The 144,179-nt window shown below is 30.3% G+C and overlaps 12 protein-coding genes and 1 pseudogene across 24 annotated transcripts; 9 read left to right on the top strand and 4 right to left on the bottom strand.

The window, feature by feature from the left end:
- Positions 1 to 1,913: 1,913 nt before the first annotated feature.
- On the bottom strand, positions 1,914 to 4,361 carry LOC114192515 (probable LRR receptor-like serine/threonine-protein kinase RKF3). Its single transcript, XM_028082263.1, has one exon. The coding sequence runs from the start codon at positions 4,052 to 4,054 to the stop codon at positions 2,141 to 2,143; it is 1,914 nt and encodes a 637-aa protein (XP_027938064.1). The 5' UTR covers positions 4,055 to 4,361; the 3' UTR covers positions 1,914 to 2,140.
- Positions 4,362 to 9,630: 5,269 nt separating this feature from the next.
- LOC114181538 (receptor-like cytosolic serine/threonine-protein kinase RBK2) lies at positions 9,631 to 12,873 on the top strand. 2 transcript variants are annotated; one of them, XM_028068017.1, is made up of 8 exons: positions 9,631 to 10,296; positions 10,413 to 10,769; positions 11,081 to 11,332; positions 11,423 to 11,577; positions 11,859 to 11,938; positions 12,023 to 12,158; positions 12,235 to 12,387; positions 12,600 to 12,873. In XM_028068017.1, the coding sequence occupies exons 2-8, from the start codon at positions 10,436 to 10,438 to the stop codon at positions 12,705 to 12,707; spliced, it is 1,218 nt and encodes a 405-aa protein (XP_027923818.1). In that variant the 5' UTR covers positions 9,631 to 10,296; positions 10,413 to 10,435; the 3' UTR covers positions 12,708 to 12,873. The 2 variants fall into 2 exon arrangements, with proteins under 2 accessions (XP_027923818.1, XP_027923823.1); XM_028068022.1 differs by having other exon boundaries at positions 9,631 to 10,769.
- Positions 12,874 to 23,552: 10,679 nt separating this feature from the next.
- LOC114184785 (autophagy-related protein 18g) lies at positions 23,553 to 29,709 on the top strand. Its single transcript, XM_028072097.1, has 9 exons — positions 23,553 to 24,040; positions 24,876 to 25,334; positions 25,480 to 25,887; positions 25,993 to 26,238; positions 26,338 to 27,159; positions 27,228 to 27,385; positions 28,218 to 28,354; positions 28,647 to 29,162; positions 29,283 to 29,709. Exons 1-9 carry the CDS (start codon positions 23,870 to 23,872, stop codon positions 29,285 to 29,287), a joined length of 2,922 nt encoding a protein of 973 aa, XP_027927898.1. The 5' UTR covers positions 23,553 to 23,869; the 3' UTR covers positions 29,288 to 29,709.
- Positions 29,710 to 37,014: 7,305 nt separating this feature from the next.
- Positions 37,015 to 38,585, top strand: LOC114175165 (probable LRR receptor-like serine/threonine-protein kinase At4g36180). The gene has a single exon (XM_028059935.1). It carries the CDS (start codon positions 37,311 to 37,313, stop codon positions 38,484 to 38,486), a length of 1,176 nt encoding a protein of 391 aa, XP_027915736.1. The 5' UTR covers positions 37,015 to 37,310; the 3' UTR covers positions 38,487 to 38,585.
- Positions 38,586 to 49,486: 10,901 nt separating this feature from the next.
- On the top strand, positions 49,487 to 58,882 carry LOC114185061 (pentatricopeptide repeat-containing protein At2g30780). 10 transcript variants are annotated; one of them, XR_003604738.1, is made up of 5 exons: positions 49,487 to 49,920; positions 50,188 to 51,498; positions 51,715 to 51,803; positions 52,532 to 57,146; positions 58,526 to 58,882. XR_003604738.1 is itself a non-coding variant. In XM_028072599.1 (3 exons), exons 1-3 carry the CDS (start codon positions 49,537 to 49,539, stop codon positions 50,828 to 50,830), a joined length of 927 nt encoding a protein of 308 aa, XP_027928400.1. In that variant the 5' UTR covers positions 49,487 to 49,536; the 3' UTR covers positions 50,831 to 51,247. The 10 variants fall into 10 exon arrangements, 2 of the variants coding, with proteins under 2 accessions (XP_027928400.1, XP_027928382.1); XR_003604745.1 differs by having other exon boundaries at positions 50,188 to 51,459; positions 55,689 to 58,882; XR_003604746.1 differs by having other exon boundaries at positions 50,188 to 51,459; positions 55,680 to 58,882.
- Positions 58,883 to 64,379: 5,497 nt separating this feature from the next.
- On the bottom strand, positions 64,380 to 66,925 carry LOC114180683 (gibberellin receptor GID1B-like). The gene is made up of 2 exons (XM_028066988.1): positions 66,344 to 66,925; positions 64,380 to 65,933 (listed from the first exon to the last, which is right to left on the bottom strand). Exons 1-2 carry the CDS (start codon positions 66,380 to 66,382, stop codon positions 64,938 to 64,940), a joined length of 1,035 nt encoding a protein of 344 aa, XP_027922789.1. The 5' UTR covers positions 66,383 to 66,925; the 3' UTR covers positions 64,380 to 64,937.
- A 10,349-nt stretch (positions 66,926 to 77,274) lies between these two features.
- On the top strand, positions 77,275 to 81,610 carry LOC114173681 (coiled-coil domain-containing protein 115-like). 2 transcript variants are annotated; one of them, XM_028058215.1, is made up of 7 exons: positions 77,275 to 77,443; positions 79,520 to 79,864; positions 80,262 to 80,379; positions 80,537 to 80,650; positions 80,819 to 80,829; positions 81,016 to 81,103; positions 81,230 to 81,610. In XM_028058215.1, exons 2-7 carry the CDS (start codon positions 79,676 to 79,678, stop codon positions 81,319 to 81,321), a joined length of 612 nt encoding a protein of 203 aa, XP_027914016.1. In that variant the 5' UTR covers positions 77,275 to 77,443; positions 79,520 to 79,675; the 3' UTR covers positions 81,322 to 81,610. The 2 variants fall into 2 exon arrangements, with proteins under 2 accessions (XP_027914016.1, XP_027914008.1); XM_028058207.1 differs by having other exon boundaries at positions 80,810 to 80,829; positions 81,230 to 81,541.
- A 5,800-nt stretch (positions 81,611 to 87,410) lies between these two features.
- On the top strand, positions 87,411 to 88,147 carry LOC114177678 (histone H2AX-like). Its single transcript, XM_028063137.1, has 2 exons — positions 87,411 to 87,704; positions 87,791 to 88,147. The coding sequence occupies exons 1-2, from the start codon at positions 87,495 to 87,497 to the stop codon at positions 88,010 to 88,012; spliced, it is 432 nt and encodes a 143-aa protein (XP_027918938.1). The 5' UTR covers positions 87,411 to 87,494; the 3' UTR covers positions 88,013 to 88,147.
- Positions 88,148 to 88,428: 281 nt separating this feature from the next.
- Positions 88,429 to 91,939, top strand: LOC114179576 (pentatricopeptide repeat-containing protein At2g22410, mitochondrial-like). 2 transcript variants are annotated; one of them, XM_028065969.1, is made up of 2 exons: positions 88,429 to 91,416; positions 91,706 to 91,939. In XM_028065969.1, exon 1 carries the CDS (start codon positions 88,446 to 88,448, stop codon positions 90,459 to 90,461), a length of 2,016 nt encoding a protein of 671 aa, XP_027921770.1. In that variant the 5' UTR covers positions 88,429 to 88,445; the 3' UTR covers positions 90,462 to 91,416; positions 91,706 to 91,939. The 2 variants fall into 2 exon arrangements, with proteins under 2 accessions (XP_027921770.1, XP_027921778.1); XM_028065977.1 differs by lacking the exon at positions 91,706 to 91,939 and having other exon boundaries at positions 88,429 to 90,571; positions 90,674 to 91,655.
- A 5,341-nt stretch (positions 91,940 to 97,280) lies between these two features.
- On the bottom strand, positions 97,281 to 98,827 carry LOC114190710 (annotated as a pseudogene).
- Positions 98,828 to 110,120: 11,293 nt separating this feature from the next.
- On the top strand, positions 110,121 to 111,269 carry LOC114186766 (dirigent protein 22-like). The gene has a single exon (XM_028074811.1). The coding sequence runs from the start codon at positions 110,179 to 110,181 to the stop codon at positions 110,833 to 110,835; it is 657 nt and encodes a 218-aa protein (XP_027930612.1). The 5' UTR covers positions 110,121 to 110,178; the 3' UTR covers positions 110,836 to 111,269.
- A 9,690-nt stretch (positions 111,270 to 120,959) lies between these two features.
- On the top strand, positions 120,960 to 121,985 carry LOC114173062 (dirigent protein 22-like). Its single transcript, XM_028057277.1, has one exon. The coding sequence runs from the start codon at positions 120,975 to 120,977 to the stop codon at positions 121,671 to 121,673; it is 699 nt and encodes a 232-aa protein (XP_027913078.1). The 5' UTR covers positions 120,960 to 120,974; the 3' UTR covers positions 121,674 to 121,985.
- A 16,973-nt stretch (positions 121,986 to 138,958) lies between these two features.
- Positions 138,959 to 139,828, bottom strand: LOC114178337 (dirigent protein 2-like). Its single transcript, XM_028064180.1, has one exon. The coding sequence runs from the start codon at positions 139,737 to 139,739 to the stop codon at positions 139,179 to 139,181; it is 561 nt and encodes a 186-aa protein (XP_027919981.1). The 5' UTR covers positions 139,740 to 139,828; the 3' UTR covers positions 138,959 to 139,178.
- Between the last annotated feature and the right edge of the window lie 4,351 nt (positions 139,829 to 144,179).

Below are 144,179 nucleotides of genomic sequence, written 5' to 3'. Positions count from 1 at the left end.
CGGACACTCTTGACTCCTCAGGGTTTGCTCTTTATATTACTCTATCTCTTATTTGACCGTTCTGAGGTATGTTCCAATTAGTGTTGAACTTCTCGAGTAATTCGAGTTCAGATTTTTTATCGGTTTTTTCTCTTCTTTTGCGGGATATTAAAAATATATTATACTGGTATTTTAAATATCTTTTTAATATATTTTAAAATGTTAAAATTAGTAGTAATCAGTGTATTATGAAAGCACATAAAGAAACAACACATAAAAGACCAACAGAGAATCCAAGTTTGAGTAATACATGTACACGACGAGTTCAGTTTTTTTACTGAGTTTTGTTGTGTTATTCTCTGCTGAGTATTACAATCATACTGTATTGATACTTTAAAAATAATTTTAACACGTTTTAAAATTTTAAAATTAATGACCATCAATATATTTTGAAAATACAGCAGAAAAACAAATGAAAAAAAACTAGTAAATAATCCAAACCAAACCGTACATGACAATATGATGCTTAACTAAGGGTGTGTTCTTTTGGGGAGATGGATATGGGGGAGAGTGTGAAGATGAATTTGTGTAGATTTGGGTGGATGGATTTTTGTGTTTTTTTGAGTGGATTTAGAGGGTAAAGTGAGTGGATTTGGAGATAAGTTTTATGAAAGTTAGTGAAAGATTTGATTGATATGATAGATAAAATAAATTGTAAAAATAGATAGAATTAGAAAGTTACCGAAATACCCTTGATGAAAAAAGAGAATGATTTTATAATTTGATGTTATAAAAATAATTATAATTAATTAATACGAATTAAAAAAATATTAAAATTATATAAAATTTTAAATAAAAAAATTAAATATTTATGAATGTAAAAAAATTATACAGTTAAATTTTAAAAGAAAGTAAAAAAAATTAAATTTTAAAAAAAATTTATATAAAGTTAAAAAAAAATTAAAGAAAAAAGTTAAGAAAAAAGTTTTAAAAAAAGTTAAGAAAAAAAGTTTAAAAAAAAGTAAAAAAATAAAATAAAATCATTGACACCAGTGTGGTAACCGGTGTCGGTCCTTCACAAAACAAAGGCACCGATTATGTAACCGGTGCCATCCCCTCTCGTAACAACAACACACCCCCATCCCCCCTCTCATAATAACAACACACCTCATCCCCTCCATAATAGCACTGCAACACTCACACAGCACTGCCATCCCTCATCACAGCACCGCCATCCTTCCATAACAACCACACCACCACCTCAACGCACGACCATCTCTCACCACACATCAACCCCATCACCTCACCTCACAAACAAGCGAAGGGTAATTTCGTAAAGTAATAAATATACCTGTTTATCCTCTTATTTTTTAGGGGATGAAATAATACACCTATCCCTCAAATCGTCGCTCCCATATCCCTTCAAATAACTGAAATGGAACACGTTCCAAAACTAAATCCGCTCTCACAAATCGACTGAAACAGTGGTACACTCTCAAACGAACACAGCCTAAGAGTTTGAATGTAAGGATACTAAATACAGTAATTAATGTAATTAATTACCTAGCGGAATTTTCTATTTGTACTATTTGTAAGAGATTTTATTTACTATCAATCAAATTATGACTCAATTGTGTCTAGTCTAAACACGAGGTCCACTGTTCTTGGTTGTCTGACCGGTCGGTACATAATGTATGAATATAATTTGCCATTTTCACATCTTACATAATTTAAAGCTTTTTGAAGAAAATATCCAATTTTGTTAGCTTATGCTATTATTTCATTAATTTTATAAAGCGTAAGATTCTGCTTCTGGGAACGACATCCACAGTTGACATGAAAGTTACTGAAATGAAACCATTACTAACAACAATGGTAACTCCTATTACATCCACTAATACCAACAGCAAACCAGAACTTAAATGCGCCTTCAGTAATCTTCAATAGTTTTCTTTTATATATATATTTTACTAATTTGGTAAGAGGAAGGGCAATGTCTATATTCCTTCATACACCAAAAAAGAATCAAATTTTGTACACCTTTTTCCCTTTACAACAAAAAACGTTAAAAAAGAAGATACAATCTAAAATCTTAATGTATAAAAAAATCATGTCTACGCGGTTACACTAGCTAGAGGAAAACAATCCAATTTCCACAGTTTCATTCTGTGGTAACAGTATCAGCCACTGAACTTTCTTCTTCTTCTTTGGAAATAGATCTGCGTCGACCTTGTAATGTATATGCTTGATAACCGGTTGGACTGCAGAGCTGACCCGAGTTACTGAGAGCAGATTTTTCAATGTCAATCCTGCCAGCAATAAAAGGAATTGGCCTATCCGTTAACGAAGGAACCGATTCATCTGTCTCCAGCATTTTAACAACCTGGTCCATTGTCGGTCTAGCGTATAGCTGTGGATGAGAACACAGCACAGCAATCAACACATACTTCTCAAGAACTTCTGGTGGACCTGCCTCTGGAATGCCATCTTCAACAACATCCAGAGCACTACCGTTTCTAACCAACGACCAAGCAAAGTCGGTGAGTGCAGAGGGTTGGCCATCATCGTTCGTTTGAAGAGCCTTTTTCCCACTCAAAAGCTCAAGAAGCACAACACCATAACTGAACACATCACTTCTCTCTGTCAACTGTCCATACAAGGCATACTCAGGAGCAACATACCCCATAGTCCCAGCCACTCTAGTGCTCATATGCGTCATTCCCTCTGGGTTGAACTTCGCCAACCCGAAATCCGCCACCTTCGCCTCAAACTTATGGTCCAGAAGAATGTTACTAGCTTTGATATCTCTGTGAATGATGGAAGGTTGAGCCCCATAATGCAAATAAGCCAACCCTCTAGCGGTCCCCAGAGCAATCTTTTGACGAATAGGCCAACTCAGATTCTTCTTGGAAGAACCAAATAAATGATCATAAAGACTCCCATTTTCCATCAAATCAGTCACGATAATCCTCTGGTGCCCCTCTAAATTGGTGGTGGCAGTACAATAACCTCTTAAGGTAACAAGATTCACATGGCGAACACTCGCAATAACCTCAACCTCGTGAGTGAAGCTTGCATCCCCGGCAACAGAACAATTCTTGAACCTTTTGAAAGCAACGGGACTACCATCCAGCAAGATTCCTTTGTAAACGTTCCCATAACCCCCACTCCCGATCATGTTATCCCTGGAGAAGTTCCTAGTAGCCTTTCTAATCTCATCAAAAGTGAACCTAATCAAAGTCGTACTCTGATTCATGGAATCCAACCCAGAACCCAAACCCAAACCAAGTTCGGATGTTCCAACACCCTTCCCTCCCGCAAACTCGTTCCTCTTCTTCCATCTAATGTAAGTCCAAACCCCGGCGAAAACAAGCAAAGCCAGAAAACAGAAAACGGAAACCACGATAATGATGGTTCGGCGCTTACCGCTGGAGCCGGGGGAGGAAAAATCGAGGCCGAAGAGGCACTTGGCGGTTCCGGGGTCAGTGGCGCCATATTGGTCAGAGAGAGAGGCGGCGTAGATGGAGGTATAGGCTCGGCAATCGGAGACGTTCCCGTCGGTTGGGCCGGTCAAGTAGGAGAGAAGGTTGGAGAGTTTGGTAGTGCAGAGGGCGCAGGGGGCGTTGTTTTCGAGGGACTGGTTGCAGTTGCCTTGGACGGCCTGGATTGCGGCGGTGGGGGCGGTGTCTTCGAACTGCTGTTTGGTGGTGATGTTCATGCAGCCTTGGGAGATCCACTCGGTTTTGAGTCCGCAGGAGGAGCGGATATCGATGCTCGGGTCGAACTCGTTGATGAAGGACTGGAAGGAGGCCCAGCAGGACTCGGAGGCGTTGAGCGGCGGCACGAAGAGGTTGCTGCGGCGGAGGTAGTCCGCCTGGAGGAGGTGGAGGGCCTGCAGGATGTAATGGCACTGCGTGCCGGAGTCGAAGGAGGGACGGGCGCCGCCGCCCACCACGCGGAGCACGGTGATGTTCAATGGACACGGAACGGTTTCGTTGGCGGCGAGAGAAGGAGGCGGAAGAATAAATGAAAGAGAGAAAATAAAAGAGAGGGAGAAATAGAAGGGAAGGGACATTGCAATTGTTATTGTTTTGCAAAGGATGTTTTTTGAGTTTGGATTATGAACGGGAGATCTGAGAGTGAAGGGTGTTGTGAGAAGAGAGGGTTTTGGTTTGACCAGTGTGGTGGAGTTAGTTAGTTACCTGCGTCTTATGAGCTTTGTTTGTTTGTTCAAACTTGATCAGCGAACCAAACTCACTTCCCTCATTGTTTATTATTTTTTTCCAAACACTTACTAACACCAGTACCTTCCAAGAACAACACTCTCATCAAGGTACCCAGATAACCCCGTTTTAACAACCCGTTCATTCATTTTTTTATTTTGCCTCCAACTCTTACTTTGTCTCTTTCTTTCGCCCGGAGACTACACCAGTTCAATTTACACTTTCCAATTACCGTTACCGATTTCAACTTTTCTAATTATTTATTTTGGGTAATTGAAGCCCGTCTCGGGCAGATCTTGGACTCCCGACAAAAAGCTGGCCCACTCACGCTGGCCCACTCACGCTGGCCCACTCACAAACGGAAAACATTCAAGAGTCACCGTAGCAGGCACCAAATTATTAAAAAAAGGTCAAAACATTAATGGGTTATGAATAGAGACAGATACTAATAATGTCTAAAGAATACAATTAAAAAATGTATACAAAATTTATTTATTAAAATTAGTATAATAGACTCTTTTATTATTTTTTACGTGTTATTTTATATATATTTTCTAAAAGCTATTTTTAATTTTTTAGCTGGTATTGTACTCATAAGCAACACCTATAAAAAAGTTATCTACCTACCTAATTTAAGGTTAATTTGAATCGATTTATCTCTAAACTAAATAATAAAATTTTAAAGAAGTCTTCCAAAAAAAAGAAGCTTCTTTGTCAAAAATCTTTACAGAAAATTTTGACAAACATATTTAAAGAGTCTTTTCCGTTCTTTGCACAGACTGCTTTGTTTATTTATAAATAAACCTTGACTTCTTAACGAAAGTCTAGGTTAAGTTTACAATTAATGAGGCATGTGATAGATTTTTCGTGATAAAATATTTCAAACATAATATTAATATAGTTATTAATTTCTTTTGGGTTGATATTTTTAAACCAGACGTTTGTGTATTTTAAGTGATCACTAATGTAACTCTATATGTATAAATTAATTTGATTTTTAATATTAACTGTTGCAATTTATATTTTTAATGTTTAACTAAATAAAGAAAGTATAGGTAAATAAATGAGGTAGATAACTTGCAACAACTATAGAAGTAAACTCTTTCTAATGCACCAAAACTGAAAGTAGAATAAAGCACACACATTTGACTTTGTGCTCCTTTTTATGTGTCTATTGTCTTATGGGAACGAATATTAAAAAATATACTTTAACAACCAATATAACCATGTGACAATTATATTATAAAAAATATAATAACATAAATATACTATTGATGATTTAAATATAGTGGTTAATGAAGTAAGTTATAATCCATTTCAAAATTCAGGTATTGAAAATAAAATTACTGCCAAGTTATACGTTATAACTATCATTTACAATAAATACTTATTTTAAATATCAAAATTATATTGCACTAAAATAATATATAAGTGTTTTTACAATAATTTTTACTTAAGATTGTTAATCTGGTTGTCATTATCTGAAGCATTAGTGTGGACAACAAGATAATCCACAACACGTATAGGTCTTAAAGAAATGAGTTTATTATTGCATTGTTTTTTTTGTTACTTTTGTTTTAGCAACCATGAAAACGACATGATAAGAGGTGATTTTTGTAGTTTAAGTTTTATAAACAAATTAAGACCTTCATAACGTTGAGTGGAGGAAACACGGGCGATTTTTTGTACCGGTGATGCGAGATAACACACTTGGAGCATGGATGATATATTAAATCTTAATACTGAGGGACACCCACCGGCGGAACTTATCTATGACAGCGGAGCCGGTGCTCTCCCAACGTTTTTTTTTTCTTTATTCTTTATATATATTTTTTAAAAATATATTTATATATTATTATATTATTTATATAATTTAGTTTTAAAAAGTTTGTTTAAATTTAAAAATTATGGTTTTTCTCTCTGTTGTAAATTATTTTATTTCTTTATTTGATTTCTTTTTCTTTAGTACTTTTATCTCTTTTTATGTTTTCTTTCCATTCCAATCTTTACCATCGATCTCTTATTATTTTCTAAATCAAACGGTACTACAACAAAATTAAGGAGTTAAGGAATATTTTGGATCGAACAATTCTTTCTTTTGAGTAAATTAATTCTTATATCTTTATGGTCATAAAATCATGTTCTAATTGTTGATTAAACTATCTTTGTGTATATAGAGTTATTTTAGCCTTTGAAGTTGTATAAGGAAAGAACAGTATTAGAAATCTACTTTGAGGTAAGGGACCACTTGGAAGTTGTTAATTTTCTTAAAATATTAAGTTTTGGTTTTGAGATTTAATTTAGTTGGTGTATTCATAATTTTATCTTCTCCAAAATAGGTGAAGGGTGACAAATTTACATTAGAAAAATTATGATGAAGAGTAGAATAATTATTATTTTTTTCAAAAGGGATGCTTGTGATGAAGATTGAAAAAAATGTATCTACGTCATCTAAACTTTAGAAACTTCATGATAATCCAAAAAATGAAGAAAATGAAAAACAACTATATAAAGTTCCTAGAGTTACATACAATTTGAAAATGCTTTAGAATGTGATCCGGAAAAACGTCCTCAAATTTGACAATACCCACCAAATCAAATTGATGAGGTACGAAGGGCTTATCTTAAATGAGGTTCATATCAAATGCTATCTAGAAAATTATCCGTTGTTTACTAAAGATGGTTATCCAAAAAGATTTCAATACACATGATTTAACTTATTTCCTTCATGGCTAAAGTATTCGGTATTCGCAATTAAAAAATGTTGTATATTGCTTATTGTGCTGTCATTTTAGTAAAAAACCAAGCAGATGACTTGACTCAAATGTTTTTATTGTTACATGTAATTGAATTGATTTTCATTGAATTCTAGTTAGCATTCACTTGATTATCATCAACATGTTTTAACTTTTTTTAGTGTTTTTTTTATAGGTTTTAAAAGATTTTATAACAAGCATTATAATAATCCATATTGGAAGGGATATTGGAACAAACTTCAGTTATGATTTTATTATTCAAGATTTTAAATAATTGAAAGAACATTGAGAAACACTATAGGTAAATTTTGTGTTTTTTAATATATGATTATTGATAATAAATTTTATTTTACACTTTCATATATATTATTATCATATTTTTCTGGATTTTTTGAATATAGAAAATTATGTGAGAAAATAATTTTATTTTAATGTAGAAAAAAATAATTTTGGCTCCCTGATATTTTGGTCCAAAGTTCCGCCACCAGTGACACCTAACCTACACTGTTTATGTTTTGTTTTTTTCTTTAGTGCCCCACAACTATTTTTTTTTCCGACTACAGAAATAAAAGAGAAGCACAAGTATAAAGATAATTAAAAAAAAAATATAGTTGACTTTTTACGAAAACATGCATAGAAAATTAAAATATATATATATATATATATATATATATATATATATATATATATATTTTCGAAGAACATAATGATGGAATATAGCAGGATTGATGAAATTAGTCAAAACCACTCTTAATCTAAAATATTAGGACAATAAGTTGACAGATCTTCGTTATTATACAATGTTCAAGTTTTTCATTTCATTTAATATGGAACTTAAACTTACATTTGAATTATCAACAAATAATAATCATTGAAAATATATTATTTTCTTGCAATGACATTAAAAAAAAGTTAAATATGTTTTTAGTCCCTTAACTTTTAATTAAAATTGAAATAAGTTTATTTTCAAACTTTGGATTAATTTAGTCATCTATCTTTATAAATGGGTGAATTTAATCTTTTTAATCAAATTTTGTTAAATTTATTTGACATTTCAAATGCATTTCACGATTTGATTTGAGTTGTTTATACCATATGACACATTTTCGCCTCAAATATTATCATAAAACACGTTTGAAACATCAAATAAACTTAACAAAATTTGATTAAAATAATTAAATTGGTCCAAAATTTGAAAATGAATTAATTCCAATTTTTAATAAAAGTTAAAAGACTAAAAATATATCTAACCTAAAAAACAAACATCACAAACAATCAAATAAAAAAGAAAAAGAAAAAAAGCGTACTACATAAGAATTTATTATGATTGAATTAAATTTATATGATAGAAGTAACATTTTGTCTTTATTATACAAAATGTTTGTACTAAAATCATACAAATATAATATTGAGAGGCCAAAAATCAAAAGACTTATAATCTGATATTTTTTTAACAAGAAAACAAACTCAATTTACCTCTTCCTCTTTCACTTTTACCATTCGTAAACTTTGTGTCTCCTTACGATCCGATGGGTTAACTTCAAAGTTTTCAACAACTAGTTTTCTTTTTTAATTTTTTTTTCACCTTTGATCTAACATTCAAGTCCATTTTAACAAAACAACCTAATTACCAATAGGTTTCTCGCGTGGCATGATAAGTAAAAAACACCAATCCTAACCGATACTAATGCTAAGAGCTGTCAACTGGAATCTGCGAGTCAACCCATCTCATCACGGGTTTGGGTCGGGTTGGGTTAATTTTTTTTTTTTACAAATTTTAATACGGGTTAATTTTTGATTTGGCTCACTTAGAATCCGGCTCACCCGGGTTGAACCCGTGATGAGCCAGGTTGACTCACCAATCCACAAATAAAGGATCACACAAGTATTTTTTGTTAAATTAGATTTTGCACTTGGGTCGTGTTAGGTTGTCTTTTTAGTCAACACATATAATTTGTATTTTTGTGATTTTGGATTGGATTTGGATTATATTAAAGTTTATTTATATTTTAATTAGAATTATAATTTAGTTTTAACTGCAAAAAAATAAAAATTAAATATTTTTTTAATTAATTGAGTTCGTGAGCCAACCCGTTTAACCCACCAACCGTGATGGGTCGGGTTGGGTTCGAATTTTTTTTGTTCGTTAATAAATGAGTCGAGTTGAATTTGCTCACTAAATAATTAACCTGTGGTGGATTAAGCCAGATCGGATTGAATTACCCGTTTTCACACATTTACCAATCTTAATTCTACTTAAACCCCAAGCAAAAACAAGCATGGAAAGAGAGGGACAAGGTGCTTATGAAAGTATCCAGAAACGATTAAACACGTACGCATGGTGAATTGCCCACAAACAGTAACATGTTTTTAACTTTCATCGCTACAAACAGAACATTATTATTATACAGGACAAATCTTCCATGAATGAAGCCAAGGTTGGGTTGGGTTGCCATAAGCAACAATCCCAATATACAAGAGGAGACCACAAACACCAAACACACCTTTTCTCTCACCAAAGAACCTACCGTGACCATCATCTCTAAAGCCATTTCTTTTCTTCACTTCTGTCTCTTTCTTCGTCCCCCACAATTCAAATCACAACAACACACTCTATCACAAATTTATATATAGTTTAAAAAGAAAAAAATAATAATAAAGCCATAGAAAGATTGCATTTCTTTTCTTATTCTCTACGTGAGGGGCGATATGATAATCCGCAATGATAACATTCTACCATTTGTTGTGATCATCCGATAGTTGATTTTTGCGGGAAAGGGTCATAAATTTATTTTGCTCAGACAATTAAACTAGAAAACGACATTGCAAGAAGGTTGTAGTTAGTTGAATGTAGAAGGCGAAGTAATAACTAATGTTGATGTCTGCCTCTTCGTTCATGCTTCTGTCTCCTGGTCTCCCAACCCTCGTTGCTACAACTCCCAAGAAAACAAAAACATAAAGTAATTAGTTAAGTAGTCAAATTCAAAATATTGCCTTTATGGCATTCCAGCTACCCCACTTTTACTTCAACCATGAAATGTTGGATTAAATTTCTTTCGTCCTTGCTGAGGATTTATTTCGCCTTGTGGGTAACTGAGATGTTGTGTTGCCATGTGATTTCAGTGCACCTGTTTCGATACATTAGTTGTTGCGTTGCTTTCACCTCTCCCTCGAGTTTCGTTCATTCTTACATTGCACTTGGTTTTTCAGAATTGTTTTCTAGGAAAATTCCTTTGAATTGAAAGCTCCGTGCAGTTTAGTTAACTCCCACAACCGTTCCCCACAGTTTGGCATCCTAGATTTTTATGGCGTGTTGGGTTTTCATGTTCTAGTTGACGGTTCGCTTCTAATTCCTCCTCTCATTTTCTATCTGTTTCATCAAGTTTCACATTTTCGTGGTGGATTTGAATTTGGATTTGGATTTGGATTTGGATTTGGAATTTGTTCTCTTTAGATTCTGGGTTTGGGTGGTAGAAAATGGAGGACGAGGTGGATTCCCCTGTTGGCGTTCTTGAAGATTATTTTTTCAAGAGTTCAGAATCAGAAACTAGTTCTTCGAAAGAACCTGGTACTACGGATTCTGATAAGTCAAAGCCCGGTTCTAAGTGGCATGCGTTTCTTCAATTGTTGAGGGTCAAATCGAAGAAGCCGGTGGCCACATTGTATCCTCTAAGTGTCCTCAAACTCTCCAGAATATTCAGCAGTGGCATGAGGGAGACTGTGATAGATTCTGATTCTTCCTTTCATAGTTCACCCTGGAAGATCTTCACTCACCATGAGATACAAATTGCAACCAATTACTTCGCCCAAGGTATGCAATGCAACATGTTTAATGGATGATTACATTAATGTTATCCAGCTAAAAGTTGTTACAGATGTTCACTTCATTTCCTTTTTACAATAATGACCTGATATTGATGGATTTGTTAACCTACTTCAAATAAAAACGAAGTTAAACAATCTCATTCAAACTCGTTGATGCATTTCCCTTGTCTACTTTAACACGGTTGGTTGCAGATATCAATTGCATCAATGTTTATTCTGATTTTACTCTTTTTTGTTTATACTTTAGTGGTTAACATGCCCTTTGCAAAGATTAAACTCATTACATTGGTGGTGCAGAAAATTGTATTGGAAAAGGTGGTTATGCTGAAGTTTACAAAGGGTGTTTACCAAATAATCAGCTGGTGGCTATTAAACGATTGACACGTGGAGCAGAAAATGAAACTATAGGGGACTTCTTATCAGAACTTGGCATAATGGCTCATGTAAACCATCCCAATACTGCTAAATTAGTTGGCTATGGAGTGGAGGGAGGAATGCATTTAGTGCTTGAGTTGTCTGAAAAAGGGTGCTTAGCTTCAGTGCTGAATGGTTGGATCAATTTTACTTTACCATCACACAGTTCTTAGCATTTCAGCAAAATTTTACTGTCATTAATTGTTAATATCTCACTGCTGTTAGGTTCCAAGGAGAAGCTACCATGGTCTGTTAGGCAGAAAATAGCATTAGGAACAGCCAAGGGTATATTGTATCTTCATGAAGGTTGTCAAAGAAGAATTATCCACAGAGATATAAAAGCATCAAATATCTTGCTCACTGAGGACTTTGAGCCGCAGGTATGGGTATGACTTTGGATTCTTTTGTGCAGATTTGATTTGATTCTATGGTTAATCACCACATATTCATTCTTTTGGCATTATTTTGGTTTATGGTTTGTAAAGACAAAAACAAGTTTTGGGAGATCCCTGATTTGTTAGGATTGAAGTTATGAAACCTGTCTATTTTCCCGTTTGTACTCTAACAAAAACCTGCTTTGTACGTAAGTGGACATCATTTCTGCATAATGGTATGTATGACAATAATAAAATTCTGAAAAGTTGAGAAATTTTTCGTGCAGATCTGTGATTTCGGGCTAGCAAAATGGCTACCAGAGAATTGGACCCACCACAGCGTTTCAAAAATCGAAGGGACTTTTGGGTTTGTTGTCACATTCTCATTAAATGATTTGTACTTTTCTGTAACTTGCTATTAACTCAATTTTCAATTATGACTGCTGCACAGTTACCTTGCTCCAGAATACTTGCTTCATGGGATAGTGGATGAGAAAACAGATGTTTTTGCCTTTGGTGTAGTGCTATTAGAATTAGTCACTGGGCGAAGAGCACTTGATTATTCACAACAAAGCCTTGTTTTGTGGGTACGTTGAGCAATTCAACCAAAAAATAACAGAAATAAAAATGTGTGCTTGAACCTTTTCTGTAATACTTTTGCAGGCAGAACCTTTTCTGAAAAAGAACAGCATTAGGGAGCTGATTGATCCTTCACTTGCTGATTATGTTTTTGACTGTCGGCAGATTAAAATTATGCTTTTCACAGCTTCTTTATGCATTCAACAATCCTCTATTCGTCGCCCCTCCATGAACCAGGCACGTTCTCTCGTTCTCTGCTTCTCCTCTTCTCCTCAAACTTCAACAAAACAACCTTTTCACCTTAAAATTTAGAATAACTGTTTTTTTTTCTTCAATGTTGTTAATTTTGAGGAGTTTATATTTCTAAAACCGTTAAACCTTAGGAAAGTGAAACCCTTTTGTTAAATTGTAGTAAAGTTCATCACTTTGCAATTGACCTATTGGTGCAGGTTGTGCAGCTTCTGAATGGTAACGTTAGCGGCTCTAGGTTCACCAAGAAATCTCAACTTCCATTCACTCGAAAGGACTTTCTAGAAGAGTTCATTGATTCTGATTAATTGAAAGGAACACAAATCATGAGAGACAGCAACACTAAATTGTTATTAAATGATGACAGTGATGTATCAAATTTTCATTTTTTTTTTTATCAGAAAAATGGAAAAACAAAAGCTATTTTTCCCCAACACGTGATTAAAGGGATTGGAGTTTTTACACAGACTCAAACCGAATATTCTGAAGTCTATATAGTCTCTAAACTATTGATTTTTGTGAAGAATTCAAATGCTTAAATTATTAATCACTTCATAGGAAAAAAAAAACTTTACTTTTTCACTATTCTTATCATATATTTCATCAGGGCAAAGCTTATTATCTTCTACAAAGCAAGTGTAAGAAACTGAAAAATAATATTGAACTCTCAACAGTTATATCGATTTTTGTCGACGTGAAGACCGTTAAAAATTAGGTAAACTTAATTCTGCATGATTCACTAATTAATACCAGTTCTGCGTAATTATGCATGGTTCACTAATTAATAAAGCGAAAGGATTACTAAAAGGTACTTGTTTTTATTTTTAGAATTTTAAGAGATATCATATTGATTAAGGAGATACATCTTTTAAGATGAAAAGAAAAAGGTATATTAAAAGAGAAAGAAAAAATGGAAAAAGTGAACTGTTACTCTTTTTTATCAGTAAAACCGTGGTATTTGAAGATGATTCAATTATTTGATTTCTGTCTTCTAAAATTATTATTGTAATCTGTAATTTTGTAAAATGATATTTAATTATCTACTCTACTCCTTTTATCATACTCTTTTTTAGTAATATTAATAACTATTTTTTGGCTTAATTATCTTTTTCGTCTCCTAATTTGTTGATTTGGTTCATTTTGGTCCCTTATTCTTTTTTGGTTTAATTTGGTCTTCTAATTATTAAAAAAGATTCAATTTGTTCTTTGCCGTTAAGTTAACATTAACACCGTCTCCGTACATGCCACGTGTCATTTTGTGAAATTTTGTAATTTTTTTTATTAAAAAAATTTAAAATGTCACGTATGGTTGTGACACATGTCAATTTGAGATTTTTTTATTTAAAAAATATATTGTCAAATGACAGGTCATGCTTGTACCACATGTCAAGCTATCATTGTTTGTTTCTAACTTAGTCCCTCTATTTAAAAAAAATTGAAAATTCCACAAAATGACAGGTGGTATGTACGAAAACAGTGTTAACGTCAACTCAACAACAGGGACCAAATTGAATATTTTTAAATAATTAAAAGACCAAATTGAACCAAAAAATAATAAAAGATCAAAATGAACCACACCAACAAATTAAAGGACTAAAATAATAATTAAGCCTTATTTTTTCTTTCGCAGAAATGGAAATTTTATAAAATTGCATATTAAAATTCCTGGTGGTAGTTAAAAATGGTGCAATTCGAGGATTAAAATGGGTTTAGTAAAAAATAATTGGGATAACATAAGAGGCGGCGAATAATTGACACGAAACCAAATCGTCAAAACTTTCAGGGTGTTAAAAATTAAAAAGGATGATGTTTACTACAAAGTTTCTCATTTATTTGGTAACTTTTCATCTTTAATTACCTTAATCAACCTATGTAGGAAATACAGTTTTTCTTTAATAATTTTTTTATGATACCTTTTATCAAGACATTTATAATTTTATTGTCAAAGAAAAACTTAATTTTTGCGAAATCTCTTACATTAAATTTTTCTCTTCTCTACCTGTTACATTTTTTTCTTCTTTGATTGTCAGTGGTTTTGTATTTTTATATAATTGATTTATATTTTTTAATTCCTACTTTTTCTTTTTTCAAATTAATAATGGTTTATGTTCTTGGATTAATTATTTTCAGATAAAATTTTATATATTAAACTAGAGTAGTTTTCTGAAGAAAAAAAAACTGAATTATTTAAGCAGCTTAATATGTTAATGTATTTGAGAAAAAAAAAAACAATATTTTAATTGTGCAAATTCTTATCTAATTTTAAGTTAGTTGTGTAGCGTCATCTTCAAATCCAAGTTATAAGTCACGGTTAGAATCCTAAATTAAAATCAAATGTTATAGTTACACTGAAATATGTTGTAGTTTAAGAAAATCTTAAATAAAACTCTGAATTACAAAAAAAAAAACATAAAAGTACTTTTTATGTTATAAATGTTGTATTTAAGGACCTAGAAAATAGTTAAGAATAGTTTTAGTGATGATACTTGATTATTTGATTCAAAAGCACTTCAATTAAATAGATTTGATGTTAATGAGTTTCATTTTATAAAATTCATATCTCTATAAAGTTCTATAACTTCATTTGTCTTCTCTCTAGCTTTATCGGTTCATCTCTCATTTTTTTTTTTATAAACAGAGATCGCTAGTGGATACGTAATGAAGATGTATAAACTTTTGACTCATCAAAATTTTAAAGAGAGTAAGTTCACTTTTTTCTTTATTTTTTGAGTTAGTTCAGCATTTTGAGACACACGTGGTCACACATGGTTCTAGGATCTGTACAAGTGACTCAAAATAGGTCAAAGTGAACTTATGTTTAGTTGTAATAGTGTGCTTTATAATGTGTTTAAATGTTGATTAAATATTGAAAGAAAGATGTATTTGAAGTTGCATGAATGTACATGTTGAGAGTTTAAGGGATTCATAAGGAGTGAATCCTATTATGTGGTGATGAGTGGAATGTATTAACGTTAGAGCTAAAAGTGAAAAATATCCTTCTTTTACTAAATTTTGGACTCAAATAAAGAAAGATATTTAGTTGTGAGAGTCGAATGAGATTCTTATATGTAAATTTGGAAAGAAATCAAATCTATTATATAAGGATTTACCTTATCATACTCTTGGAAGTAGAGATGGCAAATAAACCCGTGCCCGTGGGTATCACCCGAACCCGTCCCCGTTTTGACGGGGAATCCCCGCTTTGACTGGGTATGGGTATGGGTATGGGTAATACCCAAAATTTTCAACTGGGGATGGGGATATATATATACCCGCCCAAATACCTGTCCCCGCTTAAATTACTAAACTATTTATAATTTATTAAATAATCTAAAAATATATATAAATAAATAATATATTTACACATAAAATATAATATAATATAATATAATATAATATAATATAGTATATATACATATAAATAAAATATACTTATATATATATATATATATATATATTTACACATATACATGTAATATAATATAATATAATATAATATAATATAATATACATATAATATATATACATAATAATATAATATAATATATATAATATATACGTATAAAACAAATTAATCATTTAACTAGTGAGATCTTTTATAAACAAATTTATAACATTACAAATTTATAAAAATTTAAAAGAAATATATATATATATATATATATATATATATAAGCATAAAATATCTACGCATATACATATAATATATATACATAATAATATAATATATATTATTATATTTATATTATTATATAATATAATATAATATATATAAATAATTATATATATATATATATATATATATATATATATAAACATAAGATATTCACACATATAATATATATATACATAGTAATATAATATATAATATAATATAATATAATATATATATATATATATATATATATATAACATATTTCTCATTCTCTTTGTTTTTTGTTATACACTTTGTTTACTCTCTCAATTGTCTGGTTTGTTTTTCAAGATTTAATTTTGAAGGTAATTTTTCTTCTTCTTATTACATAATTTTTACTCTCTGTACATGGTTATGTTCAAATAGGTGTTCCTCAATTTCATTCTATGAAATAATTTTTAGGTTACACATTTGATTATCTTTATTTATTTATTTATTTTCATGAAAATGTTTGACTCTTATTTTGTAGCTCTTCTTTTTGTTACTTTGGTTATACACTTTTTTACTCTCTTTTAATTGTTTGGCTTGTTCTTTAAGGTTTAAGCAGATCTTCAAGGTACTTTTCCTTTTATCATAATCTTAATTATACATTTTTTTTTCCGTTATGTTATGTTCAAATGGATATTCTCAAATTTGGGTCACACATTTAATTATCTTTACTCCTTTATGATAATTTTATTTATTATTTATTTTTTGTTTCATGATAATGTTTAATTCTCAATTTTAAGTGCTCAATTGCATAAATCCTTAATTTAATTCAAGATCAAAAGATGAAGAATCTACGTTTAAATTTGAATTATTATTAATTTAATTTTGTTATTTGTGCTATTTCGTTTAAGTGGTATAATATAAATTTTTAATAGTATAAAAAATATTTGAAATATTTTTAAACTTGATTATTGGTTTTCCTTTTATATTTTGTTAAAAAAGAAATTAACCTTTTTACTTTGTTTGATTTTTTTTTGTTACGTATGTTAGTTTCTAGAGAAAATGAGCACAGGAGATCAAGATTTGCAGGTACCAAGTCCACCACAGTGTTCACAACAACCAACTCCCTTTCAAAGTTCCAATAATGACAGTCAATCTCCATTGAATCCATCTACGCAAACACCTTCAAAAGTTCATGATGAAATACATTCAACAACACAAGTAGAGCCTGAGAAAGGGAAATTGAAAAGTGTTGTGTGGGAACACTTTGAAAAGATAAAAGTTGATGGAAAATACAAAGCTAAATGTAACTATTGCAAGAAACTGCTTGGTGGAGAAACAAAGAATGGAACAAAGCACTTGCACCATCATACAAACATATGTATTCAAAAGAAGGCTTTAGCAAAAGGAAAAGGGGGACAAAAAACACTTTTTTCTAAGATTTCAAGTGGCAAAAAGGAATTGGCTTGTGGAGCTTATAATGAAGAAAATGCCAAGAGGGAACTTGCAACAATGATTATATTGCATGAATATCCATTGTCAATAGTGGACCATATTGGTTTTACTAGATTCGTGACAACAATTCAACCATTATTTCAACTTCCTTCACGAAATATGATAAAGAAAGAGATACTCGGCATCTATGAACATGAAAAACAAGTTGTTATGAAGTTGATAGATACAAATAAAGGAAGAATAGCAATTACATCGGATATGTGGACTGCAAGCAATCAAAAGAAAGGGTATATGTCTATCACAACTCACTATATTGATGACAATTGGACATTGCAAAATATAATTTTGAGGTACACCTTTTTTAATTTATAAATTTTCCAGTAATTTTTTTTATGCACCTCTAGAAAGATTATATGTCTTACAAAATATTGCTTAATTTATAGGTTCATTTATGTTCCCGCACCTCACACAACTGATCGACTTTGCAATGTATTAGTTGATTGTTTGTTCCAACCCTTCAAGCAATTGCAAGGGATGTTTTAGCTATTCCAATAACAACTGTAGCTTTTGAATCTGCTTTTAGTACTGGTGGTCAGATATTAACTTCTCACCGTAGTCGACTTCATCATATTACTATAGAGGCTTTGATGTGTACAAGAAGTTGGATATGGAACTCAAACCATCTAGGTAAGTTACTCAAATTTATTAATATTTTTTGTTAGTATTTTTTGTGAATTGTCATCTAATATTCTACATTTGGTGTTTGTAGGTGTTAAAAAATTAAAAGGAAAAGATGTTCTCATGAGTGAAAATGAATCTGATGAAGAAGGTACATTATATTCTAGTAATTAAAATTTTCAATTTCAATTATTATATCATATCTAATTTTTCATTTTTTTTCTATGTGTAGGTGGATCGAATGCAAATGAAACCACTGATCATTTGTAAAATTAATAAATATTTTGGTTATTATAAAATTTTAGTAATGTGTAATTTTTTAGCTTTTATATAATTATTTGAATTTTATTTAGTTGTTATTTGATACTTTAATTTGAGATTTATACTATTATAATATTTTTCTTAATATTTGACATCATGAAAATCAAAAAGAGTATGTTATTTTAATATTGAATATTTTGATAGTATCATGATTCCGTTGGTGTGATTTTTAAATTTTTTTTATAAAAAATATTTAATTGATATATGGAACAATAAAAAAATGGGTATGGGTATGGGTATAAGAAAATACCCGTTACCCGGTGGGGATGAGGATGGGTCAAAAGTTGTATACCCGTTGGGTTTGGGGATGGGGATGGGGATGAATTTTTATTATGGGGATGGGGATGGGATCATGATACCCGTACCCGCCCCGCCCCGTTGCCATCCCTACTTGGAAGTGATGTTGTCTGACCATTTTATATCACTGCTACATATATAATTTTTAGTAACAATTAAAAAATGTTGCTAAATTATAAAAAAATGTTCCTAACATGATTTAGTAACATTATCTTACATGTTACGAATATCCTATGTTACTAAAATGTAACATTATAATAAACAAATGTTACAAAAATAGTAAATAGTGTAATAATCTATAGTAACATTTAAAAAAAATGTTACAATATTATTTTTTATATTATCTATAGTAACATTTTAAAGAAAATGTAACTATAGTATACATATAGTGACATTTTTAATAAATGTAACTAAGAAAGTGTTATTAGAACTGTAAAATGTTGTAGTGTATAATTATAGTTCCTTAGAGATAGGAGAGTGACTTATGACGTGTATAGTCTTTTGTTTACTTAATACACTAGTCCTCAAGAGGTTGTGTCAGATGCATGTGTGATATTTTTCATGCTTAATGATTAAGTATAATGTGTGAAATGTTGAAAGGATAAATGGTTCGTATGGTTTAATGTTAAAATTTTATAAGTAATATGATTTAATTTTACACTAACTTATAATGTTTTTTATAGACATGTGTGTAGTTGAGAGTGTAGAAATACACCACTTGACTTGTTCCCTGTGAATTAGGATCTTAGATCCGTCATTATCCATCCCCACTGAGTAATACTAAAAAAAAAGTTAAAATATTGAAATATTGAGACAAAAAAAATATTTAATTTCTATACATCATTTGAATATAACTATATAAAGATTATAGTAAAATAGAAAATATCTTGAAAACATGAATTCATTTCATGGTAAGCCCAATAATTAGAAAAAAGATAAAAAAAAGTATGTAGATAAAAAGAAACTCTTTTTTATAAAACTAAAGATTAAGAATAATATATATATATATATATATATATATATATATTAAATTATCTAATAAATTATGAGTATTTTAATAATTTAAATGAAAATGAAAACAAGGGCAAATATGAGTATTTGGACGAGTATGATGAGAGAGACAGGACATATATGTAGATGTCCATATTTTCATACCCAATTGAAAATATAAGGTATTACTTGTAGTCATATTTGTCAACACCCAATTTCGTCCGGATGAATTAATTTATTTTCAAAAAATTAAAATTAAAAAAATGTGAAACAAAATTTTCTTTAAATATTTTCTTAATTTTAGAAAAAAAAAAGAAAAAAGAGAAAAAAAAAAGAAAAAAAAAGGAGGAAGAGCCCAATTTGTTATTAATTTTCATGAGCCCAATAACTCAAATATTTGCTACCTTTTATATAATAATAATTAGAACAATATCTCTTCAAATGGTAAGAATCAATATTATTAATTGAGATTGATTTTGTGGTCTGATTTGTTATCGATAATGATTGATTTTGTAGTCTGATTTGCTGATATTCGATCCCCATACTTTGCTGCTATCATAACCAATTCCTTCCTTATATTGTTCATCACAATTAAGGTTGAGATTGCATTGATATTGCAAAGTGTGAGTATAAATACGCACTCAGTCAGGACTGAACAAAATCCTCTAGGTACTTCTCTAATTCTTTCCCATCACCACTCCCACATACACACCTCCTTTTTTATCTATCTTTAAAAAAAACTATTGAAGGAGGTAGAAAAGAAGGAAAACATTTTTGCACTCTTTCTTTCTCTCATTACCACCCACATCAACCCCTCTCATTTTTATCTCTATTGGAAAAACAAACACAAAAATATTAGAAAAGGAAGCCAAAAAAAAGAAAAGAGAAAAGGTATGTCACTTTCAGTTCTTTCATTTTTTGATTTAGTTTTTTCATTCTCATTTTTTTTAAATCATAAAAAAATATTTTATCCCCTTTCTTTAGTATGTGTCCGGCCGCTCGCATCGCATGACATCCAATTTAGACTTTTGTTTTTTCTAAAAATATATATCAATCTAAGAATAAAAAAATAGTTTTCTTTGTTTACTTTTTAATATCTATGTGGTTGCTCATGTCGCACTGACATCCACATCCACTCTTAAATAACTAAAACAAATATGAAAAATTATAAAAGATTAAAAAGATAAAAAAAATCAAAGATTAGAAAAAAAAAAGAATTTATTTAAAGTGTGTCCGGCCACTCGCGTCGCGTGACACCAATTTTAAAATAATACTAAAATTTAAATAAAAGGGTTTTCAAAATTATAAAACAAAATAAATCATTTTTCAAATAGATTTTTAAAAAAGAACTACGTAACCTGATTTTCCGTTATAAATGGAGATACGTATGAGCGATGATTAATCCTTGTCGGGCCCAAAAAACCAAAAAATTATTTTTGTTTCTTTTGTATATCCTTTTATATATATTTTTTTTTGGAAAATTAAATATTTTGAGAACCATATCCTTTTGCATGTTTAATTAAAGGTACCGTCTTAGAACGGGCGTTGTGGGGTGCTAATATCTTCTCCACGTGTAATCGACTCTCGGACCTAAAATCTGGTTTTTGCACACCCTGTCTTTTTTTTCGTAGTTTTCCAAGATAAACTATGGTGGCGATTCCAAACTCTGTTTTTACAAATTTTAATTTTTTGATTCGTCGTCCCGTCATGATTTCGATTGCGACAATATCTAACTCCACAAAATGGAAACAAATTCAGACTAGGACAAATTTATTAATTATTCCTAATTGAAATATTAATGACTTTTTGTAATTTAGTTAGTATATACCTTTACATTTATGTATTCATATCAAGATCACAAAAGCTTTTTATTACCAAGGATTCTAAATCATTTTTTGAGCAAGGGTTCTAAATCCATTTTTTTATGTTCAAAACACAAATAAAAAGTTCAATAATTATATAACAATTATTATCATTAAAATTAATAATTTTAAACTATATAGTTTACTCTATATTTAGAATTTATTTATCTTTAGTTTCCAAAAATAACTTTTAATAATACAATAAAATTTTAGTGATCACTCGTCCTCACCCTTGACGGTGATAATACCACACTGACAAATCTTATGACACATGAAATCACACTCATATCATAGTGTTAGTGTTCTAGACTCACTTCCCATATTCTTCAATAGAGTAAAAAAAATACAATAATATAGTATTCTAGACTCATACACTCTAATATTCTCCAACAAAGTTAAATTTAATATATATATATATATATATATATTATAGTATATTTCAACTAACAATTTTACAAGGCTCACAATTTTTATATATTTAAATAAAAAACATATGAGAAATTCATTCTTAAATAAACCAAAATAAATAAAATCAATATTCTTGAAAACTACTTTCCTTAGAATATATTCAAACAGAAATTTGGAAATGATTTTAAAAAAGTTGAATATTACAATGTAAAAGCTCTTTTACTTTTTTCTAAAATGATGTTTCAATTGTCTAGTGAAAATGTAAAAAATTAAAACCATAAATTTAAAAGAAAGAGATATTCTAAAATTTTCTTTATTGAAAGCATGACATTTTTCTAAAACTAAATTGAGTTTTTTTTGGATAAATTTTTAATTTTGTCTTGACTCTTTGGTTGATTGAGTATTCAATTAATTTAATTTTTTTAACTGAGTCTTTCATGTTAACTTTCTTCTCTTTTTGTTAATTGAGTAATGTAGCTGTTAAATCACTTACATGGTTATTATATTGTCTGTTATTATATTGTCATGTTACCATGTTGATTCTGTAATTGGTATCGTCTTTGTTCTGATATTATTGTTTTTAGGATAAAATATAAAATTATGATATATTTTCAATTTTGAATTAAAATCATGAACTCACAATTTGATAAGTATAATTTTTTTTATTAAAATATTAAAATTACAAATTATGAAAATTAAAAATAATAAAATGATAGGTGAGAACAAATAAGTAAAATCATATAACATAATAATAATAATGTCATTTAGCTAATAGCCACATCATCTTAATTAACAAATAAACTTAACCATGAGAATTTAATTGAGAAAATTAAATATATTGAATACTCAATATATTACAAAAATTTATGAAAAGATTCTATTTAAAATTTTCAAATGAAGTTAAAACAGTTATATATATATATATATATATATATATATATATATATATATATATATATATATATATATATATATATATATATATAATTGAACTAGTGTAAACACAGGCGCTATCGCGCCTGTGTGTACGCATTTTTTGAATTATATTAATAATTGATGATATTGTAATGTTATTAATTTAATAAACAAAATAAAAGTATATTTATAAAAAATAAAATAAAATGTACGGATAAAATAAGAGAAAAATAACTGTTGATGAATAGTAAGAGAAAAAAAGAAAAAGGAGATAAGTAAATAATTTTATAAAAACTTGTAAAAGTAACCGTTAATTTTTAAAAATTTAATAAATAATTAAATTATAAAGGGTAAAGTTGGAATTATGAAATGTGGACACAAAAGAGGGAATCCCCTTTATATATAGTTATAGATACTATAGTTACTCGGATTGAATTAAAATCTTTATAATGTTTTATTTTTATTTTTAAATAATAAGTTGACAATATTGTATGAAATATTCCATTAATGTTTAACCTAAGAAAGACTTTTAACTACTTCAAAACAGAACAGAGAAAAAATCTCTGTAGCACAAATTTATTTTATTTGATTTTACATTGGCGTGCTTAGAGTGTTGTGGGATGAAACCATCACCCTCATCTTCGTTGAAAAAATAGGAACCGGAAACAGAAAAATAAGGGAGAAAAGGCGAAGAAAACAGTAATACAACAAACTATGTCATATATATATGTATATAGTCACGGCAGATGAAAAAGTGTATGTTTTAAACTGGGAAATTCACAAGAGAGGGAAACTTCCATATTACAATTGCTGATAAAATTTTCATATCAGTGAGAAGTCTTGATCGCTGTTGCAATCTGATAGAAAATGTTTTCCGGCGGTGGACGCGGCTGAGCGCGGTGGGAGAAGGAAATTATTAATCATGAAGAAAGGAAAGGGCAAGAATAGCGGCTTGTTGCCAAATTCACTGAGGATAATCTCTCTGTGCCTGAAGACTGTGTCAACGAATGCCACCACAGTTGCTTCTACTGTGCGCTCCGCCGGCGCCTCTGTCGCCGCTTCAATTTCCTCTTTTGAGGATCACAAAGATGAGGTACTGCTTCAGTTTCATGTTTCTCTTGTGGTGTGTTTGTTACCAATTATTAATATAGAAATGAATAAATAAATTTAACTACTTAAGGATTATAAGTAAATTGCTATTAACAGGAAATTGCTACTAACTGGAAGTTGGGTATAGTACTTTTGACATAATTCGGTCTGCATTTACACATAGCTTTGGGGAGAACAAAATGAAATAAATTCTTTGAAATTAATTTATATACAACCTAATTTATCTCCAAAAATGATTTTTTTTTATTTATGCATTAATTAGTTTTAATTTACGAAGAAACTTTGATTTTTTATTTATTTTTACTTACAGTTTCACTTATTATAAGTGCTTTTTGATGAAGTTTATTCAAACAGTACTTTGTGTTTGTCTAATGAAAGTGCAAATTGAGTTGGCTTTACTAATTTGTTAATTGACCTAAAGTAGACTTTCATTAGGAAGTGAGGGTTTCATTAGGAAATGAGGGTGTTAATTTCATATTTATCCCAACGACGTAAGATATTAGATTTGGAATCTATTTAGTTTACCAATTATATTATCGGTAGTTACACATTGGAATTTATACGAGCTTTAACTTCTCTTCATAATTTATTTTGCTTCAGATCTTGCTTTAATAGCTTTGACTTGGTCGATAGATTTCCCTACATTTTTCAGACTCAATGCTTCAATTTTGGCTAATTTTCCATTTTCCAGTCAAAAATATGTTGAAGATGATTAGACTTTATTCTTCTTTGATCTTTATATTGCACGAGCTAATGTATCCAATAAGGCGTACTTGTAATTATAATTTTACCTTTTACTACTCGTGGATACTGGATAGGTAACCTGGGCTGGTTTTGATACACTCGAACTTGATCCATCAAACTTCAAACGCGTTCTTTTACTTGGTTATCTGAATGGATTTCAAGTTCTTGATGTGGAAGATGCCTCTGGCTTCAGTGAACTGGTCTCAAAGCGTGATGGTCCAGTTTCCTTTCTACAGATGCAGCCCTTCCCTATCGGTGATGATGGCCAGGAGGGGCTCAGAAATTCTCACCCTTTACTGTTGGTGGTTTCTGGGGATGGTAATAGCAATGTTAATCGGAACAGTACTTCTTTCAGTGGTTTAGAAAGGGATGACAACGTTGAGATGCATTCTGGGAACAATGTCAACCTTTCAACAACTGTTCGGTTTTATTCCATGAAGTCTCACTGTTATGTTCGAGTTTTGAGGTTCCGTTCCACCGTGTGCATGATCCGATGCAGTTCACGGATAGTAGCAGTTGGTCTTGCCACACAAGTATACAGTGTTTTTTCCTGTGTTTTGTATAACCTTTTAATTCGTATATTATAGCATTATTGTCAGTAAAGATAATGGTCTTTCTGACATGGCTTGTTTGCCTAATGTATACAATAGTTTATGTTTTCCTTGATTATTTTTGCAGATCCACTGCTTTGATGCCATAACTCTTCAGAATAAGTTCAGTGTTCTCACTTATCCTGTTCCTCAATTAGCTGGAAAAGGAACAACTGGTGTTAATGTTGGTTATGGTCCCATGGCTGTGGGTCCGAGGTGGTTGGCATATGCTTCTAACAACCCCCTTCCCTCTAATTTAGGTTGCTTAAGCCCTCAAAACTTCAGTGCTTCAGCAGGCATTAGTCCATCAGCAACTACTCCAAACAGTGGTAGTTTAGTGGCTCGTTATGCAGTGGAGTCCAGTAGACATTTAGCTGCTGGAATAATCAAATACTGTCAAGAGCTTCTTCCTGATGGCTCCTCTTCACCCATGCCATCAAATTTAGGAGTGAAAGTCAATAGGGTTACAGGAACTGATGCAGATAATGTGGGCATGGTTGGTATTGTTTCATGATACCAGAACTACTTGATAAGTTAGATATTTGTGTGCTTTATATGACATGATAATCTCCAACGTTTTTTTGTCATATGGTGATTGCAGGTAGTCGTTAAGGATTTTGTTTCCGAAATTATCATATCACAATTCAAAGCCCACAGTAGTCCTATTTCTGCACTATGTTTTGATCCTAGTGGGACCCTTCTGGTTACTGCATCAGTCTATGGGAATAGCATTAATATATTTCGTATAATGCCATCATTCACATGCAAGAGTTCAGGAATTTCAAGCTCAAATTGGAACACTTCTCATGTGCATCTTTATAAACTTCATCGTGGAATAACACCAGCTGTCAGTACATCTTAGTTCTGATGAATTTTATTTTTTGATGATATTTCTTTTATAGCTTGCCTTTGTGTCCTTTTGATATATTTTTCTCTTATTTGCCAGATGATTCAGGACATCTGTTTCAGTAACTTTAGTCAGTGGATTGCAGTTGTGTCCTCCAAGGGTACATGTCATCTTTTCATTTTATCACCCTTTGGAGGTGATACTGGTTTTCGAATTATAAGTTCTCAGGGTGAAGAACCGTCCCTACTTCCAGTTTTTCCTCTACCTTGGTGGTTTACACCGGGTTCCATTTCTTATCAGCAATCTTTGCCTCCCCCAGCACCCGTTGTCCTTTCTGTGGCTAGCCGGATAAAATATAGCAGTTTTGGATGGCTTAATACTGTTCACAATTCTGCTGCAAATTATACAGGAAAAGTTTTTGTTCCATCTGGTGCTATCGCTGCCATCTTTCATAATTCCTTATCTCACTCACAGCTTAACTCGAAGGCAAACCCCTTAGAGCATATATTGGTATATACGCCTTCAGGTCATGTTGTTCAACATGAACTGCTGCCATCTGTTGGTTCAGAAACAAGTGATAGTAGTTTAAGAAACCAGTCGACTTCAGTCCTGCAGGAGGATGAATTCAGAGTCAAAGTTGAACCCATTCAGTGGTGGGATGTCTGTAGAAGGTCAGAATGGCCTGAAAGAGGGGATACTTGCATCAATACCTTTGATAGACAAGGAAGTATTGAGAGAGATCAAGAGAAAACAGGTTATAGTGACATCCATGGATTGGATTTTTTGGGTATAAGTGATGGGGCAGGGGAAAAGGTGATGAAATCTTCTAGTGAAAATATGCAAGAGAGGTTTCATCGGTATTTGTCAAATGCGGAGGTGCAAGGCAATTTTGGAAGGTTACCCATATGGCAAAAGTCTAAGGTATTTGCTGTTCCAAGTTTTTATTTTCATGTACTATGAATTGGTAGTTAAAAGTTTTGTTTCTTCAGATTTGTTTCTATTCAATGAGCTCTGTGGGAGCTAGTTTCAGTGCTACTGGGGAGTTTGAGATTGAAAGGGTCCCTGCTAATGAAATTGAAATAAGGCAGAAGGAGCTGTTGCCTGTTTTTGACCATTTTCATAGTATCAGATCAAGCTGGAATGAGAGGTGGTGACTATTTTCTTTTCATTCCTAGTAGTGTCTGCGATCTATTGGTGGTGCCAATGCTTTATCAAATGATGTCATTTTATCTGATTAATACTACTTTTGAATGACAAAAATGGACTGAAACAATGGTATATAGTAAAACAACATGAGTGAGCTTTACCAAAGTCATGAAAGAAATAATATAATGGGTTTTTCGCAGCTCTAGATTTCACTGATTTCTTGTTTCAGTGGAGAACGAGAAGGATGGTGTTTATTATTTGAATACTTATTTCATTTAACAGGTTGCCCATCAGCGCACATTATATTCCTTAATGTTGAACATCAGCAATCTAAATTTTACAGGATAGTAGTTTATAAGTTTCTAAATTCTAACTACAATCTTGATAGTGCAAGTTCAGCCTAACATACTCTCACTGTCTATAAGTAAACTGGTTTTAATGTGTTTATTCTTACAGTTGTTGAATCATTGCTTGTTGGCTGCTGCTTTGAATAAGAGAATGTCACTCTGTACCCTTCTTTCATTATTATATTTGTTGAGTCTGGATTTCGAAGTCAAAGACAATTTCACTTTTAATGCACACCTGTCACAAAAAGAAAAAGGACAAAAATAAATAAATAAATAAATGCCAGTATTATCATATGCTTGCATTCAGTTGATGAATTGGAGGCATTTACTAGGATCTATTACCTTGGCCGATTCATTATTGTCTAGCAAAATGCATACATTATCATTAGTGTGTTATCCTAAAAGACCGTTTTTTTTCCTGTATGTGCTTTTCAATGATCCATCTGTGTGGTCATTCTAATTACTTAATATTGGCTTTTAATTTAGAGGCCTAGCTGGGGAAAGATATTTAAGCCCTTCGTCTCCCGTTCCGAATCAAGGTGATTATAAGGATACTGCTGATATGACAGTCATTTGCCATTCAAACCCAGCATCGCTGAGTTCTACTGAAAGCTCTGATGGAGGTAATAAGAAGCCATATTTCATCCATTTAGTTTCGTAACTCTTGTGAAGCAAAAAAGGATGATATCGTAAAATAACACATTGTGGTTCTGCAAAGGATGATACACGTTTTCATTATATTTCTATTTTTTCCTACTTTGATGAAATGATTGATCCATAGCTGAGTACCAAACATTCCACACCGTTTAAGTAATATTCTCTTATATTTTGAAATCGGTGGCATCCTCTTCTAAGCCTGTTCTTATTTTTTTTTATTTTGAATCTCCCATTGATATGTTTACTATTTTTTTCTAGGTTCATCAAGAAGAATCGAAAATCTGCTTGACTTGGATCAAGTTGCTTCCAGTTATCAAGTACACAGTGAGATATGCCTGGAAAGAATGGGGACAATCAATGTTGAGCCTTCTCTACAAAACCAGATTGTGATGGAAAGTCCATCACGTGTGTTTGGAATTTCAAAACATGTCGATTTTAATGCTGACTTTATTGGCAGTCCTATATTCCAGATGACAAATATAACTTCTGATGGAAGAGATTCTATAGGTTTGGGGATCGATGATAACTCAGCATTGGTCTTAGAAGACTCTTCACACGAGACAGAATTTGTGGAATCAAAGCAAGATGAAGGTGTTGGGATATCTTTAACAGATGGGCACTGCAAAACACAGGAACATGATGGAAGTGACCTGTTAACTGAAGTTGTAACTGATGATGTTGACAGCAGCAGTAGCCACCATGGAAAAGAACAACTGGAGGAGGATGAGGAGAATGATGAAATGTTTGGTGGTATATTTTCCTTTTCCGAAGAAGGTATTAAAGGCTGCAGCTGTAGCTGCATCTATCCTAAAGTTTTTGTCCTTTTTTTTCTGGTATCGTCCTATTATCTTCTGCTAGTCTATTACCAATTAATTCATTAATTTCACGCTTTAGGTTGATTACAATAATCGAGGAATAAGTCACAGCACCTATGAAGTCATCTCCTCATCTCTGCTGGCTGGAATCATAGCTAGGAAATATAAAATCAATGTAAATATTGTGAATAAGAAATGGCAAATGAGCACCAATTTAGTTTATTTGCTGCTGAATTGTGCAGTCTCGGTGGGACTCTCACACTTACATTCTGTAAATAGAATTGAAGTATTATTCATGGGCTTGCTAACTGAGTCCTAGAGTGTGGAAAGTTATGGGTATATAAGGGGTATTTTGAGTTTGTATTCACAGTCCTAAACTTATCATTTATCAATGTCTGTAAATACGAATCAGGCATGGAATTCCCTTGAAGTTGTGTAAAAACTATATTTTGAACTTGGCAAGGAGAAGAAATGAAAAAATGTAAAAGCTAAATTAGTAGTGTTAACTGATGCTTCTCCCTCCCTTCATGCCGATGTAGTATGATGATTGATTATGTTAATGGACAGAACTGTCTTTCTAAACTTTGCTTCAATTCCTTTTATCACAAGAAAAAAATGGGATTTGCGCTAGTTATTGGAAGAACAATGAGAGACCAGAGTAAAATATAGTATGAGAAAATGGACTGCATGTTTGTGGCGGTGAAGGTACATAAGGATCAACTGTCACATGAGATTAGAGTTTTTTTCATCTGGGATCCTTAAAGAGTAAACACCAGACCCAAATGAATGGGAATCTATTTTTCAAGTGTACGTCAAAAAAATTTCTTTGATTCTAGTACGAAGAACGTATTTTGACACCATTAAATTCGAGGAATGAATCCTATTTTGTTTTTGATGAAAAATATTAAAATAATTTACGGTAATATATTTATCTTGTTTAATTTCATTTAGAGGTGTTTAATTTAGTCTTTATTGGACATGTGAGAAGATTGTGTATTTATGTTATGTTGGGTTTTACATGTATGTCTAAAAAGTTTAAATTAGTTAAGTTTATTTTGTCTCACTTAATCTAAGTAAATTGGAGTCTTTTGGAGTCTTCCGCATAAGGGATTGTGTAAAAGTAGTGATTTTTGAAAGAGTAGAAATAAAAAGGTTTGTTGACATATGATTCTTCATTTTTATTGTTGAGATCGTCGATTGAATGTATATAGTTTAAAAATAATTTTGTATTGTTGTTTTATTTTAGATTTTTCGTTCTTTATTATTCATATTTAAGAATATAATTTCTTGTACCCGTGCTATAATCTTAGTGAAACTTGATTAATGTTTTTACTTCTCTTAAGAGAGTTTCTAATGTTAAAGATATTGGTATTATCTTTTATTGTTGTTTCTCGTACATTCAAGTAAGTTTGGATAATTTTTTTATGGGTATACTTTGATATTTTTTGTTATGTTGTTTCCCTTCAATTTAGATTTGAATTGCACTTTATTAAGATTTTAAAATATAACTTCAATTTAGGATTTAAAAACATAACTGTTAAATTTTAGGTGTATTTGGCAAAAATTCTTTTGTCAGGTAATTGAAAAATTTAAGGCAGTTGACCTTTTAGGTTGAAAGCTAAAAATTTGAAAACACACGTATTAGATTATTGAATTGACAAATTTTATATGGTAGTTGATGCACATATAATGACATAAAAGTGATGCAATTCGTAAAAGAAAAATTTTAAATAATAAAATGGAATTTCAAAAATTTTTTGAAAATAAATATGAAAAAATAGTAATTTATAAGTTTTTTTAATATAATAATTTTTAAGTTAAAAGCTAGCATCTAAACGTAAAGGAGAAAATATTGAGATAAATACGTTATTTTTATAAATAAATTTATAAGTAAGTTAAATCAACTCAAAAGTTAAAAGTTTATTGCTAAATATTTCATATATCTAACAAAATTATAAAACTAAAAACCATGTAATTTATGGAAATAAAATATACAAATCTACATATTATCTTTTCAATAAAATTTTATATCTTTGTATTGAACTAAAATCGTATAGTAAAATTACAAAACAAAATAAAGTATAATTAGAACTAATTATTAATTAAACATGGAATAATTAATATCAATATATGTATAATAAGTTATTGTTTTTAGAAAATTAAATTCTAAGATAGAAACTAGCACATTAAATAATATATAATCTTCTCTTATATATTTTAAATATACATAAAATAGAGAATTGACTTGACTTCTTTATTTCTTAAATAATCAATGAATGTCTTAGTATATGATCTTTTAATGAAAAAAATCAGCAATAACCCCTTATTCAAATGTTATACCATTGTTAACCTTTTCCTTCTACTCTCAGACTTTTTTACTGATTTACTCTCAAATAATTTTATGATCAAGGAATCCCTTCTATTAACCAATATCTATTAAGATAATTTTTTAAACAATAAAAATATATAAATAAAATGATGAGATTGGGAGAAACTTTTCTAAACTTAATATAAATAATATAATAATATATAAATATAATTTAAAAATATATATAAATATGTATAAAAAATAATTAAAAAATTTTGGAAAAACCATATCGTGGCTCTTCTATGTTCCAACAAAGTTCTGTCATTGATTAGAACTCGTTCATTAGTGACAACAATACTTAAAAATCACAAGAATTGATTTAAAACAATATAAGAATCTTAATTCAACTCTCTTAATGTCAATCGTTGATGTTCTCATTGAGGGTGTAAATTATCTAACAAGTACATTGTTCGATTATAGCACAACAAAGTCGTATCCACGGGAATTTGATTTGATAAAATAGTGATCTACAATCAATTCAGGTTTGTAATAAAATCAGCATACAAATAACAGAGACATGTACATGCTCTGATTTTATAGAAAAATAGTATACTACTTCAACTCCCAAAGTGTTGGTCAGCTATTAGGTTTCCTCCCTATGTGGGTTTCCTCCCTATGTGGGTTTCCTCCATGTTTAGGCTTCCAACTTGGTGTTACAATAATGAAGATTTCCTTCCAGATGAGTTTTCTTATAAGGTTCAGTTGACATTTTAGAGCTCGAAGTTTTCTTGCATGTTTCTTCATGTATGACATAGCGTCAAAATTGCTACTTAGACACAAGGCTCATATTTGAATCTTTATAAACTATCTCATGGGTTCAACGTCAGCTTTGGGGCTCAACATCATCTTAATTTTCTTCATTTTATCAAAAAAGAAAATCACAAACATATCAATTTCTATGTTTTATATCTTCTCTCATCATAATTCTGTAATTAAAAGAAAAAGAAGTTGTTTTACTAAAATTTACATCAAATTCATATACGTTAAATATTTAAATTATGTACAATCATAAGTAAATTAGACACTTATCACCCATAAAAAAGCTACTATAACCATTTTGAAAAATGAGTTTGGGCTAAAAGAAATATACGTTTAGAGCTTTTTTAAAAGTGTGAAATTGTAAGAGAAAAGTAATAATTGTTCTAAAGTTATTTAATTGTATCTGAATTAAAGTAGGGATAAGAGGAATGGTATGAACACTAAAAGGATATGTTTATAATTGTAAACTAATCTTATTATATCCTTGTATATATTTATATTAATACATATTTATTTTGATCATATAAAAAAAAAGTTAATCAGATACATGCCACTAAACTGATAATAAATGAAATTGTATTTAAGAGAGAAAATTGAATAGGAAAATTCAATTTTATTTCAATGTACAATCTTTATTTTTAGATTTTTTTAATGAGATTTTTCTTGCAAATTTATTATAAAAATTTGTATGATAAATTTTTTAAAATATTTTCTCTAAGAGTTTTTCAATTAACATATAATTCTTTTCTAAATAATTATTTCTTACAAAATTATAAAATTTGCTAGGATTTCTTATAATTTTTTTATAAAAATATTATGTTCAAAATATTTTGCAAAAAGATTAATAACAATTTCTTGTAAATTATTATTTATGAAAAAAATTATAAGTATTTCTTGAGAAATATTTTTGAAAGAAATTTGGGTAGGAAATATATGTTAGTTTTTTAGTATTACTTCTTTCATTCCAAGTTATTGACAAGCTTATAAGTCAAGTTAAACTCACAAAATTATTACCATAACATGAGCTTTTATTGCTTTAAACAAATAATAGACATTGAAACACCCAATACATAGGAGGTTGAACACTTCACGTTTTTTTTGTCAATAATGAAAGTTATGGCATATTGTAAAACAGAGAGTGTAATATTGAAAGGAGTATGAGACATGGATGATTGCTATTAAGCTTATTCACTAATCTTTTATACAATTACGTGAAAACCAAGTATTTTGACGAATACGCAAAACAATTCCAAATTGTATTATTATTGTTCAGTACCTTCATAATTATTTCTAATCGTCTAATTCATTATGAGTTCTGGTAAATGTCCACAAATGGGTACGTACAACTAAGTATTTATTTTACAATAACAAGGACGAAAATTAAAAAATTTAGAAATAAAAATTTTAAAAAATAAATTATAGACCAAAGTAAAATATGTTTATAAGTGCAAAAATCATATTCAAGTAAAAAATGGATTTATATCATGCTTTCTTTTTTTATATATACAAAGGCTGGGAAATGGATTTAACATAGAAAAAGCCTCGATATTTATTCAAAAAAAAAAACATGTTAGATATAAAAAATGTATTGAAACTTTCTTTTAAATCTCTGAAATTGTTGCATTAGTACAGTATGGTCTCTTGATGCTTCAACAATATTTAATAAAAGTTCAAGTGTTTGCATCCATTAAAAGTGCTGTGGTAGACAATTTGAAAATAATAAATAGATATAGTTTAACCAAAAAAAGTAAATCATTTTTAAAAAATTCAGAAATATACCTCAGCAAACTGAAAAAAAAAACTTTATGAAAACTCTCAACCAGTATACTTTTGAATTAAAGTAATTTGTATTGCAAGCTGTGTTTAAAATATAATGTTTATCTCAGATAAATTTTTCATGAATTATAGAAAGACAAAACTATGTATGAATGTATTATCCTGAATATAATATTGAAAAACTTTAAAAGTAGATAAGAGAAGAACTAAAATTAATTATGCAAAATTCCTAATTTTGATCATTGGAGAAGTCTATCCATATTAACTAGTTGTGGATCATACAAAATTAATTGACTAATAAATATTTTAAGAATGAAGAAATCCTGAAAGCCAAAAAATTAAAACCGATGAACATTATAACAAACAAATTTCTTTATTCATTTCGACATTTAGTTAATGAGTTCTAGGAAAAATAATAACGTTTGTCTTTTATTTTTAATTTAAGAAACCACAAGCCTTAGAAGTGCTTGAATAAATACACTTTTGTAAAATTTACCTATTACTATATTCTCAAGATTATTGAAATTTTATGCAATGTTTTTTAAATAAAACTTATTTTTATAGATCTTCAATTGTGATTTGGTATATCTAATTATAGAAAATTGACGTGTATGATTTGTCCACTCGTGAATTATTTTAGGGATTCTTATCTCACTCTACCTTGAGCAAGAAATGGTGCCATGAGGGTGATTTTCTTTGTTTGTTATTTCAATATGCACAACTTGATAAGTTATGTTACATTTATAATAGTTTATAGTTTGGCATGAGATTCTTAAAAAGATATAATAGTTTATACTTTATATATATATATATATATATATATATATAATGCGTTTTCTTTAGATGTTATATATTATTATAGCTAGTTGAAAAATGCATTAAACATATTTTCCGTAGCTCTTAATTGTAAATATTTTTAAGAATTACTCTAATATATTAAGCATAATATTTAATAAACTATTTTCATTGAAACTCTTAATGTTAAATATGATTGATTATTCATTTTTGAATAAGTGTTTACTATTCTTTTATTACTTGAAGTTTTATATATATATATATATATAAAAGTTTTTTGGTCCCGAGTACAGTCACACTCTTCCAAGTACACTCATACTTTTCAAAACAATAATTTAACTCAACTCTTACAATGCTCTTATTACAAGAGTATCAAAAATAAGAAAAGTCAAATATAAATTTGAAGTGTCTTTAATCCGGAGCAAATAACATCATGGACTTAGAGTCCATTATATAGTCACTAACACTCACCCCCTTGGTTAGCCTAGACAAATATGAGACTTTTCAAGATATGTTATTTTTATCCGTCCAACATTCTCCACCCTCATTAAAATAAACACTTCATTTCTTATACTAATAATCATATTCACCATAATCATAAGGAGTGTCACTTGGAATCAAGTCGTCCCGAGAATTTTTACTTAGAATCAAACTATCCCAAAAATTTTCACTTAAAATCAAACTATATCCCAAAAATTTCCCCTTGAAATTAAACTATCCCATCTCATTCCTAACTTAATAAGGGACAACCACATCTCTAACAGTATCAAAGTGTTTTTCGTAAAAAATATTTATTTTATCAGAGGCGGATGAAAATATAGCTTGTATATTTTTGCCTATATAGCGTTTGACCAAAAAATTTAGTTATACGAAAAAGTCAATAAAGAAATAAACAATTCAGGGGAAGAAGGAATAAACTTTCCCATATATGTGTGTGTGGCTGGGCACATGATGAAAATCTGATTCTGTTATGTTCACTCAGCGGCTTCCTCTCCAAGAAAGAGGGAGATACTTGACACAAATCGATGAAAAGCAGAATATGGGAATTGTGAAACAAGTTTTGGCGAATGCATATTATCTTCTACTCAACGCAACTCACTCTCACTCTCTTATCACTCACCTAGTTCGACAATGTTGCCTCTTTCTTTTCTACTACGTAATAAAAAAAATTATTAAATTAATGTCTTCAAGCCGATTCATTGGTCCTTCCAACTTTATCTTCCAATACGGTTCGTACAGAATAATTGTTAGTCAAGTCAAACATACAACATTGTGTTTCAAGCCACACCCTCTTCTCATAGATCCTTGACTTTACCAGTGACGGTTATAGTTTTTTTTTCTTTCCTTTTGTTTATTAAGGAGGGAAAATGTTGGTAACACTTAAGTAATTTGGATTTTAATGTATTTTGGAAAGTGGGCGTGTATTTAAACGAAGTGAATACATTTATTACATAACATCACATTTAATATTGAAATCGTAACGCATGTAATGGCCACCCTTCATTGGTTGAAAGTAGCCTTCATTGAAAGGCTTGGAAGCGTGATGGATGATGACCACATCAGTAAATGAGTGGAACCAAAACGTAGACACATTTAAGATTTTTGCAACACACCCAGAGAGACAGATAAGCCCTGCATGTCACAAGAAGCATGTGACATGAGCTCGACTAGCCCTAAGCCACGGTCTTCGTCACTAACTCAATCTCAATCTGAACCCAACCCAGACCGGTCTACTTCTTACTTTAACATGAACCTCGTAGCTGTCAGTCTTAGACCGTGACCCAACAATTAAAAAAACAGACACTAACGTTTACATTTTACAGAATAATAATAATAATAATAATATCTGACGTGTCACATGCACATGCACCAGAAAAAGAAAAATAGAATTAACGCGTCAGCCGTTTAACCGGTTAACCAACAACATTGTCAGCAGTGATACCCACATAAACGTACACTTGGGTTGGGTTGGAGCCCAGGTAGGCTCGGACAACCGTTTGATCCAAACCTGTACCTTTCACCCGAGCCAAGAAAGAGTGACAAAATTAGCGTGTACTGTGCAAATAGGAAATAGTATTATAATTTGCCAGCCATACATAGATGGTAGCGATTTGTATTTTACCTGAAGCAGATAGAGAGAGAGAGAGAAAGCAAAAGTGTGTGTGGGAGAGAGAAGTGGAAATGATGAAAAGGCAAAGGCAAAGGCATTGAAGCAACAAAAAGTAACACAGATTCAGCAAGGAATTGCTTCTTCTCCAAGCCTAAGTAAGCCAGCTATCGCCAGTTTCCGCCATTAAAACCTTCACACCGTTTCTCACGAGAAACCCTCGCATTCCGAAACAAAAAGCCAACCTTTGCCCATTGCTATAAAAACCCCTTCGCCACCCTTTTTTTTCTCTCCAACCCCCGATGGATGTCGCTTCCTACTCTCTGCTTTTCATGTGCTTTCTCCAGTCGGTCAGAGCAATATTAGACCCCAACGATTTCCTCGCGCTGCAATCCATTCGGAAATCGCTTCACGATGTTCCCGGTTCTAATTTCTTCGCGTCCTGGGACTTCACCGCCGACCCCTGCAACTTCGCCGGCGTTTACTGCGTCGACGATAAAGTCGTTGCGCTCAACCTCGGCGACCCCAGGGCCGGTTCGCCCGGTCTCACTGGAAAACTCGACCATTCCATTTCCAAACTATCTGCTCTCGCCGACCTCACCGTCGTCCCCGGAAGAATATACGGCCCTCTCCCTCAGTCCATCTCCCAGTTAAAAAACCTCCGGTTCCTCGGCGTCAGCCGGAATTTCATCTCCGGCGAGATTCCGGCGGGTTTAGGTCAGCTTCGCAATATTAGAACAATCGATCTCAGTTACAACCAGCTCACCGGAACTATTCCTCCGTCCATCGGAACCTTACCGCAGCTAACCAACCTTATCCTCTGCCACAACCGCCTCTCCGGTTCAGTTCCCTCGTTCGCCTCGGCTTTTTCCCTCACCCGGCTCGAACTGAAGCACAACGCTCTCTCCGGTTCCCTCGGACCGTACTCTCTCCCTCCCTCCCTACACTACCTGTCTCTATCGTGGAACAAACTCACTGGACCGGTGGACCGCCTCTTAACGCGCCTCAATCGGCTTAACTACTTGGACCTTGGCTTGAACCAGTTCACAGGCCCAATTCCCACCCAAATATTCTCATTCCCCCTCACCAATCTACAACTGGAAAGAAACCAATTCTCCGGCCCGGTCCAACCGGTCAATGAGGTGACCATCCAGACCGTTGATCTCAGCTACAATAGGTTATCCGGTGAGGTGTCGCCAATGCTAGCGAACGTGCAGAACCTGTACCTGAACAACAACTGGTTCACGGGGCAGGTTCCCGGCAGCTTCGTGGAACGGTTATTGGCGGCGGGCATTCAGATACTGTACTTGCAGCACAATTTTCTTACCGGAATAGCAATAAGCCCGACGGCGGAGATTCCGGTGAGCAGCACCCTGTGTTTGCAGTACAACTGCATGGTGCCACCGGTTCAGACGGCGTGCCCCTTCAACGCCGGGAAGCGGAAAATCAGACCAGCTCAGCAGTGCAACCGCCGCTGAAGTGTGTGAAACTGAAGCTTCTTGGTCCTGTTCCATAAAAGTCGTTATATATTATATTATATTATTACATTATATTTATTACTGTTATACTTCATTCAATTCACAGTTCAGTTTCCTCTTCTTGAAGAGAAAATTAGTAGTAAAAAAAAGAAACGGATAATTATATTATTATCTTCTATTCATTTTTGTTATATATGAATAAGAAGACTCTGAATACACGCAAGAGTGTAGTGAAACCAGAGAGGTCATAGCTTTATAGGTTACAATGTTCATGTAATATAACTCATTGTATAATGTGATATATATGTTTACCAATAAAAATTGTTTATCGTTTTTCCATTTCACCTGTTTTTTTGTTATCAATTTTCGCTTATTTCTTATTTTTATGGTTCTATTATTTAAAAATTACACGTTCGTAAGGAAAATATGAGAGAGAAAAATAAGATCATTGTTTAAGTTGTTTAATACAAAAAAATAAAAAATAAGGTTTTATTTTGTTATATTTATTTCCTGCTTTTACTATTTAATTATTAAGCTATCACATTGTTTTTATTTTGTTTTGTGCATCGAATATTTTATAAGTGAAAGGGAATACAGAAAGTTGTTTTCAATTTTTCATAGATTTTTTTTTTCTTTTGTACAGATCTTTCAAAAACAGAAAAAAAATTAATGCGATATTTTTAATCGAAACTAAAAATTGACTGGGAAAAACAAGTAAATAAATTGTATAACCTTCATTCTTTATTTTTTATTTTATGGGAAAATAAAAGAAAATGCGGTGTGCCATATTCTGATACAGAATTCAGTTTAGTGGATTTTTAGATAAAATATTCTTTTTAAAAACTTTTGAGAAGATGTTTTATGTTAAATAAATCAAAATAAATATTAAATAAAAATAATTTTTTTAAGAAATGAAAGGTTGATAAAAAAAGTAAATGCAAGTTTTACCTGCTACATAATTAATCTTTAATAATTTTTTGTTTGATTTTTCATATAAAATATTCAATTTGACCAAAACCGAAACACACTAGAAATACTAGAACCGTTTCGACATCAGAAAACAAACATCAGAACCATTTCTTTAACCCTCAATGAGTTGGCTCTTGGGATTCTCACTTTGATGAAGCGACATCTTTTTCTATACAGTTTTAGAATAAATATATTTTTTTTTCTCTTATAGTTTTGTCAGATTTCTTTCTTTTAGCCACTAATTATTTTAGTTTGGCTTTATCTTGCATTTTTGTATTTTTTTAATTTTAGTCAAACGTTGTCATTCTGTTAAAACAATTGACATGTTGAAGTAACATTTAAGCCCTGTCTATAAATTACAACGTCTCTAAGACAGTTTAAAAAATTTATAACATATAAATTATTTATTTATATAATAAATTAAAAAATAAAAATTGGAAATTAATCTCTCATGAGACTTTGGACTAGTTTGGTCCTCATTACACAATTTTTACTTCATATCATACCCAAGTAATCTATATATATAAAATTGTTGTTTAAGTATATAAAATGTGACAAATATATAAGTAAATATATAAATGTGGTTTAAAATTAATAAAGACTATATTTTATAAATCGTTAATTATTTAGATAATATTTTTTAAATTTGTTCATAAAAAACATGGATAAACCAATAAAATTGGAGTCTCTTCATTATGTTGTTTTCTTTTCAATTATATTATACATTGTGAATATTTTTCATACTTATAGATTAGACAACACTGAGATGACAACAATTAAAAAATTATTGCATAAAATAGTTTTTTTATTATTGGTTATATAGTAAGTTTTACTTGCCTTAAACATATAAAGAATTTAAAAATATTGTATATTTATTTTAAGCAATATGATAAAGAAAATTGATAGTTATATACAATATTGTTAAAATGTGAATAGTTTAGATCATATTTTTTAAATTATGGTAATTTAACTTTAAATATTTTCAAATTAACATCATGTGAACTCAATAATAATTAAATTATTGTAAGGTATTTCATTAGTTATAACTTTTTGTTTAATGGTAAGCGCCCAATTTAACCGTTTGTATCAGAGTCAACGTTACAAGTTCAATTTTCAATGAGACAATTGTTTAGGAAAAGATTAAATAATTATGTTTTAAGCATAATCATTGCTCAAAAAATACCCAACATTTTAAAATGTGTTGCATAAAACTATAAAGTGCGGCCTATTGTTTTAAAACTTTCTTTGTTACCCATTTTTTACTTTAGACAACATTGTTAAGTTATTGTTTAAATTAAAAGAAATGGTACAATAATATTTAGAAATGTGTTGAATCTTTTAAATTAAATTTTGTTAAATGTATTTAAAATTTCAAATACAATAATAAAAAATTAAATTTGATGAAAATTTCGAAGAGAAAATAATTTCAATTTCCAAAACATATTTAATGTGTTTTAGATGTTATATATTATTATGTCTAGTTGAAAAATGCATTAAACTTATTTTCCGTAGCTCTTAATTATAAATATTTTCAAGAATTACTCTAATATGTTAAGCATAATACTTTATAAATTATTTTCATTAAAACTCTTAATGTTAAATGTGATTGATTATTGATTTTTGAATAAGTGTTTAACTATTGAAAGTGTAATAAAGTGATTTCAAGAATGTCATATTGAAAGTGATTTCAAGTTATCTTTTTATAATTTTTTAAAATTAAGTTCATACGTTTTATTTGAACTCTTTCTGTTATAATTATTATATAAAAAATAAAATTAAATACAACAATAAAACGTATTTTTAATAAAATAATTTGAAAATTACAATATTATATATTGATGTTGAAAACACTATAAGACTAGAAGAAAAAACTCGAATTAAAAACATTAATATACACATATGTATATATATTAAAATGGGGATACAAACAATAATACTACTAACATTACCCTATATACCTATATCATATAAATAACATTAAACACCACATCATCCAATGATAATGTCATTAGGTTTCATTTTAACAGAAGATACATTATCATAACACTAGGAGAGTTAAATTGAGAAACACCCGCTATTGTATGATTTAAAATAAAATAAATAGTACACTGTGGAAAAATACAGTTGTTTATAAGAAGTATTTTTAGAAAAATTTATAAATAAAAAATATATATTTATAAAGTTTAATTAGTCAAATGATACATATTTTTATTTATATGTGTTAGTTTGGTCCATGCTTTTAAAAAATGAGTGTGTCTCAACTTTTGAAAATGGTCTAAATTAAATCTATTTTCAAAAAGAAATTATTAACGTCGTGATTCGTGAACGACATATCAAGTGTCAATGTCTAATTTTTTTATTATTTTTTTATTTTAATTTTGTTTGTCAGGTGTCAAGTCCTTGATATGTCAAGTGATAAAGTACTCTCACGTGTCAGTATCTTTATCAAGTGTTGTTATTATCTTGATTTAAATGTTAAACTAGTATTAAGATGAAATAAAGGTTTAATATTTTTCATATTCTAATTATATTCGTTTATTATTTTATAATTTTTGCATCACATTTCATAAAGTATTCATTCCCGATCCCTTTTATGTTTTATAACAAAAGCAAAATGTTTCCATAAAAAAAGTAACATGTTAGGAAAAAAAGAACAGAAACTTCGATTAGGTAGCGTTTTACTAGCTATTTTCTTTTTTTAAAAGTTTGGTTGTTGGTTTAGGTAGCGTTTACTATTTGATGCACGCAAAGAGGTTAGGAAAAAAAAACAACACTTCAACTACTTCACCCACCTGGTGCCTTTTCAGGTACGCATATATATATAGGTCCTATGGACCAAGATGAAATAATAAATAAAATTATTTCATTTTTAAATAATTTAAGAGCTTAAATAGTAAAAAAAATCAATGAATCTAAGATAAAAAAAATAGTAAATAGAATTATTTTCCTTTCACAAATTTAAATATATTATATATATAAAAAAAGTAAAATTTACCTCAAATGTCTACATTGATTATCCAAAATCTCTCATGTAACAAAATGCCATAGAAAAATTGTAAATATTTACAAGTTTTTTACTTCTTTTCATTGACAATATTGGCGTAGAATGGTAATTAAAAATACAAATTATTTGAAATACAAATTAGAAAAAGATTATGCTTGGGTTGAAAAAATTGTCATAGTGCAACATTCAAAATTTAGTATATGTTAAATTGAATTTAACTTTGTTTGAAATTTCCCAAAAATATTTTATTTATAAAAAACAAAACATAAAGGGTATTCTTATGAAAATAGAAAAATACCAACTTAGTTATAATTATTATTATAAATTGTAACAAATCCTGATTTTTCTTTTGTAATAGTTATTAGAAAAGGATAAACATATTACTAGGTATTAATTAGTAATGGTATTACAAAGGCAATAAATTTTTTAGTAATAATAGTAGAAAATATACGATAGAAACATATTTAGCTAGTACTCTGGTTTTTCCTGATTTAACATGTTTCTTAGACTGAAGCACAATAACAACTTATTTATCGTGCTTTATTTAGGATTGCTATCGTTCTATACTGACATCGTAATTGAATTTTAATTTTTCAATTGAGATTTAATAAAAATATTAATGTATTTCTAATTCTTTTATTAAATTTTAAACTACTGGATTATATTTTGGAAATATTTATCCTTATTTGCTTAATTAAAATGTGTATCGAAAAAGAATTTTCAAAGACTTTGGTTATAAAATGATTTTTTATTTTATTTTATTACATTGTTTAGATTAACTATCGAGCTTTTTAGAATCTTAAAAAGAAATGATATCAATATTGTATTTTTACAAGTATATGTAATTTAAAAATTTTCATGTTTTTTTTTAAAAAAGAAAAATTATTTAATTGATAACTTAACTAATTTAATTATGATTTATAGAAAACAATATAAATAATTTAATGTTTTACTTATATTTATTGATTTTTATTTATTTATTTGTCTATTTTTATGAGGTGTATTTTATATTATGGGTTTAGTGTAGTTCCAATTATTTTATATTATTTTATTTTATTTATTTTTTAATAAATTTTGATGTAATAAATGATTAATATAAACTTGGTGTCAGCGTGTGAAAGCTCATAATTATATTTAACATAACTTTATTTGAAAAGAGACATTAATTAATAATCACTCTTTCAATTATTTTAAATAAGATACAATAAATGGAAATAAAATTCATTCATTTCTACAAAAGCTCTATTTCTTTAACTGCCAGTTATAAAATTACTCATTCAATGTCCCGTTTCAGCTTATTTCAACAACAAATAGCTTTTTGAAATAAAGTGTCTCACCCTTTTCGTGAATATATTATTCAAATTAAGAAAAAGAAAAAAAATTAGTTCATTTGAGAACATATTTAGAGATGGATGTTTCTTTGAGAAGTAAAAACATCAGCCAATTTACCTTTTCTTTCTTCCAATAACTAAAACTGCAGTCAGTTACCCACCAAGTATTTTATTATTTGCTCAAGATTTAGCAATTGTTTTAATAATTTATTCCATAAATATCTATACAAAAATGAAAAGAAAAAAAATGTTTCTTCTATATGTTAAAAATACTTTATATATATATATATATATATATATATATATATATATATATATATATATATATATATATATATATATATATATATATATATATATGTTGATGTTAAAATCTTGGGTGACCGTTGTAACTACAAAAAACAAAGGCATGAAGGTGAAGGGCAACAAATTGTTCAGGCTTTTTACTGTTCATATAGTACTGCTTGTATTCAATTTTCTCGACAATCGACGTAGTTTTTCATGCATAATTAATTATTATTTACGTTACATATTTTGTTCCTTTCCCTTTTCAGAACAACTTCTATTACGCAGAGATAAACTTTAATAGACTACGGAATTCGCTACGTATTTTCATGTTTTAACACGACTCTCGTCATTAGACAAAACTCAAATTCCTTTTCAGTGACAAAGAAGGTTCGGAGAAGGAGCTACGATGTGAACATTTTTTTTTTCTTTTTAATAATCCTCATTTTTTTTTATTAGAGACATGTATATATACTTTTTCTTGTCACAGGTTAGATTAAACCGATTTTGAAAAAAATAATTGATTTAAAGCTCACCATGTTGAGGTGAAAAAACCGTCGATAACTGTCATTAGGTGCTTTCAACCTGTCATCTCATTGATAATTCTTATGTTTAAGAATTTAAGGTAAGCGATAAGTTTGACCAGGAATAAAAATAAACAAAATTAGTAACAAAATCTTTAAATTTATGAGTTTAAAGTTTTTAGATCGAAAAAGATGTTCTTATATTTTTATATAAGTTTGTTCATGATTTATTGATATTAAATATCTCTATACATTTGAAAGTAATATTTTAGTTTCTTATATGGGATTTTCACAACTTGTTAGTGCAGATGTTTTTATTTACTCCCACAACAAATAATCACTTTGTTAGGAAGAAAATATGAGCAAAACACAACATTTTTTCTTTCAAATGAACTTCTATAAATTTACAATTTTTGAAAAACAAAGACATTAGAATAATGTTACAATAAGCTAAAAATGAAGATAGTGGTTGGTAGCAACCATTGCGAGGGAGATGAATGGGTGCATGTCCCATTAGAATCCCTGCTAGATTGTCTTCAAGGCAAAGAAAGCTGGCCAGACCAAATAAAACAACATAGTACGTTTTAGAATGTTTCTTCTTTCACTACAAAACAAGGTAAAAGGGTCAAGATTACTTTAGTTGCCTTGTCAGCTAGTCCACTTCAGACATAATTCTGCAGTTTCTTTGGGCGTGGCAAAGAACTTGACATTTAACTCAGTCATGCTAATTCAATTTTTTCTTTTACAAATTTTGATGAAGATGACAATGACTTCCTATGTAAAATATACTTGAATCTACTACTACCTGGAAGTGTTCAACAACAAATGAAACCACAAGTGTTCATGACTTAAGTGACCACAAGTCTCCACAAAAATGATAAAATTTGTGACATTCCAAAAAACAAACTTACTCCAACATTAAGAAACATGATATATGTATCTTTGCATATAAAAAGTTGACGAGAGAAATGTAGGATTAACACTAAAAAAATATTATATATCAGTGCAAAGTTGGAAAAGAGGCAAAGTAAAATTTACTTCATGTGCTTACTCTGTCATATTAACTCCATGAGGCTTCCCTGTGAAAATTTCAATGATGGTACAACCCATACTCCATATATTAATTTAATCATGAACCATTAGATAAGGGTGGACAAAAAATCCAATTTTTATGATTCAATCCATTTTTTATATGATCCAATCCATTTAATATCCATTTTATTAAAAATCTAATCCATTTTATTGGATCTGGATATCAATCTAATATACATTTTATATATTTTATGGATTGGATATCTATTATCGAAATCTAGATTTTCAAAATGGATAATCCAAAATATCCAATCCAAATTTTCACTTTATATTTTTTGTTAGGTTAGGCTAAAGGTTGAGACGGACTAGCCCAAATTTAGTCGTATTTGATTGAGTTGGCGTGACCCTGTACAAAATTTGGCCGAATTAGGCCAAATTCTGTCAAGTCGGTTCCGATCGATATTTGACCCAGTTGGTCCTGAACAAAATTTGGAAGTATTCGGCAAAATCTGTCAAATTCTTTGGTGTCAGCCCTATGGATACAAATTTGGATCCACATCCATTATTTGGATACAAAATGGATGTGGATTAGATTTTCGATAGAGCTGATACCATAGAATTTGGCAGATTTTTTGTCGAGGCCAATGAGGCCAAATTTCAGCATTGGATGAACTTGGATGACTTTCGAACGAATTTCGGTCGGGGACGACGTGACCAAATTTGAGCCAAGGTCGACTTGACAAAATTTCAGTCGAGATCGACTTGACTGGATTTGACTGAATTTCGGCCAGGGTCGATTTTGCCTAATACGACCAAATTTTGGCCAAAGCCGACTTGGCCAAATATGGCCACATTTGGGTCAGGTTCTAATAAGTCAAATTTCGGTCAGAGTTGACTCCACTAAATTCGTCGGCCGGGACCGACTTGACTGAATATGACCAATTTTCAATCACAGCCGACTAAGTTGAATATAGTCAAATTTCGTTCGGGACTTAGTTGACCGAATACGGCTAAATTTGGGCAAGTGCCGACTTGACCAAATTTTGGTCATGACCAACTCGATTGAATTTGGCCAAATTTAGGTTAGGGTCGACTCGTCTAAATATGACCAAATGTCGATCGCGATCAACTCTGCCGAATACGACCAAATTCAGGCCAGGACCAACTCGGTCAAATTTTGGTCGAGGCCAACATGACCGAATTTTGACCGGAGCCAATTCGACTGAATTCAGCTGAATTTGGTCGTGGCCGACTCAGTTGAATACGGCCAAATTTCGATCATGACCAACTCATTTGAATACGGCCAAATATTACTCTAAGCCGTCTCAACCAAATACGATCAAATTTGGGTCAGGGTCAACTCAGCCAAATCTCAATCGGGGCCAACTCGATTGAATTCGACCAAATTTTGACTGTAGCCAACTAGGCTAAATACAGCCAAATTTTGGTCACGGTTGTCTCAGCCGAATATGGTCAAATTTTGTCTAGGTTGACTCAGGCCAATGTAGTCAAATTTGGGTCGGGGTGAACTCAACCAAATACTTTCAAATTTTGTGCAGGATCAGTTGGGCCAAATTTCGATCGAGACCGACTTGACAGAATTTGACCAAATTTTGTATAGGATCACGCCAACTCAATCAAATACGACTAAATTTGGACTAGTCGGTCTCAACTTTTAGCCTAACCTAACCAAAGATATAAACTGAAAATTTGGATTGAATATTTTGGATTATCCATTTTGAAAATCTAGATTTAGAGAATGGATATCCAATTCATAAAATATATAAAATATATATCAGATTGATATACATATCCAATAAAATGGATTTTAAATGGATTTAATTTTTAATAAAATAGATATTAAATGGATTAGATCATAGAAAAAATAGATTGGATTATAAAAAATGGATTTTTTGCCCACCCTTGATTAGAATTTTGTGACACATCTCTTCGCATATTGAATGTCAGAATAAAAAACTAATAAAAAAATATTGTCTGCCAATATCTAAACACTTTTCTAAAATCATCCATGTAATGATAGCAGACATCTGCAAAAGCTTCAAATTATTGTTGTTGCATAAGGTTAACTTTTCTATTTCCGGTAAAATAATATTCTCTTCTTTCGATCAATAAGAAACTTGAAGAAGAATAAACAACAAAGAAGAACCTTAGCTATATTGCAACTAGTAAACCAAAGCACCATTATTTTATGAAAGAATCAAGTATTTCAGTGCAATAATGTGAGACGTGAGACGTGCTACGTGAGACGTGGACGAGATACGTGGGACATGCAACATGAGACGTGAGACGTGGAACGTGGAACGTAGGATGTGAGACGTGAGACATAAGACATAAGACGTTAGACGTAAGACGTTGGACGTAAGACATGAGACGTGGGACGTGAGACGACGTCAGACGTGAGACGTGAGACATGAAACGTACATGAAACATTGGACGTAAGACATGAGACATGGGACATGAGACGTGAGACGTGGGACGTGCGACGTGAGACGTGAGACGAGAGACGAGAGACATAAAACGAGAAACGTGAGACGTGGAACGTGGAACGTGAGACGTGAGACGTAGGACGTGAGACGTGACACGTGAAACGTAAGACGTGACACGTGGAACGTGACACGTGGGACGATGTCGGCTCTGGTCAAAATTCGGTCGAATCAAGTCAAGTCGATCTCGACTGAAATTTTGTCAAGTCGACCTTGGCCCAAATTTGGTCACGTCATCCTCGACCGAAATTCGTTCAAAAGTTATCCAAGTTCATCACATGCTGAAATTTGGCCTCGTTGGTCCCGACAAAAAATCTGTCAAATTCTATGGTGTCAGCCCTATAGACACAAGTTTTAAAAAATTTAATTTGAATTTATTTTATGAAGAATGGATTTTGGATTTTGAACTTGATCCAAATATTTAGATTTTTATTTAAACTTGATCTAAATATTTGGATCTGGATTTTTAAAAAATCCAATCTACTTTTTTTTGAAAAAATGAATTTGGATAAAAAATCTAATCCAATTATTTGGATCCAAAATAGATGTGGATTGGATCATTAAAAATTCAATCCATGATCACCCCTACCATTAGAAGAAGAAAAAGGGACATAAAGCATATGATAATTGCTAAAGTTATTGATGGGAAGACAGAAGTATCTAAAGAATTTCTTGAAAGCATACAGATTCTTAAAATTTACTGAGACTATTATTTATTCACATGCATTAAATTAAAAGCTATCTAGCAATAAAAAAAGTTAATATTCTATCTTTTTAAATAATTGTTTGGAATTTTGGGTAGAAATTCAAGTGTGAGTTTAAGTTTCGCATTAACTTTAGAAATGAGAAAGTAAAACATTCTATAAGGATAAAGACCCATAAACTCATTACCTTAAGATTTTGGGATTAGAGTGATGTCAATGCTTTACCTGATTGGACTCAGGTCTCATTAGTATTTTATCTTCTCAATTTTCCAGTAAAACCTTCTCTATAGACCTACCAATAATAACATAATACATAAAAACTGGTTCTAAAGTTTAAGAGCCGCTCCTTATGCAACTCCCATTAGCTCCCTTTAGAAATGTTCTTATAACCCTTCAAAACGAGCAATTCTTGATACTAACGGAGGGTTAACATTCAAATACGGAGGGCAAAAGATGAAGGTTTGTCAAATGTTGAGCGAGAGTGGATGAAACGAGAGTTAGGGATGGATTTCAAAAGATGAAACAAAAGCTTAATGATTCAACACGTTTCAATAAAGATTTTGTTACAAAGAAACATGGGCTGAAAAAGACCAGGCCCAAATAGTCCAGGCCCAAAGATAAGGAGAGGCCTGCATAGTACTGCTCCACTGCAGAATTTCTTCTGCGTAAAACCCTAACAAAATTTTGATCGTCGACCATGAAGCGAGTGTGGAGATTCTCTTCAGACGCAACGCGAGTTCAGTTGTTGCTCTTCCAACCCCACCTCAATGGATTCTCCAAGCCCAAACCCATTCCCTCCTTCTCCTCCGCGCTATCTTATCGCCAACTCAAGACGGTGTCAAACTTGTTCTCTGACATCATTCCATTGTTCACCGTCAAGGCTAGTTCTTCAATCAAAGAGGACCTCACCAACAACGTCACGATTCTCAGGGATGAGCTAATTCGGGAATCCTCCGACTCTGTTCGGGTTCAGAGCATTTTGGACGATAATTATGACCTTCTCAATCGCCGCTATCCCAAGGGATATGCTTTCTTCGAACTTATGTCATGCTTGGATTCAAATCCTTCCCTCGCTCTTCAGGTTCAAATTTTTTTCAACTCAATTTGAAACCGGTTTTTTAATTTGGCTTATTGCTGAATTGGACTTCTTTTCGGTGAAGTTATGTTGGATCATGAAAGTATTGCTATTTTGGTTTCGTTTACTTTTGTGTTTTATTTTAAATCAATCCAGTTTTATTTAGTTAAGATGGTTACCTTTTATTGTTGCAAAATATAAATGAATATAACGGATCGTTTGGATTTTAATCGGAGTTTGTGAAATTTGAAATTAACCCTTTTACACATTCAGGTGTTTAATTGGAGAAGGAAAAGATGTAATGCTGAAAACCCTATGGATGCGAGTGAGTACTCAAAGGGTATAATTACTGCAGGTAGATCTGGGAATATTAATTATGCTGTTAAGCTCTTTAAGGAGGCTGCTACAAAAGGTCTCAAGACGACCGGCACTTACAATGCGCTAATGAGTGCCTTCTCGTTCAATGATTTTGCTGATAGCTGTCAGACCTTGTTTTGTGATCTGAAGAGGGATCCAACTTGCGATCCTTCTATTGTCACATACAACATTCTCATATCTAGTTTTGGTAGCTTGATGCTGGTTGATCACATGGAAGCAACATTCTGTGAGATACGAAAGTTAGACCTTGCCATGAACATCAGCACTTATAATAACTTAATTGCTGGATATATCACAGCGTGGATGTGGGATGATACGGAAAAGGTGTTTCAAATGTTGAAGTCGAGCCCTGTCCAGCCTAACATGAAAACCTACCTGCTAATGCTTCGCGGGTATGCAAATTCAGGTAATCTGGAAAAGATGGAAGAGATGTATTCCCTTGTAAGGGATCATGTAAATGAAAATGAAATTCCACTAATCAGATGTATGATATGTGCCTATTGTAGAAGTTCTGACTCAGATAAAGTTAAGAAGATAGAGTTGCTATTGAAGTTTATTCCAGAAAAGGAGTACAGACCATGGTTAAATGTGCTGATGATTAAACTCTATGCCAAGGAAGACTTGTTAGAGAAGATGGAGAATGCTATAAATGAGGCATTTGAACATGGAACATCCATTAGAACCAAGATTATCATGAGATGCATTATTGCAACTTATTATCGGTGCAATGCTGTAGAAAAGCTAGAAAATTTTGTGAGACGAGCTGAAATCTCTGGGTGGAGTACCTGCCGCTCCTTATATCATTGTAAACTAGTCATGTATGGGTCACAGAAGCCCTTACATGAATTGTATCGTGTCCTTGAGGAGATGGAAAATGTCAAGCTTGCTTGTACAAAGAAAACATTATGGATAATGCACAAAGCGTATACCAACCGTGGTCAGAGTTCCATGGTTTTGAAAACACTGGGTCTAATGTTCAAACATGGTTATCAATTTCCTTTGGATGCATTTCCGTCGTAAAGTATATATATATCCTGGAGTGAGATTATGTCTCTAGTGATATTGTTGATACGAAGTCTAAAGGTGGAACCGCAAACTTCCAACCAGCACATAGACCCTGATGTTCCAGGATCTACCATTCAAGTTGTATCTGGAACATTTTCCAGGGTTTGCTCTCTCTCGAAGCTGAATTACAAAACCAAAATGGTGAATTGATTTTTGTAAACAAGAATAAATTGTAGTAAACGTTTCTGTTCAGGGGAAAAATACATTATTTATATGATGAAAATAGCTCAAATGCCAACATAAAATTTAAATGGCTGTCAATGATTTAAATTACCTGTGAATTAGTGGATCAAGAAGCATGAATGAACTTTTTTCCCTCCCTTCTTTGCGATGGCTCAAATAACGCTCTTATTGCAGGCCACAGTGCATTTTACTCCGGGAAAGAGAACTTAGTACACATAGATGATACTGAAATGCTGAAATTGCTCCACAGACAAATTGATTCTGTAGGTTCTCTCTCCTAATTGTATAATTCACATTTTCTGCAATGCTCTTGATACACATTCATAGACCTGAATTTAGATCGCGGTATTAAAAGAAGAAATAATTCTGAGTTACACATTGCATGTTGTGCTGCCACTATAAAATAAAGTATATCAGAAAAAGTTTTCATGTACATAGTTTAAATGCTAGTTGAACTAGATTTGGAAGAAAAATCTGGTTCACATTAACAAAAAAAACTATCATTTTATTATGCTTGGAAGATATAAGTGAAAATGTCAAAATGAGTTTCAACCCCCTTAGTCAATTTGGCATCCACTACTTCAAACTGAATTGGGTTGAAAAAATTTCAGTTTTTCTAAAATTGGGCTACTGAACCCGGTTCACTTAGGTTGTGGATTAAACAGGTTTGAGCAACGACCCTTTATTAGTTTTTTACTATTTCCCTAGTGTGTGAGTAGCTCTACTTAGCCTTTCATGAGCACAAAGTGGCCGGGATTGCTAAGTGAGTTTCCTTGCACCATTTTAATTTTAGCATGAACTCGTGTAACTCTCCTTTGATTTGTAGTGAAATACACTTTGTTATTCAGTTTCCATTCCAATTTTTACGTCTTGAGTTTTACATGTTTAGTCTTTGCTTGCAATTTTATGGTTTCTGCCTTTAATTCTGCAGCAATGTGAATTTCCTTTAGTGGCTTTAAAGTTCAAATTCTGATCTTGTTTCTTGATTCAGTAGGTTGAGCTTGGGTTTGTACTCTGCACACATCAATGTTCCCATTTAGGGGACTACGTGACCCCAAAGTGGGCACACCTTATCGAGATGTCTTCTCGAGTGCTTGTGAATCCATGAGCAATTCACTGAATCCATTTTCTGTTAAGTAATGTGCGATGTCTTCTTGAGTGCTTGTGAATCCATGAGCAATTCACTAAATCCATTTTCTGTTAAGTAATTTGCTATGTCTTCTCAAGTGCATGTGAATCTATGAGCAATTCACTGAATCTATTTTCTGTTAAGTAATTTGCTGTTTGTGATTCTGTGTTCAGTTTTGGCATACAAATTTATGTTTTCTGCCTTTCAGTTCTAATGCCTTTAAGTTCCACTTGCTGCTTTAAATGTTTATCGCTTAGTTTGTGTTGTTGTGATAGTGCTTGAGCTTGGTTCATGTGTGCACACGATCCTGGTTCCTGTTAGGAATCTATATGATCCCAAAGTGGGCATAGCTTTACGGAATGTCTTCTCGAGTGCATGAGAACCCTATTTTAATCACTAACTCAACTTTTACTTGCACGCTTGTTCTGTAGTATTTAAATCTGTTTTTCTCTGTTGCCATTTTGTTCTTGATGTTTGATCCTGCACCAGTTTATTCATGCCTTCCCTGCCATTGCTTAAATTCCCTGTAGTAGTTATTTGGTTAATTCATGAATCCCAATAATGTTTTTTTTTCTTAGTGCTTTCTGTTCAAGAATTTGGTAGCATTTGTCATTTTCGTTTCTATGCATTCTGGAGTAAAGAAATCTGATTGGTAGTTTTATTGGTGCCTCATTGTAAAAAAAGAAAAAAAATGTTCCAGAGCATATTCTGTTTGCACTGATGCAGCCTTAAAATATCACGTTGGGTTTCCAATTTGATACTATTGCTTGTCTTAACTAGTCACTTGGAAAGCCCAAATTTTGTTTCCACTCATGCAGTGCATTTCTAATTCTTGATTTAGCATTTTGAGTTTATTTGAATTCATGCACGAGCTTTATAAAGTCATTCTCCATTTTCATATTGCATCTACATTGCATTTGTATTTCAATTCCCTGTGGCTGCATAACACCTTAAATGTCCAGTTTTCATGCATATAGTTTGCATTCATTTAGGATTCATGCATTCTTTGTAGTTTCTGCATAATTAAGATTTTCTTAGTAGCATTTTCATGCATATAGATTGTTTGCATAGTGGTTAAGGAATCAAGATGCATAGAAAAACCTCGTTTAGCACTTTTCCAAATCTGAATTACATGCATTATAATTCTCCTCATAATCTGATTTTGCTGATTTAGTTTTGCTGCTGTCATAAATTGTTTTACTGCTGTAATGCTCTGGTTCATTGATGTTATGTGCTGGTTTAAAGTGATTTTGAATTCTAAATGCATGTGGCTTAGTCTTATTAGAGTGTGGGCTGACCTTGATCACAAAGCAAATTGATCCGAGTATTAGTTTTACAATGACCTATTCTGCCACTCAGGTTTCATGTGTATTATACAATGCTGTCACGTGTATTCTGCATCATTCCTGTTTAGAAGAGTGCATCCGTGAAACATTTTTGAATACATAGCTGGGTTTGTTCTGATTTTTCCTGCATATTTTGAGCCTGTGTGCATCATAGTAGTTCAATTACAAGCTAAAAATACAGCTAGTATTTCTCTGGTATGATAGTGAAACTTTCTGCAAATCTGCATGCACATATGAAAAGGGACCAGGCTGTCACTTTTACAGTAGCTACACACAGGTTTTGCATATTGGTTTAGTCTTGCTGCTGCATCAGTTAGAGCATGATTCATTTTTATGATTATTCCTAGATGGAGCATAGCATGTGATTCTTGTTTTGATATGAAGAACACTGCACCTGAAAATGAGCTGCATTCCCTTGCCACTGTCATGCACTGACCAAGCTGTCATAGATCAGATTTCCACTGGCATTTGGTTTCATGTGTACTTCCATCTGCAGTGCACGCACTGCTGAGATTCTCTGCCACATATTAGATTCATTCTATTGAACATTCTGCAGTACCAAATTGTGCACTAACTGCTGTCACAGATTGGTTTAATGGGGCAATCTACTTTCATGCATAGTTGTAGCTATTCCACCTGCATTTCTGGGCCTGTTCAATCATCACCATTTTATTTCATGAAAAAGCATCCATGCATCCACAATGCATTGCTATGTCTAAATTTAACTTGATGACTCTTTTGCTATATGGTGTTGGTTCTCTGCTTTTTTGTTGTCACGTGCTGGTTTATTGAGGCCACATTGTGTCTGGGTCTGCATAGCATCATAGACACATTCTGGTGTGGCTGTGACACTGCTGAATTGCACCAATTTATTGATATCATGTGCTGACTGAAAGTGACCTTCTATACCACATCTGCATTCACTTATCTTACTGCTGCAAGGTCTTGTTTGTTTGCTACCATATAAGACTGGATTATGATGCTAATTTTGGCCTGCAGTAGCAATTTATAAATCTGAAGCTGTTTGGCTTGTGCTCATCACGATAGGAACATTTAACATTAGGTACATGCTGAAATAGGTTCTACATATCAGTTTAGTCTTTTTACTGCATCAGCTTAGAATTTCATTCTTCTTGCCTTCATTCAACTAGATACTTCATTCCATTTTAAATTCCGTTTTCATTCCCATTTATTCCTTGCATTCTGCTTTTCACGTTTTCTTTTCTATAGACTTAACCCATGCATTACATTCATGCATAGTACAAGATAGTTCGACCATGCATCTAGATTACTTTTAATTAATAAATTATACACTTTCACTTTTTGAACTTAAATTCTTTTCCCCTCTTTTCAAGCTTTAATTTATTTTTAGCAAGATTTGATTATACAAGCTAAGCTTAACACACACCGATTCCTTGGATTAGATACCAAGGTTTCCCTATTCTTCATTAGGGAGATTTTGGTTTTGTTTACTGCGCGACTAAAACTGAGTCAACAAAATGGCAGTTGCCGGAGAAATGGCGACTTGAATTTTAGTTTGCATAGTTTAGTCTTGCATTCATTTTTGTTTCTTTTAGCATTCTGTTTTCTTTGCATAAAATCTTCCAATTGAGATAATCTTTGTGCAAGTTCTGTGCTTTTTTGGGAATAATTGTTTTCTGAAGTTGATCCAGGTTCAAGATAGGTGTGAACTTTCAAACTGCTGTACCAGTATGTATACCAGAGTTTTTTGAGGATATGGTTGTACCAAGTGAAATGGAAATGGTTAATTCTCAGGTAGCCTATCAATCTGAAGACACTCAGAGCTCACCAGATTTAGCAGTCAGCAGTTATGATTTCTTGTATAAATTGATCAAGAGGCTACTTAAGTACCATGAAGTGGCCGGAGAAGATCCACACATGCATTTGAAGGAGTTCCACGTGGTGTGCTCAACATTTAAACCAACTGAAATTGCTGAAGATTGGGTCAAATTGAAGGCATTTCCTTTTTCTTTAAGGGACACAGCCAATGATTGGTTGTATTACAAGACTTATTCAACGCCAATCACTTCATGGACTGAAATGCAGAGAAGTTTTCTGGAGTTCTTCACAGCCTCAATGGTGTCATTTATCAGGAAGCAAATCTGCACCATTGAACAAGGACAATACGAAGAGTTGGATCACTACTGGGAGAGATTCAATAGCCTCTGTATAGCCTGTCCAAATCATCAAATTTCAGTTCTTGTTTACAGTTTTCAAATGTTTGATTGTTTATGATTCAATTGTATTTTAAGTTTTTTTGCCTTTAAATTCAGTCCTTTAAATCCCTTTACAGATTTCTATTGTTATCTCAATTTCATGTTTCTGAGTTAGAGATTTAAGTATGGGTGGAATTTGCACAGTTCAATGTTCTCTCTTGGGAACCAAGTGACCTCAAAGTGGGTACAAAGTTACGAGATGTCTTCTCGAGGGCAAAAGAATCCCAGCTTGAGCACTACATCAGTTTTAAGATTTGTCTATTCTGCTTTGTGAAATTCTGATTTTTCCTTGTTGGCCATTTTACTTTGCTGTTTTGTGATTCTGCACCACTTTGCTTTTTCTTTCTTTGCTTTGAGTTTCTACAGTAGTTAGTTAGTATTTCGTCCATAAGTTTTAGTAGTTTTCTTTAGGCTTTTATATTCCAGCACTTGAGTAGCGTCAATTATGTTAGTTTCCTTCCATTCTGGTTTATTTAAATTCTGATTATTAGTTTTTAGTAGTGCATCATGGGTAAATTTGCTAGTCTCCATGCATATTTAGTTTTTGGCACCTGCATCTGCATATTTTAGTTCTTTATGATTGAGCAGTCGCATCATCATTTGAGATCCACTGCTGCACTCTGGTTTCATACATTTTGGTAGCTAGTTTCGCCTGCATTTTAGGATTCACTCAGTCATCACCATTCTAGATCATGATAGAGCGTGCAGGCATTCATATTCTCCTGCTGTGATTAGGCAAGTTTTCATTGCATCTGAACTAATTCTGTTTTTGGTTGGCTGCGGTGATTTAATCTTGAATCTGTCCAGAAATTCATGTGCCCCCTTGGATGGATTATATCTCTAGAGTTAGCTCTTAATTTGGCAACTTTGCATCAAATTACATGAATTACAGAGGTACGTGTAAGCATTGCTGCAGCTGATTCCTTATACATCTGTGAATTTGGATTCAAGTGGCATGTTTTGAATGATTTGCAGGTCTGAATTCATGTGATCGGTAGTTTTGATTAAATATTGCATTGCATAGCTAGTGAAACTGTCATGAGTTTGCTTATTTCATTAGCATTTCACTGCAACAGATTCTGTGTATGCATAGGTGCTGATTTTACATGTGCATTGCATCAGGTTGGCTGTAAAATCACATTGCTGCAGGTCCCATTCATTCCTAGCATTTTAACATTGAGTTCATTTATTTTACTGCTGCAAGGCATAATTTTTCTGTTGCCATATGAGTTTTGGTTTATAATACTAATTTTGGCCTGCAGTAGTAACCTATCATGCCAATTCTGCACACACATACTCATTTATATAGACACATTCTCATTACATTTCAATCTAGTTTCTCAATCCCATTTATCTTTGTCATTCTGCATTTCAATTGCTGGTGGTTATTTTCAATAAGTGCATTTCCAGCATGTTATTTTTCCTTGCACTTTGCATATGCCTCTGCAGTTTTTCTGCATAATGAAGCCAGTTGAACCTACACTATGTATTTGTTTCTGTTAACGTTCACTGCTGTCACAGATTGGTTTAATGGGGCAATCTGGTTTCATGCATACTTCTAGATAATTCCATCTGTGTTTGTAGTTCTGTTCTGTCATCACCAATTTAGTTCATGAAAGATCCATGCATCCACATTCTGGTTTGGTTGTGACGCTGCTGAATTGCCCCAATTTATTGATATCATGTGCTGACTGAAAGAGACTTTCTATACCACATCAGCACCCATTTATGTTAGTGCTGCAAGGTTTTATTTTCTGCTGCCATTTACCACTTTTGTACCTGTGACAGCCTAGGATACACTCATTCACGCATATCAACTTGTCCTTATGTCAAGCTCATTTTGCATTTAGTTTTAGCATGATTCATGATCCATAATCATTTCTTATTTGTGCATATTCACATAGTGCTCAGAATTCCTATTTCACTTAGATTTTTCCCCTCTTCTAGTTTAAATTAAGTTCACTATTCTCATTAGGTTCCAAGCATTCATGCATATCATTGTTTAGTCTTCATCATACATTTAATTTAGTTTTTATTTATACATTAAATTCTGCACTTTTCCTTATTTTAATTAATTTTCCTCCTTTGTTTTATTTTTAGCTTGTTTTAGAAAGATTAAATTGTGTAAGCTAGACTTAACACATCGTTTTCTTGAATTCGATCCTGAGTTATCTTTCCTACTACATTATAGGGATAATTTAGGTTTTGTCTACTCTAAGCGTGACTAAAACTGAGTTAACAATGATTTTTTATTTGTATTTCTTTCCGTGTAGATAATTGTTTGGAAGATATATTGGTTATGGCTGAAGAGATCAAAACCCAAGGTAGAGAGTTTTTTATCTTTTTGTTTCCATCTCTGCAAAGAGAGTGTTGGTACTTTCAATAATTAATACAGCACCACCCGAAACCTAAGGCAACAGGTCTGCCCTATTTTGCGAATGGTGTCTAAGGTGTGGCAAATAATCCAGGTTTTGGACCTTGAAACCAGGCCTGCCTCTTAATGTCTACTAATACCAATTTGTTCCGCACATTTATATTGGATAGATATTAGCTTCTAGAAAATGTTGTTAGTTAAAAAAGTAAATTCTTCCAATTTTCTTTGATGTCAGTTGGAACCATTTTTATCGTCATCTACTGGTTATTTCTGATCAATTTACTTTGTATGATTATTTTTTGATATTGACTTTAAGTAGCCTTAGGGTGTATTTGTTTTCACGTTTGAACCGCCAATTGTCAGTTAAATAATTTTGAAAATTGAATCCCATGTTTGCTAAATTTTCTTTACGTTTCATTCAATGCCAAAAGGCCCAAACAGCCGTTGCATTCAAAGCAACCTCATATTGCTTTTCCGTTGAATGATAATTTAACCCAACTTAAGCTCAAGTCAACCTAACTTTTTCCACTTAAATCCGAACACACTTAGCAGTGTATCTTGCAACGTTCTTCTAGTATGTATCATCAACAGTTTTGGTTTTCCGTTGTACTCTGTATCTTATAAAAGGAAATATTTCAAAAGAGTATATGAAAATTGAGAATTAAAAGTATTAATCTAAAAAAATCGGTATACGAGGTTATGTGACACTTTTATTGGATCTTTGTTAAAAAAGTTTTCGGTATCTAGTTTCAGTCCTTACTCCTCATTGTATGTAGTAAAGGTGTAATTTTAATGTAATAGTAAAGTAAGGCCTTTACATAAAATACTCGTTGAATTCCTTGATAGGTAAGTATTTTATATTATCTTTAAATGAATAAATATGTTTTCTTTTGGTTTATCCATTCTTAAAACTCACATGGCATTTTAAATTTTATTTCAAAATCCACATGTTCTCATACATCTCAATAAAATGGTATAATGGAATAAAGAAAAGACCTTTAATTGAAATTGTTGGTACCTTGTTGTATGGTGCTAATGTCCTCACCCATCATTAGGTTGAGAAAGTCTTTACTTCATGTTATCTTATTTATAGAATGCTTTTTTTCATCTTTGAACAATAAAGTTTCATATTCAATTTTGCTTCCAAATGAACATCTGTTTTACACTTCTCCATGAGTCTTTGATTGTGTATGTTTTGTACATGATGTATCTTTAAAGTTAGATAAACTTTAAGCTGAGTCATCAAATGTGTCTTCTTAAGATATTATTGTCTTCAAAAAAAGTATCAATGTTATTTCCTAGATACTAAGAAATATTAATATATGCAAGTGTCACTTTTTTTTTAAGAAACACCTTTCTTCCTTTTCTCTACACAAGATGTAAACTTTGTCCAAAAAGTCTTGCTTATACCTTTTGTTGAACCATCTATGAATACAATTCTAATCACTATTCCATGTTCTTCCAATACTCCAAATTATTGTCAAAAAAAATTTGTACTGAGTTTCTTGGATCAAATGATCATCTTGCAAATGTGTTAACCAAGTAATGTGTTAACCAAGTATTTAAGGGGACTTCAGACTGAGTTTATTTGTTTGAGGGGTGTTGAAATAAGTAATACGTAGTGCAATAGGAACCTTTTTCCTACTATACTTATAATTAGTACCTAGTCATGTACCCAGGAGTCTAATGCATTCTATGAGTTATACCTAGGAGTCTAGGGTATTCTTTTGATTTTTGGTCTTCCTATTGTATCATATTTCTTTCATTATAAATAAAAGATCACAAGAGATATCTTGTTAGTCTTCTAATTTTATATTTTCTTTCTTATTAATCTCTAGTGATGTATATTTTTAAAATTTAGATTCTTTACTAGGTGTTATGTATTGTTCATCTATCGTACTTTAAAAATATATTGATGGACAATAATTTTATAATTTTAAAAATTATTAAAAATACTTTTAAAGTTTCAATATCAATATATTTTTATTGCTCGTGAGGATAATATAAAAAAAGACGGAAGAATAGACTCATTTTTATATTCTTTTCAGAACTATACCCACATTTGTGGTGTGAATTGTTCGATTTAGCACAACAAAAATTGAGTAGAACTAAATTAGAAAGCGATTCTCTCAAATCGCACTAAATTTGAAAATTGATTTGTTAGAATTAGTTTGTGTTTTAGTTCGATGAACTGAATTCTAATACAATTCACCCAATCTGAATTACATTAGAAAAGGGTTTGTCTGATTTTAATCGCTTTTCAGTTTCATAAACTTGTTTTAATGTTTTGAAGCAAAGTTATTCTTTTATCTGTTTTGTTTTTGTGCTCTGGACCTAATTAAATATGTATTTTAATTAAATTAGTCTTCACTGAATTGAATTGTTTAAACTCAACCAAAAGTGCTATTTGATGTTGAACTGGTTTTTCAATTTTAAAAGGTATCTTATACCAAGAAACTGCCATTAACACACTTGTAAGCTACTCTAGAAAGTAATTGTACCGAACATTTATATTTTAATAAACTAGTTTGATTGATGGAAGGTTAATTAAGGACTACTAATTAACTTTCAATTATCAACAATTTTTCGTTTTTGTGAAATGTAGTAAAAAAAATGCAAGAATAAACTACTTCAATTCTTATTTTATAATCAAATCAAAATTAGTTTGTGGGTAAGGTAAATGCAAACAAACATATATAGTTCTCTATTTTCAATAACTTCGATATATTCAGGGAATTATATCAAAACTTTTATCTTAAATGAGATTCATTTGTTATTTTTTTTATTCAACAATTCTATGCTTAAGTAAAAGGAGATGTTTTTTTTTACCTACTACCTCTTGTCTCTGGTCTACTTTTTCCACCAAATATAATTGTCTAAGTTATCCACTTAAAATAATATAAACATATTCTTTTAACTTTTTATCATTCTTTTAGAATTATATATTTTTAAAATTATATTATTTAAATTAAAAAATGTTAATATGCAATCAGAAGAACCTTTACAACACATTATAATTATTTTTGCTTAATATTTGATGAAATAATTACATGTAATGCAAACTAATAAAATAAATATTAAATACTACATTTAGACGGTATATTTTATATAACAGATTGAAAAAGACAATAACAGATTTTTCATTAATTGAATTTCATGACTGAATAATATACTTTTAACTCTTAACTGTGTTGTTGAAGAAGAAAAAGAATCATTGAGCATTGTACTAAAATGGTCTATGTTACACTCTAACTAAAAAATATTAGATAACGAAAACATGGAAACGAGTTCAAAATTACAAACCATGAAAACTACAGAAATTACAGATACGATATAGCAATTTCCTTCTGAAGATATAACAAATAACATAAATTTGAATGAATTACAGAAATATAAGCTTTTGTTTCGATCTCAAAAGTCTGATAATAGAATCGCTGTCAATCACCATACATATGAGATATTGTTAAGAGAGAGTAGTATTTATAGTGTCTTAAACCTCGATTTCTAAACGTCGTGAAACTATTATGTTTGTAGTACGTAAAGTTCTCAAATTTAAAGAAGATCATATATACATTTAACCATTAACAGATAACTTTCGACTTATGTAGAGTGATCGATGACCAAACTAACAGATTGAATCTTTACAAGAACTGAACCCTGAGCTTCTCCAACAGAAAAAAATGCAAAACAGTATTATAATCCTTAACAATAACAATTTTCACTATAAAGTATAGCATATACAATAGTGTACTTTTATATTCCCAAACTTCAATAGGGTTTTTTCTGTTGTAAGTGAATGGTATAAGATAAGTGAAAGTGTGAAACATACTCATATTAAAAACTGAGAAAGGTTGAAAAACTATCTGTAGACTATGGATAAGTATTATAGTATTGCTTCCTGCCAGGGTGTTAATTTGGTTTGGTTTGGTACACCTCACCTACAACTACGATCACTCAAAGCCTACAAATAGTATTATTATTATATTGGGAATATTTTGTTTTATCATTGTCGTCCAAACCTCTTTAATAATATTCACGAAGTTCGTGTCACATTTCCAAAGTCACACTTTGAAAATGTTAATGAGAAGATTCTATGTGCTGCCTAAGCTGTTCAAAGCCTATAGCTTTTTTTTTTTTTTTTAATAAGAATTGTTCTAACCCTAACACTTGGTGGAGCAGCTAGGACTTGTACATAACATTTGAAATTATCTATATCTTCTCCAGTTGTTCATTGCACACCATTTGGATCCCATCTTAGGACTATACAACAAAACTACTTTTGACTTTTGAGAACACAAGACACATGTCATGTTCAAATTCCTCTTCTCAACTATTTCTGTAGTAATTTGTTGAAAAAAATTGTTTGACAAAAATTAATATTTTTAGAAGAAAGATAAAATATGTTGGTTGTTAATTGAAGTTGGAGACATAATTGTTGGAACTGTGGGATTTAGTATATAACTAAATAAAATTGGACACTAATGACACACACACACACGCCTGAATAGAAGAATGATGATAATGTTGTGAACGCGCAAACTAGAAGCAATGAGTGGTTATTTTTAATATTGTATTGAAAAGCAAGGGACCGACCAAGGAAATGAAGTTTTGTGTCCTTAATCTGAATAAAGAAAACTGGTTTGTTGACAATGACTCCTCCCGGTGTCGTATATGGGAATATTTTCAGGACATAAACAGCTAATTTACTAAGGACAATGCACAATAAGACATGGATTAAGCAAGATAATCTGGTGAAAATCAAACTTACAAAACCAAACTGTTGTGTGTTATTTATTTTTTGATATATTTTAGATGACAGAAGAAAGTCCATAAAAGACAGGGTTCAATGTCACTGTCGAAGCTTAGCTGTTCCCTACCACTTAGTGAGAGCATTAAACAGTTTAAAGCAATCCCAACAGGGTTAATTTTATTTTAATTTGGTTTCGTGGGTTCCGAAAAGTGGTCCCTAAGAATACATCCAAAAATCCCAACCACTAAAAAAATGGGTTCCCCTCGTCAAAACAATGCCAAATTCCCGTATTTGCTGTTTTCCCAAGCTCCAAACAGACCTGATGCAAGAGGCAATAAGGAGATGACAAGAATTAATCAGAGTGATGTTGAAAGATAAGAAATTTAATGATTCAAACTCCTGCCAATCATTCTTCGCGTGAAAGCTTTTCTTGTCCTTTTGGTGCTCTTAGGATTATTCTACAACAAAACAACACTCATCTCATCTCCTTCCTCTTCTTCTCAACTTCACTTCCACGTTTCATCACATTCTCCCTCTCATCATCCACATCATTAACAAAACGCACAACTCTCCTTTCCACCTTCACATTTAGCATCAACTTTTTCAAACCTAACCACAATGGATTAATCAATCATCAAAAAGCACACTCTATATTCATCCTTTCTTTCTACCACTGGGGCACTACTACTGCTTCTACCTTTTACCTCTATTACACTGTTGCCTATGATTCAGATGCTAAACATCATCACCTTTCCTTTATGTTTTCCAAACTCCCAACGCCACATTTTAACGCATTGCCCTTTTATATCAGACAAAACTCAAAAGGCTTAACTTTACTTTTCTAGTCAAATGGACACTCCCCTTCCTTTCAATTCTATCTTGTTTTTTCTAATATCCCTCCATTTGGAAACCTATGCATCTCCTCTCAGTGCCATACATCTCCAATAACTCAATACAAACAAATAAATTCAAACAACATCACGCTGGAGAAGGAGAATCCAACTAAAATGCAAAACCAAACATCCAAGACATTTTATATAACATAGGTATACTACATATAACATACAGATTCATGTAACAGGTTGGGACATTAGTGCTACAAGAGGAAAACATTCTCTTAATCAAACAAAGCGAACCAATCCTCAATCCTCGTCTTCTATCTTCCCTCCTGTTACCAAACTTAAAACGTTAAGAGGGGGGTGAGGCGTTGTATACGGTGGTTCCACCAAAGCCCCCAAATGAACCGAGTTCTGGTACTGCCAGAGCTGGTGCCACCTTCCAAAACCAACGAAAAGAGAACAGGAAGCAGTTGTCCGCGGATCACAGAACTCTCAAATTGACCACCATAGATGTTATGACCATAATAACTAATGCTACACAATTTTATAACTACACACACTTACTGCGAAGTAGAGAAAGAAAAAGGACAAGATACAAAAGTGGGAGGAAAAAAAAAAAGAGAAGCCAAGTAAAATGTCAAGCTTTAGCTATGTATGCCTCCTGTAGGTAAGGTAAGGTTAAGTAGTAGTAGTAGTAGTCGTCTTAGCACTAGTAGAGTATATTAACAGTCAGAATTCACGAAGTTGTTGATTTCCCTCATGAGGCAGTAGAAATGTTCATTGTTTGGCAAGAAGTAGAAGCCAATGGTGGCATCCTTGAGATAGAGAAGTTTGACCTCTTGTCCAGAATCCTCGAGACCTTTCGTATATGCCAGTTGCCAATCCTGCAGAAGATCCAAACCAGCCACGCAAACAAGACTTTTGGGGAAGCTGAGTCCCGCAAGGCTTCTCCCCCTTGGTCCAAAGGGGTTGCAAGCAGGGTGGTCTCTATTCTCTCCTTCAGGCAGAAAAGCCCTCCAATACCAATCACGATCCTTCAACCTAACAAAGTATTTCCCATCCAACCTCAACTCCGATTCCGTCCTCTTCTCTCCCCCAAACAAAGGGTGAAGAAGAATATTCCCCAGGACCTCAATTTCTTCCTCCGCAGCCTTTACTGCCACATGATGAACAATGTTCCCACCAGAACTGTCCCCTGCCAAGTAGACATGAACCTTCGACTCCCTCCCACTTTGCAGCCACGTTCTCGACTTCACCCACTCCAATGCTGCCCACCCATCATCGTAGGCGCACGGATACCGGTGCTCCGGCGATCTCCGGTAGTTCACGGACACCACAGCAGCCTTGCAAATGCTGACAAGGTGCCGGCAGAAGGTATCGTAGATAGCACTGTTTGCCGAGGAATGCGAGAAGCTTCCCCCGTGAAAGAATATGATCACAGGAACAATTTCCGTGGTGCTCAACGGTCTCTCAAGGTCTCTGATACCCCACTGAGCCTCGTCCCCAGAGGCTGGCAAATACACCCGGTAAAACAACCCAACGTTTCTATCGACATGATCGATTGAAAACACCCCATGAACGGGAATTGCATTGGCGGGGACCTTCCTATCAAGAAACTCCGCCAACTCACGATTGAAAGTTCCGTCGTCACGTCTGAGAAGCTTGTAAGACAGCTTGAAATTCGAGATTAACACCCATGTATTCAGTGGAACAACACTCTGCACAAAAAACAAAAAACAAAAATCAAAAACATATCATTCGATTAGCACCCGTGCGAATGGTGCCCACGAGAGGGGCAGAAGGAGAAACAGAGAATCGATTGAAAAACCGGTGCAGGAGAGCGAAAAGAAAGCGGTACAGTATAGTAATCGAAGTCAAGTTTTCAACTTGCCAGAACAAGATAAAAAGAGTTAGATGGAAGAAATGGAAAAGTACAAAAAATGAAAACAAAAATCAGATGATCCAATAGCGGTGTCTCATCTTTCTTAACAAAAACCCCTTTAAGCTGCCAAGCCCAGAGGAGGAATAAAGCGAGAAGCGAAATGGGAAGTTCCGAAAGCGAAAAAAAGAAGTGGATAATAATTTGTGAGATAGAAGGTACGAATGGAAGAGGAGAGAGGAGGGTTACCCTAGATTCATTGAGATTGACTTGGTTACTGCCAGCCATGTCTGGTTGTCTCTCTTGTGTCTCTAAAGTGAATATGGAAAGGGGGAACCCACAGAAAAGGCCTATGAAGCAGCAGCAGCAGCAGCAACAACAGTGATCCCCACGGTAAGCGCCCTCTGGTGCACCCTCATAATAACAACCAACGAACAAACCAAGGATGAGAAGAACAGAGTGCAAGACGGTGCGTACTACCGCGTGCGTACCTTGCTACGTACGCACGTACGTATCAGTGTATGTTCTCTCTCACCTTCCTGGCTCTTGCACTACCAACACCACACACCACTCACTCCGACGATTGATCGATCGGTACCCAGTTCAAGGCTTTGCGGAAGAAGGTACACTCGCGTGTGTGTGACACTGAAGGAACACAGAGAGAGAGAGAGAGAGAGAGAGAGAGAGAAGGGTGAGGGATAAGAAGGTGCAGAAGAAGAGAAGAGAGAGAGGGAAGAGATGAGAGAGTCAAACGCAAAAGAACGACGGGAATGGACGGAGACGAGAGAGACGACAAAGCGGGCGGCCAAATTAAACTGTTAATATGGGACCCACCATTTTCGTATTTACTTTCCCATTTCTTTTTCGCCATAATTTTTTCCCTTTTCTTTATTCTGGATTTTCCTCCCACATCCATTCTCCTTTCCCTATTTTGTCTTTTCCTCCCCTTTCTCTTTTCCCCACTGTTCACCTCTTGACAACTCCGTTTTCGCCTCGTTTACAATATGCCCTTATTATAAAAAATAAAAAATATAATTTTTCAACCTCTGCCAAAACCTAAATTACACACTTCTTGTTTCTTTATCATTTTCCCCGCTTCCTCTCTATACCTAATCCCACTTTTATTACACATGGTCCATAATGTTAGTGTGGAGATGGAAGAAATTACATTAAAAAAGTGATTACCGGGTTCTATGTTTTTAAGGTTGATTAGAATGGAAAATAGCAGTGTTCCATTTTGTGAAGGTGTATTTAATGGGGTTGCATGAATAAGGTGGGGCGAGGGTTGAATTGGAATTGTGAAAAAAACAAAACCTTGTAGAAGACTAAAGACGTTAGGTTGTGTTTGATCTGGACATGGTTTGTTGGCGAATAAACGTATGATAATTATGATGATGTTTGGTTGGGAGTGGTGGTGGTAATAAAAGGAAGGGTAGGAGGTGGTATATTTTGAGGGGTATAATAATTTTGTTGTAACGAATGGAAGAGATGGGGTTGAGTTTTGTAGGCGAAAAAGTACATTTTGTATAGAGACAGTAGATCTGGAAGAGACTGGAAATAGTCAAAAACAGGGTCTGCCAATAGCCGTACCTAATGAAAAATCTGGGTAGAAAAGAAAAGAGAAGAAGAAGGCCACAAGTGAAACGGGAGAAGGAGACAAAAGAGTCTCCCAGCGTGCGGCCGACGCCAAGGCACGTGGCGACAAAGGGTTCCCTCTCCACGCTTTTGCCAAACACACCCTCCCACCAAATTCCCCAAACTACCCTCACACGTCTTTTGTCCTCTTCCACCTCCCTCGCTCGCGCATGACGCCATCTTTTTTGTCACACTCTTCCTTTTCGTCCTTCCTTCCCTCCCCTATTTTCTTTTCCAAAAATATTCATTTATTATTATTATTAGTTTAAATTTAAAATAAATTATAATAGTAGAAAGAAAGTTATGAGGTGGGTTTTGGATTTTTGTGGTATCGAGTGAAACCGAGGCGGTTCCGTTGTTTTTATCTGTATCTATGTATGTATCTATCTCTGATAACAAGTGGCGTATTGACGTTACTCGTGGCTGCGGGGTGGGTCCTGCTTGCCAAGTCTTTATTCTCAAAACGAGTTTGATACGATGATCAAACTGGCCTTTCGATGTGGGACACGCTTCGAGGAGACCTTCTGATCCCCTCCACAGGCTTTCCTTTCCCGACACGTGTCCACCTCCTTTCTTTCTCCTTCTTCCGATTAATCCCATTTTGAAGAGACACCTTTGACTTTGGACCATTTCATCTTCATTTTCTTCTTTCTTTTCCCTATTTTCATTAAATCATCGCTTCCTCACATTTGGAAGCCCCACTTATCTTTTTCCGACTCACTAAGGGACTTGTCTATTTTTATTATTGTTTTTTGTCTTTTGCATCTTTATACAATACTATACATACACACTCTTCCTCTTTTTTTTCCATTTATTCAGATATTTAACCCTATAATAAAACTTTCATACTTTCATTTTTTTTATTTACAATACAATACAAATATTCTCATCATAAATACCAAAATAGATTTGAATCATCTTTATCTTCTTCCTCACCAACTACAACCCTTATCATTTTCCATTCCGCTTTATTCTTTCTCCTTCCAGAATCTGTGGCGGCACCACTTTTGCATTTGCATTTGCCTTTCATAATCTATCTCATTATATCTTTTATGTATAAAATCGTATCCTAATGATGCCCGTAAATAGTCCAATTATGCATGTTTTGGAAAATCTACACTTTTTCATTCATTCATAATGCCACATGTTATAATAAAACAAAAAGAAAACAAAAAAAAACTCTTTGTAGAAACCTTAAACTATTTTGCTCTTTAAAACAAAACAAAAAAATCACGACTTTAAAAGAGGAATGATGATTTTACACGGATATTCGTATTGAATATCATTTAGAATCTATTTTGGTGACGTCACCGACCATTTACGAGATTATGAAGTGGTCGATCTGATCATAATTCTCAATCGAGCAAAACGGCATCGTACATTATCCCTACTGCATAAAAGATATAAAAGATATTATTCGAAGTTAAATAACTTTAATCTAATTCACACAAACAATTTAGCACTGAGTTTTTTTTACCTATGATTTAGGTGATTACGACCTTTCCTTTAAGGTCACAAATTTCTTTTTTAAAATATTTGTCTTAAAATGATATAATAAATTGTATGATTTTGGAACAATATTTATACAAATATCTTTGCCCCTAATGGTTAGAAAACACTTCTTAATGCGTTGTATCGTGTTAAAGTTAAAGTTTTAAATATTATTTATTTAAGTTATATTTATTTGTGTATTATTATCTTTTTGGTAAGTTTTTTATGTATTAGAGATTATGATTTATGCCTTTAAGTCATCTTTAATTTATTTGGAGTAATGTTGTCTGAATATGCAAATTATATATGATAAAATCTAGACAATAGTTATTTAATTTTAGAAATAAAATTTGAAATGTAAACGTGATATAAAACTATTTATTTAATATTTATGAGATAATTAATAATAAATAGATAAATAGCAATGAAATGAATGCTACAATATGTTAACTAATAACTGTATAAATAATATTTGAGATGGTTCGTATAGTAAAAAAAGAACATTAGATACGTGAATCAACAAACAATGAAACGTTAACTAAGGTTGTATACACGTTATAGTGACATGCATATCTAAGTTACCTACAACTTTAAATATGTGAGAAATATTTATAGATGATTACTAGTTTCTTATAATGACTCATGATAAAAAAATTATTATTATTTTTTAATAACTTAAACAATTTAATTTGAAAGAATGTCAAGATTATCTGAAATCACGTATATATAGATACGTGAAATTTGATTATCTAATAATGTCTCTTAAACTATATAAGTAATTAATACCTAATGGTTTGATTTTCTAAGTTGAAGTTAGACTTTTGCATATAAAATAATATTGAAATACATGATCTTTTTAAAAGTGTTAATTTAAATGAAGTCGAATTAATTTAAACTTGTTTTTTGTTGCAATTTTTAAATATTCAGAATTTCAGAAAAGAAAGAACTTGACGTGGAAGAATAAAGTAAACAATGTGGTTGCAAAGAAATTTCGCACTAGAGATAATGAGGATATACTGGTCAATCCTCCAACCACAAAACACACAAGAAGGATAATTCAACATCTCCAAACTTTTTTGAACAATTTATCTTTTCATTTTTATAAATTAAGTTTAATTTTATGAATTTTAATACTTTTATATTGTTTAATACAATAACAGAATTTTTTCAATCCAATTCTTTGAAAAATAGTTATACACTTATGTAATAAATAAAAAATTATAAAACTAAACTTAATGTGGTGGACAGAAACATACACAGTAGCGAGAACGAAAGATTAAAGATTAAAAAAGAAACATAAAATTAATATTCATTAAATATAAAAAGCTCTCACCTAATAAATATATAAAAACATGTTTTAATCGCAGTTTTCGTGAAGATTAATGACGTGTCCCAATGCATTAATGATTAAAAATAATAAATAGGAGATGATGATTAATTAAATAATCGGAAATAAGAAAAAAATAGAAAAGAAGAGAGAAAGTAGTTGTGTAGGAGGTGAAAGAAGCATTTAAGTATTTGGATGTATGTGTTGTGGTAAGAAAGAAGAGAGGTGGATAAGCATGTGGCACACACAGAGACACAGAGAGAGAGAGAGAGAGAGAGAGATACATTATTCCAAACATATTTGCCGTGTTGTTTACTACTTGCTCTGCTTCCTTTTTCCTTTTCCTCTTTTTTCGTCTCTCTTTCTCACTCTGCATTCAATGCCCCATTTGCCCATTTGTTTCTTTTTGGCTACGAAACCCCTTTCTTTTTGTCTTCTTTTTTATTCCCTCATTTTTAATAACATAAATCAAAGTTTCTGCGTCGATAACGTGCGGGCCACCTTCGACTTTGGCCTTTTCTGCGTTAGGTCAACAACTAGGAAAACCTTTCGGCCTCTTCCTTCGTCACACATTTCTATTCTGCTCCCACTAATCACAATGCTAATTATCTCTCCCTCCCTCTTAATTTAGGATTAGATCATGTTAACTATATTCCACTCTTCCCTTCATAACCGCTATTCAACCTCCTCCACATTACGTACTTCATCCATCCAAATATTATTCATTTTTATCACACATCGATACTAATCAACCAAATTTGCTTCCGTCTTTCATTTATACCCATTAATAATAATAATAATAATAATATCCTTATTTTACTGTATTGTATTCTTATCAACGATACAATTTAAAAAAGTAAGTATTTTAAATAATTATAATAATATCATTTGAAATTTATTCAAAATAAAAAAATTAACTTTCTTTTACCTGTAGAATTGTTCATTTTCTTCGGACAAAAATAGTCTATAAATCTAAAAATTCGACTTAATTCAGAAAAAAAAATCGAGTAAAATCAATTCATGTCTTGACAAATAATACCAAATTAAAAATTCAACTAAGTTAAATTAAACTCAAAAATAAAATTTAAATTAAATTACTTCATTCAAATAATAAAATTAAAATTTAAAAATATTTTAATTACTTAAGAAGCGAAAAATAATTCAACAAGAGATAATTCAATTCTTAAATATGTTAAATTTTTGTAATCATTGAAATCCGATTTCAAACACAAAATTAAGGACATTGTATAGCAACAGTTGTTATAATTAATCTTTCACTCTGTTCTTGAAAGATGAGATAGCCGTGAATATAGAAATTAAAGATCAAGAGCTTTTTATACTCTTTCATCTTAAGATTTGTTTTTTAGAAAAAAAAAATTGAAACTTTATAATTCATCTATTATACTATTAATTATGAATACAAAACAGTCACTAGAAGCTAAGCTAGCTAAGTATCTAGTAAGAAATTTGAGAATTTTGCATTAAGAATCCAGAGTCAAATCTGGTTATCATTATAATATATTATTAAAAACTTCTTTAATTCTAAAGCAGGGATAGGATTATTGGAATGGATTCTTAATTTAACATGCTGAAGTACCTAACTAATGTACTTAAAATAATGATTATGAACATTTTTTGTTAACTGTGAATACATGAAATGGTAGTGCTTTAATCTTTAAAGAAAAATCTGGAGTTCAAATACTATGAATGAAAAACTTGGTGTTGGAAAAAGATGGCTCAACAAAAGTAGTTAATTAAAATTTTAAATTCGCAAATACTCTTCACCAGTACAATGTAATGAAAAAAAAATACATATTTATTTTTTTAAGGTAATTTAATAATGTCATAAGATTGTACAAAGCATTGCCTTTATTTAGGGACCCCTTTAAGTCCACTAGGGCTGCTTTTTCTTCATGAAGATGAAGGATGCTGCTACATGCAATGAATGCAGAGTTTTTAAGCTTAATTTCGTCATCACATCTTTATTGATAGATGTTACTAAATAATATTCTTAATATGTTTGTTTTAAAAAATGACGTGTATTTATTATTTATATTGATTTTTATTAATGTTTATAAGAAACTCATTCACAATATTCTTTGAAACATTAGCAAGAACATGTAAGAACAATGTTCTTGGATAAAAAACAAAGACCCACCGAACTTGGTGCAATGCATTTAGGTCAATATTCGCCGATTAATTTCAAAGATTCTTCCTTGACCAAAAGTAAAAATTAATCTTCTTTTCTTGTAAAAGTTTGGGGTGTGCATTTAAAAACTACAACATGTGTCTAGTAAGAATTTCAACACGTATCAAAAAAAGAAAGAGCTCGTACATGATTTAACAATAAAAAAAACCATCACCAAGTTTTGAACCATTTTTTTTTAATTATGATTTGTGACAATTAACTCAGAAGAAAATAATTGAAGTACTAGTTTTACCGTGAAAATTTAACACAGGTTTTGGCCCATTCAAACTTTAGTTATCTGTTTTTATCTTTATTGTATATTTTTTCCTTAAATATAACTATTTTAATATTTTTGAAGTATTTGAAAATGTTTTTGTGGAATTATATACAGGGATTTCGAAAATAGCTCGTGACCATTATAATTTTATTTACTTGTATTTTTTTATTTATAAATAATATGACGGAGGGAAATTTGTTTCACGAGACTTCTTTTGAAGTATTTTGAGAATACGAAAATAAAAATATTTATTCTTAGGTCTGTTAAAAATTTATAAAAAATATTCCAAGATATATTTTATTTATATAGAGGTTACTTCTTTTTTATCTATTCATATTTTATTTTCAAGTGGAGGGGAAGTTGCATTCCTGAGAAGTCATTTTCTACTTCACTACAATTTTCATTTTACTTTTTCTTTTTAACCATTTTAAATTTAAAATGTATTTTTCAAAATATAAAAAATGAACTAATTGTACGTTTTAGATATATCTAGAAATAGTATTCTTGATTATATTCTTGTAAACCTTAGGATATTTTCGTGAACTTTGTAATACGCCGTGCTTGTACCATAGTGAGTTCTAATTCGGGCTACGAGAAACAATTTCGAGTTCAAGTTGGAGCAACTTGATAATGGGTTTGTGTTGGGACAAATCCAATTCAAACTGGGCTTTGCACAAAATAATGATTTCAACTTCGTTATACACGAATGGCTGGCTGCTTCTTTCTTCACCCCATAGTTTTATTGAAATGACTTCATTACCCTTAATGAAAAATTTAATAAAAAAACCGAAAATCACTTCATCTTTCGCTTCTTCTCTGTGTGTTCTTATGTACACCAGTGCAGTTTTGATTTTAACTTACGTTATAGGTCTTGATTGTCGCTTAACCGAAGTATAAAATAACGCGAAGACATTTTTACAATTTTTTATAAGTTTTATGTCTCAGTTCAGCATATACCCGAAGCAGAAAACACCTTTCTGCTTCAGTTCTAAGAAAATCGGTGTTATAAAGTTGGTCAGTATTTCAAAATTGTAACTATGGTGATATTTGGTCCCAGGTGAAATCGAACCGGTGTCAAAAAGGGTTTTTGCCTTAGTTAAAAATTGAATCGAGGCGAAAAAGTTGGCTAATATTTCAAAAATGTCACTAGTGCAAATGAAATTAAGAACAAAAGTGAGGATATCTATCCTTGCAATGGGGATCTTCTTATGATAAGAAGAACTTTCCACATTGGGTTAAATATGTTTTTGGTCCCTTAACTTTCAGTGAATTTTGGAATTAGTCCGTTTTGAAACTTTGGACAAATTTAGTCATTCATCTTTCGAAATACGTGAATTTAGTCCTTTTAATCAAATTTTGTTAGGTTTATTTGATATTTCGCACACATTTTAGGATTGTATTTGAGTTGTTTATACTGTTTGACACATTTTTGCTTTAATGTTAAGTCAAATACTATTGTGAAACGTGCTTGAAATGTCAAATAAACTTAACAAAATTTGATTAAAAGGACTAAATCCACGTATTTCAAAAGATGAAGGACTAAATTGGTTCAAAGTTTCAAAATGGACTAATTCCAAAATTTACTGAAAGTTAAGGGACCAAAAACATATTTAACCCTTCCACAATCAACCTAGTCACCGAGAACTAACCCAGAGATAGAACATCTTTCACACAAGATGTAAAGTTTTAGAAAACACATGCTCTCTCGTTGTGAATAATGGCTCATGTTGCAATTGTTGTAGCACAATGTTGGTTGAAAAGTTAGCTTTGCATCTCCTGCCTCATCCTAACCCTTATAAACTTCAATGGATTAATGATGACCAAGGCATGGTAGTTAATCAACAAGTGGAAGTTAAGTTTTCCATAGGGAATTTTGAAGATAGTGTGCTATGTGACATAGTACCTATGGAAGCTTGTCATGTCTTGTTGGGAATGCCTTGGCTTTTTTAAAGAGAAACCATATACCATGACCATACCAATGAGATAACCTTCACCCACCAAGAGAGAAAAATTGTACTTCATCCTCTCACACCTTTTCAAGTGAAAGAGGACCAAGTGCAAATGAGAAAAAAGAGGGAAAAAGAAAGAGAGGACACTTGCACACACAAGAGTGAGATAAATTGTTCTAAGTTCAAAGTAGTACACACAAGTCCAAAGAGTGCCCGAACAAAAGAATGTTCATGTTAAGGGCCAAATGCTAGTGTGAAGATTCAAAAGAGGTCTTCTTTTCACCTTCCTTTAGTAGAATGGAAAGACAAGACCAAATAAGACCTTGTGTTAGAAAAGGAAGTTACTCCAAAAACAAATGGATTCCACACAAGGCACACAAGAGTTTAAAGAGAAAGGCTCCCCAACTCCAAACCCTTGATCATTCATTTGATCCAAGGTATATTATTCTTAGTTTTTAGTTTCATAACTCTTTTATTTTTCTTCAGCTATACACATTTTCCTTACTTTTCTAATTGTTTGGTTTGCTACAAAATCCATTTACATTTGTAACATACTTTTCCTTTTATCATAACATTTTTTTAGTTATATTCGAATAATATATGCCTACTAAATACTTTTTATGTCTCACATTTGAATATTTTGACTCATTTTTAATGTTTTTTTGTTTATCTATTTCGTATGAGAATGTTTAATTATCAATTTAAGTGTTTAATAGAACAAATAATCCATTTACTATGTAATATAAAAAACTCATTATCTTATTCTTAATTTTGATGAACATTTTTTTGTTTTTCTAAAATATTTTTTATTATCTCTCAATTGTTCTACTATTTGATATTTGAAAAGTTTTCTTAAATTTCTATGTTTTTTTTTTCATTTTACAATACATTTAGTTATACATTTGTTCTCCTTTATGCGATTTCATTTAGTGGTGTACAAACTATTTCTAAGACACACATTTGATAATTTTTTTTTAATATTTTTATTTTCTAACTTATTATCATAAGTGCAATTTTATCCGTGTAATTTTTTAAAGACATTTAATTTATCATAATATAGTAATTTAATACTAGTTATAATTTTGTTTATCATCATTTGCATATATTAAAGTTCAAAATATGAAATATGTATGCTAAATTTCAATTATTATTAGTTTAATCTTTGTTATTTTTGTGTAACTTAGTTTAAGTGATGTATTATAATTTTGTATAAGTGTAAAAAAAAAACATTTCCTTAGAATTTAAAAATGGAAGTAGAGGGACATTTAAAATATTTTAAAATTTTAAAATATGTATGCTAAATTTCAATTATTATTAGTTTAATCATTATTATTTTGTGTAACTTAGTTTAAGTGATGTATTATAATTTTGTATTAGTGTTAAAAAAAATATTGCCTCAGAATTTAAAAATGGAAGTAGAAGAACATTTAAAATATTTTTAGATTTGAATACTTGTTTTCTTTTTATAGTCTTTAATTTATTTTTCAAAATTTTATCAACTTTGTTTCATCAAATTTAATAAATATTTTGATTTTTATCAAATTTTATTTGATACACTAATTTGAAATATACACAATTATAATATTTTTTTTAATATTAAAAAAAGCAATAATATCATTTGGACATTAAATATGTGATAATATTATTTTTTATTTGCCATAATTTTCTATGATTTTGTAAAAATTAATTAATTGACATTTAAATAGTAAAAAAACGAGTACAGAAAAAATATACAAGTATACACATTATCCGATGAAGACGAAGATGAAAAAATTTTATACTCAATAAATTTGAAGATAAGGGTGTGAGATTTTTTCTTTAAAAATAAATATAATATAATGAAACTCGTTTTCACCACCGGATACCATCCTAATGACCCATAAACTATGAAACCTATTTTATTATTATTAATAATAATAATAATAATATATGTCGATTAATACATCTATATTCTCCGTTTGTGTCTGTTCCAATTCAATTTAACTTTATCTTTTTCACAATAATATTAAATCTTGTTTGATATTTTCCTTGGCTATTTAAATAAACTTTACCAAATAATGGCGCAACAATTTCAAGATACATGATGGTAAATTAATTTTCTGGTGAAGTATTTGACAAAATGTCCACCCTCCCTTCTTAGTTATAGCTTAAATTCAGCAACACATCCAATTCAATATCCCCATTGATTTTGCTCTCAAAATAGTTGGTTATCAAAGATATGGTCGTGCTAAAACAAAACCAAAAAAAAAAATGAGTTGTTGGGCTTAAAATGGGCCCGACAAACCAAACCAGCAAGAGAGGATAGTACGACCCAACCCAATAACGGTAGAGTTGTGTGATGGCTGAGGTTGTCGTCCAGAACAACCCAAAGGAACCTGAGAAACACACGAGCACAGATCTGTGGGTGCCATAGAAGAACGCAACATCAGCACCCAAAAACCGACAGAAACTTGCAAGAGAGAACCAGTGAACCATTACTCAGGTGCGTTCTGATAAATAGTCCCTAGAAACCAACAAATCCATTGTTGTAATATTTTTTTGCCTATTTTTTTTGTACTGCTCGACTGAGTTCGCTGAATCGACTCTAATCTCAGCGATTTTACACGAGCTTGAGCGAGTTTGCTCCACTTCACACGAACCTACTCAAAAGCGATTCTAGGTGCGAGTTAAGTAGGTTCGGGGTGTGGAACGTAAACTCGTCCAACTTCACGAGTTGAGTCGCGATTTTTATAAATTACTAAATATATTTAAGGACTTACAGACCCTGGTCACGCTAAAGAGGAAAGCTTTGAAATTACAAGTTGTGCAGTGTTCACGGGACAATCTTCATTGTTAATGGTTAATATTGGTGTCTTAAACTATTGCTGTGTTTGCTTGTATTTCCTATATACAGCACCATCAAATTCTCTCTTGAAATCATTTGTACTCACTTATAAAACTAGCGTCGTTATAGAGTTTGCTTTCAGCGTTTCTAAACTGAATTTTGGATACATTCTGCAGTTGCGGGCATGCTTTTACCGTATTGAATTAAACATTTTAAACATAAATATAAACCTTTATTTATTTTAAACAATATATATATCATCCCTTTGTTTTATACATCCATGAAGGTTGCTTTATTTTCAGATTCTTAGTCCTACAACACATGCAATGATCTTATGTGAGAGAACTGCTTTTGTTTTACATAATATGCATGACATGTCGTGGAATTCATTGGTCTGACTAGCATGATGGTCTTGTAATGTATTTAAGTTTATATATTGCCATGGTATACATCAGCGCTTGAGATGGAGAACTCTAGTTTTAATGTTGTGGCAAAGATCAGGTTTAGTCATGGTCTTTGTCCAGCATGATGATAATCTTTGTAATGTATTCATTTATTAGGAATTAGAAACATTATAACGTTGATGAATAACTTTGACTCCAAAATTTTCACGATGGTCTATTTTAAGTTGTTTTTCCAGCACTAATGAAGAATTGACCTTGTATTCTGACTGCAACTTTAAATTTTAAGGAAACTGTTCATTTTTAATCATTGATGAATAACCTTGTGTTTTCTTTTAAATATACTAGACAATATGCTAGCATAAAAACTACATAATATGACGTGCCTTAAAAAAAATCTAAGTTGTTGATTCAGTTTGAAACATGAGTGATATTGTATAGCATTTGTGCATCATGATAGAAAAATCTGCATTGTAAGTTCAAATTTTCTCTCTCTTTTCAATCCTGGCAAGGCCTTAGTTAATATTTGCGTGACATAACTCGAACAAATACTAATGGTTAAAATTAAGGATGATTTAATGTTAATGTTGAATTCACAAAGTAGCAAATTTAGAGTTAAGCCTGCAGAAGATAGGCGGCATATAAGTGGATCTGTGTCATACCATAACCTTATCTGGTTACATGGATCATTCAACTCTATTGAGTTCAATGGCCAAATTTTCAAGGATATCTCATCAATGAGGTAACTTTCAATAATTTCCTATTTGCATAAAAGTTGGGCCATAAATGGCCCAACAAAAATATTCTAATATACTACCCACGCCTCTCCTTCTTCTTCAGCCCCATTGCCGACCACTGCTTCCATTAGCTACCGCCCCTGCATTCCGTCACTGCCACTGCAACTCTTTTTCTTTTTTCAAATTACTTTTGTTAACTGCCAGCTGAGTTCCTAATTTTTTATTCTTCTTTTCCGCTTCATAAAGGATTTTCGGGGTTTTCAATATTCTGATATCAATAACACTGGTCCAGTCCTTCTATCCTTTTCTACCCAGTTAGAAACAATGCAATTTACTATCTCAACTGGTGTTTACAGTGGTCTTTCTTGCACAAAGTCTAGATCACTGGTCATCTTTTTCCCACCTGGTGTCACTCTAATATCTCCTCATATACAATTATTCATTAGTCTCATCCATAAATAGCATGCATTTAGGGGTGATCTTTTGTATGTCCTTGGTAGTACATTTAAGACTACTTGTTGTAAAATCATTGTTTTAGAATAGTTCTTACAAGGTTAGTAGATCAGATGTAAATCCTGTGGTGTTTGCTGATGCAGAAAAAGGATTAAAAGAAAGTCTACAAAACAAATAATAGAAGAACATAAAATTGCAAATTCATTGGATCGGAAGGGATATTTGTAAAGGGTTAGCAGAAGAATTTTGTTGTGAAGTAGAGAGCCAAATCACCTAATTCAGAATCCTGATTAAGTTCCATGGAAGAAGAGCATCAATATTCTGAAAGTAGTGAAGAACTACAGACCCAGAAACCGGATGGAGAAGATCAACAGTTGCAGCATCAATACCAACTACCTGGAGCTGAAGAGAAACTAGTATTACAATTTATGGATTCAGTGGATAACTACCTATCTCTCTTTGATACAGTGTCCTCCACACTTCGACAGGTAAAAGCGAAACCCATTCAATACAAGAAATTGATGCATAACTACCTATCTCTCTTTGATACAGTGTCCTCTACACTTCGACAGGTAAAAGCGAAACGCATTCAATACAAGAAATTCATAGCATCTTTTGATATGTATAACTTTCTGGTTTACCAATAACTCTGAATTTAATTTTCTGACCTGTCATTCTGATAGAGAAAATGTTACTAATAGAATGTCAGGTATAATACTGGTTGGATTACTTAGTTCAACTATTTTATGATCAAATAAATGGAGAATTTGTGAAGTTGTGATTCAGCTAGTAACTATAGTTGAACCTGTAATTTGTCAACTAAAAGTTTTCTTAGATATGGTAAGTGTTCTGTCTTTTTGGTAATCCTTTTTAATATATTAACAGGGATGGTTTGACTTAGCAAGTGCTCGACATTCCATGGGTGCTGCTCGTATTAATAGTTCTTTATTGGACCTGAAATTCCATCCAGCTGCTACAACATTGAAGATAACCAACGATGACGGTAAAAATTTTATGCTAAATGAAATGGTTGCTAGTTGCGACTGCCTGATTCTATCGTGCTTTTACTTTCATTTTTATGAAGCCTTTCTGTAACATGTTCTTTTTAGCAATTTAGATGGAACCTCTGTTTTAATACAAGAACACGCATGTCTCAACAGGTACACAACCATGCTTCATGTTGCGTAAATGGGTATCCTCTGAAGAAAAGAGTACTCATGAGTTAGAAGATGAGAATGTCCAGCCACAAGATAGTAGTAGTTTGAAATCTTCCGGTATGTTTTCCCTCTCCCAATGCATCAAATAATGGTTCGTTTAGTTAATCTGTTGTTTGATTCTGTTGCTTAATGCTTTAGTAGCTGTTAGCGATTCTCATTTTGTTATATGTTTGGTTGTACGAACTGCTGAGGTGATCATGACTAAGAATTTGTCAGGACTTGCAGATAATGCTGAAGTAAGTATTCTAAAAATGTTAAACCTCCTCTCATTAACATATATTAAGGTTACAAGTAGAGTTTAATTTGATCTCTAATGTTGTTGTTATCATGAAATATGGTGAATAAATTTTAGAATTTTCTTAGCAAAAGTTCCTGAACTGTCAGTTGAGCTACTGTACAAATCTTGTTAGTCTTTTTTATAGATTCAAAAGGAGAGATCCAAGTCCTTATCAGTTTTTGGAGTTTTAATATCGCCAAAGCTTCGAGCCTCCCAGCTGTCATTTGAGAAAGGTGAATAACAGGACTAAAGATCTTAATTCCTCTCACTGTCTTTGCAAACATGATTTAGTCATTTGTCTATATGTTATACTTGTCATCCAACATAAATCACATTCTGTCAATTGAATTTCTTTGCAGCACTGGAGACACTCGTAGAAATAGCTAATATGCAATCGTCATTGTTATATTCTTTTCGCCAACTTCAGAAGGTGGAAGATACCAAAGAATGAAAAGTACCATACCAGCTCTTTCTGGTACGTTTATATAATCTCATAGACAGTGAACACTTCCCTCATTGTGCTGCATATATTCTAACATTGGTTAATGGTTGGTTACACATACGAAGAGGGAAGGGAAACTGATGTACAAACAGTTTGGGGCACGACCCTTATCTGCAATTTTTATGGTCCGAAGTCATTTTATAGAAACCCTATGCAGTGCTTATGAGTATCTGTATAATTTGTTTTTCTGGGGGCATAATAATCAATTGAAAATTATTTTAAATGATTTTAAAGATAATTTATGCAATGCAACAGCTTTATCACGTATAACTATTAACTATCCATGATTGAATGTTGGTGCATGTAATACCTTTGAATAGTTAATGAAGTGCCAATCCACGTCTAACAACAAAACTAATCTTTGTAACTTTATAAAATCACCTAAAATTCTCAATTAGTATATAAGCTTAAATCATCTTGGTGATAAAGACTATTATTTAATATATTATTTTATTTTTATGGGTTTTTTTGACCGTGATCTATCCATCATCTATATATCTTAAACGCCCACAGCGAAGTCTAACAAATCAACATAATTCAATAACCACGATGGATTAATATACGTTGTCACTCTCTATTAAGAATATTTTCAATTAGAATATTTGACAAGTGTCTCACTTACAATGTATGTGAAATTGAATCTTTTTGAAAGACTTGCGATGAAATAAAAACAGGAAAAAAAAATACAAACACAAGAAGATAGAATTTAATTATATTTTTAAATTTGATGAGAAATTTTCACAATATGTTTGATCATGTGTAATTAGACAATAGTTTTATTTGTCAGAAGATTTGTTAATTTTTTTAAATACTTAGTTTGGAATTGTTTTAGTGTAATAAAATAATATGTAATAAACAAAGATAAGTAAAAGAAAGATTTACATTGATATTTATATTGATTCATATGATATACATTTTCAATTTTCAACCAATTGATTGAATTTTATTATGTAGAATACCATAATACTCTTTGATGTCACAATATGAATATTATTTAAAACTCAATCCCTCTTGGCTAATAACTCAATTAGCTAATAACTTAAATACTAATTGAACACTAACCACTCACGACTAAGAAAACTCAAATATTATTTGAAATGCAATAACTTATAGCTAAAGGCCTAGAATATTATTTGGAACCCAACTTCATTTATTAGTCTGTTGTATATTGTTTGGAACATAACATTTTTTTTATTAAGATTAAGTATTATTTACTATGCAATCACTCGTAACTAAGATTGAGTATTATTTGGAACATTCTTGTTCCTACAAAAACTAAAAATAAAAGTTTACAAAGAAAGTAATCTAAATATATCATTAGATTGTTCACAAAAAGAGAGGTTATCTCTCACAATAAATACAACATAATTTCGTATTTTTAAGTCGTTTTGAACACGAATGTAATTCTTCTTTACAACTACAAAGATTAATAATTGTTTGAAAACTTGACGTCGTTTTTGTTTAAGGACTTTTCTCAACTTTTTTCTCAATAAAGTCTTTTATATATATATATATATATATATATATATATATATATATATTAAGAAGAAAATAATTGTTACATATCCTTTGTAGTGTAAGGGTCATTATTGCTTATTCTTGCATTTGAGTATGCTTTAAAGCTTTGAAACATGTTGAATTGAATACTCTTGACTCCATTAAATGCGTGTGATTTGGCAATACCTTTAGAGCATGATAAAACTTCACAAGCTAAGACAAGTGTTTTTGTTTTCTATCTTTTTCACACAAGTAGACATGACACAAATAATTGACTTTGCATTATTGATACATGTCTTTTCCAAAAAATTCATTTTCACGAAGCAAGTTTCAATGTGCTTTTCTTTAAAGAACAAAGAATTGTATAAACTAAACAATCATAAAATAAAGAATTATTAAAGTTTGAAGTTTGTGTTCGCAGAGAGTATATTCATTGTTTGTTCTAGCAAAAGTTTATCAGATGAAGTGTGTACACGACACTTTGCATTTGTAAATGAAGCACAATACAAATGACACTTGCATCTCTTAAATAACTTGCATTTTTTGGATTAGACTAGTTACTTTGTCTTGCTTCATCTAATACACATAAAATTATATTTTATATTTAGTTGTTTAATTACGCAATCAAAACCTAATAGATGAAAAGATAAATAATTTCACTCAAAGTTAAACGAGGCTTAAATATATTTTTCGTTTTTAACTTTGAGTAAAAGTTGAAATTAATTAATTTGAAACTTACCTAATTTAGTCTCCTAACTTTGAAAATGAGTGGATTTAAATTTTTTTAATCAAATTTTGTTAAGTTTATTTGACATTTAAAGCGTGTTTTATTATAACATTTGAGTTGTTTAAACTGCTTGTCACATCTCAACTTCAATGTTAGCGGATAAACGCGTTTGAAACGTCAAATAAACTTAATGAATGTTTGTTAGAAGGATCAAATCCACACATTTTTAAAGTAAAAAAACTAAATTGGACCAAAATTTTAAAGAGAGATTAATTTCAACACTCATTATAAGTTAAGAGACCAAAAACATATTTAATCCTTTAGATATCTTTTCGATGGGTGCATTTCCTATCTAAATAACTCCCAACCCAACAAACACATGGAAGAAATCCTCCATCCTATCCTATAAAAGTTAGTTGCTCTATAGATCCAACTCATACATGATGAAGAATTTAATGACACTCATTATGTCGCACTCGAAAACACCATAGAAACTCCCCAAACTTTCTCAATGGTTAAAAATGACCATCTTCATGACACTCTCATTTTTCTAGTGGAAAACCTCACTTAACCCAAACCTTTCCATCCATCCCTCATACTAAAACTAATGCACCAAACTATAATGACACTCTTACACACATGTTTTCCATTATATGAACCAACCTTCTCTCAAGATTTTTATACTATTGCCAAACTCTTGCAGTCCTTCTACCTCTCCCACTCATCCTTTTTAGTTTCCAAAGCTCCAACTCTATTTGAGACACAAACCTTATATATTAGCCGTTTTAAGTTTATCAATTTATCATTTTCATCAATTTCATTTGGAATCCAATTATTATGCTCGAAGAGTCTTTAAGCTAGTTAAAAGTATATATATATATATATATATATATATATATATATATATATATATATATATATATATATATATATATATATATAAAAGCTACTATGCACTGATACTTTTATTTGGCTTACGTATTTATGTTCGATACATATCTGTATTTAATACTTTAGGATACTTTAGTGACAAAAAATAATTAGTCACTATAGTGACCAACTTAGATACAAATTTATAAACTAAACATCATTGGTAACTAAAATAGTTCAAAAAATTATAATTGGTCTATAAATGATAACTAAGATATTTTCTATTATAAATTGGTTTTTAAATTTGTCATTAACATTAGCTATCAAGGTTTTAATTTGGATTCACACAATAACAATCATATATTTATCATATTTTTAACAATTGTTGTACACTTTTTAATATTTATATATAACGTATCTATCATGTATCATATCCTATTATTTTTAAAATGGTTTAATTAATCGTAAGGTACCCAGTTTGGTACTAGAGTGTCAAATTGGTACCCGCTTTTAAAAAAGTGTCAATTGCATCCCAACTTTTGAAAATTGCTTCAATTAGGTCCCTTTCAAACAGAGTTGACTAACGCCGTTAGTCAACGTGCCACGTGTCAATCTGTGGTTTTTTGATTTTTTTTAGAAAAAATTTTATTTTTTTTTAATTTTTAATTTTTTTTTAAATTTTTTAAAAAAAAATTAAAAATGCCACGTGTCAAGTCCCTGTGTGTGCCACGTGTCAGTGTCACTATCAGATGCCATTGTGATGATTTCTATTTAGTCCCCATTTATGTTTTTTCGTTTCAATTTAGTACCTACTTATGTGTATTTGATTCAATTTTGACCTAATAATTTTTAATAATTAAAATATTTTTTAATAAAATTAAAAGTAATTAAGTATAAAAGTTAAAAAAAAATTAAGTATTTGATATTTATATTAAAATTTAGTGGTAAAAGTCATTTTAGTACTTATAAATAGCATAACATTCATACAAATAATAAATTTGGTCTGAAATTGAGAGAAACATTATAAATATTAGTACTTAATTTTGTAAAAATATTTATACTTAATTATTTTTAATCTTATAAAAAATGGATTACAAAAATATTTTAATTATTAAAAAAAAAATTAGGTCAAAATTGAATCAGATACACATACTTAGGTACTAAATTGAAACAAAAAGACATATGTGGGGACCAAATCGAAATCAACACAATGACATCTAATAGTGACACTGACACGTGGCATTGTCAGTGTCACATGGCATTGTAATGCCATGTGGCACTGACAATGCCACGTGTCACACACAGGGACTTGACACGTGGCATTTTTAATTTTTTTTAAAAAAATTTAAAATTTAAAAAAAATTAAAATTTAAAAAAAAATCAAAAAAACCACAGATTGACACGTGGCACGTTGACTAACGACGTTAGTCAACTCTGTCTGAAAGGGACCTAATTGAAGCAATTTTCAAAAGTAGGGATGCAATTGACACTTTTTTAAAAACGGGTACCAATTTGACACTCTAGTACCAAACTGGGTACCTTACGATTAATTAAACCTTTTAAAATAAACGTATCGATGTATCAAATACATATCATATCTGATACACATATTATATCTGTGCATCATAATATAAAAGTAATTATGATTATATAATGTACGACAAAGTTCATTGGCCTGATTAGAAACATTTCGATTGTGTAATTGGAGATAAGTTGTTTGAAAAGATAATAAGAAAGATTCTAATAATTACAAGTTGATGTGTTGGAAAATTACTGATTTAATATTATTTAGAATTTCGATAATTTTTTGTACATTATTATACAATATGTATAAAATAATTATCTTAAATAACCATTTATTATATTATACTTTTAAACTATTAAAATTTCTATAATGTGATAAATTTATTGTTATTATTATCTTTAATTTTTAAAATAATGTTAAATAAAATAGGTAATTTAATAAAGTAATTAATAAATATTATTTGAATTTTGAAAATTTTAATAAATTGTTTTAAAAAATACTGTTTAAACAATTTTTGGTATGTTTTAATCCTTCGTTAAATATTAAAAGATACTAAAATATAATATATTCTCTTACAATCATTTTTTTTATTGTTAAAATACAGCCTTTTATAAAATAAAAAGTAAATTTTGTTATAATTTTGAATTTTAAAAAATACTAAATGATAATGTGAATATAAATATATTTTGTGAAAGTTTACAAACATCGATACTTTTCCTAACAAATTTATTATCTTTTAAAATATATCTGTTTTAAACTATTTTAACATGTATAAATCTAACAATTATTTTGATTGCCAAAATTTTTATTTATAATGGATTTTTTATGTTTGAATTTCTAATTTTAATCATCATAAACATGTGTTTTGTTGGGTATAAAATATTAACAAAAGATGATTATATTAAAAGATATTGAAAAAAAGCTAATGCAAATTTTAAGATTTAGTTATTGCCTAATTAGACGCTACCATTTGTAATAAATAAAACTTACAAGATTTATATGATTTTACAATTAAATTTTTGCAAGATTCATTTGAAAATGATCCGTTTATACAATATTAACTTCTTTAATTTTCAAAATTTGTGTGAATGTTCTACGAAAAACACTCAGGTTAATTAAATACATACCAAAATATGCATAAAAAACTTCTAAAAATTTAATAATTTTATCATATTTAATATTATTTTTTCTAAAATAAAAAAAAAATTCACAAAAAGACAGTGGAAGAGAACTAGAAAACAAGAATCCACCCTTCCAAAGTCAAATATCTATGAATATTCACTTTCCCTCTCGCGCGCAAATTTAGAACTCAAAAATTTGGGAGTAGCTGCCACGCTGGCGATCCGCGACAACGCCCTTCACCCAATCACAACCAATGCTCAAGCTCTATATAAACTAAAAACCATTACCAATCTTCTCACCATTCAAAAACACTCAGTTCCCTCCTTTGTACAACAACAACCGAATTCACCAATTTCAGTTTCAATCTCGAAATCAACCACGATGAGTTCCGCAGAGGTTGCAGCACCAGCGAAGAAGGGTGGAAGGGGCAGGCCCAAGACAACAAAATCTGTTTCTCGTTCCTCCAAAGCCGGTCTACAGTTCCCCGTTGGCCGTGTTGCTCGCTACCTCAAAGCTGGTCGCTATGCGCAGCGCGTTGGATCCGGTTCCCCAGTTTACCTCACTGCGGTTCTTGAATACCTTGCCGCTGAGGTGCGTTTAATTATTCGTTTTACAATAGTAAATCTTTTTTAACGATTTTTTTGTCTTTCAATTTTTAATAATTGTTCTGGGTTTAGGTTTTGGAACTTGCGGGAAATGCTGCGAGGGACAACAAGAAGACGAGAATTATTCCAAGGCACATTCAGCTTGCGGTGAGGAACGACGAGGAACTGAGCAAACTCATGGGATCTGTAACCATTGCTAACGGTGGGGTTCTGCCCAAAATTCATCAGAATTTGCTGCCCAAGAAAGCTGGCAAGGGGAAAGCTGAAATTGGATCTGCTAGTCAGGAGTTTTAGATTTTAGGGTTTGATGTCATATTTTAGTACCAGTGATCATTTCAATGTAGTTTTGATATGGGTATATTAGGGTTCAGATTGGATGATGTATAGTCCTTCAGTTTGTGAAAAATAATTATTTGTTTTTTCACTAAATGGTTTGCCATATTTTCTTCCTAATGTTCTTTGCTTTGCTTAAATTAAGTCAATTCAAAATTGAAGTATGATTAAATTAACAGTTTAACCAGTGTTTTACATAAAAGAAACTTAATGTGTTGCTTAGTACATTCCTGATTGAAGATTTGTTAAAATAGACCAGTTAATAATTAAATTTTTATGTAAATATTATTTTGTAAAATAAGTGAAGTGAATCGAAGTTTATGTTTGTGTTTATATACGAGGTTTTGCAGCACATTGAATATACCAAGTTGTTTAACGTTGTTGCTTGTAGCTTATGAAAAAACTGTTTCTCCTTCCCTTTTCTCTACCTTCAACCCAAAAACTCAGATCACCACCGTGTCACCTTCAACACCATAAATGGCTCTCCTCTTCGCTTTTGCCAAAGGAGACCAAATGGAACTCCAAAACCAACGTCATAATCACACACCCAACTCTTGTTGTGATGGAATCATGTTCCTCCATGTATCAACTAAGGCAGATTCAAGCGCGCATGACCCTCACTGGCTTAATCACCCACACCTTCCCCCTTAGCAGGCTCCTAGCTTTCTGCGCCCTCGCCGATGCCGGCGACCTTCGCTACGCCCACCGTCTTTTCTGCCGTATTCTTGAACCCAACACCTTCATGTGGAACACCATCATTCGAGGCTATAACAAGGCCCGAATTCCCGCCATGGCCTTCTCCTTCTTCCTCGATATGCTTCGACTTCGCGTTCCGTTCGACCCCAGGACCTTCGTCTTCACGCTCAAGGCCTGCGAACACTTTTCGATGGCTTCACAGGGGGAGTCCGTGCACTCCCTTGCTCGGAAAACTGGGTTTGATTCCAAGTTGCTCGTGCGGAATGGGTTGGTTCATTTTTACGCTGTTCGGGGTTGGTTGAACCACGCGCGCGGGGTGTTTGATGAAATGCCGGTCAAGGATGTTGTTACTTGGACCACGATGATTGATGGGTATGCGGCGTGCAACTGTTCTGATGTGGCAATGGAGCTATTTGGTTTGATGTTGGAGGGTGATGTTGAGCCCAATGAGGTGACGCTGATTGCGGTGCTTTCAGCTTGCTCAGATAAGGGTGACCTTGGTATGGGGAAAAGGATTCATGAAATTATGGAGAAGAAGAATGTGAGGTGGGGTTTGAGTTTACACAATGCTTTGTTGGATATGTATGTGAAATGTGGATGTTTGGTGGCTGCTAGGGAGGTTTTTGACAGAATGGAAAGTAGGGATGTTTTCTCTTGGACAAGCATGGTCAATGGGTATGCTAAATGTGGTGACTTGGAGTCTGCAAGGAGGTTCTTTGAACAAACTCCTCAGAAAAACGTGGTATGCTGGAGTGCGATGATTGCAGGATATTCTCAGAATGACAAACCGAAGGATTCATTGAAATTGTTTCATGAAATGCTTGGGGAAGGTTTTGTTCCGGGGGAGCACACCTTAGTGAGTGTGCTCTCTGCTTGTGGCCAACTAAGTTGCTTTAGTTTGGGCCATTGGATACATCAGTATTTTGTTGACCAAATAAGAATACCGATGAGTGTTACTTTGACAAATGCAATTATAGATATGTATGCCAAATGTGGAAGCATAGATTCGGCTACGGAAGTCTTCAGTGCAATGTCGGAGAGAAACTTGGTTTCTTGGAATTCTATCATTGCAGGTTATGCTGCCAATGGTCGAGCAAAACAATCTATTGAAGTTTTTGATAAGATGAGATGTATGGGATTTGAACCGGATGATATTACATTTGTGAGTTTGTTGACAGCTTGCAGTCACGGTGGCTTAGTTTCTCAAGGTAAGGAATACTTTGACACCATGGAAAGAAAATATGGGATAAAACCAAAAAAGGAACATTATGCTTGCATGATTGATCTACTAGGTAGAACTGGCCTCGTAGAAGAAGCTTACAAGTTAATAAAAAACATGCCAATGAAGCCTTGTGAGGCTTCTTGGGGTGCCCTTTTAAGCGCTTGTAGAAAGCACGACAATGTTAAGCTGGCCACTTTGTCTGCTTCTAATCTTCTAAGCTCGGATCCAGAAGATAGTGGTGTTTATGTGCTTCTGGCAAATATTTGGGCTAATGAGAGAAAATGGGGTGATGTGAGGAGGGTGCGAAGTTTGATGAGAGACAAAGGTGTGAAGAAGATTCCTGGTCATAGCTTAATAGAGATAGATGGCGAATTCAAAGAGTTTTTGGTGGCGGATGAATCACATCCTCAATCTGGGGAGATCTACAGAGTACTGGATGAAATATTTTTGTTATCAAAATTGGAAGATTCGGGCTGTGACTGCGACTCATAATCTTCAGTCAGGACAAATATGTCTCTCCATGAAATTCCATTAAAGCTAGAAACTCAACCTTATCTTGGGAATAAAGTGGACGGTGAATGTGGAGTCTCCTGTTCTGTCCGGTAATTCCTTGAACTACAAAGGAATTGTATTTGTATTGCTATCTTTATGGTGGCTATTTACCGCATATAATGTTATTTATATATTCCTGTTCACGTCTCTAGGAACCTTCGACATGCTATTAGGCTTAACCTTCTTATGCACGCCTAAAATTTAAGCTACAGCAATGCAATTCACGAGTTCAGTTCATTAAGGTCACTGGGCTTTATTTTGACTCTCGTAGACTGCTCTTGTCAACTTGTATGCAAATTGTGGTGCTGTGCTATGAATTTTAGCCAAGGAAATCTGTGATCACCTTCCATCCAAACAATTGGTTGTCTCAACTTGATGCTTTCGGGGTATGCAAAACTTGGAATGGTTAAAGATTCTAGTTTCATATGTGATCCTGTCGTTGAAAATGACTTGTTTTGTTGGAGTGTTGTGATATTTAGTTCCACTGAAAATGACCAGCCATATGAGGCTCTTCAGTTTGTTCAATGAAGTGCAACGACAGAGAATAGTGTCTGATCAGATCATGATGTTCAGTGTCCTTTCTGCTTGTACTGGTGTTGGTGCACTTGTTCAAGCGAAATGAGTTCATACATAAGCCTATAAATTAGGGTTTGGAAGAGCTCTACGATTGTCAATGTTATGAACCTCTAAATAATGTTAATATACTGCTGTGGTTTGTCTACAATTAGGTTATATCGATCAAGTGCAGTGCATCTTTTGTCGCCTGGATTCGCAGACTAGAAGCCATCTTTTTGACAGAATTTTTTTCCTGGTAGGAAGAGTTTACCTGGCTACTGGCTTCGTGCAAGCTCAATTTGCTTCAGACTATCTTTCACTTCCGAGAATTTTCCTTGAGGTATATTTTAGACTTAAATTGGTCATACTATAGAAGTTATTTATTGTAAAAGGAACCATGATATTCATTATTGGTTTCAAATTTAGCTGTTCTGCAGTAGCCCCCGAAGTTGGCCTTGATAAACAAGTCTTCTCTAGGTTTTCCACTCTTCATCTATTTAGGGTGTTTTAAAGATAATCATGTTCCAGAGACACTATCATTGTTAAATATGAAAAAATAGATTTTTTTTTTCTGTTAAATTATACCCTTGTTGATATTAACGAGTCCTTTACTTACTTTTTTTTTCAAGCCACTTGACCCACAATGCCCTGAACATTGGCATCCTCTGCAAGAACAATTCTCCAATAGACAGTAGTTATGACTATTTGCAAATTTGGCTGGATATGCCTTCGTTCCTAACTCCATGGCTGTTAGTGTTGAAGGCTTTGCTTTCTTTGACAATTATGAGGAACACATGTTCATATTAAGTTAAAAATCCAAGTAATATGCACACAAATATGCACTACCTTGTGGTAGTGAAACATCACCCTCTTCCTCTTATAATGTGTTTGGATCCACATACGGATGGAAATTGACTTGAAAACGTGTTTGGATTTGCATGTTTCCGCTGATTTGAAAGTGTGGATTTGTAGGTGAGTTGCAAAATTTGACACTCTTTAAAACGAAGAGAAGTGCAGAAAAAGCTAAATAATCGTATTAAAATTACTTTATTGTTCCTCTTTTATTTATATATATATATATATATATAAATAAAATTTTAATTTTAATTATTATAATAATTAGTATTATATAATAATAATGATGATAATAATATTATTATTATTCAAATAAATATCTTTTGTAAATAAATTAATTCTATAAAATAAATATATTTAAAGAAATATGGAGTTAAAATTATATAGTCCATATTATAAATTATTTCAAGTTATAATTGAGAATAATAATAATTATTTTAAGTTATTAATTATAATATGAATAAATTATTTTTTTTGTAGTTTTAAATAACACTTTTAATTTTATTTGAATATCATTTTTTCTATTTACAATGAAGGGTAAAATAGTAATCATATAATTTATTCTATTACAAATTATAATTTATTAAATTTTATCAATCACATCATACACAAACTTTCATAAACTTTCCACTCAAATCATACAATCTTTCCTTTAATCCAAACAACCCTATTTTTAACTACAAATCAACGCAAATCTACTTCTTTAAATCTATACCCCAACATTAAGGGTGTGTTCTTTTGGGAGGAATGATTTGAGGGACAGGAAATGAATTAATTTGAGTGTATTTGAGAGTAAAATTTATGTGTTCTTTTTAAGAGATTTAGAGATGATAATAAAGTGGATTTGAGAGAAAATTTTGTAAAAGTTTATGAAAGATTTAACTGATGTGATAGATAAATTTTTTTTAATAAATAAAAAATAAAAAATACTAAATTATCCTTGTTAGTGAATATAATATAAAATAATTTTTGGAAGAGTTGAAATAATATTTTGTAGATAATAGGTTAATGAAGAGTTTTGAAGAAAAAAATTATTATTATAACAAATAAAGAATAAATTGCATTTGATATAAGAAAAATTATAAAATATTTAGATATTAAGTAATATAGTGGTTAAATTAAAATGTAAAAAATAAAAATCACATTTTATTATTTATTTTGTATTTTTAAAATAGCTTTGTTTTCATCTTGATTTATTTATTTTTTCATGTTATTTAGAAATTAACATATAAATAAAAAATTCAAAACTTTTTGACAATGAAGGAAATACTTTCTAGGAAATGTTTGGTAAGCATCGAGGCTACCATTTTCATCTCACTATTAGCATGCATGATCCATTGAGGCTATCATTTTCATTCTTATCTCAATGTTTGCACTATAATATGGATCTATTTTCATTTTCATTTTTCATTTCTGACCCATCATTATTGCTACTACCATGCAAGGTCCAGTTTTTCCGCTTTTTTTCAGAAGAAAATCACAACCTCACTCTGCTGCATTTTACATATTCTAAACATATTTTTAGTCACTTAAATTTGTATTATTTAGCAATATTGTGGTAGTGATATATATATATATATATATATATATATATAATCAAAATCATATGATGTCTTATCATGAATGTTCTAGTTCGTGAAAAGTGGTGGATCTCGGTCAAAAAGTTTGAAGGACCAAAATAATATATTCAAATTTTATATATTTATTTATTATTACTAATATAATAAGTATGTATAATTTAGTATTGAATAGTACCGTTTCAAAAATTTTAATTTCTTAAATTTTATTTAATGATACCGTTTCAGGAATATTCTAATCCTTACACATAAACGTCAGAAATATAATTAAAAATAATTTAATAAAAATACTAAATTCCCTTCATCATCATTCTTATTTCATATAAAAATATATAATTTGTTATATATTTGATTTCTTATATTTTTGTTGGAAAATTACATCTAAAAGTGGAGATGTTATCAATAAATATTTGATTTCACATTATTATAAAAAAATTCTAAAATAATGATCAATTTTAATAGTAAAAAATATGTTTAGAAATCAACTTTTTAACAAGAGACAAATTTTTTTTTCTAGTTAAAACATTAATAGTTAATTATTGATTAATTTAGATATTAATTCATAATAAAAATTATTTTAATTGAATGATTATTATAGACCATATTCTAGAGTTAGTTCATACTAAGACCATATTCTAGAGTTAACATAGAACTGTAAAGATCGAAAGGAAATATTATATTAAAATTCTAATGGTTATTGTTATCGAAGTAAATATTATATTAACCTTCCATTGATCTTAAAGTAAAAAATAATTCATATCCAGTTAAAGAGTTTTATTAGATGTCAATTTTGATTAATAATAATAAGTTAATTTATTATCGATTTAGTAATGAACCGATAAGGTCAAATAATATTGAGTGTTCTTATATTTGTTGAAAAAAAATATTATTGATTGAATTAAAGAAATTAATTTCATTAATATTTTTTATTAAGTAGAATATTATTATATTTTTTTGTTAGAAAAAAAATAATTAATATAAAATTTAAGATTTATTGTTGATTGAGACTTGATCAATTAAGTTAGTAACTAAATATTTTATTTTAAATATAATTTTAAAGAAATCTAATTTATTATTAAAAATACAAAAATAAATGTAAGACTTGAGAGAGCATATAACCAACCTCCTCAGTTAACAAATACATGCAAATAGGCTCTCTTGGAAAAAAAAAAGGGTTTTCCATAATCTCTTTTTTATGTTATCCTTAGGTAACAAATAGATGCCCAGAGGCTCTATTGGAAAGAAAAGGGGTTTGGGTCGGTTTTGAATTTTAAATTGAAACCTAATCGAAGAGCTTGGCTTTGTTTCAAGGATTTCAAAACAATAAAAAAAAATGGTTTAATAATGATTTTGGTGTCCATTTTTGTAGTAAAATCTTAATTTGGCCATTCTATTTCTTTTCATCTCAATCTGGTCTCTTCCGTTAGTGGTATAGTAACACCTTAAAGGAGTACCACGTGTCAGTTCCTGAATTTTTTAACTTTCTTTTTGAATTTTATTTTATTTTTTATTTTTGAATTTTATTTAAAAAATAAAAAAATTTGTCAAGTCTCAAGTTGTCATCGTGTCACGTGATAGTGACTGAGTAATGTGGCGGTGACAATGACACGTGTCACCTATATGTCAGGTGTCATTTCCACTCTCTTAATTTGCTCCCTTTATTCTAATTTTGGTCTGAATTTAGTCTCAATTTTTGTAAAAATTGAGCAATTTTGTCTCTATGCAAATTGAAATCAAATTTAATTTCTATATAAATGAACACAAATATTTCTATCAAAATTGATATTTTAAGTAAATATTTTTAACAAATTAAGTTTATTTAATTAATATTTTACATTGATTTTTTTTTTAAATTGTTTTAAAGTTATTAATAGAAAATAATGTTAATAGAAAAAAAATCATAAATTATATTAATATTTTATTACATCGTACTTTAATATTTGTTTATTTGAATTTATATTTCAAATAATTGTACATTTTAAAATGTGTAAAGTTTAATAATTTGTACACAAATGTTTGAATTGGTGTAAAAATAACAATTATAAAAATTATAAAAATAATTTTAACTAGTTCATGTAACAATAAAAAATATGTAAATTTAAAATTTGAAAACAATTTTATGTAAAGTGGAATGTGAAACACAAATTTAAATAAATTTAGTTATGTTAAAAATATATAATAAAAATATCAATTTGAATAAAATATCAATTTGATTAAAAATATCAAATTTAATAAAAATATTTGTATAACATTTATATAAAAATTAATTTTTATTTCAATTTGGAGAGGGATGAAATTGCGTTATTTTTACAAACATAGGGACTAAATTGAGACAAAAATTAGAATACAGAGACCAAATTGAGAATGAAGAAATGATACCTGACATAATACTGACACATGACATTATCACTTTTACATCACTTTGTCACTGCCATGTGGCACGACGACAACTTGACACGTGACAAATTTTTTTATTTTTTAAGAAAATCAAAAAAATAAATAAAAAATCAAAAAAATAAAAATCAAAAAATTCAGTAACTGACATGTGACACCCCATTTAACGTTGTTACTATACCATAACAGAAAGGAATAAATTGAGATCAAATTTTCCAAAACAGAAACCAAATTGAGATAAAAAAAAATAGACGAACCAAATTGAGATAAAAAAAATAGATGAACCAAATTGAGATTTTGCTATGAAAATGGAGACCAAAGACATGATTAAACAAAAAAAAAATTACTTTTTTTTCTATTATCGGTTATTTAGACCGATTTCGATATGAAAATAATTTTTTAACAAATAAGTTTTTGACAAAATTATTGATTAGAATAATTTTTTATTATTGATCGGGGTTTATTCAATCAATCGGGACTGACCTCGTATTGACTTTTAACCTGGATTTGTTTGTCTTGACTTTCGATCTGGATTAGTTTATCTTAACCTTCAGTCCAATCCAACTAAAAATTTAGGTTGAAAATTTGGATTGGATATTTTGAATTTCTATATTTAAAAATCTTGATTCATACAATGGATATTTAATCCAAAAGTATATAAAACATAGAACATATTGAAATTCAATGATTGAATTTTTTTAGTTCATTTATGTCTTCAAATATGTTTACTTCCATGTTTCAATAGATTATCTACAAATACAAAGTTGTTATGATTATCTATAATTACATTAGTACACCAATAGAAAAATACATTGAATATGTATGCTAGATATAGTGATAAAAAAATTGTTTTATATCACAAGTTGAGTGCAACAAGAGAAAACGTGAGTTGAAAACTCCTCCCTTTTGATAAAAGCTCTAGCACATTTAATAGAATATCAACACATCATGTCATTGGTAAGAGAAAAGGATAATTAGAGTGGAAATCATATTAAGTTGAGTTCAATAGAAAAAGTGTTGATAATGCTCTAACATCCTTAATTTAAGATCAACACACCAACTAACAATATTTCTTAAGCATTTGTTAATCTCTTGAGTGACGCCGAAAATACATCATTTATTGCACGTATAAAGAACTATAGCTTAAGATCCATAAAACTCTATTCTCAATTCTCAAGTTACTTCTTAAGGTTGAAGAAAACGAAAATGTTGTGGTGTATATTGTTGAAAATAAAATTATCAAGTATAATCGGTAAATATATTGTTCTATAAATAATATTTTGATTAATAATTATAATACATTATAAATGGAGAGATATTAGTGCATAAGACATTAGAAGAAGACTACATGGCTTCCATATCATGAAGAACTGGTTGGTTAATAATGCAACACGTAGACGTTGTACTCTACAACAACATTTCCAGTCTTCAAATCAAACGTGTGAGTCTTTGCCTGGGCATACCCACGTACAAACCGAAAAGCCCTACTTCCTCCGATGATCGACATTTCCCTTATACCGGAGAACACCGCATTCCGTCCCAACAAGCTCAATGTGTTGCCATTGTATTTCCCTTCGCTGAACACGAAGTTCAATACCATCAATAGGCCCAATTCATGTTGGGCCGCAGATCCGTATATTCCTTGAGCCTTTCCCACAACTTTGGATTCGGGTTCGGGGCCATAGTCAATGGGTCGTCGATCATGGCTATGTATCCGAAAAGCGTGGAGGAAGAGTTGGTGGAAGGAGACTCCGCCACTCTGACGGCGGTGGGGTTTGGGCCACTGACAATGTCATGGAAGAAGAAGTGAAGGTGGCTCAACTTTTCCTTCTTTAGTCCCAAAGACTTCAGAGATAGGTTTTCATAGAATGTAGAAGATTTTGCGCTACCAAATGACAAGATTAGGTTCAGAACGGTGATGCTAAAAATGGTTGAGACTTTTGGTGTTGGCCATTGTAATGAGAGGGAAAATTAAGATGTGTGAGGAAAGAGACATTTTCATTCAGGATTTATAGAATGCAAAATTGAAAGGAATGAATTGGCAAAAAGGTTTTGCAAACAAAATTTATAGTTTTGACAACTAAAATAACCATTTACAGTTATATTATACCAAAATTTGTTCCCAAAGTTTATGGTGACAGACAAACTTTTGGGACAATATGGAATATTTTTCTTTGCTTCTTGTTCAAATGTGTCATTGTTAGTTTTGAACTTTTTATGACACTATAGTTTTTACATATTATAGTTTACGTAATATTTTATAATTGAAAGAAAAAATCGTTAATTAGAATATATAAATATCAAATTTCACATCTTCTTTTATATTTAATATAAAATACGGAAGTTTTGTATAACATTTCTGATCATATGTTTTCATCATTTTGAGTTTCTTTTATGAATAAATATTAATATGGAATTATTTTGAAATAGTTTACAAAAATAAGATTGTTTTTCCCTTTCACCATAGAATCAAAGTATTAATATCTATTAATTAAGATTAGGAATGACAATAAAGTGAGACAATTAATTAGTAGGATTATGCTTATCAATTCTATCTAAAAAATTTAACTTAATTATTAGTCTTAGTATTGGTCAAGTATTTATAAAACAAAAAATACCAAGAAATGTTTTTATATTCACTAGTGTAAAACTGTTTTCAAAATTGCTTAATAAGATTCAATTATCTTTCAAAATGGCACAATATTTTTTAAAAATTTTGCACAATTACAAGCTTTGATTTTTTAAATAATTGAAACCTAAAGTCATCCCAAAATTTCAAAAATATTATTACTTTTGAATTTTATCTTTGTGATAGAGAATAATCATCAGTTTTATAAAGAATAGATGCTTATTCCGTTGCTAGAGTTAACTTTTCAAACATTTAGAATCAATACTACAATCCTCTTGATTTTCATCTTGTTCCATTTTCATCATTGGCTCATTTGTTCGTTTTCTCTTCTCTCGTTTTTTTTTTTATGTTTCGTTAAGGCTCGTTATGTTCATATGCATTTTGTGTTGTCATTTGAGTCCAAGTTTTGCATTCAAGTGACATTGATGTAGCACACATTTCAAGATATAAATTCACACCCTCTTCAAGTATTTGTTATGATAATGAGGATATAAGATCTTATATTAAGTCTAAGATTATGTTGGACCCAAAGGTTTACATGAGTATACTCAAACAATCTATTATCAAAATCAATACATGAGATTTTTGCCGGTACATATTGATCACGAAACTCTAGTTACTCTATTTGATCACCTTGTAGTAGGTTTTGTTTACACAACTTTACAAAACATTTCTAACTTATGTAGGGACCTAACCTGTGATAATTTATATATTTAAAAAAATTAAAAATTTAAAAATTTCGCATATTAACACATAGCATGTAGGAAAAAAGTGTCAACGTCAATTTAACGAAGATGAACAAATTAAACAAAAAATAATTAACAGACCAAAATAAACCAAATAAAAAATTAGAGATTAAATTAATAATTATATCTTTTTTATATACAGAACTAAGGAAAAAAATAATAGAAAAATGATATAGTTAAGAAAAATTATAAACTGACATATGGTTTAATTAGACATAATACTACTGTATACTCTATAATTGATTAGTTCATGTGCTTTTCATAAAACCATAATGATTTTTAGAGTCAGAATATAACATTAACTATCCCTCAAATTGTTTCACTGCTCATATGGCTGTGTGACGCGCTCCATTAATGCAAAAAGCCTACACAATTTGGAAGTTAACCTTCCAACACAATTATTATTATTTTTTCAGAGAATTTGTAGAATGTTGATTTTGAAATTGATTTCAAAGCGTTATAGTAAAGACGACGATAAGTTAAACTAGGAATGAAATTTAAACTCGTCTTCGAGAGTATTATTCAAACTTGTTCCGTTTTATTGGAGAATATTAAATGAATATGAGTATATATATATATAATAGATTATTTTTTATTTTTTCAAATTATAGTGTAAATTACTAATTAAATCAAATATAATATTTTTAACTATTTTTTAATGTAAATAATTATATGATATGCAAGAAATTTATCTACTATTTTATTTTTTAATCTTTTTTGATAATTATCACAGAAAAAATCTTTCTACTTTCTAAAGATCGATATAATTCAAATTTATTTGATAAATTTTTAAAATTTGAATGTGTAAGAATATCTACAATAAAATTGCAAACATAATAATAAAATTATTAATTATAATAAATAAACAAGTAAAAAGCTCATAATAAATATTATCATCTTTGTTGCTTTTAAATTTAATTAATTATTTGAGTTTTATCTAAAAATTATTAATTGTTTAACTTTTAAAATAATGAAAATATATTATTAAATTTTAACGAGGAAGAAAAAATTTGGGGGCCGAGGCCTCCTGTAGAAAACTAAGGTCGCGCCATTGATTGTCGAATAATTTACAAGAGATATTCTATGTACCCACCCCACCATTCAGATATTATATTAATATAAAGAAAAAAAAAAAAACCATTTCATCGTTGTTATGTCACTTCACACGCAATCCGAGTTAACTGAATTTTTCTTTGCTCTGTGGTCATCGTTTCTATTGAAATTCACATCTTCAATTTTTTTTTATAAATTTTTATACCAGATATTTAATAATCATATAATTTTTTTAAACACTTATAATATGTGTTTTTTTATGATGCACCTACTTAATATCAATAAAGGTTATGTTTTTCATTAATTGGACTTGTTTTACATTTACGTTAGAATTTATTTTGTTGAATCTTCCCTGCATACATTTATAATAAAATAATAAAAGATAAACTTGTAAAGTATAGATACTTTGATAGAGACTAGTAGCATTAAAATTTTCATCACCACCATTTTTTCAACCTTAATTTATATTATATATTCTTGGAATGACCTTAAGTATAGGAATGAAATTTGAGCTTAAACTTATTATCTGGCATTTAATATTCAACCTAAATTTTGCCACCTACCATTCATTCAACTTCAAAGCGTATACAAGTCAACTTTCTTCACACACTAGCATAGCATTCAAGCCATGCACAAAATATCAACTAGTGATGTTTGATAAATCATTCACCTACTATTTTCTTTCACTTCAATTTAATGAAACATCTTTTCAAACTTTTCTTTAAATATTTTGGAAATGATTACTGTTACTAGAAAAGTAAACATTGATTAAGGTTCCAAAAATATAATGTTTAATACGAGACCAAAATAAAGTAAGTGACTCAAATGAATGATTAATCTTAATAAATACCTTTAAGCAATAGTCGTTCTTGAAAACACTTTTATTAAAACAAAGCAAGATATTTTTTTTAATTAGAACAATTATGTTGAGTGACACCGTTTAGGAACTCTTTTTCATGAATAAAATATATTTGGAAAAAATTATGTCATAATTAAATTTTTATTATTTTTTATCACAATTAATGTCGGATTTAAGATCTAAATCAGTGGGGATAATTAAAAATTATTTGGATATTAATCATATAACCTTTAAAAGTAAAAATAAAAAATTAAATGAAACAAAATTAAGTAGACAAATATATAAGATTAGAGAGAAAAAAAAATATTTTTTTCGAAATATTTGGTGATAATTTTAACAAAAATAGAATGTATTTTGGTCATGATATATTTTGGATTGTAATACCAATGTAATCTTAACCTTAGTTATAATGAACAATCTAAAGAAGGATTTGGTCATGATATATTTTCAATTGTTGGGCTCATGAAAATAATGCAATAATTAAAAACAAATTGGACTATTACTTTATTTTTTCATTTCTCTCTATTTATTTTTTTTGCTAAAATTAAAGTTTGAAATTCTTTTTAAAAAAAATATTTCACCTTTTTATTTGTCATTAACTAAAAACATTCTTTTGAAAATAAATTTATTCATCCGGATAAAATTGAGTGTTGACATCCTTAATTTATTAAGTAACATAAAAAACATATCATCTTCTTTATTGTCTTTGATCCTTAGTTCTTTTTGTTTTTCCATTTGAAGAGCTTTTCATTTGCTTAAACAATTTCAATAGTTTGACAGTAATTTTTCTTAGATCTCCAAAATATTTTTTCTTTTATCAAAATATTAATTATGCATTTTTTCCTTTGTTCAATTTCATTAAATGGTTTATCAAATTATTTCTAGGAGCATTTCATAATTTTTACTTATTTTTAATATTTTGATTTGTTGATTATTTTGATCATGTAAAATATTATTTGGATGAGTTTTTATATTATTTTGTGTATTTTATTCATTCTCATAAAATCAATTTTACCACTGCAATTGTATAAATATGTTTCATTTATTATAATATAATAATTTATTGTCATAAATACTTTTTTATCAACATCTAACATATATTGAGGTTCCAAAGATAAAAAATCTATATTTAAATTTGAATTATTATTAGTTTAATTTTATTAATTATTGGTGCAATTTTGTTCAAGTGAGATATTATAAATTATTCATAGTATAAAAAAAATCTCATTAGAATTTAGAGAAAGAAAGTAAATTTATACAACTATACTATTTTTGTTAATATTTTACATCATGAAGAAAAGAGAATATGCTATTTTTGTAAAATCCATTTTGTTTAAAACAAATATTCAACTGCCTCCTTTCTATCCAAACACAAGTCTCTTATTTATCCCAACACCAGTTCATTCTTCCCTTTTCACTCAACCTTGATCCTCTGTTTTCTCATATGAATCTTAATCCTTTCTTGAATCAGAGGACAAATTTGGGTTCGTGGCGAAGTTCTCTTCAAATCTACCTGAACAATTTCTTTCTTCGAGTAAGTTGATAATCTTACCTCCACCCCCTTTTTCTTTTTTGGGATTTTAATTCCGCTTTGATCATGATCAGAGCCCTAATTATTTTCTGTGTTCTTGAGTTTTGGTTCCTTTAGGTTGAATTGGGCTTTTACAACTTAAAAATTATCTTGGGGGTGCTTCATTGTTTCAATCTTGGTCTACGTTTGAGTTAAGAGAAGCTATTTTGTTTTGATGGAAGTAAATTTGTTTTGCATGTTATAATTTGATAGATTGAATTGCTTGAATTGTTGTGTTTTTATGTGTTGAATTCATGGGTGCATGTGAAATTTTAGTGGTTTGTGGTTTTTGATTTTGAATGTTAAAAACAGGTGAAAATGTTATTTTATTTCAAGCGAAAATCTTTAGCTTAAGCGAGAGTCCTATCGCTCAAGCGAAAGAGAAATTTGACTCAAATAAAAATAGTCAAAATTTCACTTTGTTATTTGTTCGAATTTTAGCTCAAGCGAGCATCTTTAGCTTAAGCGAGAACTCATGCTCCTTAAGTGAAAATCTTTAACTTAGGCGAGAAAGCCATTGGAACTCTTTTTGTTTCTATTTAATTTTAGCTCAAAGAAAGCCCTTGTCACTTGAATGAGAATTTCTAGCTCAAGCGAGAATGCTTTAGAGTTTTAATTCCTTATTTTTAACATGTAATTAAATGAGTTAATTTTAAAAATATAATGTATGAAGCTATGCATGAATGATGTGGTACTTGAGACTTGCCTTGATGTGTTTTTGCATGAGATATGAGTTATTCTGAGATAACATGTGAAAGATGTTAGAATTTCATGAAGAGATTCCCTTGGTGGTAATATAGTGTATGTACTGATCTATGGATTCACGTAAGGTATCTTGACATTCTAAATGATCATTCAAATTCATATAGAGTATAATGGTTCATGGGGTAAGAGTAGCAAGAGGTCCTAATCTAATGCAATATAATGGTCTTAGATGATCAAGGATTAACCTTGTATATGGTAAGGTGAAACCCATTAGCAACCTCTCTACAGAGTACTAGAGGTCACCGCAAGTGCAAAGTTTTTAGTGAATCCAATTTCATTATATGTATCAAGATAATTGAATTAGAGTGTCTACTATTGCTTGGTATTACTTGTTGCTTGTATTATAATGACTTGATTATTATTTGTAATTTAATTTCATTAGCTTACTCTCTTTTTTTATGTCTTTGTTTCTTGTGTCTTTTCTTTTATCATAGCCACCATAACTTGATGTGAGCAAATAAGGAGACTCATGTTGATCCTGATCAAATGAAATAGTCACCATAACTTGGTGTGAGCAAATGAGGAAACTCATGTTGATCCTGATCAGATGGAGGGAGATGTTGTGGTTTAGATTGGATATTTATCTTTCTTCACCTTCTTTTGAAAAACTCTAGTGTTCATGTTTATAGTTTTTCTTTAGGTTGATTTGGGCCCTTGGGTATCATGTATACTTTGTATATTTTGAATCACTGTAATAATTATTTTGTTATACTCTCTAATCTTGCTCAATTATATTAAACTATGTGATGTTTTATTTAACAATGTTTTTTTTATTAAATAGGACATTACAATTTTAATATTAAATATTTTGATAATATCATGATTTTTTTCCTAATTTTTATTTTCTTATATAAATAATTTAATTGCTATATAAAATATTAAAAAAATGAATATAAGTACATGTAAGTGTGGATACTAATATCAAATGAAAATGAGAATTAGACAAAAACTTATAAAAGTTATATTGCCATCAGACATAAAGATAAGGATGAGAATGAATTATTATTAAACGATGATATTGAATAATAACACGCTCATAGGCCATTACCATTCTTGATTGTGATACACATATTTTGACTACTAAATAAAAGGAAAATGAAAAAAAATCTAATAAATGTTTAAAAACATTAAAAATTCTCTCATCTAATAATAATATTTTGTTTTTAAAAATAATTATTCTAACTTAGTAAAAACATTATTTTATCGATAAATATACATATAACTTTTTTTTTTACTTTACGTATGTTTTATTTTATTTCGATAATTGCAAATATTATTTCTCATTTACAATATTATTTACACTTTTTAAATTATTTTTTTTTCTGATGATACATAACACTGCAAATGATTTATTATTTATCACGTAATTATCATTATCACTTTTTTTTTAATATAGAGATATTAGTGATTTTTTACAAGTTTGAGTTTAGTGACGTTGTAATATGAATTTACCCTCAACTTAAGTTTGAAAATTGTTTTGGAAACTAGGAAAAAGTAGTTATTTTGTTTTCTTGGTAGCTTTCCATCGTTGAATATACTTGTTTCCCATGGACCAGGGTCACATCCAATGTCATTCAACATTGTGAAAAGGAACTAGGAGAAAATTATTTGACAATTTTTAATATTATTTAATTCATTATCTCAATGAATAAATGTAATTAAGTTTTTTAAATATATAATAAAATAATAAATAATACTTATTTACCTATTGTGAAAATTAATAATTTTCTATACATAAATTCCTCTTCAATTTTTTCTGCCTCTTCCTCCTTTGTTCATTCTGTATTTTAATGTTTACTGTTACTCCCATGAATTTTTGCGACCTTTTCAAAATTGAAGATATTATTAACGTGGTCCCCATTAATTATTATTATACATGGCTTTGAATATCAGTTTCATCAAACTGAACAATCCCATAGTCAAAATCTTAATATCTCTTTTCAATGATGTCCTAAAGAATTTTCATACACTACTTTGATAAGTCCACCTTGGTTTTAAGATAACATATTTATACTAATCATCCTAATATCGATAAACGATATTCAGAAAAAACATCCTTGGCTGGTATTTAACAATTAAAAAATAAAAGAAAAAAATTAATATAAGAAAAATAAGTAGTAATATCTATAATAATATATAATGGGTCCCCACTTCAATTATTTTTGTATTTTACTTTTAAGAATATTTAATAGTCATAACATGGAATTTATAATAAAGAACACAAATAAAAAGTAAAAAAATATTATAAAATATAGTATAGTTACAAAAAAGAAATAAATTAACACATAATTGGAAAAATACTCTCACCTAGATAAAAAAAAAGTATCCATGTTCTACTTGGGGTGGAGGTATAAGTGTTAAGAATATTTTATTTATATAGTAAGATTATTTTTTATTACAGTTATTCTCAGTAAGAAAATTGCATATGTCGATGAAGGTTAAAATAATGAAAGAAAATGTTAAGGTGAGAATTAAAGTATATTAATAAAATTCTCAATAAAAAATGAACAAGTAAATTGAGAGGAAAGCTAGAAAATATGAGTTCATGATATCACAAGTTAAATATTGAAAAGGAAATTATACTTTTTTATTTATAAATACACAACTCTATATGTTCAACCTATAGACTTAGCATATGTTTCTTTTTCTTTTATTTTAACAATAGATATTCGTAGTGTAAATTTTTAAATAAAAATTTCAATAATTAACCACTTTTCAAGAATTTATCTATGTATAACCTTTTGTAGTAAAAGTTCATAGTGATAAAATTTCACTTCTACTGATAAACACTGTAATGTCTAAAATTAGAAAATGATGCAGAAGATCGAGAACAATATCTTTGGTCGCCAAAATTTATGTTTCTTTATGAAAAATTTCCTTTTCCTTTCCTGATTTCTTTTCAATTTAATTTCTCGGCACTTATTGTTACTGTAATTTAATTTTCCAATTTTTCGCATGTCAAATTTTAATCAATATTTAATTTATTTATTTTTACATTTAATTTCGTTGTGTTTGATTACTTTTAACTTTTTTTTAAAACTTTAGTTTTTTCTTACACATTTTTTTTTCTGAATCTAACAGGTCCAATTATGTTATTTCAATCTAGTTTGTTTCTCTTGTTTTAAAATCTCCTTAAGTAAATATATATAAAATTTGAAATAATGAAGGAAAATAAACAATAATAATCATAAATGAAGCATATTTTCTAAACTAATTGAAAATGGAATGTTTTGATATTCCATATTTTAATGATGTAATAACTATAACCTAACATATATCCAAGCTTTAATTTGTTTTTTATTTATAAATTTTGTATCATAAAAAAACATCAAAACAACTTATAAATGATATATTTAATTATCGTACTTTTTTCATACAATAAACAAAGCCACACACAAAAAAAAATAACATAAAAGCAATAATACATATATATTTTATATATAAAAAATTATAAGACAATGTAATGAACCATAACCTTTATATTTATGGCAGTAACAACAAATTCTATTTTCATAACTGTGAACTCAATTTGATTCACTTAATTAAAAAAAATACAATTTTTTTTCTGTCTGAACAAAAACTAAATTATAATTGTGATTAAAATTTAAATAAACTTCATACAATCTAAAATAATGTTCAACCCCAAATACAAATCAAAATCACAAAATGGTAGACTTGTTTTTACCAATCCAATATGTTGATTAAAAGAAAGCAGTTCAACCCAACCCAAATACAAAAAGAAATTGCGTAACTCTTCATTTGTGATTGGGTTGGTAAGCCAATCCGGCTTACTAAATTACTAAAGGTTCAACCTGAGTGAGCCGGATTCTTGATTGACTGAGTAAAAATTAATCTGTACTGAAATTTGAAAAAACAATTCAATTCAATCTAATCCGAACCCGTGATGGACCAAATTGACCCAAGAATTTTGAACATTTTGAAAGCTTTAATAATTTTCCAACATTGTTGAAAACACATTAAATTGTTTATATCAACATCTACAATTAAATTGTTTAACTTTTATGGAGACAGCTACATTCGAATTGGACAATATTGACTAAGATTACAGATAATAATACTCTTCCACCAAATATTTGAGCCAAATGTAACGAGTTAAACTTACACCGGATAATTGCTAGCAATTAATTGTTAAACTTCAAGACGTGTTATTTTTTTTTTTAATTATACCATTTCAAAACATGTGTTTTAACGTTTGTCCTAAAACATATCTACAAGTGACGTTGTTTGAAAAACGTTTACAGCTAAAGTTTTCTTCGAAAAATATTCTACATGTTGAATAGTCAATTGTTGCTGTTTGGTAAGCCAATAATAAATTGCCTTTATGTCCAAAATGAGTAATTTCCTATTAAAATGATTACATAATTGGAAGTCTTCAGCAAAAAGAAATTATAAATTGCCACTAACTTTTACATTGTCTTTTCTGTTATTAAAAACAAGTTTGAATTACAAGGTAGACTGGTCCGTCCAATCATAAACCTGTTCTGATTTTACAGACATCCCATAACATGATTTAACCTCATCAAAACGGATCTAAAAACTGAAAAACGGGTAACAACTGCTTTGAATGAACTGTTTTTTTTTTTTTTTTCACATTTTCTAGAAAGAGTTTTTGTCAATAATTCAGTTTCATATATAATGAAGTAAGAAGGAATCAATCAATTGAACCATGAACCTTTTACTAAGGCTAGACAACCATTACGTTAATTTTGCTATAATTTTAAGTATTATAAAAGGCGTAACAACTTGTTATTTTTAAAAGGTTTATATACAGATAAATCTTTATACTTTCAAATTTGAGGCATTTATTTTTTTATTTAACTAGTATTTTTCGTGATTTTTTCACTTTTAATAAATGTAATAGATTATTATGCTTTTAATAATTTCCAAAAAATAATTAATATATTTAAAAGATGACTTACTTTTTTTTAAAAAGGTTTAAATAAGTTTAATTTGATAAAATATGATTAAATCTTTGTTTTGTGAGTCGAATAACGTTTTCTTCAATTTGTACCTAACAAATTATCAACTTTTATTTATATTTTATTATAATACATTATTTTAATAGATCCCTGAAATAATTATTCTTATACTTATTTTTTAACCTTTAACTTATCTTTTATTAAAAAAAAATTCGTCAGTAAAGATAATAAAAATAACTAAATATATTTCATTTCTCAATACTCATCATAGTGTAAAACGTGAATTTCAACTTAACAAATACACAAGTTATAGAATATTGACATAGATAACGTTAGAAACATAAATAAATTTTTATTTATGTCATATTTAATTTAAATAAAAAAGTAATTGTGTATTTAAATTTGTCATATATTAGGATATCTAAAGCTTTAAAAAAAAGAGTTCTCTTTATTTCAAATCAAGTGTTGCATATATGCTTTATCTTTATACATTAAAATATTCATTTATTATGAATTTTAACTATATGAAAATATATATTTTTTTAGCAATATTTTAAGTATTAAAACATTTTGTTAAAAAAACATATAGTTATCTTTTTAATATACTTTAAAATTATAAAATTAGTGATCACGAGAGTATTTTGAAAACATAGTACAGGAGCAATACACAAAATTCAACAAAAAATTCAAATTAAATATGAAAAAATATTAAATATTTTAGATTTAAATGTTAATTTTAAAAATATCAGTAAATTTTTCTAAAATATTAATAATTATATTTGAAATAATTATATTCTTTTTATTAATTGAATATAAGAATTATATTCAATTTATAAATTAAATTTAAAAAATAATTACTAAAAGTGTAAATCTTAATAAAAATTATAGTATAATATTTATTAAAAGAATTAAATTTTGTTTTAATCCAGGAGGGATAAAATTGTCCTCTTTCAACAAAATTTAGGATTGGATTGAACAAATGATCTATAATAATATATAAAGATGATTCTTTTTTTGTCTCCATATTTCAAAATACTAATTTTATCCTTTAAAATATAATTATTTATTAAATTTTTAAAAATTGACTGTTATTTATACAAGTTTTTTATAAAATTGTTTATCTCTGATTATTTTCTTCTTCTTTATTTATCAACGGTTATTCTCTCATCTTTTCTAATATATTTCACTTTTCTAATAAATATATTTTTTCTTTTCTTTTTATAATTTTACAACATCATAACCTACTAATATAATATTACATATATTTAAAAAATGAGTACACACTACACATGTGTTTATGCCAGTAAATATAAAAATTAAATTGAATAAAAAAAGTACAACCATGAATGACACAAATCATTGACACTTTAACAATTTTTTTTAAATTAAAAAAAAACGAAAAACTCGTACATAATTAACGTACGTTAACTAATAAAAAAAACCCAAATATTGTCCAAAATGTAGATAACAATAATCATTTAAACACCGATAAAAAAACCGAAATATTGACAAAAAAGTAGATAATAAAAGAGTATTAAGTCTAAAATATATTTATCCAACAACCATTTCTTATCTCGTATATAGTCTCATCATCACGTGAGGTTACCTAACATCAAATAGTTCACATTCCATCGTTCCACCGTTATAAATAGTTCACACCAAAACATACTAACTACACAACAATCTTCTTTCTTCCTATTACCAACCCTCATCCATGGCAAACTTCAACACTTTCTTTCTTCCTTTAACCCTTTCCTTCCTTTTCGCTTCTCTGGTTTCCGCCACCTTCTACCAAACTCTCTCTCCCGATCAGTTACGTTCTCGTGAGAAGCTCACACACATTCGCTTCTACTTTCACGAACAGATCACCAACGAGAAACCCTCTCTCCTCATAATCGACCCTCCAAAGATCATGGCAGACTCTCCTCTTCCATTCGGGTCCATGGTGGTGATCGAGAACCGATTGACGATTGGACCTGATGTCGAGTCCAAAAGGATAGGAAAAGCTCAGGGCTTTTACCTCTCTGCAACCCAAAGGCCAGGTTTGGATTTGGAGATTGTGATGAGTTTTACCTTGACATTCTTGGAAGGAGAATTCAATGGCAGCACTTTGTGTGTGTCGGGGAGGAACGAGATCATGCTTCCAGTGAGAGAGATGCCGATTATTGGTGGCACAGGTGCTTTCCGCTTCGCACGTGGTTTTGTTCATGCTCGCAGTGTCAAGGTCGATTACCACAAAGGTGATGCCACAGTCGAATACAATGTTTACGTCTACCATTATTCCTCCACCACCACCACCACCTCTTCCTCTCATCAACATGTTAACGAGGGTCTTAACTTCATGACAGACCCCATTCTCAGCAAAATATAAACTTTATCTGTGTGTTCCAGTTCATTTATAAACTTCCAAAATTTGTATTGAAAGTTAGAGTTTCTAACTTGTTTGGTACAATATTTTGGTAAGTTTTAAACTAACTTACACACATAAACAAGTCAAGAAATCAGAGTGGTGGTGGGAATAAATCCAAAGACAAGTTTTCCTAATTCACGCCGTTTAGAGCTATGAATAATTCTGGTGTGGAAGTCTTTGATGTAATGCAAGTTGCGTAGCTGAATAATGTGCCTCTGGAATAGTTTTTGTCAGGGGATGTTGACCGTTGTGTTTGTTGTGTAATAGAACAGAGAGAGAAGAATACATGATGAGGACTATAATAAGCATGATGTCAAAAGAAATTATTTGGAAGTAATGTATTAGTTTATCTATATATTGGTCTGTTTTTTCGAAAGATGGTTTGGTTTCATGTAGTGCGAATTGCTTGTTTTGTTTTTGTGGAGATTCCTCTTAATTTTCTTTACACGTGATTTTGAAAAATAAATATATATTCAGCTTTATTATTGAAAAACAGGACAAACCTAGAGTTTTCTAAGGACAAAAGAAAAATCTAAGAGCTTCCTGTATTTTAAAAATTATGAAATATCTGTGAAATTAATAGCGAATATTAAAAAAAATATTTTAGTAAACCAAAATATATTTATGAGTATATAAAACTTTAAGAGTGTCAAATTTATAAAATTTATAAAATATACTAAAGTTAGAAAGAAATATTTTTACAAACTGATTTATATATATTTAAAAAAAATCGGACGGTGTCTTAAAAAATACAGAGTTAGAGTTAGTTTAAACATAGGAGGAATATTGTTGATTATTTTTATAACCAACTCTAGTTTTACTTTTTATAGATCTAATAATAAAATTATAATAATATAGTTAGATTCGGTTTAAAAATAATTTCAGAAATATTTTTATAAATCTAATAATAAAATTATAATAATATAGTTAGAGTCAGTTTAAAAATAATTTTAAAAATATTTAATGAAAATATAAATTTTAATAAAAGAAAATTTAGTATAATATATATATATATATATATATATATAATTAAATTTAGTTTCAATTTAAAAAGAGAAAAAATTATTATATTTTAAAAAAATTGATATCAAAATAAATAAAATTAACAAAAATTGTAATTGAATTATTGAATATAAGACAGTGACTTAAGTGATACAAAATTGACTTTACATGTGAACAATTTTTTAAAATATTAAGAAAAAAAGTTTTAAAAATTTAAAAAATAAAAATAAAAAATTACGTATTGATACATGATATACATTATTTACATGTCATTAACTATTTAAAAGATGTTAACAAATGACTATATAGAACAAAATTATCGACTCTTAAAAAATATTATGACTTCACTGAATAAATTCATTGAAAACATAACAAAGCCTAAATAAAATAATACATACTAAATCAATAATTTTACTAGTTTTGGAAGCTTGTATCAGGTCTGGTTGTAAATTAGAAATTAATTATTAAAAGTTAAGTAACTGTTGTGTTGATTTGGTAAATGGAAATAAAGACTATTATTTTTTACTAATAGAAAATTAATTTCTAAAATAGATTAATAATGACCGGAAAATCATCTTTAAATAAATAAATACTTTTTTATGACCATTAAAATATAATTTTTTACTATTTCTAAAATAGTAACATTTAATGAATATTTTTTAGTGTTAGGTTCGTTTGTCCTACTAATATCTAGTTGTTAAAATTCAGTGACGATCAAATATAATAATAAAATCTAAGAAATCATGTTAATTTTTTTAAAATTAATAGTATAATCACGATTCTTATTATTTTATCTTTAATTTTATATTACATATGCATATACTTTTAGTACAGATTTAATATGAATTGATAAGAGGAAATTATGATTCTGACAAACAAAAACACCCAAAATTGACTTAGTTATTCATTTAGAAAAATCATATTCTGGAGGTTACACCAACTGATAAAATTTGGAGACTTTCACACCACTTGATATAAATTGTTGTCTCTTCTCCTTCCTATAGTAGAATAAGTCTCCCTAAGAACCACACACTTGTATAATTAGAAAAAAAAAATGGATTGTCTCATCCTTGCAACTGGATCGAGCTATTAAAATAAGAATAGTACACGTGTTTTTATATGTATGAAAAATTATTATACAATATAAAATAAAAGAAATACCAAATAACTAGCAATAACTTTTCGATAGATTTTGTCGAACTAAAATAATTATTTAATATTTATATATATATATATATATATATATATATATATATATATATATATATATATATATATATATATTTGATGAATGATAATTCTTGTAAGAACTAAAAACAAATTTTGTTATAAAACTGATTATAAATAAAAATAATTAAGATTTTATTTTATATTTTCTTAAAAGTATTTTTTACACAAAAGTGTTTTAGGAAAAATAAAACATTTAAATAAGGGTTAACTATGTTTTTAGTCCCTGAACTTTGGCCAAAAATTGAAATTCGTCCTTGGTCGAAATTTTGATAAATTTTGGTCCCTAAACTTTAAAAATGAATGAATATAATTTTTTTAACCCAATTACATTGACTTTTTTAACATGTGGAATGTGTTTCATGTTAGTATTGGAGTTGTTTACGCCATTTAAACATTCTCGGCTCAATATTTACTGAAAAAAGCGTTCGAAACCTAAGAAAAAAGTTAACAAAATTGAGTTAAAAAGACTATATTCATTCAAAATTTCGGTCAGGGACGAATTCTAATTTTTTGTTAAAGTTCGGCGACTAAAAACATACTTAACCCTTTAAATAATTTTCTATTCAAATGAAGACGAATATATCTATTCAAATTCTTATAATTCAAACATTCTCCAACAAAACGTAGGAAAATCATTTTGCACAAGAAACAATAAAAGATAATATATTTAAAAACACTATACCATGAAATTAATATTTTACTTTTCAACGAAATAAGATAAAATCACTTCTTTTTTTTTCCTTCAAGACAAAATATATCAAGTGTGAAATGAATATATGTTTTACTTCTTCCTTTTTTCTTTGACTGGAATCAATAGATAAAAAAATAAATAAATCAAATAGATTACGTTTCATTATATGAAAAAGAAAGAATTAAAGAGGTGACAATACATAATATAAAAGATATTTTATTTTCCTTCTCTATAAAGCGAAAATCTTTAATTCTCATAAATTACTATTATAAACGTACATAATAATGGAATAATACTGATATACGTAGCGATGTCAACAAATTCGTACCCGCAGGTATCCGTGGATAAAATCCGCAACGGATATGAAAAATGGATACCCGCTACCCGCAGATATAGGTATTTTTGATACCCGCATGTTAACGGGGCGGGTACGGATATCATAGTATCCGTACCCGTGGATACTCGTACCCGCTAAACTTTAATTCAGAAAAATACCCTTATATATATATATACATATATATATATATATATATATATATATATATATATATATATATATATATATATATATATTAGTAAAAAGCATTATGAGTCTTCATTCAATAATGGTGATCGAATTCTTACCCCACAACGGAGTATATTACTTCTAGATACTGTGGAGTCATTGATGTGTTTCCAATAGTGGTTATGGACCAACATGGAAGGAAATGAAATTAATACTTGTACTTAGATATTTTAATTAAGTGATTGTTAGAAATTTTTAATGAACTTCTTATGTTTTCAGGCTCTTCTAGATTAAAATTGGACAACATAAAACTTTAGACAATGTTGCAAGAGATGGACATTGATGAAGTTAGTAATTTATTTAATATTTCATTCAAAAATAAATTACAATATAAATTGTTAGTGATTTTTTATTTGTTTGTTTTTCAATAATCAATCGGAGAAAGGAGACTTGTTGATCCAAACACTAAATATAAAAAAAAAAGGCGGGTACCCGCATAATGGATACCTGACGAATATGGGACGAATATTTATCAAGCAGGTAGGATACGGAGGAGCTACTACCCATACCCTACCCGACCCGTTAACATCCCTATATATACGTAATACTACGTACACTGCAGGTACAGAAACCAACATTCCTGGCAATCAATTGTTATACTTCAAGACGGTTTTTTTTTTTTATACCATTTCACATGTTTTTAACAATTGTCCTCTATATATTAATAAGTGACGTTGTTTGAAAAACGTTTAAGGCTAGAATTTTCCCGGAAAAATATCCGAAATGTTGAATAGTCAATTGTTGCAGTTTGATAAGTCAATGACAAATTGCATTATGTTGAAACTGAGTAATTTCCATTTGAAATTATTAAATAACTGCGAGTCTTCGAGTAGCGAAAAAGAAATTATAAATTGCCATTAACTTTTACTTTGTCTTTGATATGGAAAAGCAAGAATGTTCTCCTTAAAACCAACTTTGAATCCATCAAGTACCCATCAGAGAGATATTTGATTTAGTTATTTCATAATGTTGAGTTCAAACAATATAAAAAATACAAGAATGAAAAAAAAAATAAAGAAATTGAATTATAGAGAATTTTATATTAAAAAATATATGTAATATAATTCACCAAACAATTTAACACAATTCTATAAATAAATTTTGAATAAGATAAGATAAGACAATTAAAACAAATATCATTTAGGAGTTTATAAGATATAGACAGTCTCATCATTATATGCTTTAGATAATAACAACACTGAAAAATTAAATATAGATTTAAATATGTTTTTTTGTCTTAACATTGTCTAAAAATTTCTAAAAATTGAAATTAGTTTCTTTTTTAAATTTTGATTTAATTTAGTTTCTAACTTTAAAAATGTGTAGATTTAATCCTTCAAAAATTTTGTTAAGTTTATTTGATGTTTCAAATGCATTTCACGATAGTATTTGAGTTATTTACACCGTTGTTTCACACATTTTTGTTTTTATGTTAGTTGGAAAACACTTTTGAAATGTTAAATAAACTTAACAAAATTTGGTTAAAATGACTAAATCCACATATTTCTAAAGATGAAAGACTCAATTGGTCCAAAATTTTAAAGAGAGACAAATTTCAATTTTCATTAAAAGTTAAGAGACCAAAAACATATTTAACTCTTACATATATATAATTAGATGTAATTGATAATATAATTTTTATACTACTAGATGCATCTTAAACTTAGTATAAGAAATATTATATTGTTAACTAAATTTTACCAATGAAAAATAAAAATCTATCGATAAAATAATATTTATTGACAAATTTTACAGATAAATTTAAGAATTTTAATTATTGACAAAAATATTCGTGAGTAATGAATCTGACAATAAAATTTGTTGATAATTCAAGACTTTAATTACTTGATAGATATTTTTGTCAGTAAAATGGATGTTATAGTTCCTATTTTAGCTCTAACCATGTTGTAAAATTCTCTGGTAATGATTTATTTTTAATTTGTTAGTAAATTTAAAAAAAAATTGTTAGTATTTAATTTTTGAAAATCCGTCAGCAATATGGACCAACTTTTTCATCAAATTTGATGAAATAATCACTATAAATTAAATGGAGATGGATGAGAAAAAAAGAGAAGAAAAAAAAATAAGGAGAAGAACGAGGAAGAGTAGGTGGCTATGAAGGAGGAAGATGAGGAGGAATACGAGAAGGTGGAGGAGAACGAGAAAAAGGAAGAGGAGGAGGATGAACAATTTTTCTTATACATTCGTAAAATTTATTCATAAGTATTTTACCAGTAGATTTTTTGTTTTTGGTAAGCCGTCAGTAATACCATATTTTCTTGTAGTGCAAGACAAATATGCTAACGTATATTCTTGTTATATCAAACTAAGTTTATCTTGATCCTCCATAACTTGAAGTCATTCTCATTAAAGTGCTTGCCAAAGTCAAATTGCATGACTATGTCTTATTTTTTATCTTCTTCATTTTTTTTCTTTAATTTTTTTGTCTTTATATAATGCTAATTGTTGTGTTCAAATAATATAGAAAAGAAACCCAAAACGAAAAAAAAAAAGAAAGGAAAACAAACTAAATTGTAAAAGGGTTAAATATGTATTTAGTCCTTAAATTTTTATGCGAAATTGAAATTTGTCCATGTCTAAAACTTTGGTATATTTTGATCCTTAAATTTTGAAAATAAATGGATATAGTCATTTTTAACTCAATTACGTCAATTTTTGTTTGACGTGTCAAATGTGTTTCCCAACTGACATTGAAATGGATACGTGTCAAAAGATATAAATAACTTAAATGCTAGCATAAAATGCATTTGACACGTAAAAAAATGACAAAATTGAATTAAAAGAATTATATCCATTTATTTTTGAAGTTTGAAGACCAAAATATATCAAAATTTTGGACAAAGATAAATTTCAATTTCAAAACAAAATTTAAGAACTAAAAATATATTTAATTCATTATAACATATTATATACATATATATAACACATGTCTTAATATATATATATATATATATATATATATATATATATATATATATATATATATATAAACGACATCATCATGAAATTATTAAAATAAACTCTTTTAAGAGTTTATACATGATGAACTGTCTAGTCATTAGACATATTAAACAATAATATCATTTTCGTGATAACTAATCAAATAAAGATAATTATTTAATATTTACAACAGTGGAAACATATTAGTAAATGGTTTCTAAGCTATTAATATAATCACTTTATATTCAAAATAACATACGTATTTAGGCGGAACTTAAAATTATATTTGTTATATATAAATTATTATTTTTTAATTAAAAAAAATTATTTCTTTACATATTTATTTTATTCAAAATAAGTATTTATGATAATAAAATTCAAACAATATGACAATAATATATATGAAAGAGTAACATAAAGTTTATCATCAACAATAATATATATATATATATATATATATATATATATATATATATATATATATATATATATATATATATAACAAAAATTACCTTTAGTCAGAGTGCTCTGTTACGCTTTTTCAATGACTTAAAAACCAACCACGTCAATTGAAGTCTTGAGACGGAACCGATTCTTCATAATTTGATATGAGTTTTGCACTTTCAAAACATTCCTAATGTGGTAATTTTGATTTAACAAGTCTTGACAAGCAGACACTTCAATATTGTGTGGTGATAATAACTATTTTAGTAACTAATAATTTTTTATTTTGTAAATTAATATCTATATTGATCACTGTGTTTAGGAATGACAATTCGGGACGGACCAGGCGGGTTGGTCTGCAGGCTCGCATAAAAAATGCGGGGCGGACTGGAATGTTGAACCTGCAATGGCCTGTCCCGCATAGGCTCGCAGCCCGTGCGGACTAAAGGCGGGACAAGGTGGACTGGCTTGCTGACCCGCTTACAAAATTAAATATTTTTATATTTTAGTTTTTATATCATTCATCACGTTGTTTTTATAAGTTCCTTTTATTATTATTATTATTATTATTATTATTATTAATGTTATTATGTTTATGTATAATAATTGTATATAAATAATGATTTCAATTCTTGAATATGAAATATCTTTTTATACATTTATAGGAACGTATCTTGTAAGGTGACATGTTATTGTACCTTAGCTATAATATTCGTTGCTATTGTTTCTTGTCTTTGATTAAGTAAACTAATTAGAATTATTCGATAGAAAATGAATATCAATTATTATGAAAAAATAAAAAAAGTTTTTATTTTGCTCACCACAAAAAAAAAATTGCTCATTACAAATGCGAATCAGCCTGCAGGCCAACTCACGAATCAGGATGGGTTAGAAAAATATTTCCGATATTAAACTGCGGAGTGGGCCAACCCGATCCGCACTTTGTGGACCAAAATACGGAACGGGCCAAAACGGACCGTACTACCCGCTTTGCTATCCTTAATTGTATGGACTTCCAATTTTTTATGACTAAAGTTGATCGTTAATAGAAGATTCTGTTGTTGTGTATACTCTTTTAAGATGCTTTCATCCCATCAAAACGATCTTAAAACTGAATTAACGGGTAAAACTGTTTCGAATTATTGATTGAGTCGTGCAGTTTCATGCAGTTAACGGGTTTAAAACTTTTTTTTTTCACTTTCTAGGAGGCGTTTGATCAATCATGCAGTTTCATATAAGTATGTAAGGAGGAATCAATTGATTGAATCATGAACCAGTTGGTAAGGTTACATTAAGACCATTATGTTATATTTAACTTTTTAAATATAATGAGACAAACAAATAATTGATTCATCGATCACCGAATCTGTTGAGTCCACATTTTATAACATTTCTATTATTATCTAAATCTCAATTTGGCACCAAGAACACCAACACATTAAAATTGATTTTTTACAACCATCTTCTTTGTCTCTTTATAAGAAAAGAACTACAACGTATTTAAAAAAAAAAAAGTTTAAAATTCAGAGTATGAATAAAAATAAATTTAACATCTCGGTTAGACGTACATATTGATGGGTCTTCAGGATATCATTAAGTTCACACTACTATATTTATTTATTTATTCTTTGCTATTTAAAAAAATAGTAAGTTGACACTACCGAGTGTATTTATTGTTGTGGAACAACATCAAAAGAAAATAAAACATTCTTTATGGAAAATAATATATCAACACATCTTTCAGCACGTTTATTTTTTTTATTTAGCTAGTCTTTTTCGTGATTTTGCAACTGTTAATAATTTTAATATCATCCTTAAAATAATTAATATTTGAAAAAGACAGTTTATTTATTTTTATAAGGTTTATTTATGTGTCCCAGTTGGTATAAAATAGCAAAATTTGTATTAAAAGTTAGAAATAAACTAACTTAATATACTATTTTTGTAAGTTTTGTACACATAATTAGTTCGGATATTGGACTATACAAGTGGGGAATAAATCCAAAGACTAATTTCCTACTTCTAAAACATAAATAAATCGAGTGTAATTAATAAATCTGAGGTATTGAAAAGTTGAGCTTTTGTTGTAGTCCAAGTTGCTTGAGGTAGATAACGTGTCCCATAGTGTCTCTCAGAGAACCTAAACCGTTGACTATGTCTATTGTGTAGTAGATAAGAGAGAATGAAGCTGAGAGAAATCAGGATAATGATGTACTTTTTGTATTGTCTCTTTATTTATAGTTTTTATGTTATTTTTTTTAAGATTCTTTTTGTGTTATTTTTTTTTATTGTATTTTTATAATACATCGATTATCATTTATTTTAATATTTTAAAATATATTAAAAAAATATTTAAAATATTAACACACTGTATTTTTAATATTTAATAAAAGATAACACCTAAAAAATCAGAAAAGAATCTGAACTCATATTTCATCTAGGTTTTAAGTTTTTATGTAAAAGATATAAAGTCATGTTAATTTCTTTAACTAATAAAATAGTTCAGATTCTTTTATTTTTCATTTTGACATTACTATAAATATATTTAAAATTTATTTAAAATTAAATTAAATGTTCAAATAATGAGTTCATTTAATTCATTTATTAATTTAACATAGTTACTATTAAAGTACAAATAATGATTTTCATCTTGTTAAAATTTTCGCCGACGCATAGTATGAATTTTCTCTTAACGTTCTTTTAACATGGTTAATTATGGAGATAAATAATACATGATACATGCTGGTATGCGAAAAACAGGAGACAAGAAAAAACGACTATTCTAAAAATAAATTTATCTTTTTTCTGCCTTTTCCTTCCTAAAATTTGGTCTTATAAAGCACCCAAAACTGACTTTTTACTTAGAAAAATCATACGCTGGACGTTACACCTACTTTCAACACTTGTTATAAATTGCTGTCTCTATTCTCCTACAGTAGAAGCAGTGTACGTAAGAACCAATTAGACAATTATATAATCTAAAAAAAAAAAAAATAGAGGATTGTTTCAGCCTAGCAACGCAACAAGTAGTAGGTAAGAACGATTAGGCCGTGTAATAACAACTAATCACTGCAATTTTAAATCCAATATCCTTTGACTATATGAAAGCAATAATAACTAGTTATTTATTTAGCAAATTGTTATACCCTAAGTTTACACCAACCAAACAACGCAACTCGTCGGTTATAAATAGTCTTCTCTACTCCCATGGTAGCATCACCACCATACACAATTATCATCTTCATTCCCACTCTCATGGCTAAGTTTCAAACCTTCTTCTCCACTTTCTTTCTTACCCTTCTTTTCGCTTCTCTGGTTTCCGCCACCTTCTACCAAACTATCTCTCCCGATCAGTTACGTGCTCGTGAGAAACTCACACACATTCGCTTCTACTTTCACGAACAGATCACAAACGAGAAACCCTCTCTCCTCATAATCGACCCTCCAAAGATCATGGCAGACTCTCCTCTTCCATTCGGGTCCATGGTGGTGATCGAGAACCGATTGACGATTGGACCTGATGTCGAGTCCAAAAGGATAGGAAAAGCTCAGGGCTTTTACCTCTCTGCAACCCAAAGGCCAGGTTTGGATTTGGAGATTGTGATGAGTTTTACCTTGACATTCTTGGAAGGAGAATTCAATGGCAGCACTTTGTGTGTGTCGGGGAGGAACGAGATCATGCTTCCAGTGAGAGAGATGCCGATTATTGGTGGCACAGGTGCTTTCCGCTTCGCACGTGGTTTCGTTCATGCTCGCAGCGTCAAGGTCGATTACCACAAAGGTGATGCTACAGTTGAATACAATGTCTACGTCTACCATTATTCCTCCACCACCTCTTCCTCTCATCATCAACGTGTTAACGAGGGTCTTAACTTCATGACAGACCCCATTCTCAGCAAAATATAAATTTTCAATATCACAACTTTAGTCGCTAAACTTTATTTAAGAAAAGATGTTAAGTGGGGAACAATCCAAAGACTAGTTCCTGGTTTACTCCTTTTAAGACTATGAATCGCTTATATATAATTAATAAATCTGATGTACAGAAAAAGTTGAGTTTTTGTTGTAGTACAAAAGTTGCTTGAGTTAAATAATTTCTCACTTTATAATTTCTGTTTGGGATTGTTGATCGTTCGCTGTGTCCATTTTGTAATAGATTAGAGATAATGAAGAGGAGAAATCCACCATAATGAAGTACTTTTTCTTATTGTCTTTTTATTTATCTATCTTTTTAAGTTTTTATGTAAAAACTAAGGAATCGTGTTAATTTTAGTATTTTAGATTCTTTTACTCTTATGGTTTAATCTTAACCTCACTTTAAATACTTTAATTATACCCTCCGAAAAGAAAAAAAAAAACTTCCATTATAACCTGCCCAGCCCTTTTCCAGAGCCCATTTTTCTCACTTCCACTACCCTTAATTAATGGGCCCAACCCGCGAACAAGCCCAAATCACCTAAACCTTTTCCCACACCTACTTATTTCACTTTCCACCCCTTTGTCCTGAATTAAAAAATAAATAAAAATGTTTATAAAGTTAGGTTGAGATTGTTTTCAAAACGGGTAGCGCCGAAACAACGAAAGGTAATGAAGAGCGCTTTTGGGTTTAATTATTTTAATCAATTTAGTCTTCAATTCAACTTTTTTTTTTCTAATATTTATATATTTTTCGATAATTACGGCGGAAGATGTGATATAAAACTTTGATAGCTCCATTTTATTAGAAGATTTCTAAATACTTACCACACCAGGAACAAAAACAACTTTTTTAATTGAAGATCTTATGAACATATTAAAAAATATCAATATTGGTATGTATTCAATTATAAAGTCTCTTTTAATTTCTGAACTAATACTCTATTAGAACCACGACTTAAGTTTATTAACACACAATACATATAAACTAGGTTGGATTTTTATTTATTTTTTTATTTCACGAGAATCCAATGGGAGTCAGTTAGGGTCGATCTTGATATTTTGTGTCAGTAGGAGAAAAAATAAATAAGATTATAAATAAGATTTTGTTATATTTAATTATTTTAAAATATACATACAGATTATATAAAAAAAAATCATCATGTAATACATATTATGTTTTATTAGATGAAACATATAATATGATTTTGATAAATTACAAGAAAATGTATTCAATTTTTTATTCAATTTCTCTTATGTTATTGTCTATTATTTAATTGTGTCATCTAGAAAATATACATACATATATGTATAAAGTATGCTTCACGATATAATAAGTAGATGACGTATTTGACTTTCTTTGTTTTACCAAAAGCACAATGCAAGTTTAAAATAGACAGCTATATTATCAAACATATGTTCATTGAATTTTATTATATTTGGATAAATTAACAAAGAACCTGTCACATATTTTAAATATTTTAATTTACATATATATTTTAAAACATAAATCTTATGTTTAATTTATTTTTTATATTTTTCTTTCTCAAATCAAATAATTTAAATTTAACATTATCATCGATAGTCGATAAAAATATCATTCCATATAAAAAACATACATGTTCTTATCAAAATTAATTTGTTATTTATATTTCTTATATTTTTTAAAAGGTAGATAATTTAAATCTATCATCGTAGATCTACCGCATATGAAAAAGGGTAGCCAAATGAACTAATTTGGTTCATTTTGGTCCGTAAGAAACAAATTGGGCTGGTCCGTCACTTGTTTTCTAATATTTTTAATTTGTTTCCAAATCTTTTAAAATTTTTATTTTTTAGATTTGTTTATATATACATATAAATTAATATTAAAATATATTTAATGAAATAAAATATATTTTAAAATTTTAAATTTATTAATTAATATTTTTAATTAAATAAATTAAATTAATTATTATATTTACATTATATATTATCTATTATATCTAATAATTAGAATTTAATTCGTAAATATTAATGATTTTAATTACAATATTATTATATATTTATATATTTTTTTTAAAATATAATATAAAAAATATTTTTTAATTATTTTTTATATTAATTTTTAATTAAAAAAAATGGACTACAAAGTTGGAACAAATTGATTTATATTTTAATCTATCAAATTGATGGATTAAAACAAAACTGATCAAAACAAACTGACATTACTACACTTTTTAATACGGATTAATTTGGACTCGATACGTCTTACCATTTCATTTCATATATGAATACTTTATTTCACAATAAATTGAAAACCCATGTATTTTATATTTATAAAGGTAATACACAAATAAATATAACAGTCAATATAATAATATTATTCTATCATATATTACATTTTAATTTTAAAATATAAAATAAAACAATAATTTTAACTTAGTTATAAAAATAATGATAAAAGTTTATAATACAATATATAAAAAAATTGAAATTTCGGGTTCCTCTTTAGTAAACTGGGCAGGCAAACTTACTAACAATGCCTAGGGCTGCCATGGGAATCAAATTCAAAATTGATTTGCTTACAATCGTAACTTTTTTCTTTTTAAAAAAGAATGACCCACAAGCAGTATATATAATATTTAAACATTCCAACTTTATTTTTTAAAATACCAAAACCTTCTGTATTAAAAAACAACAAAATCTTTATTAATATTTGGAAGTTGTTTGGTTGAGTAAAATATTAATTGTCTTGTGTAGTTTCTCCTTTCACACTCATATGCGCCGGACCAAAACAAAGAAAAAAAAAAGTTAAAACTCGTGAAGCAATCCGATTCATTATAGATTTAAATCGGATCGAAAATCTTTTACAAATTTTAATATAGATTAATTTTTTAATTCAATCCACCTAGAACTTAACTTATATGGTGAGCCAAGTTGGCTCACCAACCCAAATAAAGAATCACACAAATTATTTTTATTATGTTGAACTTTGTATTTGGGTCGGGTTAAGTTGTTTTTTTAGCCAAAACATTGGTATTTTTGTGATTTTGATTTGTAGTTGGAGTTTAATTAAGTAGGTCAAATCGTTTAATTCACCAACTCGTAGTGAGTCGGACTATATTCAAATTCTTTTGACTCGTTAATAAGTGAGCCGGGTTAGGTTGGTTCACCAAGTGATCAACTCGTGATAAATCGAACCGAACCGAATCGAATTACCCGTTTTGAGAGCTTAATTAAATAAAGGTACTAGCATATTGCAACTTTTCGCAACTATTTTCTCCTTCGATGTAATGATTTCCAAGTTATCCTTATTTGTCGAACTACCACACCCAAATGACCAACCATCTCTTTTTTGTATATACTTTTCATGTTGTTCCCACTGTACTAATTCAACAATAACAATCCTTTCATATGTCTTGAATAAAAAAAAAAACGTGATTGTCGTTGAATTAGATTCAATGTATAAAGTTTAGATAATTTTAAAATATTTATTTGATTCCTAAAATGTGAAACACGAATACTTCTCTGTCTGAGATACTTCTTAATTATGTAATTCAGAAATCAAAAATAATTTTGGATTATACAATTTAAAAATAACTTGTTGTATAGAGTTGTGTAATTTAAAAGTAAAAAATAACTTCCATGTTATATAATTTATAAGTATTTTTTTCCACAAAAACGTTTGAGTTGTTCAATTTGAAAGTCGTTTTTAATTTTTAAATTTCATTTGAAAATAATTTTTTATATGAAAAAAACTTTCAAATTATACACATTTTTAACATAAAAAAGCTTTTGGATTGTAAGATACACAACCCAGAAGTCATTTTTTAGGACCAAAAGGACTTTCACTATAATACAATGTGAAATGTTACCCTTTTTTAAGTGGAGAAAAAATGAAAGGTAGAAAGTATAAACTAAAAGAAGACACCGTCAAAAGAATAACTATAAAAGGTGACAAGGAAGGACTAATGACGTTGAGGTAAAAAGATATGGTATAAACTAAGGACATTTTTGGTTTTACACAACTCATGGAAGTGCAGAAAGAAATCAAGAGGTGCATGAAAAAATATCATTGAACTTGTCCAAGCTATGTAGGCCCAATATATTTAGTTAAGATTGTTGTATAGTCCAAGCTCTTTTACCATTTTGTTTGTAACTTTCCCATACATAAATTTTAACCTAATTTTATTTCATTGAAAATGTATAAAATTTAGTTTTGTATATACAAATTAACTTTTTGAACTGTTCTAAAAAGGTAACTTTTGTAATTATCCTAACAATTAGGTTTTGCTTCTTTCAGGAAGAAAGTAGAAGGTTTGGGAGATGAGTTCATTAATTACTGTAATTTAAATATCGATGACGTAGGAACTATGAATGTTCATTTCTAGTACGTGGAATAAAAGAAACAAGAGGATGTAAAAACCAAGAAATGAGGGTGTGTGAATACAAGACATTTGAAAAAAAAGTAAAAAAAAAAAAAAGAAAAGTTTATAAGATAATTGCATATAAAAAGCTAGTTCGTGAACTTAGAAAATCAGATGAGTCTAATAGAAAAAATGGATGGTGATTGTCTAATTTGTGCACCTTATATTGGGCTCAAATATAGAATAATCCAAGGGGATTCTTCCCCCACCTCCAAGTATTTCTTTTTGTACCCCGAAACATTTCTAAATCTCCTTATTAACCCTGTCCTTTGATGATTGACAAGGTAAAAAAGAAAAATTCTCTCTCCTTATAACTAGTGTACACACAGATGTTATCGTGTTTGTGTATACGCATTTTATAGAATTGGTGATAATAGTGTAATGTTATTAAGTTAATATATAAAATAAACAGTTTTATAGAAAATAGATAAAAATAACTGTTAATTTTAAAAAATTTAATAAATAATTATATTATAAAGGGTATAATTGATATTATGAAATGTGAACACAAAAAAGAAAATTCTCTTAATATATTGTTATAGATTACCCCACCTAACATTCTCACACTTTCTTTATAATCACAACTCCGCAACTCCTCATTCCCATACCCCTTGCACCTTTAGTTCATTCTAACTCACAAATATCTCTCCTTATTAGAGATGGTAACGACGCGAGACAGATACATGTTTTGCTATTTTATGTCCATGCACATAAAAAGTAAAATTTATCTTAATTGACGTATATTAAATTTTTATCTCATCTTCATTCTTATCGTGTAAAAGATATATGTTCATATCCGTATTATTATTTTATTGTTTTAACATCAATTAATTAATTTTTATAAAATAATAATAAAGTATGATAAAAAAATATTTTATTATCAAATATTTAATATTAAAATGAGGTTTTTTTTATATTAAATATTTATAAAGAAATTATAATTGTATAAATTTCAAATTTTAAATTAAGTAGCATATAAAATTTCATAGAACCAAAACATGTATTAAATTTTCAAACGTTAAATGAAACCTAGTTGATCAAATTTATAAATATTTAAAAAATATATAAAAATAAATAAATTTTCAAATTAAAATATATTTTAAATGTTTGTTTACTTCAATTTTTAAATTTTAATAATTTTTTTTTAAAACTAATAAAAGTTATAATACATCACTTGATCAAAATCACACAACGAACATACATTAAACCAATAATAATAAAATTTTGAATGGTCATAAAAAAGATTAATGATAATTATGTTAAATTATTATATTATAGTAAATGAAATTTATTTACATAATTATATTAATAAAATTACACGTATGATAATGAGTTAGAAAGTAAAAATAATTATATAAAAATTATCAAAATAGTAATTTACATGATAAAATTAAATAAAAAGTAAAAATATTTTTAAAATATTATCAATTGTGTCTTAGAAACAATTTGAGATATCATGAATCAAAAATTACAAAATATAATAAATATATAATTAAGGATAAGATATAATTAAAATACCTTAGAAATCTAAAATAACTTTTTAAATATAAATTTAGTTTATGATTGAAAGATAACAAAAGTTTTTTTAACAACTAAAATAATTTTTTAAATGAAACAAAAATTAATAATAATATAATAAAAAGATAAAATATTAACTATGACTATTCATTTATACTACTAATTGGAAGATAAGAAACAAGAGGATGGTAAAAACCAAAAAATAGGGTGTGTGTATACATAACATTTGAAAAAGTAAAAAAAAAAAATGAAAAAAAGTTAAGGTTTACAAGGAATCGCATATAAAAAGCGAGTGGGTGAACTTAAAAAACCAGATGAGTCTAATAGAAAAGCCTGATGTTGATTGTCTAATTTATGCACCTTGTATTGGGCTCAAATACAGAATAATCCATGTTGATGAATTAAAATCAACCCGCTTATTTCTTATACAAATAGAACAGTAGAAACTGAATAATGAAAAACATAGTATAAAGAGGGAGGCTAAAATAAATAAGAAATAGAGAGGAGAAAATATAAATTATTTGAAATAATTAGGCATACTTTAAAACTATTTTCATCAATAATTTAGCTACTAGAGTTCATTTACGTGTTTGAATTATCACTTAAATTTATAAAATTTGTATCATGTTAATTTATTGTGTCCACTACATAAAACAAATTTTGTAAGTTCAAACTTCATTTTCGACTAAGAACTATTCTTCCAGTAAATAAATTGTGTTATCAATCATACAATAATCTTACTTGCTTTTTAATATTTAACAGTAGTTTTAATTAAAGATCTCGGATCGATTGTTAATATGGTCAAATTATAATATATAAATATTATTTCATAAATTATTTTTATAATTTTAAATCAGACATAAATTTATTTATCTTGTACTTAAAAAAAATACAAAAATAAAATAAAATTATATATATAAATTATCAAAATCAAACTAATCTACAAACTAAGAAGACTAAAAGCTAGCTAAATAACACTGTAATAATTCATCATTTTGAATTTCACTTTCTTAAGAATTCGATAATGTATATAAACATTTTTTATGCCTTTCAAATTATTTAAGAATTTATAATATCACTTAATTTTAACTATAACATAACATTAATATATATATATATATATATATATATATATATATATATAAATTCACTATTTAATAGTAGTTATATAAATTAATGTATTATTATTCTTATTAGGATAATATTTCAAAATACAATTGTTAAATTAGTTAAAATTTATATTTCTATTAAACTTTATTTCAGATGTTATTTAACTAATTTTCTTACATGATGCAGACACTCTTTTATATATATATATATATATATATATATATATATATATATATATATATATATATTATAAAATAATTATTAGATTATGATTAATTTTAGTGATTAAAAATAATTAGTTTCTGTAGTAATCAATTTAAATATTAATTTATAAACAAAAAATTATTAGTAACTAAAATAGTTAAAAATTACTGTCATTTTTTCTGGCAAGGACTCTTTTAGCCAAATGGTGTAATTTATATTCTAATTTACAAAAATGAACAACTTAAAAAAAAAATACTGCCAAATTTAAGGTGTGACAATGGAAATAGTAGATTGGGTAGATCTATAAAAATTTAAGGTTTGCCTCAGTTGATTACAGTACAAATTGTTAAGAAGAGAGTATGATCCTTCTCATAGTAAGGACTTTTTTAGCAAAATGGTGTAATTTTTATTCTTATTTACAGATGTACCACACCTAGCCAATTTAACCAAATAATAATAATAAACGATCACCATATCTATACGCAAAGTAATTCAGGTAACCGGCCTAGGCTGACCTAAGCCTAACCGGCCTAAACCGATAACCTAAGACGCTAAAGGAATAACCAGCCTAAGACGACATGTGAGCAATGGCGGCATAAGTCGCTAAAGGGGTAATCGGCCTACACCGACCACTCTAAGAGACTTGACGAAATCAAAGCACTCCTAAAATCCAATAAGCCAACAATAATCAAGACTAAAGGCCTGGGCTAAGTAAGGTCCAAGCCCACCTATGGCCCAAACCAGGGCCCAGCCCATGGAATGGTCAAACATAATTAATAATCTATAAATATACATGGATCCCACGAATTAAAGGTACGCATTCATTACTTCATTAATCACCTCACCTGATTTGACTTTCTAAGAGTCTTCGCTGACTTAAGCTTTGGAGTCCCTTCTACAGGTAACCCCTCCCGAGTCCAAGCCGACATATGCCAACTAGGAAGAGGCCAACTGAGGAGATAGCAGACTATGTGGGTAAGGTGACACTTGTGCCTAATTTATCTTATTTGTTTTCTGCAAGAATAACATAAATGGTCAATTTTTAAAAAAAACTACTGATAATTTTGAGGTCTGACAATAGGAACAGTGAACTGGGCATATCTATCACATGTTTGTCCAGTTGAGTACAGTACAAATTGTTAAGAAGAGCATAGTATCCTTCTTATGGTAAAAGTTGTTTTAGTCAAATGATGTAATTGATATTCTTAATTACGAAGATGAACAATTTTCAATTTTAATTTTAGTCATGCTGGTACATACAACTTTCCCATATGGATAATTTTTTAAAAAGTTATCCATTTTTGTAATTAAAAATAAGAAGGTTAAATCACTCTAAATGTCCCCATTTTTGTAGCGAAATCTCAAGTAGGTTTCCCAATTTTTTTTGACTCAATTGAGTCCATATTTTAGAAAATTCATTGCAATCAGGTCCTTTCTGTTAGTCGTACATTAACGGTGTTAATTATGTGCCACGTGTCAACACGTAGTTTTTTTGATTTTTTTTAATCTTAGTTTTTTTTTATTTTTTTATTTTAAAAAAATAAAAATTGTCACGTGTCAATTTGACATTGTGCCACGTGGCATAGACAGTGTGATGTGGCAGTGGCAGTGCCACGTGACACTATTGAATGTAAAAAGTCTCAACAATGTAGTTTTTGTATTTGTTATTTTATCTCAATTTGATCCCAATTTTTTTAAAACTGATTCAATTTCATCCATATATCAAATTTATTTTTTATATAAATTTTACAATAGTATTTTTATTATAGTTTATATTTTTAACAAAATTATGTTTATTTAAATGCATATTTTGCACTGATATTTATTTAAATTGTTTTGAATATTTATATATTTATAATTTATAGATAAATGTTAAAGTTGCTTTAAAAATAAAAGTTTTATAAATTTAAATATATAATTTTAAAATAATTTTATAACAATTTAAAATAAATATATTTATTTAAAATTTTACAATTTAATTTATAAATTTGTTATTTTTTAACCAATTCTAACCTTTGTCTATAAATTATTGATATATAAATATTTGAAACAATATTTAAATAAAGTTCAATGCAAAATATACATTTAAATAAACTTAATTGTTAAAAATATCAATTATAATAAAAATAACATTGTAAATTTTATATAAAAATTAAATTTGATATAGGGATGAAATTGATTCAGTTTTTAAAAAATTAGGACCAAATTGAGACAAAATAACAAATATAGGGACATATTCAATAGTGACACGAGACACTGTCACTGCCACATCACATTGTCTCTGCCACATGGCACAAGGTCAGATTGACATGTGACAATTTTAATTTTTTTTAATTATAAAAAAATTAAAATTAAAAAAATTAAAAAAGTTACGTGCTGACACGTGACACATAGTTAATACTGTTACTATACTACTAACTGAAAGAACCTGATTGCAACAAATTTTTTAAAATAGAGACTCAATTGAATCAAATAAAAATGGGGAACTTACTTGAAACTTGCTACAAAAATGGAGACATCTAGAATGATTTCACCAAATAAGAATTACATCACTTGAAAAAAAAAATTACTATGTAAGACGTAATATAAAAATGTGATTAATTAATTTTATAATTAATTTTGAACTCATCATGACTTAATGCTTTGTTTTTATTACAATTTCATTATGGTATGAGAATGATGGGATCATGATTAAATACCATGTTTCTATTAGCCTTTATGTTAAGATATTAAAGTATTTGAACATTAAATAAATTCATTTTTATAAATATATTAGAAATTTTAATAAATATTTTGAGAATGTCAAAAAATAAACATATAAACTTTGTTTAGTATGTCATATATATATATATATATATATATATATATATATTTTGTAAAAAAGTATTTTAAATTATATATTAATCTATAATATTTTAAAAAAATTGGTGGGTTCTGCTTCATTATAATCTTCCATTATATATTAGCTTATTTAATAAATTTATGAATGTTTCATGTTATTTATAAAAAAAATTGAGAATTTCAAATATAAGATGACGAGAAAATTTTATTATTGTCAACAAATAAAGGGACTTACTTTTTTTTTATTTACTATTTTCGTCAAATAAATGGACTTCAACAAGACTTTTCTAAATACAACGATATTCTTTCTTATATAAAATCAAATTAATGAAGAAAGTTGGATACAATTTTGTATAAATACTCTTCGACTCCTTTTAATAGGTAACTTGTTTATATATAAATTAATGATAAAATTAATATGTATTATCAGCCATACAAATCAATCCTCTCATCATTATTTATAATATTTCAAGATATGCGTGTTTGACCTGAAAATCTTCACGAGTGTTATTTAAAAAAGATTTAAAGATACAATTTTCTGAAAAGTTTCCCCATCATCCACATTGGTACTAGAAAAGATTTGAAGGTGCAAATTTTCAAACTATATCAAATTATGTAAGTCACGAGATGAAGCTTATAAATGTGATTGAAAAGTGAGTTGTGAATCTTTGACGTGCTTATATTCTATTGTTTCTTTGACGTGCTTAAACTATAATCCATTATCACCATATCATAGTCAATTATTCTCAATTAACATAATCAATTGAAAGGATCAAATGTTGAAACGTAAAAAAAAGAAAATAATGGCGTGCGTAGTGAAATTAAGACAATTAACTAGTTTTTCATAAAACCATCTTCTATCTATATTATATTTGGTTTTGTTAGTCATATTTATAATTATTCATTTTTTTCTTGTAATTTTTGTATCAAGGTTAATGCTACATCCTTGATTTTTGTTTTATTTTATTAATTATTACTTTAGAGTTAATTTTGATAGATCTGAAATAGTCCTCGATAGTTGTCATAGAATTTAAATTTTATATAATTTTTTCAGTCGATGTTTGTTTACTCATGGACTTTTTAGAGTTAATTTTGGTACAGCGACTTCGGTAGTCAAATTAATAGCAACTTAGGTATAGATTAAAATATTGAATTTCTTTGTATATAGTTCTAAAGACAAATAATATTATAACATCATATTCAGACTTTTCATACTGTCATTCTCATTTTTGACCTATATCCTAAACAAAATATCATACGAATAGAATTGATTTTATTTTCAAACCTTGAAGGAATAATTAATTGTTATTTGAATTCTGCAATTAAAAAAATAGTAAATCTTTTAAAATAACGGAATTAATTTATAAGTAAGTTATAAATTTAAGTATTTTTAATTAATTTGTTAAAAAAATTATTTTATTGAGCAGTGAAAAGTTTTAAAGTATTTTATTGTTTAATTTTTAATTAACGAGATGACATTATTATTACTTTTATTTATTTTTTTCATTTTTTATTGACTTGTATTTTTTTTGTTTATTTTTTAATTTCTGATTCAACTCTTCTTAAAAGTATGCGATTATAGATTAAATTAATGAAATTGATAAATAAAATGAAAACAAAAAGAAAAAAATAATAATCACTTTATTTCATTAACCTCTAAAATCATATACAGAATACTTAAATAAAAATGAAAACGTAAATATTTAATATACAAAGAATTTAAATTTTTTTAATTCAAAATATTTAAATTTATTTATTACTCAAAAATAATTATTTACAAGTAAGTTGTTTTGAAAGTATAGACTTGTTTATCTGATGTGTTTACATGTCAAACAAAACAAGCAAAAAGGTAGTAAGTCAATAAAGTATGGAGTATTAAAAAAAAAAAAAAAACAGTAATTTTGAACACCGATAAAAATAAGAGATTTAATTTTGAATTCAACAGCATCTAGCTTTTTGTCACTAAAAATTCAAAGATTTGATATCTCCACTTTCTTATAAATTTTCTCTTATCATGTGGTGGATAAGCATGAGAACACTAATTACGCACCAACTTCAAAGTCATGCACCTATTCGTCACCCACATTCAAGTGTCCCTTACCGTTTGGACCCTTAGCGGTGATCGATGACCCATTCATAATTGGGCCTTGATTCCAAACTCGGGTCATTTTTTTTTTCACCCATAAAATTATTAATTATTTATATTTTACCTTTAAATAAAATATATTAAAAACCCTAAACTTTTTTCCTCCTTCTTCATGTGCTACTCCTCTCTCTTCACCTTCACGCTTATGTCATCTCCATTGTCTTCCTCATCGATCACCAACTTCATCTTCATCTTCATCATCTTCACACAATAATGAACCATACATTTATCTTCATCTTCACCTCCATTCCAAGCACACAATCCCAAGTGATTTTTGATTTCGGTGTAGATGTGAACCGATAATTGTCATTATCATGTCTTTATTGTTATTTTTTATCGTTATTTTATTATTATTTTTTTAAATATTTCATATTTTATTTAAAAAAAATAAGTATTTGATTTACCTATTTAATATTTTGCATATAAGTGAAAATATTAAAGAAATAAAAAAATATCAACATAATTTGATTATCAAAGTTATGAGAAAGATGAGATATTGATAAAGTTGGTTACTCCAATACCAATCAATTACAAAGTTGTAGGCACAGTCCAATTTGAAACATCTATAAATAAGGGACTATGTTTGGAAATTAGCACATGCATTGGATCTCTTTCGAATTAGAGAATATGTTTCGGATTAGAACTATTAATTGAGAATTTCATAGTGTATTTCGGATTATCTAATACGAAATACATTTTTAAATCCGAGAATGCATTATAGATTTCAAAACTCAAGTGAGAGTTTTAGATTGGCCAATTCAAAATACATTCTCAGATCTGGGAGTGCATTTGGATTTTCCAGTCCAAAATGTGTTACCATCTTCAAAATGCATTCTATATTACCTAATCCCCCAATCTTCGGTGTGATTTTTGGATTGGTCAATCTAGGATGCATTCCCACATTTCATATTGGTTAATTCAAAGCACACCAGTATATTCTAGAACAAACCAAAATATTCCAAAACATTCCTCAATTTATCATTGAGACCTTCATAGTCCATGTAGAAATCTTCTTTTGTTTCTTATGGTAAAGTTTGATAGAGAAAGGGACTAGGAATGGGGTAGAATGGTGAAGGATAAGAAACAATGCATTGTAGAAAATGATAAAGTGGGAGAAGGTGAAAGTTATTGATACTATTGAAGAAAGAAGAAAAAAGAGAAAGTAGATTTAAGATTTTTAATATATTTTAATCAATGGTGAAATGGGAATATTAGAATTTATTGGTGGTAGGAAGAAAAAAGGAAGGTGCATGTTACAAAATTGACAAATGTATCAAATCGTACAAATAATAAAATGTGGATAAGTGCAGATATCTTTTTCCATAGAGATTTGTGTCGTTCGGGAAAATTAGGCTTTTTCACTAATTAAGGCTAAGAACTTTAAAAGAATGAAAATTATTGATGTATATGAAATAAATCTTTAAAACCTAGAAAGCAATAAAATTTATAAAGTTACTATATGATAAAGACTTCACTGGGATAGATCTCATAAATCAAATCAATATGAAAAACACTAAACAATATACTTCAATTCTTAATCTAACCTTTACACCACATCTAACAAGTCATAATGTCTTAGAGACAAGTCTAAACTTATTAATAAGAATCCTAATGTTTTAAACTTTTTCTTATTAAAAGTTTGCATTAAGCATTAAATTTGGATTTAGGAATGACCAACAATGAACTCTATGTTTAGATGCTCAATCAATTAGTTGTTCTATTCTAGTATAGGTTCCGATATTGTGTCCAATAATCAAATACCCACAGATATGCAATCAATCAATTCATTCAAATAAAATCGAGAATAGAATACAAGAGTAATGGACAATAAATATATTTTGAAACACTTTCATCTTTAACACTTCCAATCTAGCATCATCAAACATACAACATGACACTTCTTCATGCTCACTAACTTAACCACACCCCCATATTTGTTTTTTTCCTCTCCTACCCACTAATTGAGACTCCGGGAGAGAACCCATGTCTTCATTATTAAGGAAATTGAAGGGATTCAAGTAAATTCAACAAGGAAGCACCCTTCAAATTAGTTCCTTTCCATATCACATGTTCCCTCTGCATCAACAAAAGAAAAGAAAAATTCACAGCTTTCTAATAATCACAAAGACAAACTAAGAGCCACCATATCCAAATTCCAACACACTCACGCCTCTCAGACTAATACACAATATAAAACTAATCCTAGTTCCAACACCTAATCGGAATATCGAAACAAAGAGAAAATATAGAAGGGAGATGGCATTGACAACTTCTTCAATTGCATGCTTTGAAGGCCCTGGCACGATGGTGATGGCGACTCGTCATTAAAGATGCGATAAGAGGTCTTGAAGGAGATGGAGAATGGAGAAGTTATGGGTGAAAAGGATGGAAGAGTGGTTTGGGGAATAATAAGAGATGGAAGGGTATAGGCTAGAGGTTTGGAGAAATTTTGGAAAGGGAAAAAAATGAGAGAGAATGGAGTATTGTCTACGTGTGGGGAGGAGTTCTAATAAATTCTACATCAGAAAATAATAATGTGTCATATCCGCATCATGTCAAATAAGCATGTCTAACCATGTAAACGTTAAGGATTTTAACAACATTAACAAATAAGGATTTGATTGAAGCGTTTTAATAAATTTTGAAATGCAATTGAAACAAAAAGCTAAGTGATGCTAATTTGAAACTTCTCGACCAAATTTGGAATCAAGCGAGTAATTAAGAAAAAAAAAAGTATCTTCGATTGTAGATTAACTTTTTTGTTACAAATATGATTTTTTTTTAAGTATTCCATAAGATGAATCCATCTAGAATGTTGAGTAAATATTATTACATTGTTTTGATCTCCACACATAAATATTTCTTCACAAAATATCCTAACAATACAATAACTAAAAGTAAAAAGAAAGACTTTTTTCAATAATTTCACTTATAATTTAGTACTCCTACAATAATATATTTAAGAGAGAAAAATAGTTTTTCCAACTACTACCAACAAAAACACGCCAATAAATTTAAAGCTCACATCAAAATTTAGAAAACAAAGGAGTGGACAATAACCTCCCAACTTCAAAAACACCTAACTGATTCTAAAGAAATTATTTTTAGTTTATTCCAGTTCTTATTTAGACACAGCAAAACAAAGTTTCAAGTAAAAATATAGCCTCCAAAATTAAAAATATGAACTTTTATAGTAAATTATCAAAGTCAAACCCATTTCCAACCAATCATGCAAAATATTCAATTTAATAATTTTACTAATAAGTCTTCTTACATGTAGTATGATTATTGATTCTCTTTAAGATTCCAATATAAGTCTCTCATTAGCAGGTATGGTTCATAATCCACCAACTCTAAAAATAATATTATGTTTTTAAAACGGACTTTCATATTTTGACAAATTTTTTTTTAATAAAATTTACTTTTCAACATATATTAAACATTTTATTTCTCTCTCTAAATTTCATCAATTTTTTTTTTCATTCAGTCACGTGTCATCATGTGCACATTATTAAAAGTTTTTCGACGTAACTTTTGTTAAAAAATAATTTTGATTTTAAAACATACAATAACATTATATTTTAGAGAAAATGATTATTAGTGATGTGATTTACAAACTTTCAATTAATTGAAGAAGCTTATCTACGACTTATGTTGCTTTGTCACCTCCGGTTGACCATGGGTTAGTCCTAGCCCCGCCATCGATGCAATGCACATGTGCCCGCGTGCCTGCTCAAACATCGGAAGAATCACATTAATTCATCGCTCAATACACAACGAAGATAAAATAGTAAGCATTATTTACATAGATAAACAAGAAAATAAATACACTTAAATGGTTGTATGATTATCAATTGATCTATAGTTTTTGATTTTTTTTAAAAAACACGACAAAGTATTCTAAATGAATTAAATGAAATATTTTTATGAAAAATTACAAAAATAATAAATAAATACTTTATAGTCGTCGTTCAACTTCCTCTAATTTTCCCCTGTAATTTCCATGTCTTAGAAGGAAACTATTCGACAAGCTATGAACAAGTTAAAAAAAGTTAGGGATCAGATTTCTTTATTCAAATTATTCTATCAAAATTATATGTTTTTAATATATAAAAGTTAACATAAATAACTTATTTTTACTTAAAACTTTATAAAGGGAAAAAAATTTAAAGATAGAAAAATAAATAGTATAAATAGACATTTTAATTTTGTTTAAAGAGAAACTTAAAAGAGAATAAAAAAAATTAAATTTTCGACTTATTGACGTTTTTAAATAACAATTCGATGGTGATATCACTAATACAAAAATAGACATTCACTTCACATAATTTACGACTGACAACGAGAAACTCTTATTCAATGATTATTTATGTTGGACACTGTAGTGTCCTATGAAAATGATTTAATTTACGTTGAATAATAAGATGCCAAACATAAATTTATATATAAAAACATTTTTCTCTATGCGTAAAACTAATCAATCATTCAACAATTACAAGATATTTTTGAGTCTCTGTTTCGTAGTCGAGGAACAATAAAAATTATATGTAATAATAGTAAATATGATAATCATTTTTTTTCACTTTAAAAAAAAAGTATCTTACAAAAATAACCCTAATGTTCTGGGTGAGAATATTATAAGGAGTTTAATTCCATTTATTGCCGACGTGACTCTCATATTGTATAATATCTCAAAGGCAACAGTAAACATCATTAGGGTTTAGAATGGAATATTTGTTTGGAAACGACGTATTCAGAATATACCACACCAACGTCAATGTCAATATATATGAATTTGTGGACAAGAAAAAAAGTTAAAATAACAACAGGAGGGCAGGCACGACACTTAGAAATTTAACCACAAGACAATATCCAACAATTTTTTATCTATATTTTACATTCTTTATTTTATCCTTTAATTTCTCAGTTTCTTTGTAAATATATAAAAATAAACTTTTTTTTAATAATCAAGCAGGTTATAAAGTGTTACAAGTGGAGTAAATTCATACAAATTTGAAACAAGTGAAAAAAGAACAGAGAAACTAAAATCCTTTGGAGAGGGATAGTTTTGAACTTCCTTTTCATTTCATTCCATTACAATGCATCATACCTATTAAGAAGAGGAGGGAGAAATAATAATAATAAATAATAATGGGAAGACAGTGACCTTAGCAGAGAGAGGGAGGAAAATGGTGGGGTGAATTACAAAGCATAAAGCAAAATAAAACAAAAGTGTGAATGATGATAACTATTATGATAATATGAGTGTCAATAATGATTGACGAAGACGTCGTATTCGACGATGGCATCGCCTTTGGAGAAATCGACGGAGTGGAACCTGGCCTGAGCGTAGCCACGGGCGAAGCGAAAAGCGCCGGTGCCGCCAACGATGGCCATTTCCCTAACAGGTTCGCTCATTATCATGTTTCTGGCCAACACGCTGATGGTGCTGCCGTTGAAGTCTCCGTCGGTGAAGGCCATGGTCATGACCATCATGAGCCCCATCTCCGCCTGAGATATGGAAGTGTAAATCCCCTGGGCCTTCCCCACGAGTTTGGAGTCGGGTTCGGGTCCCGCCGTCAAGGGGTCGTCCATGGCGACAACGGTGCCGAAGGGAAGGGCGTCCTTGGCTTTTCCGTTGGGCTCGGCGACAATGACCATGCTGGGGTTGGGCCCGGTGACTACGTCGTGGAAGAAGAAGTGAAGGTGGGTGAACTTGTCCTCACGGAAACCCATGAGTGTTGGTGTGAGACTTTGGTAGTAAGTGGCGGTGACGAGAGTGATGAGTAAAGAGAGGTTAAGGCAAAGGAAAATGGTGGAGTTGGCCATGCTTCACAAACCGGAGATACTCAATTCAATTTCTCTCACTCTTTCTCTTGGCTTTCACTGGATCGGTGTGAGCTTTCACCTCTCCCCCACAAACTATTTATAACCTCACGCTGCCCCACACAACCCTTTTTTTAATCACACAATTCAAACTCAACACCATTTTCACTTCTCTCTTCTACCGTTGACGGACCAAAACCTCGGCTTGAAAAAGACAGATAAACATACGAATCACCTCAGAAACTATCCGGTGGAAGTTGGTTCAGCTCACCTTTTGACTCACATCACCTCTAATTTTATTTCTTACAAAATTTTAATTAATCTATAAGAACTTCAATTATAATTTTGTATTCTATGTCAAATTGTATACGATTAAAAACACTAACAAAATCGGTTGAAGGTAAGATATGCATTCCAATTATATTTTATATTTATATATATATAAAATGAAATTATCTTATTTTTAGTCAAACTTTCAACAAAATATTTGAAAAATTCACTAAAATAGATTTTAAATAAGGTTTTGATACCATATAAGTGAAGTTTAATCTTATAAACAACTTACTTATGTGATTAAAAACAAAATTCAACTATTTATCATAAAATGATTATTAAATTATTTTCATTTATTTATATTTTAAGAAGCATATAATACTTTAAGTTTATTATAATTTATAGATGAGATTATTTGAATAGACTCGTGTGCCGCCGGGGAAATAGCGACGTGGTGGAGGTTTGAAAGATTCTATTTTCAGAGTTTAGTTATTTTATTGCAGGAAGTTCCTTTGTTTATTGTGAGTGGAAATGAACTACGAAGTTCTTACTTAACTTTGAACTGATTTTTTTTTTTATCTTTCAAATCTAAAATTCATCTTTATATAGTTTAGTAATTTGGAAAAAAAATAAACATAGGTAAACATTGTTAAAAAAATACTTTTGAAAATAGTGTAATTTAGAATTTTAAGAATAAAAATACAAAATCAAATATGTTAGGATGTAAATGGTATATAGTAGTAATATAAGTGAAATGGTAAATAATATTTGGATTTGAGAGACTAAGAATGTAATTTTCAAAGATTAAAAAACGTTGATTTAAAAATTCTAAAAACATTTTGTAAGGCCCCATTTTTATATTCTGCCCTAAAGTTGATGGGCTGCCTTTGTGAGTAGGCCTAAGGCCGGCCCAACGTATAAGTCCCTAAGTCTGTCCTAATTCCACACTCACTCTCACTATTGCAGAAATTCTGCAGCCGTCACCTTCTCCTTCCGCTCTAGAGCTCTGCTAGGGTTCCTCCCTAAGTCTCTCGAGCTAGCCCCGAATCAGCTTCTACCCCACGTAAGTAACCCCTCTAGACCATCAGAGTCCTATTTTACTTTCCCCCTCGTATTTTCCGCAGTTAGGGTTGGGTACTAATCTGCCTTGGTTTCGTGTGCCTTCTATTTTCAGCTCCTGTGCGTTCTAGAGCTGCTGTGCTCCTTGGTCCCGCGTCGAACGCCCTGTACGAACCCATTTTCCAGGTACGGGAAGTTAGGGTTTCAGTCTTTTAGGTGTTGCCTTGGCTGTTCTTGAGTGAGTTACTGATTTCATGGATGAATCCTTCGTGTTGGTGTGATTAAATGCTTGTTATGCTTGGTTGATTTGATATACATGGCTGTTACAGTGAAGAACAGTGGCGAGACCTGTAAATCTCGCCCAAGCGAGTCAATCTCGCCTAGGCGAGATGAAACAGGGAGCTCGCCCTGGGCTATTGCACGAAAGGTCGCCCAGGCGACCTGCTTGAACTCTTGAGCGAGGGAACACCTCGCCCAGGCGAGAGGGATCTCGCTTAAGCGAGATCCCGTGATGTTTCCTGAGTGCTCCATCGAACCCTCGCCCAGGCGAAGGGGGGACTCGCCCGAGCGAGCACGTTTCGCCTGAGCGAGACCCCTCAGCCTGAGCGAGGGATTGAGCGAGGCAGTGCGCTGTTTGGGGTGTTTGTTATTCTTGGATGATTGATATTGGGTTGGGTGTGAATTGTTTGATGAGAAACACGCATATAATGGAGTATTATGCGTGCTTGGCATGAATCGCGAATTGTGTACGTCGGGTTGGGTATGTTATTGGCATGTGAAATGTGTGAGAGGTTTGGAACTAAAGGAACACGTTTATGATACGAGATGAGGCCCTAGATTCATGGGGTGGTGATGATCAGATGCATAGATCCAAAACGCGAGGTGTATGAGGAACAAATCCCAGGGAAGGGTATGAAATTATAAATATGATATTTGATGTTCTCCTACTGTCATTTATAAGTGTTGGTCCGTGTCAGCGTGTAATTCCTTGGGGTCTCTAGGTGAGACCTCCGGGGTTGCGCTTCAGTGGTTGGGACGTAATCCCATGGCCCCTGTTAGTGGGTGTCCATGGTGGTGCCCCATCTGTATAACTAAGTAAGGATTCAAGGTAAGGACTGTATCCTGACACTCTAAGGGGCCAGTTAGTCTCACTTAGAGCGGACTGACCCCTGTGGTGAGAGTAGCAGGAGGCCTGAAATTCATTAAGGGCTAACCTTGTGGTGAGGGAGAATTGTTTCATCGTGACATTTGTAACACATAGCTCGGGGGTGAGCAGCTCAGGTTCGAGCAGGGGTATCCACCACAAGTGCAAGCATCCGCTGAATCCGACTAAGTTATACATATCCGGATGAGTCGAGTCAAGTCGTAGTGTATCGAATGAAGAGTCATGACATGCTTGATTGCTATATGGGTATGGAATGATAATAATGTAATTGATTGTATGATAAGAATGTGTTGGCTCTAGCTTACCCTGTTTGTTGTATGGTTGCCTTGTATGTGGTTCTTCTTTTTTTGCGATGATCATCGACTTGGTTGATGGGAGCAGATGGGCGAGGTTCTCTTGGTCAACAAGCGAATGGAGATTCCGCTGCTTAGCCATCTGGGCTGGAGTTTTCCTTGTGTTTTATTTAGGGCCATGGCCCATGTATCTCTTTCTGTATTTCTACGCTCTATGTTGTTTTCGTATTCAGCTTTCCTTTGGCATCGTGGTGTGCCTGAGTTTTGTCGGGGTGGTGTTAAAGACCCCAGGACTACGCTATTGTACTTGTATTGTGTGACGTTTTCCTTTAATTTCGCTTAATAATTAAATGGGACGTTACATTTATGGTATCAGAGCGGTCATTCCTTAGGTCTGTGGACTTGGATGCCCGCTTAGCTTTCTCTGTGTGTCTCTGAGTGTTCAGTTAGAATTCTTGCCTTTATCGAGCCTAACCAAGTGATTTTCTGTGTGCCAGTGGACTATGGCACCTCCTCGTCGAGCTTCTCAATCATCCCAGGGGGACACGCCAGATATCGCCAGAGCCATAGAGGCAATGGTAGCGGCTATGACGCAGCAGAGTGCTGCGATGATGCAGCAGCATGAGGCATCCATGCAGCGGCAGGCGGCGTCTCTTGAGCAACAGCAGGCAGTAATGCAGCAGATGGAGGCTGCGAGGGTAGCTGCGGAGGATGCTCATCGGCAGCACATGGAGGCCCTCCGCCAGTTGGAGGAGAACAGGGTGACTGCCCCTGTGTTTGGTCCTAAACCACGACCTGCAATCAGGGAGTGGAGCCTGGAGGACTTTCTGAAACACCACCCGGCGAAGTTTGACAGGAAAACCAGTCCTGACGCCGCAGACCAATGGCTGAAGGACCTAGAGCGCATCTATGACGCCAAGATGTGCCCTGCGGAGAACAGGTTGGCGTTCTCAGTCTATATGCTCACTGGGGAGGCGGAGCATTGGTGGAGCAGCACCCGATCCATCCTGGAAGAGAGGGATGAGCCAGTGACGTGGGAAACTTTCAGGGATAGGTTCCTCTCCGAGTACTTCCCGGACAGCATCCGATACGCCAAGGAGGTGGAGTTCCTCCAGTTGACCCAGGGAGGGAAGACTGTCACAGAGTATGCTGAGAGGTTCAAACACCTCAGCCGTTTCTACACCCTACCACTCGATGAGGAGTGGCAATGCAGGAAGTTCGAGAATGGGCTTCGCGGTGATATTCGCTTGATGGTGGCACCCTTGTCCATCAAGGATTTTGCTGCTCTGGTAGAGAAGGCCAGGGTGATGGAGAAGATGAAACGCGAGGTGGAAGGCCAGCGCCCACAGCAGCCACAGCCGCCTCAGAGGATCGGTGAACCATCTGGGTCCAAGCCCAGGCATGAGGAGCGGAGGAGACCGTACGATAGGCCCCACCATCAGTCCCAAGGGTCTAGGGGTCTTCCTCACCAGCAGGGTCGAGTGCAGTGCTATATATGCGGGGGCCCTCATCTGAGGAGTGCTTGCCCGCGTATGGAGGGTTATCGTCGGTGCAACAACTGTGGCAAGGAAGGTCACTTTGGGAAGGATTGTCCTACCCTTGCTAGGGTAGCAGCACGCCCTCCAGTTCAGACTCCTCACCAGCACCAGCGGA

This window comes from Vigna unguiculata, chromosome 1 (assembly GCF_004118075.2).
Source record: "Vigna unguiculata cultivar IT97K-499-35 chromosome 1, ASM411807v1, whole genome shotgun sequence".
Classification (NCBI taxonomy): domain Eukaryota; kingdom Viridiplantae; phylum Streptophyta; class Magnoliopsida; order Fabales; family Fabaceae; genus Vigna; species Vigna unguiculata.
This window is presented reverse-complemented; position numbering and strand designations above follow the sequence as displayed.

What these genes read in the sequence shown, in the direction of transcription:
- LOC114175165 (XM_028059935.1), top strand. Translation starts at nt 37,311, where the DNA reads ATGGATGTCGCTTCCTACTCTCTGCTTTTCATGTGCTTTCTCCAGTCG.
- LOC114185061 (XM_028072581.1), top strand. Translation starts at nt 49,537, where the DNA reads ATGAAGCGAGTGTGGAGATTCTCTTCAGACGCAACGCGAGTTCAGTTG. An exon ending in ATCCTTCCCTCGCTCTTCAG is followed by an intron (nt 49,921 to 50,187) that starts GTTCAAATTTTT and finishes TTACACATTCAG; the next exon opens with GTGTTTAATTGGAGAAGGAA.
- LOC114181538 (XM_028068017.1), top strand. Translation starts at nt 10,436, where the DNA reads ATGGAGGACGAGGTGGATTCCCCTGTTGGCGTTCTTGAAGATTATTTT. An exon ending in AACCAATTACTTCGCCCAAG is followed by an intron (nt 10,770 to 11,080) that starts GTATGCAATGCA and finishes TTGGTGGTGCAG; the next exon opens with AAAATTGTATTGGAAAAGGT. An exon ending in AAAATCGAAGGGACTTTTGG is followed by an intron (nt 11,939 to 12,022) that starts GTTTGTTGTCAC and finishes ACTGCTGCACAG; the next exon opens with TTACCTTGCTCCAGAATACT.
- LOC114180683 (XM_028066988.1), bottom strand. Translation starts at nt 66,382, where the DNA reads ATGGCTGGCAGTAACCAAGTCAATCTCAATGAATCTAGG. An exon ending in TCAATCTCAATGAATCTAGG is followed by an intron (nt 65,934 to 66,343) that starts GTAACCCTCCTC and finishes TTTTTTGTGCAG; the next exon opens with AGTGTTGTTCCACTGAATAC.
- LOC114173681 (XM_028058207.1), top strand. Translation starts at nt 79,676, where the DNA reads ATGGAAGAAGAGCATCAATATTCTGAAAGTAGTGAAGAACTACAGACC. An exon ending in GAAGATAACCAACGATGACG is followed by an intron (nt 80,380 to 80,536) that starts GTAAAAATTTTA and finishes ATGTCTCAACAG; the next exon opens with GTACACAACCATGCTTCATG. An exon ending in TAGTAGTTTGAAATCTTCCG is followed by an intron (nt 80,651 to 80,809) that starts GTATGTTTTCCC and finishes AGAATTTGTCAG; the next exon opens with GACTTGCAGATAATGCTGAA.
- LOC114192515 (XM_028082263.1), bottom strand. Translation starts at nt 4,054, where the DNA reads ATGTCCCTTCCCTTCTATTTCTCCCTCTCTTTTATTTTCTCTCTTTCA.
- LOC114186766 (XM_028074811.1), top strand. Translation starts at nt 110,179, where the DNA reads ATGGCAAACTTCAACACTTTCTTTCTTCCTTTAACCCTTTCCTTCCTT.
- LOC114179576 (XM_028065969.1), top strand. Translation starts at nt 88,446, where the DNA reads ATGAAAAAACTGTTTCTCCTTCCCTTTTCTCTACCTTCAACCCAAAAA.
- LOC114178337 (XM_028064180.1), bottom strand. Translation starts at nt 139,739, where the DNA reads ATGGCCAACTCCACCATTTTCCTTTGCCTTAACCTCTCTTTACTCATC.
- LOC114177678 (XM_028063137.1), top strand. Translation starts at nt 87,495, where the DNA reads ATGAGTTCCGCAGAGGTTGCAGCACCAGCGAAGAAGGGTGGAAGGGGC. An exon ending in TTGAATACCTTGCCGCTGAG is followed by an intron (nt 87,705 to 87,790) that starts GTGCGTTTAATT and finishes TTCTGGGTTTAG; the next exon opens with GTTTTGGAACTTGCGGGAAA.
- LOC114173062 (XM_028057277.1), top strand. Translation starts at nt 120,975, where the DNA reads ATGGTAGCATCACCACCATACACAATTATCATCTTCATTCCCACTCTC.
- LOC114184785 (XM_028072097.1), top strand. Translation starts at nt 23,870, where the DNA reads ATGAAGAAAGGAAAGGGCAAGAATAGCGGCTTGTTGCCAAATTCACTG. An exon ending in TTGAGGATCACAAAGATGAG is followed by an intron (nt 24,041 to 24,875) that starts GTACTGCTTCAG and finishes GATACTGGATAG; the next exon opens with GTAACCTGGGCTGGTTTTGA. An exon ending in ATCGTGGAATAACACCAGCT is followed by an intron (nt 26,239 to 26,337) that starts GTCAGTACATCT and finishes CTTATTTGCCAG; the next exon opens with ATGATTCAGGACATCTGTTT.